Raw genomic sequence first — 111,611 nt, forward strand, 5'->3', positions numbered from 1 at the left:
TATTATGTTTCTTTGCACTGTTACTCTTCTTAACAACCACCACTTTTCACTTGGGTTCAGGAACCAAGATGCTACGTCATGCACTGCATTTGTAGGGTTGGTGCAGGCAGGTTGTAGTCAAAAAACTAAAGATTCTCAGCAGCTGTATAAACTGTTTTTATTCTTTAAAAAAAAAATGTTAGAGCAGATGGATGACCTTTTAGGGCTGCTGTTCATTCCACTTGTTAACTCAAGATACCTCAGTAAGTAAATAACACCCCCCCTAACTCTAGGACTCTAATACAGCCACTCAAGTGGCAGTGGGTAGGGCTGCATCCACAGCAGTATTCCTGCTTCTTCAAGCCAGCATAGCCAGGTATTAAATATTAAATTATAATATTGGAAGCTCAAAATTATCATATTTTCTGAAAAACGATTGTACATTGAACAAGTATGAAAATAAGCATGCAAATAAGTTTTATTTACTTTGTATTGCTCCGTGTAACTCGCAAGTGAGTGAGTGAGAACTGGGTCATCAAAGTTGAAGCTTTTCTTTATTTTGAGGTAAGCAGTCATAAGAAAATGCTGATAGCACATCTGAAAATGGCACTGCATAGGGGAGGGTGCACCCTGTCCAGTGAACAGGACACCCAATGAGGCTTGTAATTAGCTTCCCATGGGAGGATCTCGGCTACACACCAACTTTATGGAAATGAACAACTCCTCCCTAGCTTGCTCCTGTGGCCTTTGGTTAAGGGCAAGTGCTATGCGGGGGCATCCGAACCCCAAGCCTCCAGGCCTTTGCCTGCATGTGGGATGCCCACCAATGGATTTGGGAATATCTGATGCTTGCTGGTTGTACGGTGTATGATGCTTGAACGATTTGAGTGTTGCTCAGTCAAGAGGATTCGGAACCGATTCTGCTTATTTGACCTGAAATACAAAACAGTTCCCCCCCAAAAAAGTATCCAAAAATCAGCTAAAGCTTCACTGAGAGTGAGGTGGGTTTTGCATATGCTGCATCAATTAGCTGCCTCCAAATTATCGTCAGCTTTGAACACTGATCAAACATCATACCTGGGTTGAAATGATTGGGCAGATATGATCATTATCATAACTCTGGCAACACGGCCTCGGCGTCCCATGGCAAAGACGTTTTATGCCAGCCCCAGCGGAGAGCGGCTGCGAGCAGGCGAAGGGTAGCAGGGCAGCTACCCAGCACGAACACTACAAGTCAGGCTATGTATGCTAGGAGCTCCTCCAGTGAGACTAGGCCCCGCCCCTCTCAGGCTGGTGGGAGGGGGGCGGAGAGCGGGGTCCGTCCCCCGCCCCCCGGTGTTGGTCGGAATGCGCATGCGCGGCGGCGGCGGGCTTTAGGCCTCAGAATGTCACTCAAGATAGCAACGCCCAATCAGCGGGCGGCGGGGGCGGGGTAAATGGTGGCTGCGCTGTTTGGGGGCGGGCTGGTTGGTCCTGTTGCGGGGAGTCATCTGACCGCTCTCTCCGCAGTCGGGCCACAGCCTGGACTGTGCGGACGATCAGTTTGGGGCTGTTGCTGGAAGAGGAGGAGCAGCAACTCAGGTTTGTGGTGGCTCGCGGGGAACAGCGGCGGCTGCCGGCAACGAGGTGAGCGCGGCCGGGCCCTAGCGACGCGCACTGCCCGGTGGGAGAGGCGCGCACCGCCTCGCCTTCAGTATTCGGGGGCTCGTGGGTGGACGCCGCCTGGCCAGTACCATTCGGGGTCCCGCAGGGGGGATGGTGTCACGTGATGCCCCCCCAGCTCTGAAGCTTTAGCCTGACCCAGGTCCCCGCCTGGGGGCGCCTGTGTGGGAGACACACATAAAGGCGCTGCCCGTAGGGGGGGGTGTTTCTAGGCTGCAGGAGCCACGAGGGGGTGGAGGTGCGCTTTGGGGTCAGGGTGTGAAGCGGCTTCACCTTGGCATGGGCATTGGAGCATCTGGGTGCAGCTGGGAATTTGCTAGGGGCAGGGGGAGGGAGTGGGGCTGCTTACCCACAGGCTTGCCCCTTGGCTTTGTTTTGGACCCAGGCATTGAAGGAGTCTTTGGGAAACAATCCTAGAAAATGAGTGCTGGAAGGGACCCCAGGAGGTCCCCTAGTGCAGCAGCTCTTATCTTGTGGTCACCACCCAAAAGTGGGTGGCAAGAATATGTGAAAGGATCATGAATAAACTTTAAAAATAGATTCTCCTGTAATGGAGAAAAACATGGGAAACTGTGGCTTTTCCCTTGCAGGCTGGCTGCTTGGAGCCCCTGATGCCCCACACATCCCTCCACATGCTGGGGGGTTGGGGCTTGGGTTGAGGGGCAAGAGGTCAGGAGTGAGCGGTACCAGCAGGATCCGGGGCTGTTTTCTACTTAAAGTTGGGACTGACCATTGATGACTACAAATGGGTCCTGATATAAAATAGGTTGAGAACTGCTGACCTAGTGCAACCCCCTGCTCACAGCAGGACCTTCCCCAACTAGATCACCCCAGCCCAGGCTTTGTTGAGCTAGGCCTTCAAAACCTCTAAGGATGGAGAGTGTACCACCTCTCTGTTCCAGTGCTTTACTACTCTCCTCCAGAGGAAGTTTTTCCTAAGATCTAGTTTCAACTTCCCCTGCTGCAACTTGATTCTGAAATCCAGTTGAGGGTTGGGGATGCAGAAGGCGTTGGGGTGTGTGGAGTCCTGGGAGAAGCGGGTTGGTCCATTTTTTTTTTTTTTTTTTTTTTTTAAACTAGTGGAAGAAAGTTCTCCACACAATGCATCGTTCAAGTGTAAACTCCTCGCCTCCTTCATTTGAGCTTCATTTGAGCTTGGGGCTCCTCACCATCAGGAGCTGACGCTGTAGCCAGATTCAAAATGGGATTGCAGCATGGGATGTTGTGGTTAGATAGGAGGAAAAACTTTCTCCCCAGGAGGGTAGGAAAACACTGGAATAGGTTATGAGAGAGGTGGTAGACTCTCCCTCCTTGGAGGCTTTTAAGACCTGGCTAGACAAAGACTGGATTGAGATAAAAGATTTAGGGACGGTCCTGCACTGAACAGGGGTTTGAACTCCCGAGGTCCCTTCCAGCCCTCATTTTTCTACAATTCTGTAAAATTCTTGGTTGAAAGGGGCCTCAGTGGCGATTGAGTATGGAAGTGAGGAGCACAGCCTCTGAACCAAAACTTTTTCTAGACCCTGAATGCTGGAGGCTGCAAGTGAGAGAGGAACAGTTGGAGGAAAAGCCCTGGTCATAATCTGTTCTCTCTCCCTTCCAGCCTCTGCTCTCTGCCCATGTGACATGGCCTTTTGATATGCCATAATGTGACACGGGCCAAAGCCCACCAACTAGAGCTATATTGCAGTAGGGATTTGACCCCCACCCCCTTTGGTGATGGGGGCCACTATGGGCATATCGTTGATTATTTGGGATAACTGAAAGCCAAAACAGGGATGGGAATGAGGGTCATAAGTTCAAAATGAGTGAACTGAGGGGGGACACCAAGGAGACCACCCTGGATGTATGACACAGGCCTACTTGTTGCCTTAAAGGAATTGTGGGCCAGTGCCCACTACGAGAAACTAAAAGCCTCCCTTATAAAGGGAGGCCACTTTGAAAGCAGCAACTCATTCCGTGGGAACAACTGAAAACATAACAAGGACAGGAGCAGGTTCAAACTGAGTGCACAAGGGAGGGCACTGAGGAGAGCACGCCAGATGTGAGAGACAGGCCTTTTGACATGCCACTGGGGAATCATGGACCTTGGGCCACCAAATGAAACTATAAGCCCCCCTGCCACTAGGAGCATGTCGCTGATTTCTTGGGACAAATGATAACAAAACAGGGATGGGGCTGGAGGTCAAAGGTTCAAGACTAGTGCACTGAGGGGGGACACGGGGCAGAGCACACTGGATGTGCGACAGGCCTATTTTTTGCCTAAAGAATGCAGGCCAGTGACCACCAGGAAACATTATAAGCCTCCCTTAAAAAGGAGGGCCACTAGGTAGACAGGAGTGAGGTCCAAAGTTTCAAATGAGTGCAACAAGGTGGGATACGGAGCAGAGCACGCTGAATGTGTGACACAGGCCTATCTGCCACTTCAGGGGTTTGTGGGAGGAATGCCTACCACGTGAAACTAAGGCCCCCTCAGAGAGGGAGGCAACAGGGAAAGTGGCAGCTGATTGCTTGGGATAAATTATAACAAAACAGGGATGGGAGTGGAGGTCAAAGGTTTAAAATGAATGTGCCAGGGGGGTATAGTGGGATTTATTTGTGACGGGATCCTTAGCAGGATGGACTTATGGTCTGATCCAGTGAATGTCAATTCTTAAGTTCTTAAGTGCAGTGGTGTGCAGGAACTGCAGTTATGATAGATGGTACTTGTCCAAGAGTGAAGTAATACTATACTATTTATTCTTTAACTTTAAAATCATATTTCAGATTTTTGTCCCCCCACCAAAAATTGACCTTGGTTAGTGGATTTAAGCCAGCTAAAGGTATCTCAGATCACTTTTTATGTCTCTGTGGGCTTGCCTTGTTTAGTGGTAATGCTATCTTGGAACATACTTTAATTTCTAGACCTTGCATCCTTTGGCAAGTGTGAGTAACTCTGTGAAGAGCTTGTTCAGACTTTTTAGTGTGTGAATGTTTGTAAGGTTCAGGTTTTAGTCAGTAAATCTGTTTGCTCATCTTCAAAAACCAACGTTGTGGTTGATATTTAGAAACAATGTTGATTTCTTATTATTTCAAGGTATCTTAACTTTTGTTCAGCCTAATCCCTTATGAATTTATTAGTACACCCTAGCCGAGCTTTTCTAACATGCTGGGAGGTACAAAGGGCCCAAAAGAGTTTGTGCAGGCAGACTTCTTAGTTGTTGTAGAAAAACTAACAATTCTAAACAGCATTTCTTAAATAAGGGCAGGTTGATGTCTTCTTAGGGCTTGTGTTCATTGCAGTGTTAACTCAAGATATGTTAGCATCTCCCCTTCCAACTCTATAGGACAGCAGGCAATTTGATGTAAAAGACCTAGCCTGAGAAGTGCTTCAGGCTAATACAACTCAGGTGGCAGTGGGTTTTATCTATGCCAGTGTTTCTGCTCCTTGGGTGTCTCCTTACAATTATGCCTTATGCCTCTTATCTGAAGAAAGTGAAGATAAGTTCTCCCCATAGTTTACTGGGAAAAAAATAGGATGACTTGGCTTATGCTGCATGTTTTACAGCAAAAATATCTCATAATTAAGTACATAGCAAGCTGTGTTTCTGCATTGTGGCTTTTCTCACTTATGTAACGTGAAGGTCTCATCTTCTGCAAGGAAAATGCTCGATTTTATTTGGTTTGCTAAGGTGAAGTAATGTTCTAGGAAAAAGTAGGCAGCTCATAAGTTAGGAGGCTGAGTTATACTCCTGGCTGCTGCTTAGAAAGTTTTATCTGCTAATTTATATTGAGACTCTGAACTGCTCTGTTTCATTTCACTAGGGCTTCTGTTGTCTTGGCTTCCATGAATTAAGAGCATACCTTTTTCCCTAGTGAAGAGACACCCAAACTTCAGAAGAGTAACAGAAGTAAAAACTTAATTTGTCACCACAGTCACTATCAGCCTGTATCTTACTGAGTGTTAACAAGTTTTTTTTTTTTTACTCTTATTAAATGAACATGATTGAAAGCTATATTTTTTTGCCCTTCAAGATGGGTTAGAGTTTTTTTGGATTTAGGTATTGATTCTTCATGATAGCTTATTGGCTCATATCTTTATGAGTATATATAATTTCTTTCTTCAGGTAATGTACTTTACATCCCCACTTATCTGAACTCAGTTGCCTGTTGTCTCTTGGCCACATAGGCACAAGATATATATATATGTCTTCTGTTTCAGTGCTATTTTATATTATATGAAATCTCTCTCTCTCGGATGAAATCTGTATAATATAAAATAGCACTGAAAAGAGAGACTCATATATATTTCTTGTCCATGTGGCCAAGAGACAGCAGGCAACTGAGTTCAGATAAAATATAGATAAACTAGCACTGAAAAGAAAGACAGACAGAAGCAAAACACCTGGCAACACTCTAAAAACATAAAGGTAAAATTAGAAAGTTTGATTGACACCTTGTATTCATATACAGGCATGCACAGGTATTTGTTATTTCACCCTTCTTTTAGTGACTAGGTTGGGAGATCATATAATCTTCCTGTTTTCATGAAGAGCGTGCATATAAGTGAGGGTCAACTGTGTGTTTATCTGTGATAGATGGAGCCAGCCAGATAAATACCTATGCACTTCTCAACTGTTAAGGATTTTTCCTTGAAGCATACATAAAGTATCTATTATATTGCAAGCCAATAAATGAAAGGCCTCCCTTTTCCCCTTATGTGCTGTAAATTTTGGTCAAATAAAGTTGTCTTTGTAAGTAGCTCTTACACCCTCAACTTTTACTTCTAAAATTATACTTGTTTTCTGGGATGTTGCAGACATTGAGGAATATCAAGAACAGTGTTCTTATGGTTTTTATTTATCTAACTTGCATTACAATACATTTGAAATAGGCTTTTCTAATGTAGCTGCCTCTGTTAAATCCTTTAGGAATGATTCTTGCCTCAATATGGACAAGTGCAAGGTATTGCACCTGGGGAGGAAAAACCAGCAGCATACCTACAGGCTGGGGAACTCCCTTAAACTCCCTTCTTGTCAGCACAGAGGCAGAAAAGGATCTTGGAGTCACTATTGATTCCAAAATGAACATGGGCCACCAATGTGGGGATGCAGTCAGGAAAGCTAACCAACCACACCTTGTCATGCATCCACAGATGCATCACAAGCAGGTCCAAGGAGGTGATCCTCCCCCTCTGTGCGACATTGGTCGGGCTGCACTTGGAGTACTGCGTCCAGTTCTGGGCACCGCGCTTCGAGAGGGTCCAGAGGAGGGCCACTCGCATGATCGGGGGCAGCATGGTAGACCCTATGAGGAGAGATTACAGGACCTGAACCTGTTCAGCCTACACAAGAAGGCTGAGGGGATCTGGTGGCCACCTACAAACTTGCCAAGGGGGACAAGCAGGTAGTGGGAGAGTCCCTGTTCCCCCGAGCACTATTGGGAATTACAAGGAATAACGGCCATAAGCTGACTGAGAGTAGGTTCAGGCTAATTATCAGGAGGCACTACGTCACAGTCAGGGCAGCTAGGAGCTGGAACCAACTTCCTAGGAAAGTGGTGCTCGCCCCTACCCTGGGGGTCTTCAAAAGGAGGCTAGACAGTCACCCAGCTGGGGTTGTTTGACCCCAGCACTCTTTCCTGCCAATGGCAGGGGGTTGGACTTCATCTGCTCAGGTCCCTTCTGACCCTACCAACTATGAAATGAAGTGGAACCTCAATGTATCGTGCTCAAACATATTATTAATTTCTTGTTTATAATAAATATCATACAGAAAGTGCCCAAATATTAGACCAGAGTAATTGATGTTGTGTTTGTTAATGTTGCGCTGTCTTTTCTACACTGGAGCAGTATTAAAGATTCTTATAGTAAGAAATTCAGCCTAAAATACACACACACTTTTTTAAGAGGGATGAAATTTGCATAACTTAAGTATTGGGACATAAATATTACGGAATTTGTCTTAAAACAGACAAGAGTTGACAGCAAGCTCAAACAATTCTTAAATATGTTTTCTAGCTTTACCTCTGTTTAAAATAATCTCTTATTTTTAATCTTCAAATATTCATAAGCATTAATATGGTATTCTGAGGTGTCCCTCATCTAGGACAGATGCTCTGTTGATGTAAAATAATTATGGCTATAAGAAGTTAGGGGGTAAGAAGATCCAGCCTCATGTTAAATGCATAAACTAGGCCACATGGCCTTAAGTTATGTTACATCAGCTACTTGTTATCCTTAATTGACATTTTTATGGTCTAACAATTCTCTTTAGAACAGCAGCACCAGACTGTTTGGTTTTTTTTGTAACTTTTTCTTCAAACAAATTGTGCTTGGAGTAAGTGCCTGCTTTTCACAAGGCTTTCTTCTGGGTATTGCCAAGGTTGAGAGATGAAAGGTAGAGAATGGGGACTCCCAAATCCCCTACTGCATCTTAAAAAATCTGAAAAATGAAACAGCCAAAATCCTATGTAGGCTTACTGGCCCTGACCCAAACAAAATGCTATGTATCCCATGAATTAACCATCCTCAAAGATATGGAAGAGTTTGACTAAATAACAGGAATATTTTTGTAACTTTGATCTACATTACTTTCCTATAGTTTGTGTTAAAGTGTAAATGCCATTTCTTGATGTTGCTAACTCTTAAGGCTTCATATAACCTAATTTAAAATCCTAGCTTCTGGAGTTGTGTGATTACACAGGGTGCTAATTTTATCTTTAAACCCTCATGGCTTGAGAAAAGCTGGAAAAGCTAAACACTTAGGCCCCATCTACACATTTATACTTGAGGTGTGATGATCCAGTTAATCATGCCTTAAGTGGTCACCCAGCCTCACATTCAGTCAATTAATGGCATGATTAAAAAAAGGAATAAGTTATGAAGGTATTCCACAAAATATGTGTAACAAATTTGTAGCTGCTTCCTATTGTGTAGTTAATTGAATGTGTAGCCAGGGGCCCCTGTGGCCTGAAGCCCCTCAGCTGATCAGATCTCTCAGCTGAGGAGTCCATGTGCATACCTGAGCCTGAGGCTCCCAGCTGGATGGGGCCTCCCTGCCCCTCATGGCTGGGAGACTGCAGTTTCTCAGTCTCAGCGGTGTTCCACACACCCCTGCAGCTAGGAGGTTGCATCTGCTGCAGTCTCCCAGATGCTGGGATGTATTGGGCATCCCCTCGCTCGGAGTCCTGTCAGCTAAGGGGGCTCCCAGGCATGGGGGCTTGCTTCCTGCTGGTGCAGGGGGATCCTGGGATCAGGCCCCCACTGCACCAGCAGTAAGGCATGATGGGATCTGATTAGTGTTCCCACAGTCACACCTCCTGCCTCGCATGTGTGGCATGGCAGGAGGTACAGTTATGTGGGTTGTGCATTAGATCCTATTATGCCTTTACAAGCCTTTGTAGAGGAGTCATTAAGGTTTAAAAACCTCAGTTTATTTTTAAAAGCTTGTAACTTTTCTTTTTCAACCAATTTTGTTGGGGTTTTTTTGGTTTTTGGTGGTTAATACTAAATCCTACTAACTCTTCATTTGACAAAGCTCCAAATCCCATAATTAGACTCTTGCCATAGGGATGAGATGCAATAAACAGTTAACAAAGTATAAACATTATTAGAAAAGTGCTAGGTGCTGATACTGATGACTTGAAGAATATGATTTATATTTTAAATGGTGTGTGCTGTTGTTTCTTTTGTTCTATTTATGTGGAGGGAAAGCAAAATAATGTCAGTGTTGGGGGAAAAAAAATATTATGAACAGAAGGCTTACAAACTTTCTTAAAGCAATCATTCTGGGTCCTTTGAAACATGTTTTTGTTTTAAAGATGAACAAAAAACAGTAAAATGCTTATTCATGCCGTGTCAGCATAACATAATGAATCAGCAGCTATTAACTGCTGCAAGCATTCATCCGTAGTATAACTTTGTATCCATAAAAGGAGAGGGAGTTGGGGGAAGGGGCACCTAGAATTTACAAGTCACTGATAACTTTTTTCTTAACTGCTGAGTAGCCATAATGTTTTAACATTGATTTTTACAGTGCTTTTCATCTGTATGTTTCAAACCTTTTTTTAAAAGTATTATTAGTCACACTTTATAGATGAAGAAATCGAGGGAGGTGATCTGACTTGCTTAAGATTGCACAACAAATCAGTATCACTGCCAGGAATAGCACCCAGATCTCTTGATTCATAGTCTCTTAACTTATTTATGGCTATCCTGTTTCCTTGCACTGTTAAGAATTTTAAAATCTGACAAGATATAAAAGATTGTTCTGTTCTCAGCAATTCCTGGATACGTCTTCAGTGTTTATTAGTAAGGTTATAGTCAATTAATGGTTACAAGTCATGTGCTCCAATCTAGCCAACTAGTAAACTTCCACTTTATTGCTTTGTGGAAGTTGGCGAACAACTGAAATTAGGCCTGAACATCTTAAAGTTACTGCAGAGCTTAGCTTTCAATCATAGTTGAATTATGGACTCGGTAGAAGGGACTTTGCACCCATGTTTGCTTTTTCCTCCTTAGGAACATTTTGTATACACAGGTATTCATGAGGTGAGGATTATGGTGAATATGTCAAAAGACTGATGTCTGGATTGATATGGACAGTTGGTACTATGTTCCTCAGGCAATGAAGAACAGGAAAGTTGAGGAGGGGAGGGGGAGCAGTGTTTTGCAGGAAATGCTTGGTAGTTTGTGGACTGTGCTGGTTAGTGGCAAAACTTCATAATTGATGTAGTCTCTGCAGTAGACTTTTTTTTACCGCTTAGCCAAACAAGAAGCTTTGCTGTGAACAGGATCCCTGTTTTTACAGGCACAACAAAGAAAAGATCATGAGACCCAATCCCATATCAGTGAAAACATGCCATCTGCTGGAGTTGGTATTACCAAATTTATGTTGTACTGCTAGGTCCAGATGCTAGATCTGTGTATACTTCTAAGCTCTTGTGAATCTGGGTAGATACACTCTTTCAGCTTGTTAAGATTACTTCTATGATATAGATGCTCTACTTTGTACCCTTTCCAGGAAGTAGGACCCTACAGTATAGCCTCAAGTCTCCTTTCATGTACTGTTTCTAGCATTCCATGTTATCAGGTGATTTGCCATTTAACCTCTTGGGGACAAGGTAATGGTTGACGCCAAAATCTTTGAAACTGTGCTAAGTAACTCTTTAAACATGCACATTAGTCCTGGAGAAAGCATTGGCTTGGCTATCTGTGCTGGAACCTGTGGCAGAACCCTCCTCTGTGTCCTCTCTCCTCGGAGAGCTGTGTGGGTTTTGGGGAATCCTCAAGTGTACAGGTCCCTTGGATCTTTCTCCTTTGACTGATTATTTATTTATTAATCTGTCTCTTCTAGTAATGAATTCTCTCCAGCAAGCTCTCTCTGCCTTCAGTTGGTTTGATGGTCAAAAAACCCTCTCCAGCTCTTAGTCTCTGTGTCCCCATTGCTTTCAGGCTCCTAGACTCTATATCTTAAAATTCAGTGCTGACACTTTGTTCCTTCTTCTGATGGTCCAGCCCTCTAATTCTCCCCCTTTTTAGCTGCACACTGGAGAAAACTGTTTTTGCCTAATGTATGTTCTACTACTGCTCTGTCAGAGCCGTGTTATTCAGCGGTTGATGTTCCTTAACAACTGCCTTAGTCAGGGTTAGACACCCATTTGCTAATCCATTCTCCTTGGCACAGAAGGTATAATGCAAAAATGCAGTAAAATACAGCTGAGAGAGCATAAACAACATACTAGCAAACAGAATTCATAAGCTGTATAAAAGTAAACTTCCCAATCCTTATAGTAACCTGTTCCTAAATTTTCTGACAAGATTCCAGTGTTTTGAAACACTGGTGCAGTGTTTTTCAAGTTCTGTGCTGCTTTGCTGGACTGGGTGGGGGGGATGGTTTTTAATATTCATCTCACCAAATTGAATTATAGTCAGTAAAGAGTTTCTGTTTCTCTTGATAGTCTAATTTAAACCTCTCCACAGCCTTTCTGCTAATCAGAGCTTTTTATATGGGAGCATATCATCTGTTCTTTGAAGAAGCTCAAAAAATGCAAGCAGCTGGGCAAGGTTGGAGATGAGGACAGTAGTTGTATGTATCAGAAATGGTAATGTAATAGTAAGCAATATTGATATTTAAGTTGTTGCTTTTCAGGTTTCACACTTACATACGTGGCATTTGCATTTCTTGCCTGTTTCAGGTTGTCTGCAGAGTCATCATTGCATTAATTTTGATTCCCTATTTGTGTTTTCAGAGAGAGGCATCTTTGCAGTCATTACAGGCTAGAACCTGGATGAGGTGGGGTTCTGGAACACAACACTTTATTAAGTGGTGGCATTCATGACAAACTATGCAGCTGTGGAATATTTGAGAGCCAGGTAAAATATAACAAGTCTAATTATATCAGTATAGCAGGCCACTGTTTTCTGTTCTAGGCCAGTATATTTCTACTTATCATCTAACTCATAAGAAAATTGAGTCATGAAATTGATGGTGATTGATTAAAATTAGGTTGTTTCAGTTTCCTTGGAACTGTGGCAGGGAGACTTAGGTAGATGGGTTTTGCTGCTTTGAAAAAAGCAAAAACACTCTTTAAAATATGATGTGCAGACCTTCCTGCTTGTCTGGGTCTTGCTTTAGGGCAAAACACTTCATTTAGTATTTACCCTGTCCTATCAGATATGTGAAAATAAGTTAGTTTCTGTGCATGCTCTTGTCAGGTTTCGGCTTTTGGCTTCACTGCCACTGGTATTTGCATCTTCCACCACAGGGTGCTAACACACTGCTGCTGAAAGCTTGTTTTCATAGAACATTAGGGTTGGAAGAGACCTCAGGAGATCATCTAGTCCAACCCCCTGCTCAGAGCAGGACTGTCCCCAACTAGATCATTCTGGGCAAGGCTTTGTTTAGCCAGGCCTTAAAAACCTCCAAGGATGGAGAGACTCCATCACCTCTCTGGGTAACCTGTTCCAGTGCTTCACCACCTTCCTAGTGAGACAGTTTCTCCTAATACCCAACTTAAACTTCCCTTGCTACAATTTGAGGTTGTTGTTCCTTGTTCTCTCATCTGCCACCACTTAGAACTGTCTAGCTCCATCCTCTTTGGAACCACCCTTCAGTTAGGTGAAGGCTGCTATTAAATCCCCTCTTAGTCTTCCCTTCTGCAGAGTAAATAAGCCCAGTTCCCTCAACCTCTCTGCAGAAGTCATGTGCCCCAGCCCCCTACCTATTTTTGTTGCCCTCCACAGGACTCTCTACAACTTGTCCACAGCTTTTCTGTAGTGGAGAGCCCAAAACTGGACACAGTGCTTCAGGTAAATATTTGAGATACCTCATACTAGTGAGCTTAAGATTTTTATGCAGGGAAGATCCTTTCGGCAAAGTTGTGATGTTTCTGAGTGTGCTACTTCAAAATGTTCTTTGATTTACCTTGTGCCCTTTTTAAGGATGAAGTGATACAATTCACGTGTAAATTCCTTATGAAAGTGATGAAGGACTTTCATGCTTTCTTATTAAGTCAAGAATGAACAGTCCTTATGACTTTATCTAGAATAGACAAAAGCCTTCAGGAAATCAGTCGTATTTGTTTTTAAATGCCAGTTAAAAAGATTTACCTGTGACTGAAGATCCACGCATCTTGGTGATTGTGAATTTTTTCAGTTGTAATGTGGTTGGTCAGCAGCTCTCATTTTGGAAAGGCTAAGTCTTGCATAGAATGGAGATTTGGAAAGCAGGTGTACAACCACTTTCAAATGCATTTGCAAAAACCTAATCATCTGTCCCACCTTAAGATGTAAATCTGTTCAAGGTGTCTGTGTTGCTGAAGCTCTTTGTAGCTTGGTTTTCCTAAATGCCCTCTAATTCAGTGATGGGCAAAATATGGGCTGTGAGCTGCATCTGGTCTAATAACTGACTGGATCGGACCTATGGGGCATGCCTCCAAGTCATTGGATATGGCCCATGGCTGCCCCCACAATGCTTTGTATGGGACCAGGCCCCAACCAGGACAGCCAGCACTGCACTCCTGCCCATGCTAACCGGCCCTGGCTAGTGTGCACAGCTTCCAGCAGAGTTGCTCCCAGTGTGGCTGTAGCTGCCCAGGTGCTGGTTGGCTCCCCTCGCCTCCAGTGGCAGCAGCTCCTGCTGTGCTACTCTGGACAGAGAAGAAGTTTTGGGCAGCTCCTGCCCCAGCACACGTGGCTCTGGCTTCAGTTCCCAGGCAGAGCGGATAGAAGGCAGCTGGGAACTGGAGTCAGAGCTGGAGCCCCACATGTGGGGGTAGGAGCCTCCCAGCTAAAGCTTCCCCACCCAGAAAGGCACAGCAGGGGCAGGAGAAGAAGCCACTGCTGGTGGTGAGAGTAGCAGAGCAGCACCTGGGCAGCTGCAACCACACTGGGAGCAGCCTTGCCAGTAAGCTGTGTGTGTTGTCTGGGGCTGGGTCAGTAGGCACAGGCAGGAGTGAGCAGGGTTTAGCCTTGTGGGGACAGCTATGGACTCTACCTGGGTTAGCTCTGCTGCATGTGCCCCCTCCTCAGCCCCTGGCTGACTCCTGGGATGTAGTGTCAAGGCAGTCCTCCCCTTTTCTGCCTGCCCCCCCCCCCCCCCCCCCACTGGGCAGGGGGTGTGCAGGGAGTAGGTTGCAACTGCCCTGGGCCCTGGCCCCACATGTCCTTGTGCAGACCTGGGGCTCTGCCCCAGCAGCAAATCTGGACCTGTGCTGTCCCCATCCCATGATCCCAGGGTCTCTGTGGAGACTGGCCACACAGCTGGGCAAGGAACTGCTTCCAGGATAGGGGTTTGGATCTTACGGTGGTGACAGCATGGGGCCAGGGCTGGACCAGAGCTGTGATCTGCTCTCTGCATGCCTCTGCCTTCAGAACCTGTGCTCATCACAGGGGGCATGCAGGCTGCAAATGACAGCTTTGCCCCGGGCCCTGGCCCTGCGCTGTCACTGTCCTGTGATCCTGCCCGTCCCATTGCCAAACACCACTTCCTATTTTTCCATTCCCCACTCACTGCGCTCCATCCTGCAACTTCCTGTGGCCCCTGGGGCCAAATAATTGCTCTGATAATTGCACCCCTGCTGTGATTTCATTTGTATTCAAAAGCATTGAAAACCATGTTCTACACTACTACTTACGTCTTATTCTCTGCAGGTGTCTGTTTTATCCATCTACCTACCTGTCCATAAGTGTCTTAAGTATATATTCTTATGTAGTTATCCTACTGTTAGTATATTTCTTACTTTTTGGAGTTCTGACACACTGTTCCTTTATTTTCTAAGCAGCCACTTGTGGGCTAAGATCTCGCGTTGTGCTGCACTGGTCTATTACATGAACCAAGATGGATTTAAATGGCAGTTTTGTAGTGGAGGGTGCACCCCTGTCCAATGCATTGTGGACAGGATGCCCTTTGAGAGTCTCGTAATAAACTTCCCAGCTCCCTGAGAGAGGATCTTGGCTACACGCTGACTTTATGGAAATGGAGGTCTCCTCCCTAGCTTGCTCATGTGGCTTTTGGTTAAGTACAAGTGAGACTCGGGGGCATCTGAACCCCAAGCCTCTGGGCTTGGGCCTGCTCGTAGGATGCCCACTAATGGATTTGGGAGTCTTTGAAGCCCCAAGCTGGAGGATACTTACTGGTTGTAGCGACATGTATGGTGCTTGAATGATTGAATGTTGCTCAGTTGAGAGGATTCAGAACTGATTTGGCTAATTTGACCTGGAATATGAAAAAATTTATAAGTTATATATATTTTTTTTTTCTTCTAAGCGTCATGTACAATAATGTTAAGGAAAAGAAGGCTGTTCTTAAGATGTTGATGCGTGTTCATTAGTTACCCACCTCCTTTTAGAGTTTGGGAAGTTTTTTAATTACCCTGGTGGTTGTATGTATACATTAGTTTTATTTGACTTTAATTGGTGTTTAGTGATGCTTCTTCCCTTCTGAACGAGGAACTGGCCATGGAATGTATATAGAGGAACTTTTCATATGTAATACTGCTTTGCACAGGAGAGACATGGGATGCCTGTTTTGCACTTCAGAGGTAAAAGTGGAGAAGTGGGCCAACTCTTCTGTGGACAGAAGTATGTCATGTATTGTCATCAAGAGTATGGTGAGGTATAATCTCTGACTACACACCTATGCAAACAAAAACCCATAGTATAACCACTAGTTATAATGGCAAAGCTGTGTTTCTGTGCATCTAACTATTTTATGTTTCTCAGTGAGAGTAGTGACTGAAATTCGGTGTGCCACATTTGGAGTGCTTTGTTAGCATACTGCACTGGTGTAATAATATTGGCAAGCACACTTGTGTAGACCCAATTTTTGCAATCTAGCGATACCCTCTTACAATGAGAATTGCAAATAGAGCAAATGACTTGGTTTCATCTTTATCCATAGGTTTCTCTCTCGACTGTGGCTAATCTGTTTTCCTCTTCTTTGGTTTTGATTTAATTAAAGCATCATAAATTCTAGCTTACATCATAACCAGAAATGTTTAATTGTCTTAACTGATTAGTTTTTTTAATAAAAAACCTACATCAAAGCCACGCTTGTCAGATTTTGTCTAAAACCTACTTGGGTTAAAAAGACCCCTTTTATTCAGATCTTTCAGTTGTATGTATTTAGCAATATCTGCTTACTGTAGTTAGGAAAAAACCAGATTATTTTCCCTTTTACTTCTATTAGCACTGCGATGCCAGCACAGTTAAAATAGTATGCATTCTTGGGTATCCTCAGTAAAGATGTTTACCAAGTTCAAATTACACTTATACAAATTCACTGAATGCCCTGGGGTTACACAGATGTCAATGAGTCATAATTTATCTTGCAGGACTGCTTGCTTTTGGTGAACAAGAAACAAACAACCCTTGACTTTGATAAGCTTGCAGGGATGATAGTTAGGAGTGAAAATGCTTTCTCTGTTAAATAAATGAACTGGCTTTTTGGCAAACAAAATAAAAAAACAAACCTTAAGTCACTTTTTGTAATACAATTGCTCTCAAAGAAATTTCTGTCATTTGTAGGAAAGTAACAAAGTATGTTTGTCCATTAACATGTATAATGTAATACCTGAAAGAATATACAACTTAAAGGATTTCAGGCTGAAGTAACATGACACTGACTTCACAATAGTGAAGATGCTAATTGTCTTACATTGTCTAACTAGAAAATTGTGGAAGTTTCATATAATTTCAGTAAGTTTTTTTTTTTTTTTTTTTTTTTTTTTTTTTTTTTTTTTGCACTATGTTACTTTACTAGATTCAACTTGCAGTGTAAACCAATGTAAACAGTGTTCAGACTGCGTGTCCTAGAAGGATTTTTTTTAAGCACCATAACGGTATAGCAAAGATAGTCTACACAATTTATTTCTTCTTATCTGGTGCATTTGGCTGCATCACTTGGTATAGAGTTTTACGTTTTTATTTGGCTGTGCATTCATTTTGTAATAGTGCTTTGATTCTCTTGCAGACTATGAGCTGTCTAACTTGTGGAGCTCCTAACTTGAGCATTAGTCTTGAAATAAAAATGCTATCTTTCATCCTTTTTGTTTTTCAAAGGACAGTATGATTTAAAAAAAAATTTTTTTTTACTAGCTTTTTTTCAAGTTCCCATTTTAAAATAGAGGAAATAGAATGGTCAGTGCTGGCAGTTAATTTGGTTGTCCTTTATTCTTTGCTCATTCACAGATATTGAAGAACAGCATCTCAGATTTTCACCAAGCAGAAGAATTAAATCGCACTGAAACCTACATCACCAAAAAATCACACCCTCTGTTTTTCTCAGGGGTGGATTAAACCTAGCAAATTGTATGTGCTCTGTGCAAGACCCATAGGGGGTCCTCCCTACTTGCTGGCTCTTTCCCAGTCCCACTTTGCCTCCTGTCTTGCCTGCCAGGAGTTTTGATGTTGGTGGGGAGGGGTTCTCAAGGCCAATTTTCACCTCCTGGGTAGTCTTAATCTGTTCAGGCAGGCCAGCCCTACCTGGGGCTTATGCCCTCTTACTGTGCTTCCCCCCTTTAAGGGAATATTCCTGTAGGTTTTGGGGGTGAGGCTTGTCAGTGTTTTGGCTGCCACAGCCTTAGCCCCTCTTCCTCACCAGCCAAACCCTTTGCTTAGCCTCCAGAGTTTGGTTTTGCCTCGACGGCAGCCACCCCATCTCGAGGCCCGCTTGCACTTTTAACAGTCTCTGTCTTAGGGCCTGATTTCTGTTGCTCAGTTGCAGGGGAGTGCACACAAGCCTCCCTGCCAGTGGCCGCCTCTACCCCTATAGCCATAACCCAGTCCTCTGGTCAATTTAACCAAAAAGTAAATGCAAACACAACAGCTGTGTAACAAAAATCCTTCCCAGCTCTGGGTTAGTACTTTGCTGCAAGCTATGACTTCCCCTTGGCTTTTCCCTTGCAGCTCTCTGGGACAACTTGGGCATCCATTAGGCCATGTCCTGTGGCCACCTTAAGCAGGAACTCCTTTTCCTACAGGGCCAGACTGCCCCTCCTGCTCAGAGACTGGATTTATATTCCTCAGCCCAGCCCCCTTCCAGCCACCTGATTGGCACTTATGTCTCTCTTCCCTTGGGGCCAAATGTAGCCAGTTTCTTCATTAGCTGCCTGATCCCTGGTTCTTTATCTAATTAGGCCCTCTTAGTGACAGAGGGAGGGGTTCCCATTACACTGTCTGCTAACTAGCCACCTTTTACATGATTACTGTTGAGCTGGCTATGGTCCCCAGATATATCCATTTTTAAAGGAAAGGGTAGTTTTTAAACACATGGAGGATATTCTTAAAATATAATAACCTTAATCTCTTCTGAAAAACTTTGTGATACACATATGATAGATTGCATGGCTCCTTTATGTGCATTAGGAAGGCAAGTTGTCTGATCATGTTCTGAGCTCCGATTTTACCGAAGACCCTCTTCTAACAAATTAGTTAAAGTCTGTGCTTGGAACGACTCTTGCTTCTCAGGTGGAAAATAATGCTAAGGCATTCTTCATTTTGTTCTGTGTATCTAGTTCTCTAAACTGAGCTTTATCTTCCTATTGTGGTAAATGTTTTCCTTTTCCTGTGTGATGCTTAACTTTTTCCATGAACATTTGCAGTCCTGTAGCTTCTTTCCTTCTTTGTTTCTTACCTTACTATCTATGTTGATACTTAAACTTGAAAGGAGAAAATATTTTTCTAGAGGAGCATCTAACAAGAAGAGCATCCATCCTATTTGAAAAGCTGGAAATTATAAAGTGTGCTTTCCTGCAGTTTATAGATTCATAGATTGTAAAGGGCTGGAAGGGACCTCAGAAGATCATCCAGTGAACAAGGAGTTGGCTCAAAGGGAATCTACAGTGGATTATGGAGAAAAGTGAGTTCCCTGACTGGAGAACAATAACTGGTGGTGTTCTGCTGGGAATTGACCTTTATTTAATATTGTTAGCAGTGACTAGCACAGAAACTAGATAGATATATGCTCATGAAACTTGAAAAGGGTATAGACAATGAAGAAGACAGTCAGATTATTTTATTTCTAATACTCCATGCTACAAGATGATCTAAATCTTCCTGTTTAATAAAGTTTAACAGTTTGTAAAGTCATGCACTTGGGGACCAAAGTTCTTTTTGGTTCTTAAGATGGCTGTATTGTAGGCCAAAGATGACCAAGTAGCATTTGGGTATATTCATCAACCAGAGGAGTTGTCAGTTTAGTGTAGCTGCAAAAAAGATGCAGACCTGTGGTTTATTAGGCAGCACGTAATCAGTACAGATAGGGAGGGTACTAGTGCCTGTGTCAATACAAGACCACATTTAGAATACTGTGCTCAGTTCTGGTTGCTGATATTTAAAAAACAATCAAACCCAACAACAGAAACTCCCCATGAATTTAGGCTGGAATGGGTACAACAAAGATACTGTATTTTCTTGCCTACAGAACTCACCTTTTCCCCCCGAAATGGGATTTGTTTGTTATGTGAGGAAGCTGACTTTCTGCCCAGATATGGAAGCATCCTGTTTTGATTCCTTCTGTACAGTACAGCAGCCATGCAATCACTGTTTAGGCAGCTGAAGGAGTTTGACATATTGGCTCACTTTTCTTTACAGGTGTCAACAATCGATCATCTCTCCTTTTTTAATGGTCTTGATGGTCCACTAATCCAGCTAAGATTTTTTTTTTTTTTTTAGGGCAATTTTGTTGTTCACTAGCTGCTCCTGGTCTGTTTGTTTTACAGACATTTTAGCTCAAAGATGCTCAGCCCCCAGCCTATAGGTCAAATCCTGTCTGCGGAGCCATGTCATGTGGCTCATAGGGCTCTCCAAATGTCTGGAAATTTAGGAGCAGTAGCTGCTTTCTAGTTGCTAAATCTTTGGACCAGATAACTTGGCCCTATACACCAGACAGTCCCAGCACCTGGCCGCAGACACTGACCCTTCATGGGTTCTGACCCATGAAGCAACCCCATGTCACTCATTTGGCCTGTGGGGCCAGAATATTGTATGTCACTGCTTTAGCTCTTTTCAGAATCATAGATCCACCCATGGAAACCAGTCTTCAGGAACAGCTAGAGAGTAAGCTTTAGTTGTACAGAAAATGGAGGATGAGTTAGTTGAAGACTAGGCTCACTCTCTCTCCCCTATGCAGCTATGACTTGAAAAATCTTTCTTCGTTCTGCCTTCTCAAAAACAAGGTGTGCATCTTATTTGGTAGCATGTAGTATCCAATAAAATATGGTAGTGAAGGGAATGGAGACTTTTTCTTGTAACATATTAAAGAAGTCTGCTTTGTTTACCTTAACAGGGATAGGATTATTGTTATTTTTACACACACATTCAAGGTGAATGTTACAGAGGGAGAAGAGCTTTTTGGGTTGGAAAACTGGCCCACTACAAGATCAGATGGCTATACTCTGGCTATCAATACATTTTGATTAGAAAATAGAATTCTACCACAGGGATCATCTTCCAGCTTTTTTGATCAAAGTAATAGGGGAAGGAACCAAAATCTATTTAAGATTGAACTTTGTAAATTTATGGAAGGTGCACTATGATAAGATAGGAGATTCTTTATTCAAGAATCAGTGCATGGCTTGTTTGGCAATCAGTGTATGAATGCAATGCATGGAAATATTTGCAATCCCCATGTTTAGGTGTAAAGAAGCCCTCTTATAATATTGGTAGGCTTTTGGTAATCCCATTCTTCAGCGATTTTGCTTAATACCTATTGGGCCAGAAAGGACTTTTTCCCCTGTGGGGGGGGGGTGGAGCAGGAGTGCGTGGGGGAAGGCAGCATCTGAGGTGTTTCTGCCTTCTGAAAAGTGGGATATTGGCCACAGCTGAAGTTAGGGGGTTTTTTGTTTGTTTGTTTGTTTGTTTGTTTGTTTAACTGGCTTGAATGGTAACTCCTCATCAGTTCTTCAACTGAGTCGTCTTCTGGCTTGCAGTCTTGCTCTTTTATTCAGAGCCATAATGATTACCAAATCTGGGGTCAGGAAGATTTTTTTTTTTTCCCCCCTCCCTGGGGCACTGATGAGGGCTGTAGTGTCTTTGGACTTTGCCTCATGGTACAGAACTTTTCCTGTAGTTACTTGAGCATATGTTAATTATTGCCCTGTCATTGTAGTGCCTGTACACTGACAGTGTCCTTGTCTCCTGGTTTGGGGTGCTGTAGAATCATGATATTTCTGGTTTTGTCTTATGTAGTTGTGCTTGAAAGTTTGAAATGGTGGTTTTGAGAGAACCTCGTATTGCTTGCAAACACAGGGATCTGATCTGAATAGCCCAGAAGGTCCCTTCTAATCCTGTGTTCTTCATTGTATTGACTATGCTGTTGCTCACAGCATATTGGACTATGGTAGTGTTTGGTATTGTGTCAGTTAAGTGCAACTTTAACGTTGGTCAGAAGTATCATTTCAGTCAAATCACACCTTACAGAATGTAAGGTTGCCTTGTTAGATGGGTTGGGTAGCCCTGTCAACCAACTCAAATTTCCACAAATATCCTTGAGAATCATTACACAGGTCATGAGATAAAAATGCCAGAATTCAGTCCAAGCAACGTCTTGCATTTTGCTACAGACACACTGGTGCTGCCAATTATTCTCCTATTGTAAGTTATGCCTTTTAAGGGCTTAAAGTGGTCTAGTTGAAATTGATGGAAAATGACTGAAATGGTTTCAGAATCAAGCCCTGGATATGGAGAGAGGATTTGTTATACTTTCTGACAAATGGAAGGCTTCATGTGTGGCCCATGTCTAGAAGAAGGTGGGGATTGTACAAATACAATGGAAATGGGAATGAAATAAGATGTTTACTTGGTCTATTCTAGAGACTGGAGAGGAGTAGAGAAATTAAGATGTCTGTTTTCTGTTCCTTTGAGACCCTGAGATTTTTAGGTACAGCTTTAAGTATATGAGGTTTTTAAATTCAAACTGGCTTTTTTTTCCCTTCGTCTTCCAATGAATCACTCTGTTTAAGGCCCCTAGCAAATGTTATACTTAAGACATCTGAAATAGTAACCTAGCCACATGTTAATGCCATTAATGGCATGATAAAAGCAAGGAATAAGTTGCAACATTTTTGCAAAAAAGATTGTGCAAGAGCTGTGGCTAGCTTTCCCATCATGCCTTAAATAGTCCATGTGGCCAGGCATCAGCTGATCAAGACTCCCAGTCAAAGGCTGCTATGCTCAAGGACAGGCTGGGGATACAGACTGACCTGGACAGGTTTGCAAGGTGGGCAGATCAAAACCTGATGATGTTTAATATGGAGAAATAATCTGCAATACACTTACAGGCTTTGTGGTGCTACACTCAGCAATATGACAACTCAGAGAGACCTGGGGGTTGTGATAGACCACAGAATGAATGTGAGCCACCAACATGCCATAGCTGGCAGAGCAAACAAAACACTGGCATATATCTACTGATACATTTTAAGCAAGGCTAAGGAGGTCATTCTCTTGCTCACTTGGTCTTGGTGAGCCTGCAGCTAGAGTACTGTGTCCAGTTCTGGGCACTGCCCTTCAGAAAGGATGTGGAGAAGCCTGAGACAGTGCAAAGGAGGGCTGGAGAGCAGGTCATATGAGGAGAGGCTGAAAGACATGGACTGTTCAGCCTGAAGAAAAGAAGACTTAGAGGGGACTTGGTGGCAGCCTATAAGTATATTAGGGGCATACATCAGGGCCTAGGGGAGTATCTGTTTACCAAGGCACCCCAGGGGAAGACAAGAACCCATAGACACGAACTGCTTGAAGATCAATTCAGATTGGACATAAGGAAAAACTTATTTATGATTCAAGTGATTAGGGTCTGGAACAGACTCCCCCCAGATGTGGTACGGTCACCCACCCTAGAGATCTTTAAAAAGATCTTGACACCCATCTTGCTGGGGTCATCTGACCCTAGCAGTCTTTCCTGCCCAAGTGCAGGGGGGCTGGACTCGACAAGCTGTGTTGTCCCTTCCAGCCCATAACGTCTATGAATCCCTGAGACTGGGAGCACCAATCAGTTGACCGCTGCTTCCAGCCTTGGGAGGCATACCAGAACCCTTTACTCAGATGCACCCCCTGAGGTCAGGAGCACCAATTAGCTTATTTCTGCTCTCAGTCTAGAAGGTGCATCTGATGTGTCCCTTGGCTCCAGTGTGTTCCTGAGGTTGGAATCCATGATCAGCTGCTTCTTCCAGTCATGGGGATGCATGGGGCCCTTGACTCTGCTGCATCCTAGAGTCTGGGAGCGCAGATCAGCTGATCAGGTCTCCCAGCCTTGGGGGTGCTTTAGTCAAGGGGTATGGTATATCCCCGAGGCTGGGAGCAGCAGTTAGCTGATTGGTGCTCCCAGACTCAAGAGTGCTGTGGGTGCCAAGTATAGCCAGAATGGGGCCGTGATGGAGTGGAATTAGGCACAAACGCATACTGGTTGAATTGAAAAAGAACTTTACTTACAAACTGACGTACAGGGACTTGTGTTGATGCACACAGTGTAGGCATGCTCCGTACAGGTTACAAACAAAAGAGAAAACTGGGTGGAACGCCGATGTTTCCGAGCATGTGGGGTGCGGGGTACGTCGGGACGGTCATTGACGGGGAGTGGTTGGTGGTTGATCAGGCCTCCAATTTTGCTCCGAGGTACACGAGGAACTCGTTCCCAACGTACACGCGGAGTTCTCCGACTTGGGCAGAAACTACCCAAGCTTTTATACAGCTAGTGAGCCAATTGCTAGCCGCCAGGTGCGAATAATTTACAATGAGCCAATCGGTAGCATGCATCCAAACGGTGCAACTGCTAGTTTTGGCGGGAGCTGATCACTGCACCAAGGCTTTTCCCGCCGTAGCGAGGCATCCCTTGCACCAAGTACTCGCATTGTGCTAAGAATTCTGCTGTGTCGAGGCACTTTTAATTACTAAGTACAGACAAGTGCTTTGGAGCCTTTGACTCCAATGTGTTACTGAGGTTGAGAGCAGGATCAGCTCAGTGGCTTGCTACTTGCTGGTGCAAGAGAAGCCTGGACTCTGGTCTTGCATGCAGTGTGAAGAGTGAATGAAGTATGCATTCAAACATATTGCTTAACTTGTATCCTTATGATATGCAGATAGGGAAGCTGAGGCCTTCTCGTAAGGCCTCAGTGGCTGGGCTGGAAGCAGAACTTAAGTGGTTTGAGTGTTTATACTGTAGGTTGCCTCCCCCTTTATAATTTTTATGCAGCAGTTGCCTGTACAATGAGAATATAATCACATACTTCAGTGACCACCAAACAGCCATTCAAACAAGTGCTACTTAAGACGTTTCAGAATGTATTTCCTCTTGTCTTTTGAGATCTGTTGATGAGATACTGACTCCTTGCCCACAACTTATATTATAGGAGATCTTGATGTCTTGTGAGGTGAAGAAACCTTTTTAGACTCTACACTATTTAATCAACAAACACAAGCTGCGTGTGCAATATCTTGATGAACTTTGATCTAGAGCCTTTGTGGTACTTATCTTCCTCTTTCAGTTTCTGTAATGCTTTAGTTGTTGCTTCTTTTTAAATAGTAACGCTTAAAATCTTTTCAGAAACTTGTGTGGTAACATGATCATTTTCAGTCTTCTCCAGAGACAAATATTTAATGAAGAAGTTTTTCCGTATGTGTTGGGTTTTGCTTCTGTGTCCAGCAGGTGCTAGATTTATTTGTAACAAACTTGCTTAAAGATGAGGATATATTCAGAAATATATTTTGAAATTTTGCATAAAGGTGGGTCTAAATGTATATAAAATTAAAAAATGGTAAATATATAAATTGTTTGCTTGTTATTTCCTACTGTTGTCACTGAATTCCTGTCAATACTTACAAGCTGCATAAATTTTCACATTTCTTTTCAGGTTTGAAGAATAGAAGCATGCTTTCCACTGAGATTTACACTAACATTTGTGATACAGAATGTCTTTAAGTGAGAAGAATAGTGTGGTTTTTGCTTATGAGTCTTCAGTACACAGTACCAATGTTCTACTCGGTCTCAATGGTCAGAGAAAGCAAGATATTCTTTGTGATGTTACTATTTTAGTGGAAGATCAGCGATTTCGGGCTCATCGGGCTGTGCTTGCAGCTTGCAGCAGTTACTTCCTTTCAAGAATTGGCCAGTTGGATGCTGATCTTATCATCACTTTACCAGAAGAGGTGAGTCATTTGAATTGGTATACTTCTGGACAGCACCAAGTATTTCTAATCTATTACATGAAATTCTGTTCTTGCAGTAAGTGTTTTAAATTGAGATTAATTGTACTTACAGGTAAGAGGCTTAGGAGCAGGGAAGGTGCTTGATGAGTGGACACAGCTGCTTCACAGATGATCCCTATTGGGTGTGGACACATTCACCTAAGGAAGTTGAAAAGCCATTTTAAAACATCAAATCAATCCTTTAAAGAGCTGTACATTTTAGAATGCTCAATACTTGCAGTATTACAGCTCAAGTTCAGAAAATATCTTGTAAAACATGGAAATTCATCTTTTCCCCCACTAGCAAGGGTTTCAGATGCCACATAGGTGTTCAAGAACACAGAGCTTCATGTGTGACAAGGGAATACGTCCAAATCAGTCAATGCTGTAGTTAAGCAATGTGAAAACTCTGCAACTCCATGGTTTGATGGTGGTGGCTATGTTGAAACAAAGTCACGCCACTTAACAAATTTATGATTCATGTTTCTTCAAAATTTGTAATGGTGAATGTTCAGTTATCCATAGCAATCCAAGTAAGTATGACAACTCTAAATAAATATGTTGCCATATTTACAGTAATTTTGAAAGCAAATAAGAAAACTTGCTGTTCTCTCTTCTCTTCCCACTCATGTCTCCACCCCAGACACTTTTTAGCTGTTTGAATTACTACTGATCTTTCCTTAATGTAAATGGAAAAGAAAGCATATAGAGGTGACCTCTCCCTCTCCCTCTGTCTCATTTTAACAGTTAAAAAAAAAATGCTGATGCATTTAGGGAAAATAAATAGAACATTGATTTTCATGTTGCCTTTTTAAGGGAGAAGATGGTTAACTACATGTTTCATACTTCTAAGAAGTGACAGGTGAAACAATAACCTTGCTTATGTTCTTAGTTTTGCTATCTTAGATTTTACGTAGTATTCAGCAATGTTGCTTCTTTTCCTTTTTTCAGAGATTTATGTTGTAAATTTAGGTACAAGGCACTGACTTGCCAAGAAAATGGTCACTTCCACCTTCTTAAATTGCAGCTGGAAGCCTTATTTTGTACCCTGGTGCAGCTTTACTGTGGCTGGGTAGTAGTTTAGCTACTAAGGCATACAAACACATGCATCTTTTACAAATTAATAATAAACTCTTCCCCATTTAGTCAGTCAGTCATGACAACAATTCCCTCATGTTTTCTTCCTACTCCAGTAACCAACTTGGTATTTATCTTGCTCTCAGTCTTATTTTGGATTCTTGGCAGCTGATGTATGTGGAAGTCAAGGATGAATGAATACATTCAAAACTTACTTACTTTGAATGGCTTGGAAGAAGGCTGCAGCCTTCAGGTGTTCTGATTTGTACAACTGAATGGCAGTAACTTCTCAAACAATTGGAGTCAGACTTAAAGCTTGATAAATGACTAAAATGAACTTGAATGGGTAGTTTTCTGAAAGCTCTTCTGATAGGCATATTTTGGAAAGGAGCCAACAAAAGTGGGGTTGACGCATCTAGTATCTATTAAAGTAGTAGAAAATATAGCGGTCAGTGTCCACATCCTGTTGACCTGGACAGGCCAAATCTTTTTACATTCTAAACTTATCTGTATCCCTAATGTAAATGACCAAATAGGTACTGATAACATAACGCTATGTGTAATCTGCTGCAAAAAGCTCTAATTTCTTGCAGTAGTTGATTCTTCAGCTTTGAAAGGTATCTACAGTTGGAAGGGAAAGCAGAAACAAGCTGTAGATAATGGTTGTGGTATAAGGCTAGTTCTGCCTTTGCTTATATGATGGAGATTTTTCAAGTTGGTTAAATTTGATAGTTGAATTGACTACCTCTTAGGCATAGTAGGCAGTTGATCTTATTGTTGCTTGTAAAAGTAAATTATCAAAATGCTTTATTGGCAAATGAGTTGGAAACCACATTATTTGCTCAATGTCGCATTGTGAGCCAAAGTCTGTTTATGGTAGGTTTCAGAATAACTTTACTGATAGAAGAACAGAGTCTGATTAGAACTGGAAAAGCTGGCTCACGCTCACGCTCTCCTTTAGTTTAGTAAAACTGCCCATTCCTTCCAAACAAGACTCAATTGAAAGTTACAAGTGCAAGTCAGTTAACTTAGGCAGATTTAAATTGTGGTCTGGTCTTATCCAGGCTATAAGAATAGAGTGCTTTTAGGAAAAGGTAGAATTCTATAAATTTTATATAACCATGCCTTAATTTAGTTGCTTAATTAAAATGCAGATTAGGAGATAAGCAACTGCTCGTAAAATGTTTTACACCGTTTTTACTAGTGTTTGTTTCAAGCATGGGAGAAGATTGCTCTTCATGTTATCTATCCTTGCTTTATTCTCTCGAATGGTACCATGGGTGGATGGGGGTGTATGATAGGTTGTTAGAGCTAAAAACAAGTGGGCTAAAATGTATCATCAAGAAGGTCCTAAAAAAGTAAGACTGCAGAAGTGATATTTTTATTTGATCATGAGAACATGCAGTGAAATCTTAGATAGTGTATCAGTTGCTAAGTTCAACTGACTTAGTTTCAGTTTAATCATCTCTCAACCTACCATGTCTGACTCTTATCAGCTTCCAGACTGGGACATCATTCTTATGATGTAATGCAGGGTTGCTCAACCCCAGGCCTATGGGCCTGATCCAGCCCCCATCTGATGTGTGCATCTTCCCACATGTATATGGGGTGCCCTGTGGCCTGTAGCCGTGTGTGCTAGGTCGGGTATGTAGGGGCTGTGTAAGGCAAAAACATTGAGCACCGTGTCGGGACCCAGGGCAGCCGGCCAGCAGCTCTCCCTGACTCCCACCCGGGCAGATAAGGGTCCGGGGCTTTAGAAGGCTGTCAGGCGGGTATTTGTGATGCGTGGAGTGGAATTAATTAGGCAGACGCTTATCGGTTGTAAAGCAAGATTGTTTATTTACATCAAGGTGGTGTAAGACGGAGGTCAGAGATACTTAGTTATAGCTTAGAGATCGTTATTTTAGTTATTTTGTAGATATATATACGGGCCGACGGTCGGCTTATCGGGCATGCGGGGCAAGGGTATGTCAGGGAGGTCGTGGCGGAAAGACGCTGACAACTGATTAAATTGTTAGATTTATTCCAAGGTGTGGGCAGAGTTGTCTTTGACTTTGTGAAAAATGTAAGCGGGTTTTGTTTGTATGATAGGCAATTGTTTTTTGTCACGTCATAAATCTAATTAGAATCGCCAGTTATCTAGCGGTCTTTGTTAGGGTGTTATTTCTATAGGGTTATTTTTTGTTTTTTTTGACAAATTATAATGATTTATATAAAGCAAAGAAGGCAAAAGTTTTTATCTCTGTTAGTGACGCAGCAATAAATTTTTTTGACATGCGCAGAAAAAAAGCGGTTATTATCATTATTGTTAACCCTTAGTTAATCTAGTATAGAAAAAACTGTTTTAAATGGTTATTATTTGTTTGTGACATGGGCACTATTTAATTTGGTTGTGACATGCCCCCTTGTCCATGGCACAGCAAGTAACATCATGTTTATGTATAGACCATTTTGTTTATCATTGTTAGTGTTTGGCAAGCGGGTGTATATAAAAGCAAAAAGCATGGTTAATTTTGTTTTGAGATATTGTAAAATCTAACAGCTAAAATACACAAATGTATTAGCAATTAATAATAAAAGCATAATGAAGGGTATTAATAAGTTAAGGAACCATGATCACGTGTCTCACCCAAACCAACGGAAGAGGTCTGATAGCCAACCTTGGCCTATATCCGAGAGTCGGTTTGGCGTTTTTTGTAATTTTTTTTAAATTTTTTTAAGACTGTCGAAACGCATCAACCTTGTCACGTATTATTATTTGCTTTTTCTCTCAACGATTTGACGCTTCCTGTTCTCTATCCACCTATGACATATAATAAGTCTTTATATTTGTCTCGTGTTTTTTTGTGTTTTAGTTAAGAAACCAAACTAAAAAGGCAAAATTTTCTCTTTTTTTTTTCTCTCTTATTTAATGTTTTTGTCTATACTCGACCTTTCTGTGACATCCCCCAAACCTTTAGATTGAACTAGCGCTCCTGCTTGCACTAAACACCTATGACTTAGTGGGGCTAACAGAGACCTGGTGGGATTCATCCCATGACTGGGCGGTACATATTGAGGGCTATAGATTGTACAGAAAGGACAGGTCGGGGAAGAAAGGCGGGGGGGGTTGCACTTTATGTCAGTGAGCAATATACATCAACCCTCATCAAGACAGAATCCGAGGCGGAGGAAGTAGAAGGATTGTGGGTTAGGCTACATGGGGGGGCAAGGAGAAAGGGATTTGGTGGTAGGGGTCTGTTACAGACCCCCACACCAAGGGGAAGAAATAGATGCGGGGCTCCTGAGGCAACTCTCGGAGACCATAAAAGCTAAAGAGGCGGTAGTCATGGGGGACCTAAACTACCCGGATATCTGCTGGGAGACGCAGACAGCAAGGTCCCATCGCTCACGCAGGTTTCTAACTTGTGTACAGGACCTCCACCTGACACAGGAGGTGTATGGTCCCACTAGGGGGAATGCCATACTGGATCTGGTATTGGCAACGGGAGATGACATGATAGGGGACCTCCAGATCGGTAGCTATCTGGGAGACAGTGATCACCTTATGATAGAATTCAACATAAGACGGCGAGTGGGTAAGGTAACTAGTAGGGTGAAAGTGCTAGACTTTAGGAAAGCTGATCTCATTGCACTCAGGCGATTAGTCAAGGAAGCACTGCAGAGTAGGAGTTTTGATGGGATGGGTGCCCAAGAAGGGTGGCTGTGCCTAAAGGAAACGATCCTTTGGGCACAAAGCAAGATGATCCCCGAGCGAGGCAAAAGAGGGAAAGGGGCCAGGAGGCTTCCATGGCTGACCAGAGAAATCCAGGGCAGCCTAAGGGCCAAAAGGGGAGCACATAAAAAGTGGAAACAGGGTGAGATCACTAAAGATGAATATACCTCCTCTGCTCGTGCTTGTAGGGAGGCAGTTAGGCGGGCCAAAGCTACCATGGAGCTGAGGATGGCAACCCAAGTAAAGGACAACAAGAAATTGTTTTTTAGATGCATAGGGAGTAAAAGGAAGGCCCAGGGAGGAATAGGACCCCTGCTAAATGGGCAGAAGCAATTGGTGACAGATAGAGGGGACAAGGCTGAACTCCTCAACGAGTTCTTTGCCTCAGTGTTCCTAAGTGAGGGGCACGACAAGTCTCTCACTGGGGTTGTAGAGAGGCAGCAGCAAGGTGCCAGACTTCCATGCGTAGATCCTGAGGTGGTGCAGAGTCACTTGGAAGAACTGGATGCCTTTAAGTCGGCAGGCCCGGATGGGCTCCATCCCAGGGTGCTGAAGGCACTGGCCGACATCATTGCAGAGCCACTGGCGGGAATATTCGAATGCTCGTGGCGCACGGGCCAAGTCCCGGAGGACTGGAAAAGGGCTAACGTGGTCCCCATTTTCAAAAAGGGGAGGAAGGAGGACCCGGGCAACTATAGGCCGGTCAGTCTCACCTCCATCCTTGGTAAAGTATTTGAAAAAATTATCAAGGCTCACATTTGTGAGAGCCCGGCAGGACAAATTATGCTGAGGGGAAAACAGCATGGGTTTGTGGAGGGCAGATCGTGCCTGACCAACCTAGTCTCTTTCTATGACCAGGTTACGAAACGCCTGGACACAGGAGGAGGGGTGGATGTCGTATACCTGGACTTCAGGAAGGCCTTCGATACGGTATCCCACCCCATACTGGTGAACAAATTAAGAGGCTGTGATGTGGATGACTGCACAGTCCGGTGGGTGGCGAATTGGCTAGAGGGTCGCACCCAAAGAGTCGTGGTAGATGGGTCGGTCTTGACCTGGAAGGGTGTGGGCAGTGGGGTCCCGCAGGGTTCGGTCCTTGGACCGATACTCTTTAATGTCTTCATCAGCGACTTGGATGTGGGAGTGAAATGTACTCTGTCCAAGTTTGCAGATGACACAAAGCTATGGGGAGAAGTGGACACGCCGGAGGGCAGGGAACAGCTGCAGGCAGACCTGGATAGGCTGGACAAGTGGGCAGAAAACAACAGGATGCAGTTCAACAAGGAGAAATGCAAAGTGCACCTAGGGAGGAAAAATGTCCAGCACACCTACAGCCTAGGGAATGACCTGCTGGGTGGCACGGAGGTGGAAAGGGATCTTGGAGTCCTAGTGGACTCCAAGTTGAACATGAGCCGGCAGTGTGACGAAGCCATCAGAAAAGCCAATGGCACTTTATCGTGCATCAGCAGATGCATGAAGAATAGGTCCAGGGAGGTGATACTTCCCCTCTATAGGGTGCTGGTCAGACCGCAGTTGGAGTACTGTGTGCAATTCTGGGCGCCACACTTCAAGAAGGATGCGGATAACCTGGAGAGGGTACAGCGAAGGGCAACTCGTATGGTCAAGGGCCTGCAGACCAAGCCCTACGAGGAGAGACTAGAGAAACTGGACCTTTTCAGCCTCCGCAAGAGAAGATTGAGAGGCGACCTTGTGGCTGCCTATAAGTTCATCACGGGGGCACAGAAGGGAATTGGTGAGGATTTATTCACCAAGGCGCCCCCGGGGGGTTACAAGAAACAATGGCCACAAGCTAGCAGAGAGCAGATTTAGATTGGACATTAGGAAGAACTTCTTCACAGTTCGAGTGGCCAAGGTCTGGAACGGGCTCCCAAGGGAGGTGGTGCTCTCCCCTACCCTGGGGGTCTTCAAGAGGAGGTTAGACGAGTATCTAGCTGGGGTCATTTAGACCCAGCACTCTTTCCTGCTTATGCAGTGGGTCGGACTTGATGATCTATTGAGGTCCCTTCCGACCCTAACATCTATGAATCTATGAATCTATTAATGTTGTTTTTTTTAATAATTTAGAGCTTTTTATTTAAAACATTATGACTTGGCTTCACTGCGTAAAGTTTTGAATAGGCTTTAAAACAAAACAAATATGTATAAGATTATTAACAGGAAAAGAAAAACCATAAAATGAATCGTTAGTTGTGTTTTTGGCCTATAATGACAGAAGGTTTAGGATCGAGTTGGAGGTTTTGAAGTCAGCTCTGTTTGCTGAGAAATCTGTTGGTAACAGCAGGAATAGAGCGACGACCCTGCTTGTGACATATGAGCAGGCGGTCATTGTGTCGTCGACTCAGGTGTGTTGTAGGTTGGTGTTTGGTGATTCTTGCGATTGGGCAGTTATAGATTGTTTTTTTGTTATCGCTGGGCCTGTAAGGGGACAAAACAAACAAAGAAAAGGGTGGCCATACTCGGTGAACAGCATGGCGGCGAGTTAGCCAGTTGTGATGAGCTATGATGAACGACCAGGTTTGATCGCCTTTTAGGAGCACAGAGTAGGAGTCAGGATATTGTTTGGGTTCGCAGATGACTTTTTTGTGCACTCGCGGATGCGGTTGACGATGGTGTGGTGTTTATGGGTGAGTTTCGGCTTTTATGGTTGGGGCTTTTGAAGCGCTAGTTTATAGATGTCCCCTTTAAGTAGTTGTTTGTTGTGGCAGACTGCGGTGTTATCTGGAGTGTGTTGTTAGGCGTGGGTGCCTCCGGGGCCCGGACCGGTTGGCGGGATCGGTCGAGATTGGTAGCCTAGTATATGTGTTAGTTGTTGTTGTCCCGCATCTCCTAAGACGTGTAGCTGTTGTTTGGTAAGCGTGAAGTGGTTTAGGAGGAACTCAAACATGGCTCTTTCCTCCGGTGTTTTTTGGGGTGGCAGTTTTGATTTTTTTTTTGTAAGTTGAATTGGGAATGTCTTGGCCTTTGGTATTTGACTGGATATGTAGTAAGATAGCTTACTGCTATGGCTGAGTTTGTGGTTGTTGATTTTATAAGGGCTTGTAGTTGTGGAAGTTGACTTAAAAGATTTTTTGTTGGCTGAGTAACAAGCAGGTTGAGGAGAAGGCGAAGGTTGATGGTATCCTCTTTTTTATAAATCTCTATGTATGTTTTGATGATGTTAAGGGTGGTGGTGGTGGTGGTTGCACTCTCTGGGTTGGTTATTTGTTTGGTTATTGTTATAGGATGAGCAGCAGCTGTAGTTGTTATTGTGTTTGATGGGAGGATTGGATTTTTGTTCGTTGCCCCCTCCCTGTGGTATGGAGGTGGGGTCGTTGGGAGCGACGTCATCTTAGGGGCGGGGTAGCTGGGTGGAGTCCCTCCTGTTTTTTGTGGCTCCGCCCTTCTTTTTTAGGTCCTCCGGGCAGCTCATATTTTTTTCGGTGCCATTTTTTGGTGGCAACAGAGGGTTTTGGCACACTGTCATCTCAGCAGCAGCTTTGTTGACTGTAGCTAACTGGGTTTTTAAGTTTGTATTTTTATATCGTAGGAGTGATATTATATTAATCATCTTTTTTTTGTTCCACTCGGAGCTTGCCCACTCCTTTCCAACTCCCTCCTCTCCTCTCAGCGAGAAGTAGCCGCTGACGCACCCTGTCTTTGCTCCGCTTGCTTGGTGATAAGCGATGTGGGCCCATAATTTATCCGCGTTATTTATGTAGCGCCCCCCACTACATCAGGGGCAGTTTTTAATTAATTCCCACTCTATCACATTTCCCCTTGATCCTGTTCGTGACACCATGTCGGGACCCAGGGCAGCCGGCCAGCAGCTCTCCCTGACTCCCACCTGGGCAGATAAGGGTCCGGGGCTTTAGAAGGCCGTCAGGCGGGTATTTGTGATGCATGGAGTGGAATTAATTAGGCGGACGCTTATCGGTTGCAAAGCAAGATTGTTTATTCACGTCAAGGTGGTGTAAGACGGAGGTCAGAGATACTTAGTTAGTTACAGCTTAGAGATCGTCGTTCAGTTATTCTGCAGATATATATATATACGGGCCGGCGGTCGGCTTATCGGGCATGCGGGGCAAGGGTACGCCAGGGAGGTCGCGGCGGGAAGACGCTGACAACTGATTAAATTGTCAGATTTACTCCAAGTTGTGGGCAGAGTTGTCTTCGACTTTGTGAAAAATGTAAGCGGGTTTTGTTTCTATGATAGCCAATTGTTTTTTGCCACGTCATAAATCTAATTAGAATCGCCAATTATCTAGCGGTCTTTGCTAGGGTGTTATTTTTATAGGGTTACTCCTTGTTTTCTTTGACCAATTATAATGATTTATATAAAGCAAAGAAGGCAAAAGTTTTTATCTCTGTTAGTGGCGCAGCAATAAATTTCTTTTTGACATGCACAGAAAAAAAGCGGTTATTATCATTATTGTTAACCCTTAGTTAACCTAGTGCAGAAAAAACTGTTTTAAATGGTTATTACTTGTTTGTGACATGGGCACTACTTAATTTGGTTGTGACACACCGTTGGTGTAACTCATTTAACAATCCTCTTCACTCTGAAACTAGGGGAATATTACATAGCAGAGGTGCATCGATGTATTGGTCCATGTTGTATTGGCACCAATAGCAGGAAATGACATTATCAGCAGATTGACATTATCGGCAATCTGCTTTATTTAGCTGATGTTACTAATAATGTCACCGATAAATGCCGTGTTCCTGCGCACAACCAGGAGTATAGCTGGAGAGCAGTGTCCAGCTGGTAAGTCTGGGGTGGGGGTGTGTGCAGATTGAGACCCCTGCAATGAGGGAGAGAATAGGGGCTGGGGTAGGTGCTGCCCAGGTGGAGTGGGGTGTAGCATGGAGCCATGGGCAGCTTGACCAGAGGCCTTGGGGGAGGAGACAGGGTGGCTCCCACTGCTGTGTGCAATACCAGGGGAGGAGTGGTGGGGGCATGTTCCCCCTAGATTACTGTCTGGGATGAGGGTGGGTAGCTCACTGGGTCTGGGATGGCCTCTTCCTTGCAGGGGGGCTGGGCCAGGGCTGCGCTCAATGCATGCGGCAGCAGTGCTGGGAGGATGCATATGGAAGGGGGTTGTGGCAGATTTTGGGGTGTTTGCTGCTCGCCCTGTACCCCGTCTCCCCCAGCATCGCCACCACCTGCCCTGACCCAGCCCTCCTGCTAGGAAGAAGCAAATGCATCCCCTGTCCCTGAGCCTGCAGTAGATGGCCCACCCTTGCCCCATGCACAAATCTGGGGGGCATGTGCCCCCCATGCCTCCCCTGGGGGTGCACTCAGCAGCTGGGAGCCCCCAGCTTGCCCTTCCATTCCCCCAGATGAGCCACCCGTGGCTCCATCCTATGCCCTGGCCCGCTCTGTCTGGATATCCCCTGTCCCTGCCCCAGCCCCACTCCCTCTCTACAGGAGCCTCTATCTTGCCCTCCTCCACGTCCCTTCCCATCCCCATGTCCCTTCCTCCTCACAGACTTACTGGCTAGATGCTGCTCTCCATGCTGCCAGGCTGCATATTGGCAGTTGGTTTGGTATCGGCCGATGTGGCTGACTAGTAATCGGCCACCGGTATTGGCCACAAAAACCTTTATCGGTGCACCCGTACCATATAGTTGTTTTATAATTGGGGTTTAGCTTATATGAACTAGTACAATGTCATTTAACTTGCTGGCTTTGCAAAGCCACTGTAGTTAAGCTTGAAATTTAATTCTGTTCCAAGTCACTTAAGTCATGCTAGGAAGCATGACTTTACTGCTGATGATATTCTACTTCCTTTGTAGGTGATATCCAAAGTATTCAGTCCAGCATCATTCAGTCACCCTGAAATATCTGTTCATTATTCTAAGACCTTAGAAGTTGTCTCTCTTGCTATATATAAATAAAATAACTTTTGGTATGAATCTGAAGTGCAGTAAGTGATTCTGCAATACCTTCTTTTTTGGGGACTGTCTCATTCAGCATTAAGAATATGTTTTTGCAGATTAGCTTAATTGATTTTCAGATAGTCCAGGAAAGCACTTTCACTGCCAAATAAAGAATATGCACACTGGGAGTTGTTGCTGAATACCTGTTCTGCAGTAGATAATCCAGACCATTTCCCAGTATATTCAAGCCCTTACACTCAGCTTGTCTGCCTGTCTGTCAAGTAATACATTTTAAATACCACGCTGTGAGCCACCCTTTAGGCACTTATTCCTATAAATCAAAGAAGGTGGCGTTTAACACACGTGAGCGCACTGCTGCACAATAATGTTCTCATTTCTCAAGGTTTTCACCGTAGTTCTATATGTTGACAGTCTGACTTTTGCCCCAATTAGGAAAAAATGAGGGCATATGAACTCTTGATGGGGTGGAGAATGGAGGGTTTTGGTGTAGTATAGAAGGGGGCAGTTGAAGGAATGAGGCAGCTCCCCTTGGTATAGGAAAAATTGTGTCACATGTTGTCCCTAGCACATGTGAAAAGTTTGCCTAGAGTCCCTGAAATTTAGTTGGGTAATTCCTCAGTTTCTAGTGAGTAAAGTATTTTTAAAGATACTGAGTTGGATCTAATTGATTTTAAAAATCTTTTAATTAGTGAATCTGATAATTAATTAATTTACCAAATCTATTATGTCTTTATCAAAAGATTGGCTCCTCTTATGACTTGGGGTTCTTTTATGGCAGTTGAAACATTTTCTAGTATTTCTCATGTTGAGCCTTTCATTCCATTTCAAGGAGAGCTATAACTGTATCTTGCATATTGTTTTTCTGTCACAGAAATCAAGCCGAGCCCACTTTGGGTCACTGTAAAAGCTGAAAAAAAAATGCAGGCGATACTTATGTTGAACCATTCTTGCATGAAACCATTCTGAAACAGCATTTTCTTTGCTTTCCAGAATAATGTATTAGTGGCATCTGTCAGGGCCAAACACATTATCCAACCACTGCTAGTCAGAACACTTTACTTCATAGATTTCTAGAGTCAGAAGAGACCTGGTAGATCATTGGGTCTGACCCCCTGCTCCAGGCAGGAACGAGTGCTGGGGTTAGGTAACCCCAGCCAGATGCCTGTCTAATCTGCTTTGAACCTATCCAGGGTAGGGGAAAGCACCACCTCCCTTTAGAGCCCATTCCATATTTTGGCAACCCTTACCATAAAGAATTTCTTCCTTATGTCCAAACTAAATCTGTTCTCCTTCAGTTTGTGCCCATTACTTCTGTTAACTCTGAGGGGCACCCTGGCAGAGTGTCCCTTATTTCCCTGCTGGCAGCCACAAAATCATCTCTCAGCCTTCTCTTGCGGAGGCTGAAGAGATTCAGATCTCTGACTTCATAGGGTCTTACCTGCAGGCCCTCAACCATATGAGTAGCCCTTCTCTGAACCCTCTCAAGGTTATCCATATCCCTCTTGAAGTGCGGTGCCCAAAACTGGACACAGTACTCCATCTGCAACCTTGCTGTCAATGTGTAAACTTTGTGGAGAAGGCTAGCTTTCACTTTGTTGTGGCCAGATCCACGTGTTTAATGACCCTGAAATAAAGGCTATGGGGTTGCTTTAAATACGCACATACTAGCAGGTTACAGAGAGTTAAAAAGGTGCCAGGACTTGTAGCATTGTAACTGATGCACATTAGGTCTCTATCCCAATTAACTTGCTATGCATTTTTATTTGTCTTCACCCTAGTTTTCATGTCTTAGGCCATCTTTGTCAAAGTACTAGGCACAAAAAGCCAGTCATGGTCAAGTTCCCATTTTGAAATGTTCCAATACCAATGTTGTAGGAGGTTTGAATAAACAATGAGAAACAAGTTAAATGCCCTAAGTTAGATATGACTTTGCATCTGAGTTTCTGGGATTGCATTTTTTCTGGTCTTTCAGATTCAAGCTGTCTTATGTAATGTATGTCTTGGTCTTCAGTCAACAATGATATTTTACATTTTTTAGCAATAGGAACACAGAGCTGAAAAACTGAAAATAAATTGATTGCATTGCAAAATGGAATGCTGCTATAAAATGATAAAATTTTCTCATTTTGGGAACAATTTGAGTGTGATCTTGACAACACACAATTTCTTTAATGCATGTTTTCCCTACACTGTTAACTTCCTTTTTTTTAATGTCTTTGCCCTGACAAGTAGAGGATGTTCTCATTGTGTTCCCCTTCTATTGTGTGCTAAGCCTAGAGAGAACAAGCAGAGTACACCAGTATACTGGTTGGCAGTGTACTGGTGTGCACAAAGAGTATAAGTAATTTCCATGCCACTGTTCTGGGAAGGCTCAGAAACCTTTTATTCAGATTTATTCACTTTGTTTAAAATAACAGTTATGGCTTACAGGAGTGAACCATATATGCTAACATTGTTGGTTTTTTTTCTTTTTTAAATATACAGGTGACACTTAAAGGATTTGGTCCTTTACTTGAATTTGCATATACAGCTAAACTTATTTTAAATAAAGACAATGTGTCTGAAGTCTGCAAGTGTGCAGAATTTTTGGGAGTACATAATATTGAAGAATCTTGCTTTCAGTTTCTCAAATTCAAATTTTTGGACTGTAAATCAGGCCAACCAGAATGTCCCAGAAGGCAGTGTTGTTCATCACGCTGTCAGAAAACAGATGATAAAATTAACCAGGTGGATGAAGGGGACCTAGGTGATGGAGGAGAGGAAGATGTTCAAACCCCTGACTCACAGCTCCACAAAGATGGAGAAAATGCAAAAGTATCATCTCCTGCTTTCCAGGATACCAGTCAAACATGTGATCCTGCTTGTTTAGAAAAGAGTAATGTCTCTGACTTGCCTTCCCTATGTCCAAAATACAGGAAGTTCCAAAAAGCTTTTGGAAGTGACAGGGTTCAGACTACAGAGCTTAGTTCCAGTATTACAGAAGTTCAGGTAATGTCAGCTGCTTCCATTCATGAGAGCAAATCATTTGATAATAATGCCACACAAAAAGCTCAGGAGTGTGAAATTATGCAGCTGGCTGCAAAATATGAAGAGGCTCAGGTAGAAATGGAAGAGGGTGAGGAAGAGGCAGCAAAAGAGGAGGAAATGAAGAGCGATTTGGTGTCTCAGAGTGTCTCCTATCCTGTGGAGAAAATGGATGCTGCTGCTTTTCCACAACACTCTTCTGTTGCACCTCATGGACTTCATCCTGTGCCTTTTTTACATGTATATGAGCAATATGATGATTTAAATTTCAGTGGTATACAAAATAGCACAGTCATAGCAGAAAAAGCTGTAGCGGGTACTGGAGTTGGGTATGACAAACCAATTGAAAACAAAAACAGTGATCTGCTTTTGAAGTCTGACCTGTGCAGTACAGAAAGCATGAACATTCGAACAACCAGTGATCGTAGCAGTGTGGAGAGAGAGGTTGCTGAACACCTAGCAAAAGGATTTTGGAGCAATGTGTACAGTACGGAAACTGCTTGTCAAATGCATTTGTCACCTGCAACAGCAAAAGAATACTCAGAATCAATATATTCAGGGAAAAAGACAGAGTGTCCATGGCTCGGCATCAGGATCAGCGACAGCCCTGAACCGTCTCCTCAAAGAACTTTCACAACTTTGAATTCTGTCAACTGCCCATTTATAAGCACCCTTAATACTGAAGGATGCTCAAACAGTTCAGAGATAAGTAGTGGAGATTATATTCAGGGACAGCAAGCGGAGCAGTGTCCATTTACTTGTGAGATAAGTTTGGGAGAAGAGTCTGAAACTGACACGGAGGGGGAAAGCGAGTCGTGTTCAGCAAAAGAACAGGAATGCGAGGTGAGGATAATCATTCTTCCAGCTCTACTCTAAAGTCTTTTAGACATCATTCCATGTCCTACATAATTAACTTGTTTTTTTCCTTCTTGTTTCTGAACTTTATTGAGAAATGTGCATGCATGCATGCATGTTAATTGCCAGGCCAGCTAATGCTGCCACTGCTCCCCTACCACCAAATTTCTGTACCCGTGAGAGGACTTTGTGGCCAGGATAATTCCATCTTGCATGGAGGACTGAGCTGGTGGGCTGGAGTTGCTCTGTGGCTGGCTCAAGTGCACATGCCTGGAAAGTTGAGCACCACTGGGCTGATTCATAAAACTGGCTTAGAAAAGCTCAGAATTATGTTGCGTACCAGTGAAATAAACATGCAAGATGAGGAAGGGTAGATACTTCAGTATACGAACTGGTTAACATTTTTCAGTGGAACAGCTGTCATCATTAAATTAAGTCAAGTCAAAAAATGGGACAATGACATTTCTGTGAAATTTGATAGGGAAAGGTTAGACTAAGTCAAAATGGTTTAATATTAGTTTAATATATTAAATTTTGATAGAACTCAAAATAGTTCAACAGTTTTAAGATGGAAAATTTCTAGAATATCTTTTTCTATGGGAAAGCTTCAAAAATGTTTTTCCTGTTTTGAAACAGGGAGGAAAAAAACTTGGAATTTCCAGTTTCTAGGATTCCTGTTCAGTATAATATATATATTATTGTCAAATAATACTATAAATTGTTCCTGTAGTTTGAGTTATGATTGTTAATGCAGCCTCAAAAATTACAGGGCATCTCAGGTTTTTGTGGAGCAATTGAACATTCCTGTGGTTTTTTTCCCCCCCTTTCTTTGTGTTTCCATTTCCCAGTTCTCCTGCTACTTTGTTGTCATTGATGCTGTAACATGGCATCCAGCTAAAGGTGAAATAGCTAATCCAGTCCCACAAGCTGTACAGAAAGTTACTCAATTCTATTAAACTTTTAGAAATTGGTATTCCTAAATGTTTTGCCTTTCAAGATATGAGACCCAAATTAAATTCCAGAGTAAGTGGAAAAACTCTTCTTTTGGAAATAAGTGGGACATATAAGACAGCTTCAAGGCTGGTTTTGGCCCATTCTTTTAAACTCTTACTAAAGTAAATAGCATCATCCCTGGGAGTAGCATTCCATATATAGGTTTAGATGTTGATGTCACCAGTAGTTTTAGAAATGTTGAAAGGATTGCTTTTATTAAAGGAGAAAATGTGAAATATGATCATTTTTAAGTCTGCATATGTACTTAAAATGGCTTAGTGGTCATAAATAGGGCGACCTTAAAATATAATAGCTGTTTTCTGAAAGGAAAAAAAAGGTGGTTTTCAATGTTAAACAAGCATTAGTGACAGTTTTGTGACTCCAATACATTTCTTTGGAAATGATGGAGAAACGTATAAGGCATGTACAAATAAGGGCAGGCTCAGTTTTGTATCCGAAGTGCTAGGCAGCCTAATTATAGAGGTTTCAACCAGTTTCCCTGAACAACAGATATGTAAATGTCTCTAGAAATATGACACCTGCATGTGCGTTGTGTGTAAAATGTACATATGCATAATATTTATATTAATAGTTGGAAAAGAACTTTAGATCATGTTAGTGGTGCCTGCCCAAGGGCTTATCCATTATCAACACTTGTTCCTACACATGATTTAAGAACTAAAACTGTTCTGTGCACTCGTAAATAATCTTTTGAAAACAATAAACTTGCATAGTGTTTAAATTGCATTATCTTGAAATTTCTGGATTATGTACAGTTAAATGAATGTAAGATAGCACTTGCTTCCTTTATGGAAGAAAAAGATATGTTTTATTGCTGTTGTGTATTTATGCTTATTTTGAGAAACCTTGTAAAATATTTTAAAATCCTGGTACTATCTATTTCCCTTTCGGTTCAAAATTCTGTCTTATACTGTAGGTAAAACTGCCATTTAATGCACAAAGGATCATTTCACTTTCTCGAAATGACTTCCAGTCATTTCTGAAAATGCACAAATTGACCCCTGAGCAGCTGGATTGCATCCATGATATCCGAAGACGAAGCAAAAATAGAATTGCAGCGCAGAGATGTCGTAAGAGAAAGCTTGACTGCATCCAGAATCTGGAATCTGAAATTGAAAAACTGGTTTGTACTTCCTTATTTTTCTTCTTCAGTCTTTTTTGTTTCCTTGCTCATTCTCTCACACTTGGAAAGGGTTATATGCCACTTAGGAGTTAGTTGTCATGCCCCAACTGCACAGTATCACTTTGTAAAAACAGACAATTTTGGGTTTGCAAACTGCTTCCTGAGTTGTTAGTGACATACATGTTTCCCATGGAGGCAGTGACAGGAGCAAGGAAGTGTGGTGAGTAGAAGCTGACCTTTGCTAGAGAGAGCAGAAATGGAGTAAGAAGTTAGTAAATCCAGGATTATACAGATTTACTCACTAATGCTACTGCTTCTTTCCTTTGCATTTCCTGGGATAATCTGAAAGTTGCTAGTCAGAAAGTTTTGATATAGTGGCTGCTCTTAGATTACTGCATGGCTCTGCCCTTGTTTCCCGGAAGAAGTAAAATTCTTTTTCTTGATATGGAGAAGCAGTCTATGTGGCAGTAGTTCTTTCCTTTGTCCTCTTGAGTTTTTTACTTTAAAACATCAACTAGAAATATATGGCAATAATGTTAATTGATCCAAAAACTATTTAAAGGAAAAGGCCATTGGAATGTAATCATTATATATAATTTGTAGGCCATGGTTTAGAATAAATATGCAACAAGCTTGCAGTGTTGCACCCCACCTTTGTAACAGGTGTTGATCCTTGGCAAATGATTTGTTATACTGGTTTAAATGCAGGGTGTCTCAAATGCATTCATGTTGTCTCAGCAGTGTGATACATAATGGGTGTCTACATGTCAGAGCAAGATATTTTGAATACCTACAGTACTTTGCATTGTAAGCTATGCTGTTTCCTTTCTAAGGAAACAAAATCAGCATTTTTTTTATTAACTTGTGTATATGACCAAAATGTAATTTTTTTCAAGAGGCTTTCTTGACAAGGTAGGTGTGAAGGGGGTATAGAGGGAGGAGTCAAAATATGGGTTCAAACTTCCATGAGAGAGAAGTAATAGTAGTCTGTGGTTTTCTTCTACAAGTCCCACTTGGGAAAGTTTTTTTTTTTTTTTTAATTTAGCATTGTTACCCATCTGTTAACTGTTTCTGTTCCCTTTGTTATTAAATCTAAATCCTACAAAGGTGTTAATTAAACTAAACATTTTGTGTAGAATAGTGTAAGAAAGGCAGGTACTTTCAACTATGTTTAGTAAGTAGGCAGTTGTAGATTTTTTTTTTTCCATACTGTCACTGGAGGTCACTATAGAACTGATTTAGGTACAGAGCTAGAATGCATTTGCCTTCCTACTGATTTTAGTCATCTGAAATATAAAAAATATTTCTGGGGGACATGAGAACATCACATATGGTCATCAAGTAACTGCAAAAAGACCTTTTTTGCAGACAGTTACAGGGACATTTAATATTTGAAGGCGTTTTTAAATTTTTGAAGGAATCTTTAAATGCACATAATAGGAGGTTTTTGATTCAGAGTTACTTTGGTTATAGTCTCCCTTTAAAATTGTGCATGTATTACCAAACTAGTAGGGTATAAATTGACCAATAAGATCTGTAGATTTTGTTGTTGTAGGCAACTCATTGCCATAAGCGGTAACAGTGTGCTTCAGGTAGAGGTGGTCTACCTATATTAGAAAAGTCATGTTGCAAATCTGGCAAGTAGTGCATATAGCAGCCATACTGGCATCCAAGATGGCTGTTGTGAATTCACATTTTCGTCAATATTTTGGCCCCCACTTGGGTTAGAAAATTAATTCCTATGATGAAACCAATGTTATATGAACTGAGGAGGTAAGTCATAACATTTATTTTGTGGTAGCCATATGGGATTCCAAGATGGCTGATGTATTGGTATGTATGCATTAACTCAATATAATTTATAAAACCTAGTAAACAACACTCTAATACTGAAACCTCACAAATCCTATCACTATAAATTTTATTGCAGACCTACAGTACTGAAAACATGATAACTCAGGCTAGCCTGCTTGTTTGAGTTATATTGAGTAAAACTACATTTTTTTTTTTTTAAATTTCAGAATGCAAATATGTCAGATATTAATAATGCATAACTCGGTGACAATGAAACATGGACATATGTTCAGCTCGAGGCAATAGGAAAATATAATAGTCTGATCCAATTGTAATATGAATGTTACATATACCATTATACAATGGTAATTGCAGTTTTTCAGACTTCATCACTTGAATCCATTTCTTAATCTCTGTAGTTATTATACAGTTTGCAACATGCTGTCTCATTTGCAACTGGGAGTGCATAACTTGTTGTACGAGTATGTTGGTCCCTGGCATTTTGTCTTGCACTTGCAACTTATTATCCAAAGGTGCGTTAAGCGTGTTTATAATGGGAACATGATAGTCATGTTTAGCTTGCCAACCACACTGATTAAGTGATGGGGAATATGGGGGATTAGGTTCAAGTACACTTCACCAAATGAGACTTAATATTTGGCTCTCTGTTATACATTTGTGTGAATGTATCAGCAAGCCTAACCCAGCATGTTTTGGCATTAGCTTTTTGCACCCTGATTACAGGTAAACCAAATCCTGACACATTTGGTATACTTGTCTAGATTCTCATCTTGCACATGACTTTCAGCATCTAAGTCGTCATTGTCATCTTCCAAAATCAATGTATCCAGTGCTAAAAGGCTGTTAAGAATTAACTCATTTTTGGGTTTTCCTTTAATTCAAGTTGCTGTGTTCCTTCATGCTGGATATAACTTTCAAATCTGCTTTGATCTTGAGAGTAGCATAGTATACGTATTGTGTGTCTGAAAACTTTCCTGAACTGCAGGCAAATGGCTTCCTCATCATTTATATGCAAAGTTACAACTGCTTGTTTGGCTTTACTGGTTGTCACGGTTCGGAAGACAAGAGTGGAAGATTTGCATTTCTTTAGTGCTAAAACCGAATGGCTGTCTTGTAATAAGTTTGAAGTTCTTGCTTCAGTGTGGTCAACAGACATTTACCACCTTCATCTTCTAAATCACAATATCTTTCAAGTGTATCTTACAGACTGTACACATTTTCCCATGCAAAACTAGCATCTCGTTTATCAATCATTTGATGCTATGCTCTCGCTTCAGGAGAAAAAGAAGAATATCTTTTTGCACAGTCTCCACATGTGAATGGGAATGAGAGATTTGTTGCTTCTGTTGTTCCTCCTGCCTGCATTCAGGATGGTAATGTGCCTCAGCAGCTCTTAGATCTTTGATACCAATTTGACAATGCAACACTTCTTTCTCTGCCAGCTTGTGTATTGCAATGGCTGATTCAGACAACAACACATGACACAAACTCTTACTAGAATGTTTCTGGCAGAATATGCACATCCTCCAGGGAACTGGAGTAGATGATCTGCTTGATGTCCTAGTGGGTTCTTCACTTGATGTTGTTGCTAGGATTTCCCTTTCATTTTCTATCTTGCACAGTTTTCTTAACAGTCTCTTTATGTCCTTTGTGTGTAAAAGAACTGTAGCAAGAACGGTGCCAACTGAGACCTTTTAAAGGTTGTATCGCAGGATCAATACAACACAGTAGTCTGTCAAGAATACTGTCATAACAAGTGTTGAATTCAGCAGTTGTTCACGAGTGCTTCGTTTATTCATGCAATTCCATTAGCTAATTGTTGACTGCGAACCTACTGTGAGACGTATGATGAATCTTGTAGATTCCAAGTCACACCTGTCATGCTTCGCTAGACTCAGTGATACTATTGGCCCTGTTATAACATTTGCTTAAGGACAATAAAGGCAAGTCTCTTGTCAACAATCTTTATCAGAGGTTTTTGCATTGAGTTAATCTGAAGCAAAACAGGGTTGATATAACAATTTTGCAGACCTTTTGGGTATCTAATAATGAACAAAACTGTGAATTTGCTGTAGCCATCTTGGAATCCAGTTTGGTTATCACAATGAGAATGTTACAGTTGATCTTGCTTCATACAATATTAGCTTTGTCATTAGGAACTAGTTTTCTGGCCCTAGTGGGGGCTGAAATATTGACCAAAACATGAAATCACGGCAGTCATCTTGGATTCCAATATGGCAGCTATACACACTACTTCCAAAATTGGCAATATGTCTTTTCTGACATGGGTAGATCACCTGTACCTGAAATGCAGTGTTGCCCCTTGTGGCAATGAGTTGCCTTTACCCTTCTTTTTTTACCCTACTGCATTGCATTGGATAGGAATGTGGAAAATTGAAAAGCTAATAAGTAGTTCCCTCCTTTCTTAATATAGATGATGGCTTAAGTTCTCCAGTTTGGGGCACTAATGCCAAATTGATTAAAGATCCATATTCTCAAGTTGCTATTTCATGTGCCTAGTTCTTTCTTTGGATCTGTAGATAACTTCAGCATCAAGCAATCTAAATTTTTGTTTACAGATGTGGTAACTTCCATTACCATATCCTTGTTCCTATTTGGTACTGAGCCACTATTTTATTTTTACATCCATGTCCTTTTTCAAAAAGCAGATATGATTTTCTTTTGAAGAGCAGCCTATTTACCTATTTAATGCCCTATCCCTCCTGTCCAGTAGGTCCCTTCTACCCTGACTGGTCTACTATAGATCCAGAACAATAAGTGCTAGGTCATGAAGATAATCTGTACAATACAGTTTGTTTGTTTTTTCTCATTACTATTTCTTCATGCTCCCTTCCTCATACCCAATGAGAAACACCTCTCTCAAGAGCTGCAATATGATTAATTATCTGCAATGGAGGAGATTTAATCTGAGCTACCGATTTTTTTTTTTTTGGAATGTGGGTTTTCATCCCATTCTGGATCACAGGCCTGAATGGTTACTTTTTAAAAAGCTGAAAATCCAAAATGGTATCTTTTATTAAAATCATATCAACAGTTCTGTTGCCTAGACTTGTTTTTACTGCTGGAAAACAGAAAATGCCTTTTAGTTTTGTTCAAGTAGCAGTTGGAGTTATGGATCACTGGATGGGATTTTTTCTTTCATGGGTTTCTACCTAACCAGCTTCTCCCAAGAGTGATTTGAAAAGTGAGCAAGATGCATCCAAACTCACCTTAATAGTTTCATCCTTGCAGAAGCAAACTTTGATCTCTAGATCTTCAGTCTTTCTATGAAGCCACCAAAAACATTCTCTTTAGATTCTGGGTCTGTCTCAAGATAACAAGCAGCTGACACTGAAATCTTTTCATTATATCTTACTTTGTGGAAGCTTGGAGGGCAGCATCTGCAAAGATAACATGTTTGGGGTATCTTTTGTAATTACTGTAAACAGCAGAGAAGACTTGACAAGAGATGTTTTTATTTTCAGCTGGAAGAAGTACTTTAATATCAATATCATCATTGCTTTTCGTTAGTTTTATAGTAGCTAGGGTCAGGAGGGACCTGAACAGATCATCTAGCCTGACCCCCTGCCACAGGCAGGAATGAATGCTAGGTTCACAAGACCCCAGACAGGTGATCGTCCAACCTCTTCTTGAATTTGCCCAAGGTAGGGCCAAGGACCACTTCCCTGGGAAGTTGGTTCCAGATTCTGGCCACCCTAACTGTAAAATATTGCCTTCTGATCTCTAACCTAAACCTATTCTCCATCAGCTTATTACCATTGTTTTGTTTTTTTTGTCACCCCGGGTGGTGCTGGGGAGAAAAGGGCTCTACCTATTTGCTGTTGATCTCCCCTGATGAGCTTGTAGGCAGCCACCAGGTCCCCCCTCACCCTCCTCTTGCTGAGGCTGAACAGGTTTACGTCCCTCAGTCTCTCCTCGTAGGGCCTGTCCTGCTGCCCTTCACCAAGTGGGTGGCTCTCCTCTAAACTCCCTCCAGGCTGGCCACATCCTTTTGAAGTGTGGTACCCAGTGGTGGATGCAGTACTCCAACTGCGGCCTGACCAAAGTTGCATAGAGGGGGAGTATCACCTCTCTGGACTGGCTTGAGATGCACCTTTGGATGCATGACAAGGTATGGCTGGCCTTGCTGGCTGAGGTCTGGCATTGGTGGTTCATGTTCATCTTGGAGTCAATAATGACTCCAAGATCCCTTTCCGCTTCTGTGCTTTCAAGAAGGGAACTTCCCAGCCTGTATGTATGCTGTGGATTCCTTCTCCCAAGGTGCAACACCCTGCATTTGTCTACGTTGAACCCCATCCTATTCTCGTCTGCCCACTTCTTGTAGTCTGTCTAAATCCATTTGCAGCCTCTCTCTCCCTTCAAGTGTGTCCACCTCACCCCACATCTTAGTGTCATCAGCAAACTTGGACAGTGTGCTTTCCACCCCCTCATCCAAGTTGCTGATGAAGATGTTAAACAGTGTGGGCCCGAGGACCAAGCCCTGGGGTACCCCACTGCTCACATCTTGCCAGGTTGAGTACAACCCATCCACCACTACTCTGGGTGCGCCCCATCAGCCAATTTTTTACCCATCCAACTGTGTAGGCATCAATGCCACGGTCGCTTAATTTATTGATGAGGATGGGGTGAGAGACCGTATCAAAGGCCTTCTTAAAATCTAGAAAGACTACGTCCATGGAGACGCCATCATCCAAGGATTTAGTTACTTGGTCATAAAAGGCAATCAGGTTGGTCAGGCAGGACCTGCCTTTGAACCCTTGCTGATTGCCCTTGAGCATGATCTCCCCTGCAGGCCCCCCACAGATGTGCTCCTTGAGGATTTTCTCCAAGATCTTCCTGAGCACCGAGGTGAGGCTTACAGGCCTATAGTTACTTGGGTCCTCCTTCCTCCCTTTCTTGAAAGTTGGGACCATGTTAGCCAGTTTCCAATCTCCCAGCACTTGGCCAGATGACCACAAATGCTCATACAGCCGGGCCAAGGGCTCTGCGATGACCCCTGCCATCTCCCTCAACACCCTTGGGTGGAGGGCATCTGGACCTGCAAATTTAAAAATGTCTAGCCCTTCCAGAAGATCCCTAACTACACCTGCACAGACTGAAGGCCTGACAAAGCTATCCCCAAGATTGTCCCTACCTCTGGTAGGTGGGATGTCCCTGTTCAAGAAGACGGAGGCAAAGAAACTGTTAAAAATATCAGCTTTCTTGTCTGGCGTAGCCACAAGATTACTATTTGCGTCTTGCAGGGGCCCTACATTGCCTGGTGCCCTCTTCTTGCTCCCAATGTACTTGAAAAAGGACTACTTGTTGTCCTTAATCCTGGACGCTAGCCTGAGTTCCATGTCTGCCTTGGCCTTCCTAATAGCCCTCCTACACTCATGGGCCAAGGAGTACTTCTTGGTGATAGCTCCTCCCTTCCACTGGTTGTATGCCCCCCTTCTAGTCCTCCAGCATTCCTGAATGCCCTTGCTGAGCCAAGCGGGTTTCTGAGCACTCTTACCTACCCTTGCTTCTCTTGGGGACTGTTATCCTTTGGGCCTGGAGGATTGCCCCCTTAAGGTACGACCATCCCTCGTGGACTCCCATCTCCTCTTCCTTCTGGGCCCTTGGTGCCTTCCCCACTAGTCTCCTAAGCTCGTTGAAGTTGGCCCTTCTGAAGTCAAGGACTTTAGCCTTGGTGTAAGCCCTTGGCGCCCTGCATTGGATAGTGAAATCCAGCAGGTGATGATCGCTATTGCCCAGGTGGTCAAGGACCTGCAGTGCCCTCACCAGGTCATCCCCCGTGGCCAGGACCAGGTCCAGCAAGGCGTTACCCCTGGTGGGGCTGTGCGCTTCCTGGATAAGATGAAGGTCCTGTAATATAGCCAGGAACCTACGCAAGCAATCAGACCTGGCTGTCTGCTTCTCCCAGCAAATGTCTGGGTAGTTTATATGACAGTAACATCCTTTGACCTAATCACCTCCATAAGCTAACTGGAGAAGTCCTGGTCCAGCTCTTCCCCCTGGTTGGGTGGTCTGTAGTAGACACCCACTGTAACGTCCTTTTCGCCACGCCTCCCTTGTAGTTTGACCCATAGTGTCTTTGCCCGACCCTCCTCTAACCTGAAGCTAATCCTTGATGATGTCAGGTGCTCTTTGACATAGAGTGCAACCCTCCCTCCCCCCCCCCCCCAATCTCATTTCTTATATATAGTCATTTTGGGATTTTTGCTACTTAACAATTTAGATTATTTCCATGTTCTAGACTGGTACGTTTTGATTGCTGTATTTGACATGCATCTATAGTTGGCTTTTCATTTCTGTAGTAAGAATTTCTGAGATCATCTGAGAGTTCTTTCTATGCACTTTTCTGTTTTCTTACCAAGCCTCTTGCAAGAAAAATGGAAAGAACTATACACTTTGAATATGTATAACATTCTTCTTGTATTCAAGGTATATCATGGTAGAATTAGTCACTTCAGGAAGTTGAAGTTGTTTTTTTTTATGGTGCACACTAGAAGAAATGAAGGTGAACCCATATCAACTCAAATACCCAGTTCAGGCATCATAGTGTATCATATTAACCTGTTATCCTGGAAAACCAGCCATGGGAAATGCATATGTTGATTCAACAAGCTTTTGTTTAAGGAACTTACACATGTGATGTCTGAAATCACAACCTGGTCATCTGTAAATTCTCAAAGCACTAAGCACTTGTAATCTTCAAGGTGGAGTTTGACAGCTTTGTACTGAAATAAATGACTTCATTTTTGTCTCCTTTCTCCCACCTTCTGGTAGTGCTACTTCTTGGGAGTTGCCAGGAGAACAAAATTATGTATAAATATTCCAAGGGGGGGAGGGGGGGAAAGAACTATAGATTAACTGTGCTTTGAGGGTGTTTACCCTTTTTCCATATTCTGTGACACATTTTCTGTTCCTGTTGTTTAACAGGCATCATGTCATGAGCTCATCAGATGTTATTGGCTTGGTTCTGTTTTTCACTGGAAGTACCAATATATGCTTTTACAGGCACTTATTAGAAAAACCTCTGAATGTCCTAGATGTACACCGAACAATAATAGAGTAGGTTTAAGATGGATAGTCTACATAACTGTCACTGAATATTAGTACCTTTCCCCCTTCCAAACATTTTTCTTGCAAGCAAGATTTACATTATGTGAAATGTAACCTGCCAGAGACTTCAACTTTGTTTCTTCCAGTATAGTTAGGCGTAGGTCTCTGTGAGCTGCCTTCCTTTAAAGTGGCAAGTACTACACCCAGCCAACGATTAAGAACAGGCAGCACGTTTGCACTTGTGTAACTGTGCTGGCTTTTGTACACCACTGTAAATTACACTGTGATCTGGAGTGAACCAATAGGAAGCTATCTGGGAGTAGCTGCGTACAGTTGGCACTAGTATAGTGCTTTGTCACTGGGTGACAATGAGCAGGTATTGCCCTGGATAAAACAATACATGTGATTCCTACACCAGTATAACTATACCAGATTACTTTATCCTCCACAGTTTCTACACATGTAACTATACATTAGATTTGTGTGCATTACACCTGTGTAAAGGTATACATTTTCTATCTGCTGCTTGTTTTTAACCAGTGAAATCATGTTGTTTCAGCCCTCCATTTAAAAAAGAAGTCAAATTTGCAAAGTCAAAAATTAGAAAACACTAGAATTCTAGTTAATAATGCAGTTTTAATTTAGCACTCTATATATATGTATTGTGTGATAAGTGTCTAATTGCATGGGAATATATTATATTTTCTACAAGACTTCTGCTATATTCAATGCAGGGGATGAATTGTGCTTAACTGGGAGTTCAAATTATTTCATCCTCATTGCACATCTGGATCCAGACATGCAGACATGTGTGTTTTGTGGTGCTGCCTCAACACAGGGGATAGCTAGCCACTGCTGAGGCGCCCTGTGCCCCAGCTGGTTCCCACCTGCAGCATGTGTAGCAGTGGGACAAATGTGTCCTGCTGCAAAGCACATAGGCAGGGGCATGCACTGTGGCACAAAGTAGCAGCACAAATTTGTGGTGCTGCAAAGGCACTCCCCCGCTTGTGTGGACCCGGCTATTGAATATGTGTAATATACCTTATTTACTGATCACCGTTCAAAATCTACTCCTATACTGGAACAAGTATAGTGAAGGGCTAAAATGATTACTGAAATTGAGTGAAGATCACAGGAACTTGGTTTTGTGAAATGAAGGTTGAGAGAGGATATAATTATTTATATGAAGGTTGAGAGAGGATATAAATGTACTCACAGGGTGAATATCAGAAGGAATGGAGCAATTAAAGTTCATAGTGTGATCATGTTAAAGATTGTATCATAATTCATGTGAACAAGGAAGAGAAAATAAGGTTGCCTAGGCAACCTTAGTTCTGCCATTTGTTAATTTCTGCATGCTTCACTTTGCTAACTGAATGTCAGTTTATTTTTAAGTAGACTGAAAAAGCAGATGTTTATCAGCACCTTAAAATCCATTGCTCAGATCTCTGCCATTTGAACTAATAGGAGCATGGCATTAGTATAGGGGTGTGCAATTATCTGGAGTACAGGGCCACTTAAGGAATTTTGGTGAGCTGTTGCACACTGAGTCATCACCCATTTCCCCCACAAGAACTCACCAAAACTCCCTAAATGCCTGAGCCAACACTGTCACCACTCGGGGTCTCCATTGAGACCAGCTTGGGACCTGTGTGGGCAGGGATGCTCTTGGCTAGGTGGATGGGATGGGGCCCTGGGCAGGTGGGAAGCAGTGTCTGAGAGTGGGAGGTGCAGGACTGGGATTGAGATCATGAGGTGGTGATAGTGTGGGGCCAGGGCAGAGCTGCAATCCACTCCCTGCATCCCCCTCCCTGTGAAACTGGTGCCCGTCACAGGGACTTATGGGCAGTGGGTCGTGGCTCTACTCCAGGTCCCAGTCCCGTGCTGTCAACACCCTGCAATCCTGATCCTAGCCCTGGCCCTGCCTACCTGTCCTGCTGCTGGATGCCACTCCCTCCCACCCACAGCCCCATCCCATCTCCCTGACCAAGTGCATCCTTACTGCATGGGTCCCAGACTGGTCTCCAGAGACCACACCCATCCGTTCTGTCCAGCACCCCTGGAACAGACACCTGGGGCCAGGTCTGGTGGCATCAGTGGAGACTGGCATGGTAGCTGGAAAGAGCCACTGCTGTGGGGGCCAGTGGGAAGCGAATGTGGCTGCCATGGCACTCCAATCTTTCTGCACACCTGAGCGTGGTGGGACTGGCCACATGCACCACAGCTAGGGATGGCCCCTGCACCTGGGCCAGGCAGGGCCAAGGGATCTTCCACAGACCAAATAAAATACCCTTGGCAGACCAGATCCATCCTACAGGCTGTATTTTGCCCACCCACGCCTTAGTCCTCTACTCTGTGGATGATGCTAAAAGGGAGAGGATGCTTTGCCAGTGAATTCACAGACTATTTCTTACTTATCATCAATGAGACTAAATTTGTGGGTTATATTCCACGCTGTAGAAGGGAGCGTGGTCTAGTGAAACGGACTCCCTTCTACTTATTCCCTGGTTAGATACAGATGTTCCATTTGTACCAGGAGAAAAGCCTTTCTCCTGGCACAAAAAGAAAACACACAGATGTTCAAGGTACTTCTTGTGGAAGACTGGCTCTTCCACAAAAAGTTAGATCAAGTATCTTTTGAGGAAGGTGTTCCTCTTCCCAATCTAACTTGAATGTCTGCACACTTCTTTCACAAAAGAGAGAAGCCCAGTATCCCACAGCCCTCTACTCCCCCTCCCTTTCTCCAATTTCAACCCAAAGGTGTGCAGCAGGAGGCAGGTGTGGGACTGAAAATCCCTTAGGAGTGTTTCCCCTTCCTGCTCCCCTTCTTCCTGTCTCTCCCCCTCCCAAATCCCACTTGATGCATGCCTGTTTCCACTGGGAAGCAAGGCGGGGGGACATTCACTTTTTTCCATGGCTGCAAGGCTGCCATGGGAGAATTGTTTCCTGCATGCCTCCAGCTGAAATTGCAGGTGTGGAGGGATCAGGAGACAGCTGTGCTGTGGCTGCAGGACTGCCTGAACTCAAGCAGCGTTACTGCCAGTGGATATTCCCTGGGAGCTGGAGAAGGCTGTTCTGAAGCTTGGTTCCAGCACCCCCCATCTTTAAATGCATTCCCTGCTGCCTAGCTGGGTATAAGTGTGGGGACTGTAAAGTTCTAGAGGCCAGGGAAGCTATTTAGCTCTTGGGTTATGGGCTTTAAATGCCAAGTGTGCAGCCCAACTGGATGGCATATGGCGATTTTAAAAGCTAAAGAGCACCAGGACCCATGATTGGGGAAGCTGCCTCTGGCCCTGCTTCCCTGTGCCTCTGCCTTTTTTAAATCATCACATGTTGAGGTGGTTTAAAAACAGGGAGACTGCCTGTTGATAGCTAGGTATGGAACAGGGTACATGGTCAAGTAATCAGATCCCCCAAGGGTGGGGGTGACTCAGGGAGCAGCCCTCTAGCTCCCTTGGTCAGCAGAGCTTGCCTGTGTGGCTTTCCAGCCAGGAAACTGGAATGTATATGCGATCCTGCCCATTTTTTTTTTTTTTTTTTTTTTTTCTGGTACGAAATCTTGATAGAAATGGATTTCTGTAAATGTGACTGCCTGCACTGGGGCAGCTCCTCTCGGGTCATTGTTCTCTGGGATATTTCATATCTCCTTCATTTTGTAGAGAGCATTTTGTGTTGGAATGTGTGCTTCATATTGTGTGCATGTACCCTGCAGTTGAGAGGAAGTTTTTTTTTTCCCAGTTCTAGGAAAAACACCTGGAATTTAGCCATTTGGCCAGTATCTCCAAAATACACATAGCAACGTCACATTTTTATGGCTTCATATTCATTTCTCTTTAGTACAGGCCTCTATCCTGTATGTAATTCTTTATCATCCGAACTTGCTAGTTCATTTCACTTGGTACTATGAAGACATTCGCTAGCGTATTCACCTGAATACAAAATGACCCTGAGTGTAAGATGACCCCCCCCCCCCCAATAATTAGAGTCTACATGTAGAAAACTTTATAAATTTATTATAATTTTCCATATATGGAATTTAATTATTGAAGGTTCATCTTTAAATTTGTTCCCTGCGCCCTCCCTATGGCAGGTGTTGGGGAGAGTTGATCATAGAGGTAAGGCTAGAAGTGACCTCAAGAGATCTAGTCCAACCAGATGAGGCGATAGTCAAGGGGAAGGTGCTGAGGGACAGACAGTGGGGAAGGTGATAAGGCACGTGGGTGGGGCAGGTTGTAAGGGGCAGGTAGTGAAAGAGGCAGACGGCTTCAGGCTGCCCTGACTTCCCCTTTTCCCCCTCCATGCTGCTCTGCTTCTCTGCCCCACCACCTCCGGGTCCCTGCCCCCCCTTCCTCCCATCTTTCCCACCACCTCCAGGTGTCTCCCCATCTCCTACCTATCCACCTTCCTCCCCCCCACCCCCTTTTTCTCTGCTCTGGGAGACTCTGTTCTTGCTGCAGCCTAGGGCATGGAGCATGGCTCCAGCCTGGCCCCATAGCAGCAGCGCAGAGCTGGCACTGCTGTTCCAGCCTGGTCTTGCAGCAGCATTGGCTCTGCCACTTTGGGGCCTGGCTGGAGCCATGCTTTGTGCCCCATGCTGCAGCCTGCTGGTGGGAAGCAAAGGTAAAGAGTGCAGCAGAGGGGGAGGGAGAGGGAAAAGTGGCATTGGGTTGCCGGGGGACTGGGGGCTGTGGGGAAGGAGTGATGGGGCATACAGAAGCACAGGGTAGGGGGAGGTAGGCAGCAGCTGCGGCTCTGATTCTATCTCCAGCCCTTACCCCAGGTTAGGGGCAGAACCGCAGCAGCTACCAGCTCCCTCCCCGTACTTTGTGCTTGATTTATAAGGGAAGGGTCTCTTTTCCTTCATGTTAAATTGGCAAGTGCTTGTCTTCTAATTGAGTAAATATGGTAACCAAATACAGCATCTGTAGTGTTCCACATTCTCAGTTTTTACTGTTTTTTTTTTTTTTTTTTTTCACTGATAAAATCCCTGATTTTTTTTATTTTTTTTTTAAGTCATTCAGTTTTTACTAATTTAGACCTGTTTTTCAGTTCAAATCCCTGTTAACTGGCATGAATGGCCCATAAAGAACCTGCATAAATTGAGGGAAACCTGTATTTAGTATACTGACAATTCATACACGTATTTAAATAGTTTCTACATTTGTATTACTGCAAGAAATAGTTGTAATAACCAGAAGTACCATCATCCTACTGTTGTAACTCCCTATGGTAGTATGCATGAACAAGGATTTAAAAAAAATAAAAAAAGTCCCAACTTTTGTCCAACAATGTTTGTTTTTGTTTGTTTTTGTTTGTTTGTTTGTTTGTTTGTTTGTTTGTTTCAAAACTCAGGCTCCCATAAACTGATTTTGAATTATTAGAAGAATGGCAAGGTTAGGCTAAATTTTGTATATACAAATGTAATTTTTGTGTCCCATCAAAACTAATACTTTTTCCAGAAAACCTGGTTTGCATAGGCTCGCATGATTTTCTTAAGTGTATCCTCACTCATGTTGAGCCTCTTGCTCTCTTGGATGTAGTCCAGTTTTGAAAATAAGCGTTCTGTATCCACAGTTCTGGGGTGTACACTCAAAGCTCGTCGTGCAACTTTAGTAAAGTTGGGTTGTGTGTCATCCCAAAAAGCCAGCACATTCAGTTCCACATTGTCAGGGATAGCCATGTTCATGTAGGTAGTGCGAAATTTCATCTTTGGTAGCAAATGGTTGAAACATTCTGGCATAGCGGTCATAGTCTGCTGCAAACTTCACCTTGCGAAAGGGGTTCAACACCTGGATGACATTCCAAAAAGAATCTTCAGCGCCGAACACTTTGGGGTTCAAATTACATGTTACAGTTGCCTGCCACTTTTTGCAGAGAACAGTGTTGAAGTCTTTGAAAGCTTTTTTTGGTTCTTTCGTGTTCCAAGGTCGGAAGGATTTCAAGAAACAGTTGGGTATTCTTGCTGTATATTTCTGTTGCAGCTTTTGTGTTCAATTCAGATGATATTTTGTTGTCAGTATGCGGTGAACATCTGTATTAGAAAATGTCGTTGACGACAGCAGGGGAGAACTCCAGTGCTTTTTGCATTTCAGACAGCAAATCCAAGTTCTCAGCAATGAACATGACCTTGGTGCGCAGAATCTGGCGGTCACTGAAATTATTTGCCCGTTTCTTCAGAGTTTCTGCTTTAGCACCGGCAAACTGAGGGTGAGCTAAAATACATATTATCACAGTCCGTACCTTATTTACATGACATGCAGCCAGGTAGAAACTCATCCACTAGTGCGGCACAACAGGAGTTGGTGATCGGTAGTCAAATTTGCAGTCAACTTGCACTTTATAAAACAAAGCCTTCAGCTTGTTTGCATGCTTGAAAATGGCCCCAAATCCAGCGACGCAAGATTTATTGTGTCTCATTTCTTCAGTAGCTGTGGCTGATGATAGTACAACATGAATTAAATGAGCGGGACAAACAACTCGTAATAGCTGCGGTTTGTGATTTGAGTTTTATCTCCCGTGAAAACTTAGCCATATAGGAGGCAGAATCCGTGTTAGTGGTGGCCACATTTTTCCCAAGTCAGTTGGTATATCTCTAACATTGCATTTACTGCTGCATGCATACTTGGGGTATCAGTAAATAGGATGAATGTCATATCTGCATGAAACAATGCAGGTTTATTTGGCTTTAAAATAATAAAAAAAAAAAACGAAAGCAAAAGGCTGCGAATCAGGCAGTCCAACACATCAGGAGATTTGTCAAAAATCAAACTAGACACCACTCTTCCATTGATTCTTTCAATCACTTTAGGTTCTAGAGCTTCGTCATTTTCTCTGAGGTACTTATGAGTGAGGTTGTCTGCATTAGGAAGAGTTTTTGCTGCTGGACAGTATTGTCATACAGAGTCGCTGACCAGTCCCTCTGTGAGAAACAGTGGTTGCTCAGCAAAACAAACAGCACGCATTAACAGTCATTGGGGTTCTGTCTTTCATTAATGCCCTGTTAAAGGCTCCAGATATGGCCTATTTATCCCTAATCTCACTTTTTTTTTTTTTTTAATTTTAATGTGTCACTTGCTTTCTACATGTTCTTTTATCCTGTTGGCAGGAGAACTTCAGTGCCTCACTACTTGCTTCACAATGTATCCTCCTCTTCACCTTTTCTGTTTTATTCTTTTTTTGAAAACTTCTAAACATTGTCTTTTTTCACAGACATAGTCACATAGAGATTTGTGCTTTCTACCCATCTTTTACTTTTTATTCCTCTGTATGGCAGCTGCCTTTTCATAAAAATAAAACCAGTAAAACCTTATCTGGGATTTTACTAACTGGAAAACTCTATTAATGGGAATTTCAGTGGCAGGAAGCACATGGCACTGTGCCCTGCCTTTCTTCCCTGGCTGTGTTTTTGCCCCTCCCCGCTGCTGCAGCAGCCTGCTGCTAGGCTGCCCTGGTGTTCAGGCAGAGGGGGGAGTGGCGTGCAGGGGGGCCCAAGCTTGACACTGGCACCTCCTGCCCTGGGGTCAGAGCCAGGAGCCCTACACCCCCGTGGGCCTGTGTGGAGTGGCTAGGTGCAGTGCCTGCTACAGGGACTGGGCTTGCAGCTCCCAGCACCTGGGGCAGGAGCGGAGTTGGAGCCACTGGTGTGGGGGGTGGGAAGCATGGCCCTTGTTGCTATATGCCCTCCAGGAGGGCTGCAAGCTGTGGGGCTGTGCTGGGCTGTTTCCAGGGGGCCCGTGGCCCCCGAATCTGTGCACGGGATGAGAGCCAGCTGCAGGTTGGGGCCAACGGTGGCATCAGGCTCTTCCTGGCGCTTTGGGCAAGTGGCAGCCTGCTCTTGTCCCATGTGTGGATCCAGGGACCAATGCCCTCCGTGAAGAGCCTGGCATAGCCCTCCTGGGGGATGGGGGCCCCAGCATCTGTGTACAGGACAAGAGCAGGCTGCCACCCGTCCAGAGTACCAGGAAGAGCCTGATACTGCCACTGGTCCCAGCTGGCAGTGGCAGCCACCTTCTTACCTCATGCACAGATCTGGGGGGACGCACCCCCCAGGAAGAGCCTGGCATAGCCCCCCGGTCCCCCCAGGAGATGTATAGCAACAGGAGATGCACCCCCTGTCCCACACACAATGATGGCTCCCCCCGCTTTGCTCCTGGTGCACCATGCCTCTCTCCCTGCCTCTTCCCTAGTCCTAGCCTTCCTCCCTCCCTCACTGCTGACTTCCCCCCCCCGCCCTCCCCAATTTAAACAGATTTCCCCCTTTTCTTCCTTTAATCCCAATTTCATCCTAGTTTTTATGTTTCCAAGGTAAACCCTGAAAAATTCCCGGGTTGTTTTTTTTCTAAATAAAAACTGAGAATGCAGAACACTAAGCATCTGTTGCCTGTTTTCAGTCTCATAGTGTTTACAAAGCTGTTACTTTAAGCCTTAAATGTATTTGAATAAAAATTTACTGAAATCCTGCCTTGCTTCTCAGAATTTGATGCTCAGTTTGACCCTCTTTCAGGCTTTGCTCACTTGAAATATCTTATCCTATCTTCTGTGAGCTGCCCAATATATAATATTTGCTTTAATTGGGTATTTATTGGGTGAGGATGGGCTTCATATATTTGTTTCCCACAGATTCTAAAACTGGTTACTAAAGGATGATTGAGGCAACACTTCTATCTATTAGATGTATATAATGGATATACATTGTATTCTTAATATTGTCAGTGAAGCAAGAGAAATGCATGAGGAGCTCTAACAGATGCTGCTTTTTAAAGTTGCAGAATATTCAGTGCCAGAAGGTGTTGAAGCGCGCACACTTCTTTTGTATGCATTTTAGATTCCTAAGATTGTATAGACACTGTATACTATATATTAAGTGAATTGTTTAACTGAATTTTATGCTTTAGGCTAAGTTCTGTCCCCCTCTACCCACCCTGGAACTCTTGAGACTCATGTTAAAACAAACAAACAAAGTATTAACGAGTTTTGCAATGTAACTAAAGTGAAAAACGTAAATGTATGGGGAAAAAGGAATGAAGCACTTCATGGGCCATTACTGGTTCATAGTCTTGGTGGATAGGTAAGAATCCTAGTAAACAGACTTTTCCTGGAGCAGTAGGGGCCAACCTTTTTGGCAGGTGTGCCACAAATTGTGCTTGTACCCTCCCTGAGTGCCACTCTGATTAATTTCCCTTACCTGAACTGCTGCTCAGCTTTCTGCTCCCTGTCCTAGCTGTTGCTCTTTTTGCTTCCTGCCTTGTGTTCCCTGTGCTCCCTGTCCCTTCCTCAGTCTGTCTCACACAGACAGCGCCTGGGCCACTTGTGGCACCTGTGCTGCAGGTTGGCCACCCCCTCTCCTAAGGTGTTAAATGGTGTTTGGCGCTGTCTGGGGACTGCTGAAGAACTGGCTTAGTTGGTTTGGCTTTTTGGGATCCCAGGAAATGTCTCCGAGAACCTCTGAAATGTTCTACCCCTCCTCCCCAGCCCCTACCTGCGTAAGTTGAATATTCATGTTGGAAACAGACTTTTAAAATAAGCAGTTTGCCAGAAGTATATACTGTGACCCCAGAGAGGTAAAAGAAGGAAAGGCTTAGTAAGAAAATTTTTCTATCTTGTATTCTGTTTTCCTCCTTGGTCTTGGTAGTTTTTAAATGAATAAAGTCCTTTTCTGTAGGGGTTGTCTGAACAGTAATTGAATGGCAAAGGGTGAATTCACCAGGCAGGACCCAATTGCTCAAGTGGCCATTTAATTATTTCCTCTGTACAGCAGAGGTGCCAGTTCCCCAGGTGCAGATCTACAGTGGCAATATTAATAATAAGTTTTTGCAAGGAGTCCCTGTTTAGTTGATGCATTTCATCTTGTTGCCAGTAAGCATAGTGAGCAGATATAAGCCAGGTCTCTCTACCTGGCAAGAAAGCACTTTAACTATATTTTGACATACTGTTCTCACAATTAATTGGTATTAGGCTTATCAGAAAATTAATGCTGCTTATTTAAAAGAGCTTTTCAAATACTAGTTCTTCTGGTTGGCAAAAAAAATACATTTTCTGAAAAAGGACACCTTTTTTCAGACACCATGTTTTAGTATGAAACAGCAAAACATGTCACTTCACTACTGCAAACCAGTGTGTCACCGCACATCCAAATTGTATGGGAAGTGACTTTAAAAAGAAAGCAGCTGCTGCTAGCCCTCCTTTGAGTAGCAGAAGCAAGACAGCAAAAATACTCCCACTGATCTGCTGATGAAAAAAGGCCTGGCAGCATCTGCTTCCCTTTAAACTACTAGTTAACATGGTTGTGTTAGGGGAGTGATACCAACTGAAGGTCTACTACAACTAAAAAACTTAGAGGAAAGCAAAAATATAGAAACAACCTTGGTTTTAAAATATTTTAAAACCTGAAGAATGGATGTATAAAAATAGGATGAAGAAGGTGGATAGTCCTACTGGGAAAGGTTTGGAGGAGGTAAAAAACAGAAAAAATAAAGGAGGCTTTTTTAGTGAACTGAATTGCCCAACCAAATTGTATCTGTTAACCTTCAGAACTGCCTGTTCTGGGCAAGTCCCTCTACCAACTGTAGAATAAGATACATTGATTTTGTTGCTCTCTTAATTAATAGGCTTGATTGGTCTGTTCTCAGAAACCTGTAAAACATTCCATTTTGTACCAAACCAAAAAAATCAACAGCTATTAAAAGTAATGAAATTGCCTCTACCATCTGGATATGTAATTTAATTATTTTCTGTGAACTTTATTATCCCTTTGCTTTCTCATTGTTTGCATACTTACTTTTGTGTCTTCTATATAACAAGGTTGGACACTTTTAAGCATACGAACAATTTTGTCCATGACCTAGCTCCGTTATGGAGAGCTAATAAATAAATACAAACTCAGATGTTCAGCTCATTCTGATGTGCTCACTCACACTCTCTCGCTCTCACATTTGCACTGTGGTACTGCTGTCTGATTTACCTGCTTCCATATGCCTTCTTTAACTTTCAGTTATGTTGCTCTTAAGTCTTTCAGGATCCTCAGTAATAAAAGCTTTTATCCAAAATGAAATCAAACTCAGTAAAATAGCAGTAGTACAAACCATTTTAAAATATAAGGAAAACAATCTAATTGACAACATGACATTAGTTCTTTACAATCTTAATTTTTGTGTGGTTGGATTTAATCTGTTGAAAAACTGAAGTCAGCTTTCCATCCAGAATCATGCTTGGATAATATTTCACAAGGCGATGGAGCTCTTTCTGGATGGGCTCTTCCATAGGTAAGCTTTAAATAACCATTTTTTCACTCTTGGAGAAATACAGTAGGACTATGTAAAAGTTTCAGCGATGCTTAGAAATTCATGTTCAGAATTTTCTCAAAAGATTAAATTCTATAAACATGGACAAATATTTGAGAATAGTTTACTTCAGCACATGCTGGCATTTTTAATTTTTTTGTTCTGTTGAATTAAGCTTGTTTTAGAACATGTGAAACAGCTTGCATGGCTTAATACAAAATCTGCTGTTAGCAGAAAGTTGCATTTTTAGTCTTTCACTTTTACTTTCATCCTTTTAGTGTATTTTCCCCCCCCCCCCCCCCCCCCCCCAAGGTGAGTATAAGGTGTATACGTTGGATACAACACTTTTTTCAGTTTCTGTAAGGAGTGTAACAGTTATGAGTTTCAGAGCACTATGTATGTATGAAGTCATTAACGTTGTTTCTTTTTCTTGCAGCAAAATGAGAAGGAAAATTTGCTAAAGGAGAGAGATCGCATTTTGTCAACCTTGGGCGAGACAAAGCAGAATCTAACTGGACTTTGTCAGCAAGTGTGTAAGGAAGCAGCACTGAGTCACGAGCAAATACAAATACTTGCCAAGTATTCCTCTACAGATTGTCCGCTTTCATTTTTAATCCCCGAGAGAGAGAGAACAGCTCCTTCTGATAGTGAGCCGGTGATACCATCATGTATAGAATTGCCAGATGGTCTTTCAAGTGTTGTGTCAGCTAGCGAACAGAGTTCTTGCTATCAGCATGTAAGAGGAATATGCAATGCAGTTTATAGTCAAGTACAGGAACTATGTCCAGTTGCTGTAACAACATCCGAGAAAACTTCACATCCAGAACAGTGTGGACAGGGAAGTAGTGGTATCACAGACTTCTGTCAGCAAATGACTGACAAATGCACTACAGATGAGTAAATCTGTTTTCTTCTTATTGCCAACCTCTCAAGTTTTGAGTGAGGGTTTCAGTATTCTGATAAAGTGAGTGGAAAAAGGAAACTTTATATTTTGCAATTGCATTATCTAGTACCATCTACATTATTTACACGGTGCTTCAAAACCATATCTGCATAGAGGGACCTAAGAAATTCAAGGTAAATAAACCAAAGTTGTGAACTCAAAGCTCAGAGGTTGGTATGTGATTAAACCCCCTTTGTGAAGGTTTCAATTCAGTGCTCTTAAAGTTCTGTAGTAGTTTAATTCAGAACCAATCTAATGTATTGGTTTTCAACACCTGCACTGATGTCTGTGCTTTAAGTTCACATCTTATCTTTATTTACCTTAACCTTCCTAGGTTCCTCCCTCTAGACCAGAGGTTTTCAACCTTTTTTTAAGGACTGTACCTCTTCTGATGTGTACCCTTTCTGGACTGTACCCCCTGGATGGAGGGGGGGTCCCTGGCAGCTGGCTGACGCTTCCCAAGTACCCCCGCTTATCCGTGCCACTGCTGCATACCCCCTGGGACCTTCCCAAGTACCCCCAGGGGTACATGTACCCATAGTTGACAACCCCTGCTCTAGACAGACTAAGATATGTGTCCTGCTGTTGTCTGTACAGGAGTGCAGCCTTTTAGTATAAACAATGGGATATCCTATAGCTGGATGAGGATACCAGCATCATTAGTGTTCTGTGTTTTTTTCCCCAATCCTATGGCATTTTACCCTGATGTGCTTGTTGAAAAGCTATTTTTGTTGTAAATTAACTTGCCATCAGATCAGTTTGTGGTTTTCTAAATTTTAATAGCTGGTCATAATGAGAGTCAAGGCCATCACTTAAGATAGTTGTTCTCAATCTTTTTAGATTCCAGGTACCTCTTCATAACTTTCCTGATTTTAGTGCCATCGTATTTGAGAACCACTGTCATGCTGTCTCAGCTTACTTCACTGGTTCCCAACCAGGCTTGCTGTGGCATCCCAGTGCACCAGCACTGCTGCTGCAGCCAGATTAAATTGACCCATGTGCTGCTGTTTCCAGGAGACAGTGAAGCTGAAGTGGGTGCCTCTGCCTGCCTTGCGCTTCCTTGATAAATCTAATGCAGGTAGGAGTTTCCCTTTCTGCTGTAGCTGCTTCCCAGTTCATCTCTACACCAAGAATGTGCGGCAGGTTCCCCTGGCTGTAGCAGTGGTGGTGCTGGTGCCATAGCACCCCAGGTGAGAACCACTGGTCTAAGACTCTGTTAAGTTCTGATCACAGTAAAACTGTATTTGAAAATATTTTTTAATCATTGGGATACTTTGTATGGATAAATCTAATTGTTGCAGTGTATTTACAATGGCTTGTAGTCTTATAATAAGCATTTAAACGTGTAGTAAGGAAATGAGCCAGTGGGATTTTATTCAATGTGTATCTTCTTTTTTTAAAGACTAAGTCCAGCCATTAAAATAAGACAATTAGGGAGAAAGTAATCCACACTTTAGGTCAGGGGTGAGCAATTATTTTGGGCGGAGTTTTGGCAAGCCATAGAGGGCCGCGTGACAGGCAGCCGGGGCAGATAAATATTAACTTTCTAAATTTTTTTAGGGGCTCCACAGGCCAGATAGAATGGCCTGGCGGGCCACATCCAGCCCGTGAGCCACATTTTGCCCACCCCTCCTTTAGGTCATTTTGTATTATATAGAGGCAATATGTGTACAAATGATGCTTCATTGCTTAGCCATACTTCTCATCCCAGAAATTAAGTACTGACCCTCACCAGAGAAAATGTCAGACATTCTTACTGGTTTACAATATAGAAGAATCTTGTACAAGCCAATGGAATTCTTCATTTCCTACCTCAAAATGTACATCGACTTTTATATCTTTGCGTGCACATAGGACAGATCATCCTTTGCTCTGACTGCTACTGTAAATATTGGCTTTGCGTTTTTGTTTTGCTGTGAGACAAACTTGCCTCCAGAATACTAAAACCTAACTTTTTTGGTAAGGCGTTTGGTTTAGGCTCTCTGTATGTAGGTAACATAGCATTAATGTAATTATATTATAAGAGTATATTGTGAACATTTGGCCAAATATAAAAAGTTGACAAATCTCAGCAGTACTTTTAATAACCAGCATGTAATACAAGTAACAACACTACCTCATCCAAATGATTTCAGACTAATTCAGTTCTACAGTGATACCATGACTTCCTTTTTCAGGGGGACGAATTGTTATTAACATTGCAGAGCATGCATAAATAGCAAAACTAAAAAGAACTGAAATTTAGGAAAGGAACTACTCCATTACAACTTCACGTGGGTTCTACTGCTTGTAGGTATCTTGTCCCTTCAGGTGCTTGAGGGGAAACTCTCTTTTTAAATGACTAGCATATATAGTTTGTGACTTTTACAATGTTCTTAGCTCCATGAAACTCATGGTGTCCCTCTTTCTGCAACCATATAGACTTTTGTTAGTGTAATTCCTCTTCTCCCTCTTGCCCTGCAGCCCCAGGACTAGCTGGTTTTGCCACCAGATGTGTTTTAAATCAAAAACTGTACAGTGCTTACATAACATATTTTCAAAAGTAGGTGATAGTCATGAATGACATAGTACAGTGGGTCAGCAGTGTTTCTCCCATGGCAGACCAGAATGACCCAGTGCAAGTTTGAGGCAGACCAATGCTAAGCCCTGGGTACTACTGCTTTTTTTCCCCCCCGTGTGAGTGAAACTCCCTACTGCCAAAGCCCCCAGCTCCAGACTGGATCCAGTGGCTCTGCAGGCCATAACTTGTTGACAACTGCTTGTAGCTTCATAGAATCTAAAAACTGAATTTCTGTAGCTAAACGCTTTGGCTAAGGGGGGTAAGGGGTATGCAGAGGGGGTGGCCAAGGTCTTAGACATGTCCAGTGCACCATATCACCAATTTTCTGGAACATGGGAAGGCTCGTGACCACTATTTTAAGTCCAAAAGGTAGACAAGCAACTAAAACACAGCGCTTCACTGCTGCAACCTCTTTGCAAGTTGGCGTTTGTGAATTCAATCCCACAAACTCCACTGGAAAACCAGTAGCTCTGGCTTTGTGTGAGGTACAGTGAGAGATGCCCTGTATACTTAAACACTTGCTAATATCAACCTGTTTGTAGAGTTTGAGGTAGGTCTGTTTTTAACCAGCTGTATCTAAATAAATGTAGACTATATACAATAGACCTTCAGGTTGCATGTGGAATTTTATGTAAGGCTATCACCAGTTTGCAGAATTTAAGAATGGATGGCAATTTTATGCAGGATTCTCAGGTAATTTTTTTTTCAGCTAAACATTCAGTTTTGAACTTGTAAAATACTTTGTTAAGGCATGTTTTAAAATACTTTAAAATCTGTTGGGCAGAATATCTTAAAGCCATAACAGTCAAATGGCATTCAGATTGTAAATTACATAATTACAACAATTGATTTTGTATCTTTCATAATTCAGTATTTTCTAAGAATACAATAAAAACCACTATCCTTTCTAAAGGCTTTTCTTTTTTGTGTACGTCGTTTGCAGTATGAAACTATTGTTTAGTGATGTTGTATTCCTTTTATATAGTACTGCTATAGTTTCCAGAGATCAGTTTTAGTAAAATTTATTTATATAGCTTACAAACTCCTAAGAATAAACACACCAACAGATATTACTGAGTTGGAAGAAAATCCCCAAATGGTTATTTAATAATTATTATGCCCTGTTGTGTGTTTGAGATTTTTTTTGTTTATGAACTTTCCTTTCTTTGGGGTTAATTCTCTAGGCATTTTGATCATTAATACTTTCTCTTTCAGAGAAACACATTTCAGACCTTTTAGACAAGTTGACATTCTACTTTCGATCCTTGTATAGGATCCAGAGATACCCACTAACAAACTTGAAAAATGGGACATGATTTTTCATTCACAATAAATACATTTTGGATGTTGATACAGTCTTAGTTAATGGTGTATAAGATAATTAACAGTTTAGCTGAAGCTTATCTCCCTGTTAATTTAGGAAGTAGTCATTAAAATAAACTTCCACTGGGTTGTACTTAAGTACTTTTTGCTTTGAAACATGTAGAATGAGCTTTAATAGTGGAATGCAGGATGCCCAGATCAGGGCGTGTCTTATGCTTCTGGCCTCCTTGTTGCCTGATGTCCCTGTCTGAAGAGCTCTAAACTCATGCTTACTTGCTTAAATTTACTGCTAACCAAAATAATTTATAATTAGTGTTAGGGCCAGCTATTCAGTGTCTTTGAAGATGCATTTTCATGAGATTTGAGGATTTTCTTTGCACCCCACTTTGACCTGAAACTGCATATACCTACATGTTGATGCATAACTCTGCTGACACGCTCTTCCTTTCCTTTTACCTTAAGATGGCTGCTTTCCATACAGAGGAAGTGGTTTTAAAAAAAGAAAAGATGGGAATTGGAGAGAAATAAACAGGATGGCAAGGTTGACCTCACTGCAGACCGGAATGGTGTAATAAGGTCCAAGTTGGAAGAACTGGCAGCTGGGGGTGGCAGTATTAATTACCAAACTATAGCATTAAAAATGATGCATCAGTGCCCTGAAATGTACTAATTGCTTTAAGAAATTAGACCTCTTCTTTTTCTTTCTGGGTCTGAATTTTGAGATGTTTTCAAGTTGTTTTTTTGAGGTGGTGTTTTTTATTTTATTTTATTTTAGCACCACAGTTACTATAAATGCTTTATTTTTTAATGACACACAATAAAACAGTTGGTGGTGATATTGGTGAGAGTTGGGTGCAAATATATGTCTGAAAACTGCATAAGAAAGATTGGAGTCTCAGCATTAGGTGCTGGAGAGGAGCCTTGTAAAAAGCTTACTTGTCCAGAATCTGGTGGACGAACAGGATGGACCAGGACATACAGGTCGGCATTACAATCAGACCTCTACTATGAAGTACTTCAAAGAATGAGTATGTTTCTCTAAAGCTTCATAAAAGGTAATGTGGAAATAACCAGAGCCTCCATTATGCTCTATATCAAATCACAGCAGCCCTTGCCACAAAGATTTCAAGGTACATGTGGAGGCTACAAGTAGCATTCTGGTCCCTTCCTTGTCATCTAAGTATCCAAATATGGCAATCTACACAACCTTTTCTTAAAATCATTTAACTCAAATATGCCATCTAAATGCAGGTTAGAGTTCTGTCCCTGGGTGCATGTACATGGATGACTACACAAATATGTGGGCTGGGCATACACAGTAGTAGTAGTAGAGACCTATGTATGTACCCTTTGTGGACCCACAGCACCCTTGAACACCTGAAAATGAAATCAGCCAAAACCCATGCCTACCAGATTTAGACACAAAAACAAGAGAGTTGTTTTTATCCTTTTCCTTTATTACAGAGTAGCTTTAGAAGGAAAAAGGTAAAGCTGGAGGTCCTGGGTTCTAGCTCCCCCTCAACTAGACAGGGTTTGAATTTGTGTGCATCAGAGTGCTGTTAGGAAGTCAAACCACCACTCGGCCATTATCCAGTGTCTTCTCTGGCATTCATTTTGAAAGTGAGTCACTAATGCACCCTTTGGCCGTGTCCACATGAGCACGGACAGTTGGCTCCCTGAGGACAACTAGCAGCAGTGCAGCTGCTAGTTGTCCCTGGGGAACACCTATGCCATGTGCCCTGTTGGCATGCAGCAGGTTACCCCAGTTGGGGTAGGGGAGGCTGGAGTAAGCACTGGGCTGACCCTAGCAGCCTTACCTGGGGCCCTGGGGGCTGCAGCAGCTGTGATCCTGCAGTTCAGAGCCTGGCCAGCAGCCAGAGCATAGCGCTCCAGCTAGCCAGTTACCAGTTTTGAGTGATGTATGCTGCCCCTGCATGTGCCACTGGGGTTTTTTTTGCAGGGGTGTTTTTTGACCCCTGGGTATCCAGGGGTCAAAAAAAAAAATCACAGCGCTGCTCCCTTGCAGCACAGAGAATAGCTAAACATGCAGTAGGTGGCACCATAGACATGTCTGCAGTGTTGCATGCTGCAGGGCTGTGCTGGTCTGGATGGAGCCTTTAAGGAAAAACTGGATAGAAGGCAATATAGGGAGGGGGAGGCAGGGGTTGCCTCACCTGAGGTGCCTCCTTTCCTCCTATTGCAGCCTTGCTCAGCCCAGATGGGCATTCTTACTGAGACTCAAGCAGACTTCCGAAACTGTTGCGGGAGACCCCGGGGCCACAACCCAGCTGTGCAGTTGGGGCCGGGGGGGAAGGAGGGTGGCCTGAGGCTGTTGTGGGGGTGGGGGGTGAGGAGTGGGGGAAAAGAAGCAAGTGTGAGGGTTGAGGCCCAAGGCACTGTAGTTTAGAGAGGTTCAACTTTTTTAGACTCAAGTAGCCCTTCAAGAAAACACTAGCTCTGCTTTCACCCATTCCCGACTATGGAAAAATACTAAAACAATTCTGCCTTTCTGCGGTCTTTGAGATCTTTGCAGGATAATAATTATGACACTGGATTCCTATTTGAAATGTGGGTTTTTCTTATGGATTGTGTGTAGGTGCTGGTACACCAAATGTGTTAATATTGCACAGCAATATTAACCCTGTGAATCTTGTAACCCCCTGGTTGAGAATCACTGGTTTAGAAGATGTGTCAAGGGGAATAATGAATGTAGGGGGGATAAAATAACTTTGAAAATGCTTTGGTTGCTTTTAATTGTTCTAAAATTCACTGTTCACTAAGGCTAAATTTAAGCCATGTTTTACAAATAGTATGTTTCAATACTAAACTTCTACTGTAAAACAGCATTCAGTCAATATTGTCACGAATGGAAAAAGTGATTGTTACACGGTTCCAGAGTTGATTAGAGAAGTCAAATAGAGCACACTGACTAAATGTTCAAAAGTTATATAGCTCACATGTAGAATGTTATTCTTACAGCTTTAACTATGAAAACCTGCATAAATCTTTACCGGCAGAATTGCGATCACTTCTAAAACTTAATTCATTTATGGCATTTGAGTATTACACCTTTTTACATCCGTTCTTTGAGTTGAAAGTGACACTGTTAAAATACAGAAGGATATATAATGACAGTCGTTTTACAAAATTGCTTAAGGTTGTGGTTTGACACGAATGGTTTGCTTTCAAAGTAAGATGTGTTCTTTATATAGTAGTACTTCATTATATACATCAGTATATTTTTGTTCTAGCTGAAACTGGTTAAAGTTACATTGTTATACCACCTTTCTAATTCCCTGACATTATTGATGAAGAACATTAGTTTTATCCAAATTAACACACCAGTTGTGTACCTACCAAGTAGTCAATATCTGTAATTACTACTGCTTTGACAGTTAGGGGTAGGAGACAGAACAGGAAGGAGAACCAGAGAGAGTGACTAATGGTCACAGGAGTGCACAAATTCATCGGCTACAACTCCATTCAAGTAAATTGAGACAGATAAGCTTAAGACAGTGGTAAATTTGGCCCATGGGATTCATCTGTCTGTACAGGCTTGCATTTTTTTCCCCTCAAGTTTGACCAAACTGAACTGTAGGAAATGGCTTGGCAGGAATGTTCAAGTTAAACTGTGATAGATGCCAGAATTACTTGCGTTCAGTTTTCTCTAGAACAGTAAAAGAACTGAGTTTCAACATCAAATTTAGGTGGTGCCTAGCAATAGAGCTGACAGTTTTTATGGAGTTAAAAGTACAATCTAGTATCATTACACAGACCCAAAGGTAGTAACTTTTGATTTACTTTGGAATCGATGCATGTAACTTCTTAAGAAGCACTTGATATAACTAATGGATTCTGATCTTAATTGTGCCTGCACATCAGTATGTGGCTGTAGTTTTATAGATCTGAATTATTCAGTCTTCCAATAGATCATCTGCTTTATACAAAATTATGACTTCATCAATCTGCAACTTCAATTTTTGTATCAGTTGTAATATCATTTAATGTTTTTTCTTCCTTACCCCATTTATCATTTGCTGCATTTATGTAAAATTAGAAATACCCTGCTGTCATAGATGTTTAACAGCTAACTGTGAGATATGCTTTGGTTTTGTGGAGTACTTTTAAGTGCAGGATTTGATTTTACAGTTTACTGCTTCCTGCCCAAAGAAGCATTAAATGGAAAGGAAACTCTGACCTGCTCAGTTGTATTTAATTTACATCATTATAACATTTTGTATTTTTCTTAGAAATTAGTAAATGAAATAGACATAAATAAAAACCTGTGTTTGGAGCTCCTAGCAAGTTCAAACTAATAAACAATTGGTAGTTCCAACTTACTCTCTTTTGCTAGTGGTTTTGCCCAGTTTGACTCCAATAGAAAAGCTCTTAGTTTAAATGTCATGATCCTATCAACCTGTGTGCATAATTCTCCTTTTTTAAATATAATAGATTAAAATTTGTGCAGGTTCCCTGTTCTATAGATGTATATTCCTAATCACATGTTTCTTCCCTAAGTTTTATTGGAATAGAGTCTTCAGTTTGTTGGTACAACAGCTTTTATGTTTGTAGGCATATGTATTTCTCTATACGGTCAACTGTATAAGCCACTGTATTTATTGAGTCCTGTGGGGTGATGCTTTGCTGTTGCCTTGCTTTATGCCTTGGAAGTTCCCTATTATAGCAAAGCTGACCAAAAACTGCTACCACATTTCAATTTTAAACCCAGTGGCATATCTTTTTTATGTGTATTTATGCAATGTCAGTCCCTTGAGTAACAAGTTACCAAACTCTTCTATGTCTTAATACAGAGAGTGCCCCTTTATTTGATATTTCCCTCCTCATTCACCATTTTACAGACAATTTCTATACATCTCTGTTGCTCTTTGTCAATGAATGCACAATGTTACTTGTATGCTATTTTATAATGTATATGAAATGAATATTGAAGTGGCATCGGATTATAAAATCACGACTGGATCATAGAAGTGATTATAAACCAAAATGTAGTCTATTATTGATACCTTTTAAAAGGAAAAGTAGATTGATAATCATACTGACATGCTGTACAGGTATCACAGTGATGAAAACTACAAACATTTGGATATGAAACCCCAAAAGAATCTTGATCAGAAAGGAAACAGATGCTGATCTGCACTGAAAAATACTCTAGCTGTAGCGAATTATTTCTACTTAATACGAGACTCACAATGCCGACTGCCTTCCCACATTAGTTTTATTGTATTGTGCTACCAAAAGGAAACTGTCCTGGCCTGCATTTCTGGAAGACTGCATGCAGAAATAATTTGTGCTTGTTCTAATATGCAGAATGAAGAAAAATGGCCTCAGGAGCCAGAAAATGTTTGGAAAAGTAGCAGGAACTGCTGTCTGGTGTTTATATGGAAATAGAAGGCAAATATTTTAATTCAATGGTAGGTCAGATTTTTGTCAATGCCCTCTTATTGTTCATATATCAGTACATCTAGGATTTAAACACATCTTGTTCAAGAGAAAAATGTAAATAGTATAGCAGCAGTTTTATGTTTTAAAGCTACAGCGTTTTCATGTTGAGCTGTTTCATTTCTTTGTAACTTGGACAAGTTCATCTTTCAAATTGAAACTTTCCAGGCTTGCATTAAGCCCAAAAGTCACCACATGTGGATTTTTGTTGTTGTTGTTTTAAAATGTGAGCAAATATTTCAGCAGTTTCTGAGCAGGAAAACTTTTTTATGAGGAAAAAAAAAAAAAAAGATTTAACATCTTTACAGCCAAAATGGCTAGGCAAGGGAATAGTCTTCCTTATCAGTGACCTTGAATGTTTTAATTGACTGGTTTTCAATTTTGACTGAATAACAGTCTTTCACAAACTATATGTTGCTGTTTCTGTTCATGCTTTCTGCTAATTTCATAAAGCATGCAACTAAAAGTTCACAATGTGTGACTAACATAATTGTCTTATTAAAAAGCAGGGGAAGGGGTCAGGCAAGGACTCCTTGTCCTAGTTCTGCAGAACTGTTTCTCAGGGAATCTCTCAATCCGTCAGTTCCAGGAGATGTGCATGGATCACTTTGTAAAGATAGGTACTGATAATAGAAAAGAACATTTGCACAGAAAACTTATTCAACTTGTGCAAAGCTTTCTTTCCTATTGAAAACATTGTTCTGGACAAGTTTTAAGGTGTTAATTAACTTCTGCAGAAAACTGGTGTGTGTGTGCATTACTTAAGTGTGAGATCTCTTTTCAGTGCTTGTACAAGTGCATATTCTTCTGTGGAGTATACAAGCATCATACATTTAAGACTGAGCATGTGCTCTACTTTTCTCTTTGGATCAACGATATAGGAGATAGTGGTATGTGTCTTCTGCTCCTCAGTTACTCTCAGCAGTATCTTAGGCTGAGGCAGAGATTTCCGCTATCAACCCATACATTTTTCCCCCACTGCTTGTGACCTTAGCTTTTATATAACTTGTTTTAATATATTTCCTTTTCATAATGGTTTAAGAGGTTATATTTGGCACCTGTTGATAGCTTTTTTTATTGCTTAAATAAAGGACTTTTGAGAGTCTTCCCCCTCCCCCTCTGGCCCCTTTTGAAAAATAGAAAATACAGTATTAGGTTAAAGATTTACTTTCTAGGTCTGACCTTAGATCCTGAAACACAGGATTCCCTGACATGTCATATCAAAGACTGTCCCCTTCAGGACATCTCAGACTGTAGTTGTGCAGAGACTGACAATTTCTTCACTCAAACTAACAAGTGCGAAGTCTTTTGTTTCAAGATCCCTGACTCCAAGATCCCTGTCTTGATACCTTCACATAAAGTAGCCTTTCTGACAAACATAAGTTTATCTTCTGATACGCAGGTGCAATTAAAGCACACTCCATCACTTGGACAGCTGTGATTTCACTCAAAAATGTATCTAACTTGACATCCGAAAAACAGCCACCTGGAACTGTAGTCACACTTCACTAGCCCTTGTGCTGCTGATCAGATGCTGTATTCTGGAAAGTGGTACTTCAATGACTAGTCTTCTAAGATTCAAAGATCCCAACTCCAGAATGGGTCACACCAACTCTGGGTGTCAAAACAGGGCTTTGAGTCAGGACACAGGGGTTTTGTCCCACTACCGTGGAGGGGAAGGGGCCTTTTAGATTACAGCAAGGGTTGAAGAGGCCTCCGTCTATCCCAGAGCAAACCTCCAGGCCCAGCCAGCCTACTATAGTCCCCTAAATCTGGTTTGTGTATAGATAAGCATATATTGAGATCTGTTTTATGCAGCATTCTAAAGAAAAGAGGGATAAATTATTGTATAAAAATAAAGAAATGCAGGAGCTCAGCACTGATAAAAACATTGAGGAATTGTTGGAAACTGGAGGAAGGAGAGGAAGGGAATACAAGACTTCTGTGGACATTGATTTGGGTTGTGGTAGTACTGTTGACAGATTCATATCTCTGTATATTTTGGAGGATGGGATGCACTTTTAAATGTTAAATCTGTTATTTTATGAGTTGGATTCATGAATAAAGTTAAAAAATCATCTGGCCCATGTATTACCACCCATCAGACTTGCAGGAAAACAGAGCCTAATAGGGCCTCCCTGGAGCAGACTCACAAGACTGCTCACAGAATCAGGCTTCCTGGACAGACCTGGTGAAGGGAGATATTGGCTTGGCTGGACCCAAGAGGTGGACCCTGGGGTGTGGGATAATAGGAATGACTGGGCCTGTGGGTGCGATCGGAGAGGGATTCTCAGCTGGCTACATACACTGGTGAGTCCAAACTAGCCCACCTTCAGCTGCTGCTGCCACCTCTGAGAGGGACTGAAGCTACCCATATGGTGTGGGACAGCATGGAGGTTTCAGAGAGGGACGGAACCAGGTCTTCTGGGTTCTCTCTCAGCCTTTGGGAGACGATGGGGCCTGGTGAGTTAGAGCTGAGGCCTGGGTTCTTTTCTTAGGTCCCTTATGGGGCAGGGGCTCAGAGACCACAGAACCACATTGCTTTAGCCTAGACAGTCATTCTCTAGTCTGTATTTGGGCATTTGTTTGTTCCTTCCTCACCATAGGACTTTGCACTTGTACTAGTTGCCCTTTGTACTTGCCCTTGGAGCGGCAGCCTGTACATGACACAAAGCGAACGCAGGCAGGCTCCTGGGTGCCGGTATCAGGAGCACAGACCTGCAAGCAACACAGGACCATTTCAAGGGCTTCAGGAACAGCTGCTGCTTCCTCTGCACATGGAGGCTGCAGCTGGAGTTGTGGTGCAGACAAGCTCTCAGCTCTACATGCTGAGTGTGTGAGTTTGTTGCTCCAGTAGTGTGACCAGTGGAAGGCAGGCAAGGGCAAGCCCCAGATGCAGGTTTAGAGGAGACATCAGAATGGCAGTCCCTGGGGAGCCCACTGCCACAGCAGCACCCAGGGTACATGGACTGCAGCAGCAAGGACTTTTAGCAGCAACAGCAAGGCCTTTGAATTTCCAGCCAAGTAAGAAAAGCGCATGCATATACACATGCGCACACACACATGCAGATATGCTCTGGCATCTCTGCCAAGGGCATAAAACTTTCTAGCTCTGCCTTAGTGACACTAACATTGTCAGTACAGTGAAGGGTTTGGGGAATGGCCAAAACCCCTTCCCCCACCCCTCCCCATCTCTTCTCCTTTCAGTCACACCTCTTCTTCCTCCCTGTGAGCACATGCATGGTGATGATCCCAGGGACCAGGGCACCCAGCACCCCCAGCTGGACAAGCCTCTTAGGGCAGCAGTAGGATAGTGATGGGGCACCTGGATAGATCAATACATATTTAGGAGTTATGTCAGTTTAGAAACAGAAACACACAGGTGGCCAGAGATCAGACTCCAAACTTCTTGGCTCAGGCCAGACCAAAGGCAATATGGAGAATCCCAGTTCTGCAGTGACTAAATCTCTGCCTACGCTGCTGATCTGCTGGGGTTTGTAGAGCACAGCCAGCTGACACCAGCAGCACTGAGTTCAGGAGAAAGCACAGAGCTCCAGTGCTCTAGACAGCATAACAATAGCAGGCCAGAAAGCAAAAGGAGTGTTCTTCAGCCCAGTGAGGTGGACACTCTTGGAGTTCCCTGCTAATAGCATCTTTTTTTTTTTAACCAATGACCCTCTAATGGAAAATGCAGAAACAGTCCTAGCCTGACAGCCAGTATGAGCCAGAAAGAAAGCCAATCAGGCCTTCCTTCACTATGATGATTCTGGACTGAAATCTCTACAAGTACAGGGGGATGTCAGTCAATGCTGGTCATGATGATGGATGGAGAGAAAAATGGTGGGGAGCAAAAGCAAAAAGGAGCAAGGGGGAGGTTAAGATTATTTTACAAAAAATTAAAATGTACAAAAATTATTAATTTTGCCAGAAACTTTTCATGACTAATTTTTGCTTTCTTTCTTTACTTCTTTCTTTGATGAACACAGAACCACTGGCACCTCGAATGGTGCGTATCCTGGTTGAGGGCAGGGCTATGCATTCTGGGGGGGCACACGTAAAAGCCGCCGGCAGTGTTGGCAGTGGGGATGGGGCTGGCAAGCAACCACACACGTGCATCCTTACTCTCCTAATACTCCTAAGGGACCTGGTGTGGATGGACACTGCCTTCAGCCAGCACCTGCCCGTGGAAAGGAGGGGAAGGACTTCTCTGGAATTAATGGTTTGGGGCAGAATCAGATTGTGCTTGGACACCTTACACCAAGTGAGAGACCTTGTGGGAGGGCAGGATCTGGCCCAGGGTCCCTGCCCATCTGCCACGTACAGGGCCTGACACAGGAGGCTTTGTGATATATAGCTCCCATGTTATTCCATCGCTATGTTGACTGGGGCAGCGCAGAGAATAAATATTAGTGCCAGGTGTTGTCTGGTCAGTCTCAGTGCAACCCAAAAGAGTCATAGGTGTAGCTAGTAGTTGTAGAAAGATTTTAGAGATAGTAGAGAGTTGACAGGGGAGTAAATAAGATAGGTAGACAGTAGCTAGAAATAGTAGAGCAATAGGAGATAGTAGATAGGGGAGACCCAGCCTGACCTCGCTAGTGCCTGCAGGCTGGTTTGGCAGGGTCATTCCTGCAGCGCTATGGGTGTTCACTAGGTGGCAGGGTAAGCCCAAAAAAGCGAGGCCAGGAGGAACTTATGGGGAAGCTATTCCTGGCAGGGGCTGTCTTCTGGTCTGCAGATCCCAGGATATGTGGCAGACCTAGAAGCCAGACTTCCACTCCCCTCTTTTCAAGGATCCCCCAACTCACCGTTTTTCCTTGGGGCAGTTGGACCAGCCCCTTCTCACTCCCCTGACCTCCTGCTGAAGCAGACTAAAGCTGACTTTCAACTCTAAAATCTAATCTGACAATGAACTCGTACCCTCGACTGCTTTTGAACAACTCTTCTGTCATAAGGACGTGGACTGCCATTGTCCCCCTGCTTTGTCTGTGGCAGGTTGAGATGTTTTTGGTGCTTTTACACCATGTGCCTGTAGTGTGACAGGGTTGCTTGTATAGCTTTAAGGATCGGTGAAGCAGGGACTTATCTGGCATGGTTTGGATAGGGACAACTGTCTCAAGCAGGAGGTCAGACTAGATGAGCTGTAGAGGTCCCTTGCAGCCTTACTTTACTTTTCCTTTTCCATGATCTCCTAATGAGTATGGTGTAGTTGCAATTTTCCCCACATAAATTCTAGGAAAGGTTCTGTGTGTCCTGATAATACCTGACTATGCTGGAGTCTGTTCCCACTACACTTGTGGAGGCTACTTCCATGTAAGCCACAGGGTGACAAGGCAGGTATGCTTTGCCTCTCAATTAACCTGACCACAGCATGGACAAGAGGTGGGGAAAGGGACTGGGAAACTCCTCTTTTGGCAGCTGTGTTCTGCTGGGAAGTGAGCATCTGTCCAGCAAACGCCTTCTAGGAGCAAACGGGCATGGACTGGTCCCCTCCACTCTTCCAGGCATTGGCGACATGTAGGGGATGTATGTGGGTGCACGTGCACCCTCTAAGATTGGCAGTGCACCCCTTGGAAAAGGCGGCAGAAGTGCACTTCCAGTTTTGCTGCTGGTGATTTTGGACTTGGCGATCAGCCACGGGGGATCTCCCCCAGTCAGCAATTGGCTGCTGGGGGGATCCCCACAGTGGTGATCTGCTGCCCTCCCAGATTAGGAAGGCACCAGTCACCCATGCTTCCAGGTCACAGAAAATTGAGCATAACCTAGCAGGAGACAAGGTGAGAATGGCCCACTTCAGGACAGTGGCTTACATCAATCATAATCTTCATTCAAGTCTATAAGCCTAGAACACAGGGCCTAAAAAGGTGGGATGGGAAAGCTGACCATCAGCCAGCCACCTGACCCCTCACTGAGGCAGTAGCATACCTTCTCCACACCCCTTGCTGGGCAGGTCTTGAGCCATGGCCATGACAGCAGCTGGGGAAGGGCATTCACATAGTGACTGCATCCCTCTGAGAGAGGAAACTGCTCCCCCCATGGCCCTGGCAGCTGGGAGGAGGGGCCTGAGCCAAAGTAATATCTGAAGCCCTCTTTTGCTTCTGCCACAGATACTGGAACCAAGGGCCCCCCAAACCTCCACAAGCATCACCACCCTCTGAGCCTTGATATCAGCAGGGATGCCATCAGCATTTATAGCCAGAGGAAGCAGAAATAAGCATGTGTGACCCTCAAGCATCCAGCCCTTAAGCATCCTCTGACAGAGAAACAGCTCTTCCCCCATCCCACACCTTCTGCTGCTCCTGGTGTTCGCTGTGGGATAAGGGAGGGACTTTGCCTTCCTGCCCCATGGCTGTGGTTGGGATCCCCCTATGGAAAGCATGTTGACGGCAGAGGCTTTCCTGGCTGATACACTGAGGGTGGCTGGCAGGGGGAACCCCACTGTGATGTCCCCACACCTGCAGGCTCACCTGCCTATCACCCCTGCCCCAGCAATACAAGCAGGAGGCAGGGGACAAGCAGGGGACAGGGGAAAAAACAACACAAGGGTTTAGCAAACCAGGGTTTATTGCATAGTAATGGGCAACTGAGTCAGACGATTTAGCAGCACACCACATACTCATACACTCGTCATGCACACCGTTCGCACGAAGTCACCTATCCACGGTTTTTTGAGTCTGTGATGGCCAGTCACAGGCTTCTTTAAGGCAATGTCCAGTCAAGAGGGGGCGCTGGCTCTCTCTCTCTCTCTCTGTCTCTCGACGTGTGGGTAGGTTGGTGTTGGTGGTCAGGGTGCTCATTAGACTGGTTTTTCACTGCCTTTTAATCTCCTTTTGGGCAGACTTCAACTAAAGCCTGGAGGCTTCTGGAGGCTTTTTTACCAATCACTATTTACCTTTTCTCATATATTTATTTTGGATTCTGTTACCAGTTACATGTTGTCTTATACATTCCAGTCTGTTTTTCAGTCTCACGTTGTACCATTCCCACATTCTTAAGAGCCTTGTATCTTATCTTGTTACTTACTGTAGCTGGTTCATTTAACCATTTAACCATTACTCCATTTAACCATTACTTCACCTCATTTACAGCGCACAGACTTACACAGACTCACTTGCTGCTTTTTCAGAAAATGGTTGACACAGTTAAGATGGCTACTTAGCATAAGGAAGTGGCTGGCTTAGCATAAGTATTCATAAGCAAAATCATGGTATAAGTATAACATAAGCAAAGTTATTATAGCATAAGTATAACATATTTTAAATAATAATAGAATATTCCAAAACATATTCCAACACTTTGTTTCTTTTACAAGAGATGATTTGCTGAGACCTCCAGTTCAGCTCCCCAGAGCAAACTGCTTCCCTGGTGCCCACCAGCATCCAGCACAGCTCATGCTGTCTTTCCCTTCCCTGCCTCTTCACCATAACCTGGGGCAGGCTAAGGTGATGAGATTTACCGGGTAGTGCTGGAGTGGGGCAGTGGTCCTTCCTACCCCCCAGCTGCCCATCGTTCCTTCCATCTGTGGGAAGCATTGGTGTTATCTCCCCATGCACTGGGGCAGGACCCACCCAACTGAAGCTTTCCCTCCCACCCAGAACAATGCAACAGGGGCAGTGGCAGGGGCAGGGGCAGGAGGAGGAGCCACTGCTGGAGGCAAGGGCATCCCAGCCGGTCAGCTGTGCATGTTGGCTAGTGTGGGGCCGGCGGGTGCAGGCAGGAGTGTGTTGCAGGCTGCCAGCAGGGCTCAGCCCCAGTGGACTGTGCCACCCAGGCAAGCTCTGCTTCATGTGCTCCCCCACTCCTTCCCCCCTCCCCTCCCCTCACTCCCAGCCAGGTCCTGGGACCTAGCACCCAAGTAGCCCCCCAAACCTCCCACACATGAGCACATGTCCCCCACCCCCCTCAAACTCCCTTCACAGGCAGGGACGTTCAGGGAGTGAATCCCCAACACTGCTCCCTGTCTACTCATGGCCGCATCCCAGGGAGTTTTGGTGAGTTGTTGCACCAAGGTGGGGGGAGGAGTGCTGACCTGGCTTGTGACAGCTCATCAAAACTCCTTATGTGGCCCCTGGGCCCAAATAATTGCCCATCCCTATCATAATCAATCAAAATGTTCTTGACACTGTGGATTCCTATTTGAAATCTCTGGTTTTATCCTGTGAATCACGTGTAGGGGACTGCATATCTGACAGTGCTAATATTGCACCACCCCCCATGTCACCCTTAAAAGGATTTTATGACATCCTATGGCTGTGTAGGGTGTTACAGCACCCTGGGGGAGAATCACTAATCTAGATTCTGCTGTTTTGCTGTAATGGAGGCACAAGAGCTGTGCCACCACCCTTTGTTCTGTTGCTGTGAAACATGAAGATAGTTAACTAAATAAAAATCTCCAAACTTGACTGAGAGAAACACATTATAGATGACATGGGAAAATGAATATGGATAAATGCAGTTCCTATGTGACGGTGCTGCAAAACTCCAGTTGAGCTGTGAGCCTTTTACCTGCTTTGCAGATTACTACTTGCCATACCCTCTTCAGCCTCAGCCCTCTGTGGGAGGGCATTGAGACTGCCCCAGGTATGGCTCTTGCTGGAGCTTTGGCTACCACAAGCAAAAACTCATGTGCCACTCTGGCCAGAGCTTCTGCTCTGTGGGGATTAGGCAGTGAGGTCAGCAGCCAGGAGGTTACCATGGATTTGCACCTCATTATGACCCTCACACTGCTGTTTGGAAACAGGTTGGTGTCCCTTGGCTGTTGCTGCTCATCCTCATTGGTAAGTGCCACTAATTCCCATTGCCACCAACAAAGGGGAACAGTAAATTTGGTGGCTTTTGTAAGCGCCATGCTGACACCTCTCCCTGCAACAATGTGAGGCAGATGGACGGACCTAAGCAGATGACTCCTGCCCCACTTCCAGACCCCCACTTCATCCTGGGTCTGGAATGGAGAAGACTGGGCCTGATGACCCATCTCTGCAGGCTATATGTTTGACAGTCCTACTCTAAGGTAAGCCACTTCTCTTTCTGTGCTCAGTGCTTGCTAATCAACCTGGGTGTGGAACTCCTGAGTGGATAGAATCTCTTTGGCTGTGATTTAGGAAAGAACTGCAACAAAGATGATAAAGGGCTTGGAAAGCAAGTCATAGGAAGAGAGGCTGAAGGAACTAAGCAGGTTCAGCTTTCAGAAAAGGCAGTTAAGAGGGGGCATGATAGCAGTCTTCAAATACTTCAAGGGCTTCCATAAAGAAGGGGGAAAACACCTTTTCTCTCTTGCTGCAGAGAGGATGCAGATAGTTTCATAGTTGTTAGGGGCTGGAAGGGACCTTACAGATCATCCGGTCCAGCCTCCCTGAACTTGGGCAGGAAAGACTGCTGGGATCAGATGACCCCAGCAAGATGGGCATCAAGATGCTTTTTGAAGATTACCAGGGTGGATGACTGTACCACCTCTGGGGGGAACCTGTTCAAAACCCTTGCCACTTGACTTGTAAAGAAGTTTTTCCTTATGTCTAGCCTGAAGTGATCTTCAATCAGTTTGTGCCCATTATTTCTTGTCCTCCCCTGGAGGATCTTGGTGAACAGATGCCCCCCCAGGCCCTGATGTATACCCCTGATATACTTATAGACTGCCACCAAGTTCCCTCTGAGTCTTCTCTTCTCCAGGCTGAACAGTCCCAAGTCTTTCAGCCTCTCCTCATATGACCTGCTCTCTAGGCCTCTAATCATGCGTGTGGCCCTCCTTGGACTCTCTCAAGCTTCTCCACATCCTTCCTGAAGCGTGGCACCCAGAACGGGACTCAGTACTCCAGCTGCAGGCTAACCAAGGCTGAGTAGAGTGGAGGATAACATCCTTAGCCCTGCTTGAGATGCCTCAATAGATGCATGCCAGTGTTTGATTAGCTCTGCCAGCTATGGCATTGCATTGGTGGCTCATGTTCATTTTGTTGCCTATCACAACACTTAGGTCTCATTCAGTTGTGGTGCTAGCAAGTGTAGCACTGCTGAGCCTATAAGTGTGTTGTGGATTATTTCTGAGCAGATGGAGCACTTTACATTTTTCCGTATTAAGTGACATCAGGTTTAGGTCCTTTCGCCTCGAGAGCCTGTCCAGGTTGGCCTGCAATGCCAGCCAGTCTTTGAGCATGACCATGCTCCCCCATAGTTTGGTGTCATCAGCAAACTTTGCCAGTTCACTTTTAATACCCAAATCCACATTGTTGATGAACATGTTGAAAAGCACTGGTCTGAGGACTGAACTCTGAGGGATGCCACTGGTCACCTTCCACCATGATGACTCAGTTCTGTCAATCAATACTCTCTGGGTCCTGCCATAGAGTCAGTTACCTAGCCACCACACCGTAAAGTAGATCAATGGCTTGAAGTTGCAGCAAAGTAATTTTAGATTGGACACCTGGAAAAATGTCTTCACTGTTAGAATAGTGAGGCAGTGGAATAGACTGCCTAGGGAAGTTGTAGACTCTCCATCCCTGGAGCTGTTCAAGAAGAGTTTGGACAGCCACTGGTCAGGGATTATCTAGGCATAGCTATGCCTATGTTCTGCTATGATTATTTTCCATGCTTCTGGGCTTTGCTGGTTGCCTCCACCCCATTTCTCCTTCATGTGTTAGGGTGTTTTTAATCCTTCCTCAGAAGCATTGGGTGCTGGCTACAACTGAGGCTGGGGATTGTGACTGGAGTGTGCCAATGCTCCTGTTGGAACCAAAGCCAGAGGTTTCTGGCTAGAGGGTCTTGCCCTCCACTCAGGGTTAGACAATTGCACCATATTTGGGGTCAGGAAGGAATTTCTGTCCATGGTCAGATTGGTATGGACTGTGGGTTTTTTGCCTGCCTCTGTAGTGCAGGGCATGGCCCTCTAACTGGGATCTCTTGAGCACATATTTACAACCTTTTATAGAAGCAGGACGTTGGCTGTCATGCTTTCCCTACTTCATCTGTGGCAGGTTAGGGTGTTAAGTCTGTGTTGTGTCAGGGTTGACTGTAGTCTTATGTAGGGATTGTATAGTATGGTTTGATTAGGGATGATCCTTCCTCAGGCAGGGGGTTGGCTTAGCCTAGAAGACCTCTGGAGGTCCTTTCCAGCCCTACTTCTCTATGATTCTATGATTCTTTATTGTATTATAATGACAGATTTCACTGAAAAAAGGTTTGGGGTTTTAGTGAAAACTGGTAATTTTTCAGGTTTTTGCTTTTCAAAAACTGATGTAATATTTTCTGGACATGCAAAAGGCTTCTAATTTCATTTTTCAACCTGAAAACTGATTTTTTTTTTCATGAAAAATAAAGAAAAATGATTTTTTTAAAGTATGCAAAGATATATTTTAAAATTCTAGAATTGTATATCTGACAGAGTGAGAACTTTATAGCTGACATAGATATAAAAGAGCTTTTTTTTTCCCTCCAGCTCAACCAGTGAATCATTAAGCATGAACAGACTTGATTGTCTAAACAGGTGCTTGTCTTCACTGTGGAAGTGTGGACTATATTCCTGCTGTTCCTGACCCCTGCTACTTCCTTCTACTTCAAATCATGAATTCTTCTGTTCAATCTTTTTCTAAAATCTACAGGGAAATTTTTCATACATTCTAAAATTAGTCTTGTAAATCTAACTGCCTTTTTTGAAAGTATGGACTAGTCACAAGTCCTACTGTGGTCAATAGTAACTGGAGGGTCTCAGATTCTATGAAAAATGAAGCAAGTAAGTGCATAAATATTGGACTTAGGACCACAATTTTCAAAAGTCTCCAGCAATTATTTTGATTATTTAACCTAAGGTTACTTAAGAAGCTCTGACTGTCAGAAATTGCTGTTCATTTCCATTCTGAAAATCAGGCCAGTTAAGGTGTCTCAACCTGGGCATACAATTACTGATCACTCTTAAAGTTTGATGGATTAAACTTTAATTTAGGCACCCAGTTTTAATAATGTTAGTCTATACATGTAGAGCAAAGTGTTGGACTTCCTTGCAAATGTGCTGTAAATCTGTCCAGTGCTTTATTTGAAGCTTGAACTACACAATCCATTTTCTACTTTAAACTACAGATGGCAGCACACTACAGCAGACTGCCACAGATGTAGCCAAGTGTGAATCATTTAATCAACTTGCTCAGATGAAAGGAAAGCATTTTCACGAATAAAAAGGTTTATTGTAATAACCACACTGATTCAAGAAGAACCAGAACAGAATTTCAGCTTAAGATCCCACAAAATAAGATGTAATTGTTTTAAGCATAACTTGTTCTCTCCTGGGGAGAAATACTACAACTGAAGCATTCAGAGCACTCATAATAACACTGTTTTAGTCAGATGTAAATTTCTAGAATCTTAGAATGCATTTCTAAATCTAATTAAGTTAAAAAGGGGTGCATTTACACATGCATTTAATTGCAGAGTAAACTAATTAGCTCCTCAATAAAGCATCACCATTTATGCGTGTGCTGGTGTTTGGGCACAGTAAAATAATTAACTCCACTGTAAGATAGTACTGTCAGGCAGAATAAGTAACTGAATTGAAACGCACATTTAGACGGTGACAGGGGTGGCTGGAACATGAGGATGCTAACATGTGGAGGCCAGACTAGCCACACAACTCTGCAGATTCTGCACCCATCTGCCCCAGCCAGCCCCTTCACTGCCTCATGCCATCACCCACAGACTGGGGCTGACCTCCTGTGCCCCTGCCAACCCTGGGTTGCTCTGCCCTGGCTCAAATTGCTGCTGTCCTGGATGTACATGTAAATGTTGCACCCGGGAGCAGTTTCCTCTGGCTTCAACTGCTCCGGAGTTTATTGCTGCACATTAATTAATTGATTATGTAGATGCAGCCAGGACGCTCTAGATAAATAATTCACAAAATATTCAGTTTGCACATGCTATGAACGTTGGCCTAAGACTAGGGAAAATGTGTTAGAGACATATTACAGCTTAGGTTCTGGTCCAAAAAAAGCCTTTAAACATCTGTTTTAGGCTGAGCATGTGAATAGACTCAATGGGCACGTCCACGTGTGCAGGCACATGTACTTGCAGCAGCTCAAATAGGAGCTGCACAAATTTGAGACGGGGATTTCTGTCTCAGTGCATGTGCCCCAACATGAACTTTTGTGTGGGGCAAGTTGTGCCACTTGGGGCAAAATAACCCTGCCCGGCTCCTTCCAGATCTGCAGCCAGGGGGAGCTAGAGCCTGGGGCCAGCACCTCTGCTGGTTCCAGCAGTATAAAAACCTGCCCTGTGCTGGCCCCAGCAGTATAAAAAGCTGCCCTTGCAAGTAGCTCAGGGCTACTCGCTTTCAGGAGCTTCTGAGGCCTGGCCAATTAGTATCTGGGGACACTACCCCTTGTGCCAGCTGGACTGCTGAAGCAGCCCTAACCTAGAGTGGTCCCTGCCCCTCTACCCACTGCAGCAGGCTGGCAATGGGGGCTGCTGCCTAGCTGTGACCTGCTGCCACCCGTGACAGCACCCACCCCCTTGGACCTGCAGCCCCATGGCTGCATGCCTGCTAGACCCGGATGGGGTTCCCCCGCTCTGCCATCTGGGCAGCTATTGCCCAGAAGATGTGCTTCTTGTGGTGACCCACTTTGAACTGTCCAGGTGTGTCCTCTTGGGCCCAAATGGCCAAGAGGTCAGCCACCTTGTCTGCCCTCCAGCTGGGTCCCCAGTGCTGGCCCTGGACAGGCTCCTCTGTCCAGGTCTCACCTCTTGTCTCACCAGCAGAGATCCTGGTGTTCCCTGTTTAAAAATTTCAAATTCTTTGGTAAGAAAACCAAATTCTTTCATTAAAATACCCAAAATACTGTTCTTTTGCTATTAAAATGAAATGCCACTACATATACAGAGATCAGTTGGGCAACGTTTTATTGATCTATTTACATGTTTAAAGCAATTTGGAAGCCTACCCGTGCTTCTATTATCATAATAAAATAAATTCTAAATAGCTGTACAGTTTGGAATTTACTTTTGTGTTTTTTGTCATAGAAAAACCAGAGCTGCCCCTACCCCCCTTCACTCACCAAGATGTGAAGCTCTGAGCAGCACTGATATGATAGTGCTTTGCCCCCGCCCTTGCCCCTCACTCTCAACCCATAGCCTGTCCCTCACCCCAGCCACCTCACTCCTGACCCACAGGGCCAGGTGAGGGGGTGTGGAGGTGGTTCTGGGGGTGTGGGCTTTATAAGCAGGGGTGTAGGTTGTAGCCGTGTTGGTCTAAAGACATAGGCAGACAAGGTTCCTTGGGTGAATCTGATATCTTTTATTAGACCAACCCAAATAGCTGGAGAATAGTTATTAAGCAAGCTTTCGGATTCAAAAACCCTTCGTCAGGCTAAGGAAGTTTCAGCAGTTCGTGTGTGCTCTTCCTGGATGGAGTGAAAAGTAAAGAAGCCAGGGGCTGGGCTGGTATGCATACAAGACAGGTAGTCAGTGAAAATGTAGATTGAGGAGTCAATGGGTGAGAGACAGGTGAGGGTTGGGGGGAAGAGAGAGAAGGGAGATGAAAGTGGAGAGATACCTGGGGAGTCAGATGTCAGGCAGGTTATAATGTGTCATAAATCCAATGTCTATATTTAGTCCATGATTTTTAGTATCCAGCAGGTTGATGAAGTGGAGTTCATAGGCTTGTCTCTGGGAAGTGTTTTGAAAGTTTCCTTTGAGGATCAAGACTGAGAGATTGGAGAGAGTGTGGTTTTCTTGTGAGAAATGTGCGCCCACCGGTAACTGGGTATTTCTGTCTTTGATAGATTTCCGGTGTGTGTTCATTCTGGTGCGCAGTTGTTGTTTGGTCTCTCCTACGTATTTTCCATCAGGGCATTTGGTACATTGGATGAGGTATATTACATTTCTGGAGGTGCAGATGTAAGATCCTGGGATACTGATGGCTCTGTTGTGGGGTGTAGTAATAGTGGGGGTGGTGGAGATCTGTTGGCAGGTTTTGCATTTCTTGTCCTGGCACGGTCTGGATCCTTTTGGTGTGTTCTGGGCTTGAGGAAGTTTGCTTCTGGTGATGAGGTTAGCGAGGTTCAGTGCTTGTTTGAAGGCTAGGATGGGTGGTTCTGGGAAGATCTTTTTAAGAATAGGGTCTCTGTCTAGTATGGGTTGCAATTGTTTGAGGATTTTCCGTACAGGTTCAAGGGAGGGGTGATGTGTCATAACCAGCGGTGTGCGATTTGTGGGGGTTTTCTTCTGTACTGCAGCAGTTCTTCACGTGGTATCCAGGTGGCTCTTTCAAACGTGTGATCTACCTCTCTGGAGGAGTGTCCTTGCTGGGTGAAAGCCTTCTTAAGATTGGTGAGGTGGTGATCCCGGGTGTTCTCTTCAGTGCAAATGCGGTGGTATCTGAGGGCTTGGCTGTATATCACAGCTTTTTTGGTGTGTTTAGGGTGATTGCTGGTTCTGTGCAGATAAGTATGTTGGTCTGTGGGTATCTTGTATAACGTGGTCTGTATTTTATCATTCTGGATACTGATCATTGTGTCTAAAAAGGAGATGCTGGTGCTGGAGTATTGTAGAGAAAGTTGGATGGAGGGATGATGATTGTTGAATTTCTGATGGAACTCAATCAGAGATTAAGTTTTCAGTCCAAATAATGAAGATGTCATCGATATATCTGAGGAAATATCAGGTTTCGTTGAATCAATCCTAAAACCGCTCGTCACCCACAGAGCAAGTTTTGTACAAGACACTATAGACTTTCTACGGAAACTTAAAAACATAGACCACCTTCCCAGCAACACACTCCTAGCCACCATGGACGTTACCAGCCTATGTACCAACATCCCACACCAGGATGGCATCCAAGCCTGTCTTACATATCTACAGGAACAAGATTACAACTCAGAATACAGGACCAAAGATATTACTGACCTTATACACTTCATCCTCACACACAACAATTTCACTTTTAATAATCAGCACTTCCTCCATGATGGGAACAGCTATAGGCACTAAAATGGCCCCACAGTATGCCAACCTTTTTATGAGCCACCTGGAAGAAGACTTCCTCAAGAAGTGCACTATCAAACCCTTGCTATACTTAAGATATATCGATGATATCTTCATTATTTGGACTGAAAACTTACAATCTCTGATTGAGTTCCATCAGAAATTCAACAATCACCATCCCTCCATCCAACTTTTTCTACAATACTCCAGCACCAGCATCTCCTTTTTAGACGTGATGATCAGTATCCAGAATGATAAAATACAGACCACATTATACAAGATACCCACAGACCAACATACTTATCTGCACAGAACCAGCAATCACTCTAAACACACCAAAGAAGCTGAGATATACAGCCAAGCCCTCAGATACCACCGCATTTGCACTGACGAGTTGAAAACTCTATGTTTTAACTGGTACACATATACCACACAGCAATGTTTTGGTCTGCTGAATCTGTTTCTGTAGAAAATTGGAAATTGCTAAATTATGCCATAGGTTGGGTTTTTAAAACAAAAAATCTTAGAAAAGACTTCCCTTCCTTTGCTTTTCAGATTACATAAAATTGAGTACCGCTGTACTCAGCATAGTTTCTGTTAATAAAGTATACACAAAGTGTGAACTGGTAAAAACGTGCCTGCCAAGTTTTTTTTGTCTTTATCCTTAGTTATGAAGGCCTCCTGGGATGAAGGCAAAGTCATTTTGTTAACATGGGAACATAATTTCCCTGTTCCTGCATTATGACAAATATTTATAGGAATATAAACCTTTTTCCTGTGTTCATGCTGCTTTTCTGTAGGATGAATGCATTTTTATAGCCAGATACCCACCAAAAGCCTTTAACATGACTATACTTCTTTTTAGAACTGCAGTCTAGTCGATCACAATCTAAGGCAGGCAAGCAGCAGGTCATTGCTGGAATGATGCATCAGCTTTTAAATTTGGGTGAAGCAATAAGCTTAGCCTGGTACTGCAATTACTTAGAGTTTACTAAATAATGCAAGAGCCCAGCATTTAATCTATGGATTCTTAAAAAAATACAACCCTAAAAGCCAAGATAAAATTTTAATAATTTTGGATTCTTCAGAAATCACCCACTAATTTAGGTAAAGCAGAGTGTTGGCCTCATTACAAGTACTTCATTAAGTTCAAATGACACAGGAAATGATAGCAGCTCCAATGACTTCATAATAAACCTTTGTAATATTCTGAAACCAGTTCTGAGACCTGGTAACTTTTATTTATCTTTTTCATGTAAAAATTGACTTTATAAAAAGTAGCTTATAATAAAAGTCATTTTCTTGAACTGATTCCAGGACCTTGACAGCAAGCACTATTAAGTGCACATGTAAATTCCAGTGGGGTCAAGCTTAGTTTTTATGTATGTGTTTTCTGCTACTGCTAGGAGGCAGCAGTTGCATGGTTTCAGTGGTGCTGAATTAAACCCCAAGCTGTACATTTCCCAGAAAGAATTTGGGCAGATATAACCATAACACTCCCTTTAGCAATATGACTCTCACTAAAGCCAAAGTTTTAGGCATTGCTTTGAATATTTTATATACTTTAATTTTTTTTTACTGCCCATCAAATATTTTTAGTACTATTAAAGTCAAAAGTACTCAGAGAGGAAGCCAGTAAACTGACAATAAAATGAACACTCTACATTTCTCAGGAATAAAGCTGTAATTTCAATCATGGTAATTTTTAGCATATTTCAGGGCAGAGATGGACAGGGTAGCAAACCAAAATGAATGGAAACAGCTAAATATTTAGTCTATGGGTGCATTTCCTTCCAAGGGAGTCTTGCTTTATGGAGACCGTAGTATGACAGGCTAATGCTAATTCTTTCCTATAGGCTAACATCTCTGCTAAGCTACATTTCCTATGGTTCTGTGTGTTCTGCTTTCTGAGTGGCTGGGTGCCTGGTGGCATAATGACAGTAGGATAATTATAGTTACTGGTTTACTGATATAACTTGACACATGAGCACTTATACAATAATAGACTCCTTTCCCACTAGCAGCCCCTTTGGGTTTATTGAAACCTCTTTGAACGTATCATAAACTACCCTGGAGAAAGCACTGTTGTTCTGGCTTAAGAAAGTCCACACAGGGAGTTTTATACCACTAATTATACCCATATGCCAATACATTTCCATGTATAGGTAAGCCCTTAGATTGTAAGTTTTCCTGTTGTGGGTGAACACCCTGTTTTAACAAGGAACAGAAGCTCAAACCCCTTTATTCTAGGTAGCATTTCACTACAAATAGTAGTGTGGTGGCTTTTAGTGGAATAACAAGAACCCAGATCAAAGCATTCACAAATTTCACATCTACTAAGTATTTTTCCTTTGATGTGGAAACTATCCCCCACTTTCATAGATTCATAGATTCATAGATGTTAGGGTCGGAAGAGACCTCAATAGATCATCGAGTCCGACCCCCTGCATAAGCAGGAAAGAGTGCTGGGTCTAGATGACCCCAGCTAGATGCTCATCTAACCTCCTCTTGAAGACCCCCAGGGTAGGGGAGAGCACCACCTCCCTTGGGAGCCCGTTCCAGACCCTGGCCACTCGAACTGTGAAGAAGTTCTTCCTAATGTCCAATCTAAATCTGCTGTCTGCTAGCTTGTGGCCATTATTTCTTGTAACCCCCGGGGGTGCCTTGGTGAATAAATACTCACCAATTCCCTTCTGCGCCCCCGTGATGAACTCATAGGCAGCCACAAGGTCGCCTCTCAACCTTCTCTTGCGGAGGCTGAAAAGATCCAGTTTCTATAGTCTCTCGTCGTAGGGCTTGGTCTGCAGGCCCTTAACCATACGAGTGGCCCTTCTCTGGACCCTTTCCAGGTTATCCGCATCCCTCTTGAATTGTGGCGCCCAGAATTGCACGCAGTACTCCAACTGTGGTCTGACCAGCGCCCGATAGAGGGGAAGTATCACCTCCTTGGACCTATTTGTCATGCATCTGCTGATGCATGATAAAGTGCCATTGGCTTTTCTGATGGCTTCGTCACACTGCCGACTCATGTTCATCTTACAGTCCACTAGGACTCCAAGATCCCTTTCCACTTCCGTGCCACCCAGCAGGTCATTCCCTAGGCTGTAGGTGTGCTGGACATTTTTCCTCCCTAGGAGCAGCACTTTGCATTTCTCCTTGTTGAACTGCATCCTGTTGTTTTCTGCCCACTTGTCCAAACTGTCCAGGTCTGCTTGCAGCTGTTCCCTGCCCTCCGGCGTGTCCACATCTCCCCATAGCTTTGTGTCATCTGCAAACTTGGACAGAGTACATTTCACTCCCTCATCCAACTCACTGATGAAGACATTAAAGAGTATCGGTCTAAGGACCGAGCCCTGCGGGACCCCACTGCCCACACCCTTCCAGGTTGAAGCCGACCCATCCACCACAACTCTCTGGGTGCGACCCTCCAGCCAATTCGCCACCCACCGCACTTTGTAGTCATCCAAGTCACAGCCTCTTAACTTGTTCACCAGTATGGGGTGGGATACCGTATCGAAGGCCTTCCTGAAGTCTAAGTATACGACATCCACCCCTCCTCCTGTGTCCAGGCGTTTCGTAACCTGGTCATAAAAAGAAACTAGATTGGTCATGCACGATCTGCCTGCCACGAACCTGTGCTGATTTCCCCTCAGCATAATTTGTTCTGCTGGGCTCTCACAAATGTGAGCCTTGATAATTTTTTCAAAGACTTTGCCAAGGATGGAGGTGAGACTGACAGGTCTATAGTTGCCCGGGTCCTCCTTCCTCCCCTTTTTGAAAATGGGGACCACGTTGGCCCTTTTCCAGTCCTCCGGGACTTGGCCCGTGTGCCACGAGCTTTCAAATATTCCCGCCAGTGGCTCTGCAATGATGTCGGCCAGTGCTTTCAGCACCCTCGGATGGAGCTTATCCGGGCCTGCCGACTTAAAGGCATCCAGTTCTTCCAAATGACTCTGCACCATCTCAGGGTCTATGCATGGTAGTCTGGCGCCTTGCTGCTGCCTTTCTACAACCCCAGTGAGAGACTTGTCGTGCCCCTCACTTAGGAACACTGAGGCAAAGAACTCGTTGAGGAGTTCAGCCTTGTTCCCCCTGTCCGTCACCAATTGTTTCTGCCCATTTAGCAAGGATCCTATTCCTCCCTGGGCCTTCCTTTTACTCCCTATATATCTAAAAAACAATTTCTTGTTTTCTTTTACTTGGGTTGTCATCCTCAGCTCCATGGTAGCTTTGGCCTGTCTAACTGCCTCCCTACAATCACGAGCAGAGGACGTATATTCATCTTTGGTGATCTTTCCCTGTTTCCACTTTTTATGTGCTCCCCTTTTGGCTCTTAGGCTGCCCTGGATTTCTCTGGTCAGCCAGGGAAGCCTCCTGGCCCCTTTCCCTCTTTTGCCTCGCTCGGGGATCGTCTTGCTTTGTGCCCGAAGGATCGTTTCCTTAAGGCACAACCACCCTTCTTGGACTTCCATCTCTTCAAATCTCCTACTCTGCAGTGCGTCCTTGACTAATCGCCTGAGTTCATTGAAATCAGCTTTCCTAAAGTCTAACACTTTCACCCTACTAGTTACCTTACCCACTCGCCGTCTTATGGTGAATTCTTTGTCCCACTTGTTTTAACTGTAAAAATGATTGATTGAAAAGAACAAATTTATTTCTAATATTAAAGTCAGAAGGCAATGTTTCACTTTCTCACTGGGCTATAAACTCTGAAAGTGGGGTTTATAACTGCAACAATAATGGAACCGAAGCAATAAAATGAGACAGCACGTTAATCCTTCCATACTGCTTGCTACTTACCCAAACCAGTGGCAAAGCCTAACTGTGATGGTGTGGCCTCAGTCTTCCAAGCACATAAGCATGTATATGTCTTATTCAGGAAATAAATCCCATTGAAGTAAATGGAACTGCTTTAATGGGTATGCGAAACAGGCTATATTTGATTCAGATTCAGCCCAAACTGGGGACAGTGATTCAATTTGTTGATTCAGATCACTGTCCCCTATTCAACTCAGCCAAATCCAAATCTGAAGAGTCAATGCTGATTCGGAGAATCAGCGATTTGGCCATAGACACAGCTTTAAATGTTTTTTCTACATACCTCGAGGTACCAGGTGCTGCTCATGAACGCTGTGATTGTGGGGTGGATGGAGTGTCCAATAGGAGTGCGGGGCAGCCCCCCGCATGCTTGACAGCAAACCTGGAAAAGGACCAGAAGTACTTCTGTCAGGAAGCATGCTGGGGTGCCCACCTGTGCCCCCTCCAGCTTGGCGATCAGCTGCAGGGGGACCCCAGGTGCCCCCCCAGACCTAGGATGCACCAGGTGCTGAGCCAGGGGGTACAGGGGGGCCCCTCAGCGTGCTCCCTGGTGGACCCAGAAGTGAACCAGAAGTACTTCCGGGCCACTTCCAGGTTTGCTGCCAAGCACACGGGTGGCCCCCTTGCACTCCTGTGGGGTGTTCCATCCACCCCACAACTGCAGCGTTCATGAGCCGTGCCTGGTACCTTGGCGTATGTAGAAAAAACATTTAAAGCTGTGTCTATGTCTGAATCTCTCTGAATCGATTCACCTCTGGAAAATGCCGGCTCTGACTATAAAAAAAATAATAGAGCAATTTTTTGCTGTTGCAAAGAACTAAGAAAGACCAGAAATACTGTTTTTAACATTAACCTGTTTTTAACTCTATGGATTCCTATTTGAAGTCTCTGGGTTCACACTATGAATCTTACTTGCCCACTTAACAGTATGCACCTCACAGTCCTAACATTATGTGGTACCCCGTGATACCCTTGAAAGGATCTCAAGGCACCCCAGGTGCTGCAGCATCCTGGCTTAAGATCCCAGACTAACAGCTACCTGAGTCTATTCCACCATTAGCCATCTGGGATAGAAAGGACATATGAGAAAGCCCAGCACATCTGGTACAGAATTAAGTTCCCATTTAACAATGCAGCACTATACAACAGTTGGTTCCCAAAGAGCTTAGGTAAGTGCAAACTAACTTTGCCAATAGGCTATTATATAAAAAAGAAGGCACCATAACCACTTTCTGTCCTCCTCTGGCTATCTTCTGAAAGAAAAAAGAGTGAGCCCTATCTTCAGAATAAGGTTCCAAGCTGTGGATCTTAAGTTAACAACCAGAGGAGCTAGGATTTAGGACTTTCACCCATTTCTGTATTATCTTTAAGCTGCTATGTGCTGATTTTAGGTCACTCCCCATTCAGCACATTGGCTGTTCCTATCCCTTTCTGAGGCATTTAACTTTTTGTTCACTGCTTTTCAGGTGTCAAACCGCTCAGGTGTCAAACAGAATTCTGTATTCTACATGCCTATAAGTTAGGAACTGCAATGCCTAAATCCCCTTTTTTGGAGCTAGCCTTAAGTTACTAGCTTAAAACTTCCAACTGGGAAATCCTATCAGCCAGCATTACCTTTCTCAGTATCTCTGCTTAGTTCAGAAGGCTCTCCTCACTCTAAAGCAGCGCTTCTTAAAGTGGTGGTCTGCAGACCAGTGGCGATCTGCGAGCCACCAGTCGCCCGTCTGCAGTGAGTTGCCAGGAAAGAAAGAAATATATTTTCAGAAGCATAACATTGATATGTCATAGCACCACAGTTTGTATGTTCCAATGCTCCAGGTGACGTCACATCGTACGAGGTGAGGAAAGAGAAAGAAACAGCCAGTTGCGCATTTGTGTAGCGCTGTTACACGCAGTTGCTGCTACCGGCTGAACCGGGCACCAGTCTCTGGCCCACTGGAAAAAAAAGTGCCGGTCCGCCACATCAGATAGTTTGAGAAGCACTGCTCTAAAGGTATTGAGAAGACCTTTGAAAGACTTTGGTTTCTTCTTTGCACTCTTGAGCCATCAGTGTGATGTTGCAGCTGGCAAAGTGAGCAAAACTCTGGCTTGCATCTATAGCTGCTTCTCAAGCAAATTCCAGGATGTCATCCTCCCACTGTACTCAGCCTTGGTGAGGCCACAGCTGGAGTACTGTATCCAATTCTGGGCTCCACAATTCAAAAAGCATGTGGAGAAGCTGGAGAGAGTCTAGAGGAGAGCCACACACATGATCAAAGGGCAGAAAAACAGGCCTTATGATGAGAGGCTGAAAACTATGGGACTCTTCAGCCTGGAAAAGCAGAGGCTCAGGGGTGATATGGTGGCTGCTTATAAGTATATAAGGGGTGTACATTAGGATCTGGGGAAATGCCTGTTCACCAGAGCATCCCATGAAATGACAAGGTCAAATGGTCACAAACTCCTCCAAGACCGTTTCAGGCTGGACATAAGGAAGAACTTCCTTACTGTCCGAGCCCACAAGGCCTGGAACAGACTGCCACCAGAGGTGGTGCAAGCACCTACTCTGGACTCCTTTAAGAGTTAATTGGATGTTCATCTTGCTGGGATCCTGTGACTCCAGCTGACTTCCTGCCCCTGGGGCAGGGGGCTGGACTCGATGATCCCTTCCAGCCCTAATGTCTATGAAATCTATGCAATCTTTTTGTTTTTTCTCATAGTAAAAGAGGTAGTGGGCAGAGGGACCGTGCAAAAGAGAGTGAAGCAAGTACAATAGAAAGCTGTGAGTGAGCAGATAGTGAATGAGTGAGCAGACAATAGTGAAGATAAATATAAAAGTATGGAACAATTGGAAAGGCAAAGAGCTGGAGAGAAAAAGAAAAGAGGGAATGATTGAAAAAGGGAATCTTAAAAAGGGAGAGAGACAGTAGTCATAGGGCATTTGTACATGTGACAGGGATTTAGTCCTCAGGGTTTTATTTGATGTCCCCTATATTGAAATGGTGGGTTTTAAATTGAAACCCACCACTTCAGTTTTTCCATCATGTTACAGCAAGGGTCCTGTTGGCTTAGAAATGATATTTAAAGGCTTGTTTTTTGGGGAATTGGCTTATAGGTATAGATATATGCATTATAAGGGGTCAAGATGGGTGGCAGGGGTTAACTGGATTTCTAAAGAGCTTGGGAGACACACACACAGCCTCTCATGGCCCTGGAAGTAGACGGGCTGTCTAGCACAACAAAGCCAATGGATGGACACAGCCTGAGAATGAAGCGGGGCATGCCATAACACGAGATCACAGTCTTCCAGGCAAATTAGCTGTCTAACACACCAAGGCCAACCAGGACCCAAAGTCTAGGAAACAGCCTGGGAACCAAAGGAAGTATGTACCATACTGTCCCATAACACAAGATAAGTAACACTAGCAACAAGGCCTCAGAGAGCAGGGGGGGCTAAGTCCCAGTTTTGGGGGAACAGACCAAATTAGGAGAAGGCCCAGAAGGCTACCTGAACGTGTGACCACAGAGAGAAAACCAACCAGAGATAGCCATGGATGAAGAGTCATCAGGAGTCATCAAGGGGGAAGGAGAATACAAAAGCAGAGACTTGAGATTAATAAAGGGTCCCTCCCTTTGTCCCATCCCTCCCTGTCCCTCCTCATTTTGTTCCCTGAGAGGATTCCCATCCCCATCCCTGTCCCCTGGGAAAGGTTTCTGAGGCCACCATGGACTAAGGACACATCAGCAGCCCATCTCTTCTACCCCACTGGAGGGGGGCTGTGGGCCTTGGCATCCCACCTCCAGACTGCTGACACCTAAGAGAGAGAGCCTTCTGAGTGAAGCCTGCATCCTGACCGGATGTACTTTGACTCTGATGACAGCCCTAGTATTGGTAGATATAGAATTGTTTGTATTGTGGTTTTTTTGTTTTTACTCTGTGTCAATAAATTAGCCTGTTATCAACTGGCAGGTGTTGTGGTTGGTCTGAGGGTTGTGCCCACCCAGAACAAAGGTATAGGTGCTGGGTTCAAATCCAGTGCCAGTAATTGGTGACTACACCAGGACACAAGGGTAGTAACCCAACCGATCAGGGAATTTGTTGATGCAGAGTGATCTGTTCTGGAGGAGTTAGCTAAGACTTGTAGTAAGGTAGAGCCGTATGGTAATTGTGACTAGGGTTGTAAGTGTTGTGCAGGAGATGTTGTTTGTTACTGCTGACCAGAAGACTTTTTTTGTCTGGGTCAGGCAGTGCAGTGGACCTGAGTACATGCCAGGGATGATGCGTAGGGGGTGCACACGGGTGCACGGGCACCCCCTAAGTGTGGTGGTGCACCCCTTGCAAAAAGGAGCCACTGACACTGTCGACAGTGCCTGTGGGCAGTTGCTGCTCACCACCCTGCTGCTGATACTGCTGGCGGTATTTGCGAGTGATCCATGATCACTGCTGGCTGCCACTGACACTTCTGGTGGTAACTGTGGGTGGTCACCGACCCCTGGTCAGCACTCACCACCCTCCACCCTGCTGTTGAGAGTGCTGGTGGTGTCTGCGGAAGCTCCCAGCTTATTGCCACCGCGCTCTTGCCGCTGCCACTCTCCTGCCACTGCCAGCGCAGCCGTGCCCCCTCAGCTGCCGAGGGCACATCCCATTCATAGTACATGCTGTGGTCTGCTTGGGATTAAGTAAGACTCTCCCATTGTGTTTGCAATAGGAAGCTAGAAGAGAGCAGGGGAAGTCATTTCTCTGATGGAAAGACTGTGTGAAGGAACAGGGTCCTTTAACTCCAAGGTCCTTGGGAAGAGTTACAGTCTTTTGTGGATGGTTATAAGAGCAGTTTTGTGTGACTGCTGTGGAGTGTGTAAGGTGTAGGTTACAAATGCAGGTTATGGCAAGGCAAAGTGTTATCCAAGCAGCGCAGCTTCAGAGAGATCAGAGATAGTTAGAGGAATGTGAGACAGATACTCTGGGATCCTGTGTACACCAGAAAATAGAGGCAGGAGGTGACACAGAAAGAGATAAGGTATGTTACTGGATATCTGCTCAGGCAGTGGCAGAGAATTTGTAATTGGAAAGTGAGGGGAAACTTGGTTCTCCACCTGCCTCTCTAGGAACAGTGAAGAGCCTAGATAGGAGAGAGCGTAACAGCTTGTTTTGGGAATCTAAAACCTCCATAACTGGCAGACATGTAATGTGTGATCCCATTAAGCCACACAAATGATATTTTCATCACGTGTACGTTGTGACTACTGTCACATGTACAAATGTCCATAGGTTTTAAGCTTGGCGTCAGAGATTCATTTATTCCCCGCATAGGATAATATATCATATTTTCTTGTGTGTAAGCAGCACCTTTCCCCACAAAACCAGTAGGGGAAATTGGGTTGTGCATTATACTGGAGGAAAAAGGGCTCCCATGTGTCCAGAAATTTGGCAGTGGTGGAGGGACATGTTTGGAGCAGTGGCAGTAGTTCTGGGAGCCACAGCAATTAATGCTGTCACAACTTTGACCAATTCTTCCCTTTCACCAAATGTATGGGCCGGGGGGGGGACGACCCTTCCCAACCACATATCACATTGGGCTGGCATGTGGGGCCAGTCCATGACCAGGGCAATGGGTCTGACCTGCATATGACCCTGGACCCAGCATGCCATGTCTGACCCTTCATGTTGCCTCTGGAGCCACATGCTGGGTTGGATCTAGTGCACCAAATCCAAACCTTTCACTGACTTCAGGTCAGACCCAGAATGTGGCTCCAGAGCCAGGGCTTGGTTCTGGTCTCGGTGCATAACCTAAGCACTGGCATGCCAGATCCGCCCCCCAGTGAGTAGCCTCCAGCCTGGTGACCCCAGACCTCATGTACCTGTACTCCAAGGTAATTTTTTTTTCTTCTTGGGCCCTTCCAAAAATAGGGTGCATGTTATATTTGGGGGCATGGGTTTTGTGAGAATATATGGTTTTAGAGGGGCAATCAATCCTGACTGGACATGACTGGAGATTTTCCCATGACAACCAATTTACTGAGCCTGAAATTTTTCATTCAAAACATGATGGGTCTGATGAAGCTCTGCCATATCTAAGAGGGGATTTGATGATTCCCTTCCTGGATTTCTGGAGGTTTTCCCCTGGCTGGGAATCCAGTGTTTCAGCGATTTATGACTCTGGGGCCAACCAGGGCCTGGGGACCCTGGAAGTGCTGGATTCCCCAGTTCCAGGGTAGTTTAATGTTGGATCTGCCACCAGACTGGGGACCCTGGGACAGGAGCAATGAAACCTCCTGTGTCCAGATGTAATCAGAGCCAAATAAAATACCAGTGCTAACTTCAGAAAACCCCAAATGACTAAATTCAATCTATTCTGCAGACTTCCTATTGTTATTTTGAATTATTAGCACTATCTTGAGGACCACTTAAAGGTCTTCCCTGCACAGCGTGTTGTTTCTTTTTTCCTTCGCTTTATTCACACAGCTGTTTTTCAAATCTCAAGTGTTGTAAGGCTGCAATATGTGGATGCTTTTGTCTTGATAGAAAAATAAATTCCTACAATGTTTAGTGAAGACAGCAGGCCTATTGTTAAGCTGGAGGATGTGAAAGAGAAGGCGTGTTTCCTTCTATCGGGGGAGATCTTGCTTGTATTGCTCAAGGTTGCTTCTTAAATGAAGGTTTCTTAATCCTGAGCTATCTTCCTCAAGGGAGGGACTAAGATCTCCTCTAAATCCATGGATTATGTGAATGACCTTCATACTTAACAAAGCATCGTAAAAAAACATGATGTAAGAAACCATCCAAGAGAAATGCCTTTTACTCAGTGTTTTCTTCTGCACATTATTTACTTGCCAGGCTATATACTTGATGTGCCTTTCTGAGTTTGACCTTTCTCCCTTCCTTTATAAAAGTAAATATAATATAACTTGTGTTTAAACCATCCAGCTGCATATATGTTTGAAAAAACACTATCCCGATTCTTAAGAATCAGATTTTTGTGATTCTGTTATTAAAGCTAAAACTAAATTTTAAGGGAACTGAAAATTCTTGCTGAACTTTTAAAATAATTCTTGCTTTTTCAGCCTTTTCCATCTTAGAAATGCACGCAATTTGGGTAACAAGTCAGCAAAGCCTGAGAAAAGAGGCAAGACAAAATGTCTATAAGCCATGAGAGAAACCCAAGACATTTGAAATTAAATACAAAATCACAATGGTTGTTCCCTGAATGGGGCTGAGGAAGACTTTTGTGAGACTGCTGATCTCTGGCTGAGTTTCTTTAGCCTGTCCACTTCCATTCACAGTTTATCCTTTCCAGACACAGAGTGGTGGTAAAGGAAGATTAGGTTACCACACAAGGTGTCAGTGTCAGCTGGGAATTGAATCCTGATCCCCAGGCTCTTATTCCACTGCATTGTGTAAAAGACCATATAAATTACTAAGATGTTTCAGGCCTGGTTGAGAGTTTTAAATCATTACCTCATTACTGTTTATGTAGCTTCGATTTTATCTTGGTGGTCAAAATCCCATTGCCATGTACAACATGTTTTACACACTAAAGCATGTCGAGTGTTGTGTTTTTGGTAAAGAGTTAAATGGCCACCTGGCCTTGGTGCCTCTGACTCTGAAGGAATGAGTGTCTGGATTCAGTTGTTATTCTTTGGCATGCAATCTTACAGTAAAATATTTGATTTTAGAAAGGTTATCAATTCCAAGAGTGTTTCTCTCTCTCTCACTTTCTCTCTCAGCAGAATTCTGACAGTAAAATTCTTCTACAAGAGATCATTTGAACATTTAACATGCACTTTCTCTTTTTTTTTGTAATTCCTGCTTGAGTTTAAATATGAGTCTTCCTTTTGCTACTGCTACATGAATGAGAAGGAAAAGTGGAAGTAAGCGGCTGTGTACCAGGGGCAGGTCAGGCACCTCTAATCTTCTATTTGATACATACAAGATTAAAGATCTGCTTTTGAGTTTTGATTAAGAATCCAAAGTTAAAAGATTAAATACCAGCAAGCCAAATTAAAGAGGTTTAAATCCAATCTCTGAACTCATCAAAGTACCAAGTTTTTAAGCTGTCATTACAACACAGGATTAGTACAAAGCTTTCCTGAACCCTGATTTGATGTCCTCTGGTCCACAGTCTTACTCTCCCTATAGCCTGTGCTCTCAACATAAAACCAGCTATTGGAGTATTGTCCAAAACTCCAACTCGCCTAAAACTTCTTTTATTTTTATACCATTGCCTGATTAATCTAGGAACCCTACATCTTTGTGTGACCTGCAGTTTAAACACCAGAGCCAATGTGATGTTCTGGTATTAAGCACTGTCACAAAATGTATTAAAGCTTAGTAAATTTGGATGTTTTAGAAAAATCTTTTATTAGGCATTCAGGTAATTATGCACACTATTCCTATGAATCCAAGACATACACTCTTCCCACTTCCTTTATGTGCTCTCACCTGCCTATTCCAAAGCTGTTCTACAGGAAAGAGAAAATACAATAAATAACTTAAATGAGGTAAGGTTAATATGGTCATCAAGCATCTGAAAATGGACTTGCCGTTTTGTTAATGAGGTCTGTAATTGATGCACAGGCCTTCATGGTAATTCTGAAACATTTCATTTGAAATAAATGAAAACTGGAAGAAATGTGTTGGGCTCAACTTGATTGATTCAGGGATCTCCTATTTTACTAGGAAATTACTATTTTAGTAATAGTAATGTTAATTATTATTTTACTAATAAATTACAGGAAATATCACATTATCACTGTTATTTAGTTCATATATTGTACTAATTGTAAGTAAATGTTGTTCTGGCTTTTCTGTCTGTTGTACTGATTTGGTTCTGTTCCATTTCTGATTTATTCTTATAGAATTGGGCTTGTCTCAACTACATCAGCACTAACATTATGCTTTCCAAAACTATAACCAGAAAAGATAACTTATAAATGTTGTGTTAATTAAAGCTTTAATTTGAGGATATTCCTCCTGGCAGAATGCTGTATGTTAAATGACCCAGGGCAAAACTATCATTGTAAGCACTGGAATTTCTTTAAAATTAGAACACCCCTATTGTTCCTTGGCCAAAGGCACACATTTTAGTATTGTTTAAATGTCTAGGTTAATGTCTTGTCCCAAGTATTAAGTTAATGTGTCACATGTGCTCTGTTCTGAAATAATGCTGATAGATCATTTATCTTTTTCTTTACTGAAATTATAGCATGCGCATGCACACACACACGTACACATGTTTTACTCTTCCTGGCCTTGTTCCTCTTTATGCTGGACCTTGAAATTACAGCAATCAAGAAAAGGCAACATGACTTCATTGGGAAATGCTATAGAAGGAGATCATGAAGAAGCAAGTTTTCATTTAAACAAATATGACTCGATTCATGACGAAGAAATCTTCTTTGCATGTATCTCTCTCTCTCTCTCTCTCTCTCTTTCTCTCTCCTCCTCTCCTTCTTTTCCTCTCTGCCCCAGTTGAAAAAGTCTTATGAGTCCATGTGTTGCTTGTTGGTGTTACTGCTTTGAGATCAGCTTCCATATATAGGCCCTGATCCTGCTTATTGCTCAGTGACGTGTTTGGGCTACTGTATCCAATGATGTAACTAGGAGTTTTGGCAAAGATTCTGCAGAATAGTGTGGGTAGGTGCTAAGTGCTGGGGAGCATGAGGAGGTGTAGGGGTGGGACAGTACCAGACAGTCAGCACACAGGCTGCTGCTGCTGCACCCAGAGCTGGTGCCCTGCTTGCTCACATCGGTCATGCTACTTGCTGTACCATATATAGTTTCCTTGACTTCAGTATGGATAAAGACAGATATGGCAGCCAACCTTCAAGCATCACTGGGCACATCTACGTGTGCATTTCCTGTGGCACCAGTTTACTCATGAGTAAATTACACATGCAAGGAAGCAGAAGCAGATTTGCTTCCAATCTGCTCCTGCTTCCCAGGGCCTTGCAATGGGCCCCTGTTGCCACCTGGGGCAGGCTCTGGCTGCAGCTGCCAGCAGCTGGCAGACTCTTCAAAAGGCAGCCCTGCTCACTTCCCTGGCCAGGAGCATCATGTCCAGTGCAGAGACAGCATGTGGCAGTAGTCTGCTTGCTGCTTGTGCCTCCCTATGCTATGGCTGCTCCAGCTCCTGCCCCTGGCAGTGACGTTCAATGCTGTGGGCTCCTGCTGGCCCCTGCACTGGCCCACCATGCTGACTGCCACCTGCTCCGTAGCTGTCTGGGCACTCCCGGCTCCCCTACATGCAATGACTGCCTGCCAGGCTACCACATACCATCTCAGGGCTGCTGTCATGCACCTGCTGAATCGACCCCTTCCACCTGGCCAGAACTCAGCAGGGACACTGACAATAGGCTCCAGGATGCTACCACTGGGGCCACTGTTGCCATCTTGGGCCTCCAGCCCTGCTGCCTCTGGGCCCACCAGGGAGCCAGGACTGGTGGTGGCACATTGTCCAGCACACCTGGGGTGACTAGCAGTGGCTAGAGGCCTTCAGGCCACCTTCTAGGATTTCCTGGAGCAGCTCCAGCTACACCTGGAGAGGCAGGACACTGGCATGTGGCTGCTTCTCTCTGTGGGCACCTGGCTAGCCCTCGCCCTGCTCAAGCTGGCCATGCCTACCACTCTGTGGTACGTTGGCCACCTGTTTTGCATGGGCAAGGCCACTGCCAAGAAGGCTGTCTGGGAGGTGTGTGGTGCCCTTCAGAACATGCTGGGGTGTGCTTCATGTACATGATCCCCTAGTGGTGATGGTGGGGTTCCATGCCCTGGGATTCTTGCAGTGCATCAGGACCCTGGATAGGACCCACATCCCCATCATTTTCCCACCCCATGGAGACTGCCCCTATTACAGCCAGAGGGGCTTTCAATCCATGGTGCTTCAGGTTGTCATGGACCACCACAGAGCCTTCATACATGTGAGTGCTGGTTGGGCAGACAGTACCCATGACACTCACATCTTCAGGAACTCTGGCCTGCTGGGCCTAGTGGAGAGTGGGTGCTTCATGATTGGGGGTGCCAGACCTGCAGCTGGGCACCATGGTCATCCCACCCCTCCTCATTGTGGACCCTGCCTATGTGCTTCCACCCTTGCTCATGCAGCTTTACACCAGCCACCTGGACCCCTGCCAAGCCCACTTCAACCTGGACCAGGCCTGTGCCCTGGTGGAGTGCACTTTCAGCTGCCTCAAGGGACACTGGCACACCCTCACTGCTCACCTTGAGTTCACCAAGGACAACCTCCCACAAGTCATTGTCCCAGCCTGTGTGCTGCAAAACATCTGTGAGGCCCAGGGGAAGCTATTTCATGAGGCCTGGGTTGAGGAGGCATGAGGAGGATGCCTGGCAGTGGGAGCACCACTGGCACTGGCAGTGGCAGTGGTGGCCCTGCCACTGAGGCCCCAGGAGAGTTGTGCATCCCCCAGTAGGGGCCAGGGCACCAGGAGCAGGAGGAGCTGGCCAACCACCTCCTCTAGCACCCCCCACATTAGCCCACCTGCACTGCTGCCCATGGATCCCCCACCCCTTCCGCCTACCCCCAGCACCATGCTCTCTGCAGACACATCTCACAAGAACAAGCTCTTATTTTCATCACATCAACCAAAAAATTAACAACCATCAACTTCCTTCCCCAATAAACAGAGCCCCACTTTCCCCTCTGTCCCCAACAACCAGAGCCATCCAACACTCAGCCCACCCACCAACAGTAAAACACCTTCTTCCCCCTGAAAACTTTGTACAAGGTCCTCTGTGTGCTGTCATGGGGTTAGGGGGCCATGAGGTGGGAGCACCTAGGGAGCAGAGCCTAGGAACAGGTGGCTAGCACCCTGGCTTCTGGCTGTTTTCCTATGGGTCTGCATACTGAGGCAAATGCAGCAGGCCGGGGGCTCATCTGGGGTGACAGCAGGGGGTGTCCAAGTGGTGGTTCTGGCCCCACTGCAGGCAGCTCTGCCTCGATGTCTGCATGGAGCCAGGGTGAGTGGTGGGGCTGGGCTCAGGCGGGGGAGCTGGGTCACACCAGACCTGGGGCAGGGGCTAGACCAGGGACTTCTGGCTGCCGGAGGCAGTGCAGAACCTCCTCCCAGGCCCAGGTGGAGGCCTGTTGCTGGGTGGTAGGTGGCTGCCAGGGTCAGGCGGGGCTAGGGTCGGGGGCCAGGCAATGGGTGGCATGAAGGTGCCTGCCAGTGCCAGAATGGTGTCTAGCACCCAGTAGTTATCATCCATGGCCTATACTGGCTGTGCCAGGGTGGTGTTCTGCTCCCACAAAACCTCCACCCACTCACACTCCATGGACAGGAGCTGCGCCCAGAACTCCCTGTCCACCTGGTCCTGCACCTTCTCACTCCTCCTCTCTCTGATCCTGCACATTCTCATGGGCAATGTCCTCTGCCCACCGCCTGTCCTGATGGGCCACATCCTTCACCTGCCAGGTCCACTGCTTCACCAGCTGTTAGTCTGACACCATGACTAGGTGGCCCAGGAAGAGGGTCCTGTCCAGGGTCCCCATCTAGTGGAGCCAGTACATCCACAGGGCCCTAGCTGTGGGTGGTGGCAGCACTGAGGCTTTATCATGGCTGCCAAGTGCAGCCTTTCCCCTATGTGCAACTGCAGGCCCTGTACAGCCATGAGAAAGAAGCTGTTTGGGAGAGTTTGCAACATTTCAGAAATAAGATGCTCTGTACCAGGGGCTGTGCACTGCCTGGCCTCAGATCAGGGGTAACGCATGCACGGGTGCCCAGGGATCATGGTAAGTCAGCTGGGAAGGTCCAGGACCAGGTGGATGCCAGCTGAGTCCCCCATCCCCACTCCTCTCCTGTGGATAGTGGGCTGCCGGGTGCTGACAGCAGGCAGCCTGCCCCCTCTCCCCCCATTCTCAGAGCAGGGCAGCACAAGCTGCTGCAGCTTCAGACCCCACTCCTCCCCCCACTCCTGCAGGCAACATGGGGAGCTTGGGGAGCATGGGGCTCCTGTACGACTAGGAAAAAGAGCTGTCCACACCCTCACCATCCTCATAGGGGCCTTTTCTGAGGAGGCACACTAGGGCTAGCTCTGTCCCACACGATTGCTGTTCCCCAAGCATGCCCCTGCTCCATGTGTCCCAGGCAGTGTGCGAGGAGCTGTTTGCACAGACCAGGGGGTGCCTGACCCACTATATCCTGCTGCTGCTGATGGCCGTGGTGCCCCAGGCACACCTGTGCACCCGGCATGGGATTCTGAGTTTTGATTACATGGGAGGGGAAGCCCGGGCTGCCCTGCAACCTCTGCCACCATCTGGAGGGCTACCTGTGGCTGTGCTACATGTCCCTGCTCCCTGCAGCTTTGGAGAACATCACCACCAGCATCAATGCATCCCTGGGTATGTGAGAGGCCTATGACTGCCAAGCTGTGGGGGCACAGGCTGCTCAATAAAGTGTTGTACTATCTCCTGCCTCCCAGAATGCTGTTGGATGCAGGTGGGGGAGGGGAACCTGGGGCCAGAAGAGTGCAGGCAGGCTGGACAGGGGTTGGGGATAGGGGTAGGGGTAGGGGTAGGAGCCAGGGTGGGGAGGGCCTTCCTCTCAATGTGGGGCTTACCACATGGCTGGGGCTGGCATGGCTGGTGGCTCTGTGTGGTTAAGGCCATTGGCAATGGTGTGTGACTTTAGTTGGTGTCCTCAGATGGCAGGATGTGGTGGGCAGGCACCTGGCTGGGGGTCCCCCCAGGGAGGAGCTGGTGCTGCTTGTGGTTGGTGGCTTCATGGCCAGGTTGGGGCTGCGGAGCTGGCACAGCAGGCAATGGCCTGGGCTCCCTCAGTTGCTGGTGAAGGGTGCAGATGGGGAGCTTGGTGGGACAGGCTGCTGGGTGCCAGAGGGGCCCTCCTTGGGTGATGTGTCATCATGGGTGCCAGGCCGGAGTGGGGGCTTGGGCGGGCCGCCCATGTTGCTGTATATAGCATAACTGTATCCTGGGTCCTGGGGTGTGAGGATGTCTGTTAGTTGCTGCATAAAGGGTATGGACTTATGGGCACTTCCTGACTGATGATTGTGGTCAGTGATGGCAACCCACTGTGCCTGCAAGGCCTTGACTTTTATGTGGCGCTGCCATTCCCACTGGTCATGCCCTCACTACTGCATCCAACCTGACAGCCCCTCATAGATGTGGGCATTGGTGCGCCCACCCAACTCGAACTAGCACTGCACCCCTGCCTTGCCCCACAGCACCACAAGCTCACCAGTCTCCTCCTGTGACCAGTTGGTGCCCCAGGTGGTAGGCACAGGAGTGAATATGGGCATTGGCAATGACAAGGCTGCTCCAGCTCTCTGGGCCTCTACGCAGCTGTCCCTGTGCTGCTGGGCCTGGACAGCTGCCTGCAGCACCCAGCGCAGGGGCCCAGCATGGGACTGGCAGCTGCACAGCAGAGGCAATGCCCCATACCGCCTGTAAGCTCAGGGCAGGCTTCTGGGGGTGGGCTGCAGGCAGCTGGAGCTGGCACCAGCAGCCAGAAATTGCCTAAAGCTGGGCCTGGGGGCTGGCAGGTCTGGCTGAAGCCTGGAGCACCTTGCAGCAGCCTGCAGGCCTGGTTGGCATTGTGGTGCCAGGCAGCAGTGCTGAGGTTTAGGCAGGCTGGGGCAACTGGTCTGTGGCCTGCCCAGGGAGATACAGGGGCCTGGAGTGTCCTCAAGCTCCCTGCTGGTGTGCCCTAGGGCTCTGAGTGCCTGCAGGCTTATAAAGGCCTGAGACAAGGGTTGCCATAGAGGCAGCCCAGCCCTAGGGCAGAAGAAGCTTCCAGCCCAGAGCCCTGGGGCTAGCTTCAGGCCATCCCCCTGGTGGCAGGGCTGACCTGGGAGCAAATTTGCTTAGTTACTGCGTTACTGTGCAGTAACTAATTGCTAGTAAGTTTAATACCTGCATTGGCAGCTATTAAATTTACTGATGATTAGGGGTTTTTACTACACAGTAAGCATGCACATGTGTATATGTGCATGCTTACTGCACAGTAAACTATGCTAATGTGTAGTTAAATGTCTTGGGTAGATGCACTCACTGTGTAACATCATGGTGAAATCTCTTAGAGGTAATCTAAATTCTGGCTTCCCTGTGGAGATGAAGTCCCTCAAGCAGGGGCAACTTATAGCTGACTGTTTTCACAAATATCTGCATTTATCATCCTCACTATGCTCTGGGGTAAGAGGCTATAGAAGCAGAGGCTTTTTTGGATAGCTAAAAGGAAAGGATGAAGTGCCTGCTTCTGCCTACCCTCATGATACAGTCTTGCAGAAAGTAGTCAATAGAACTTAAAGTATACAGTAAAATCTTGCTTGTGACTCATTCCCACGGGTAAAATTTGAGATACTATAACTTCTTGCATACCACGTGCCCCCAAATAAGACATGCACCTTTTTGGGCGGGAAGGCAGAATGAAGAGCAAAAAGATTTTTCCAAAGTTGTGGGTGCATAGAGCATGGACAGATCCTGGTTTTCAGCACACCCATCCTTCCTGTCCTGCTTAACTAAAAGCTGAAACCCTTGCTGCCTAAAAATACTGTCCATGGGTGAATCTATGATTCCAAAAAGAGCCAAATAGTCTCTAGCACCATGAACAAGAGAAGAGAGACCCAGAGCAGTTCATAGGCAGCATAGGCAGAGGGAGAAAATATTATATGTGGGGGCTGAGCGTGCATGTGCATGTGAGCACATGTGCATGCACCACCTCCCCCCCAGCAAGTAAGTCTGTCATGGGGAAGTGGTGTGGGGGGGCAGATCAAGGCCCCCATGGTGAGGCAGGGAGTGGAGCAGAGGCAGGGGCAGGGAGTGGGATAAATGGGGCCAGGACAGGTCGTGGGACACTTGGAGTTCAGGAGGCTCAACCAGGGGCATGGGCCGGGGGCGCAGCTCCCATCACTGTGTACATTGGGGTGGAAGCAGGCTACCCTGCGTGCACCAGACACATGGCATCATGCTGCTCCAGGCTGCTCCAGGCTCCGGCTGTGTGTCTGCATCATGCACGCCCCTCCCCCTCTGCTGCAGTTGCCCAGAGCTCGCATCCAGGCTACCCTGTGGCCCTACCTGCTTCCCCACGTTTGGGGGGGGGGGGGTAATCCCCATTAGCCCTGACCTTCCACCACCTATGACAGACAGTAAAATTACAAGAAAATTAGCTGCATTTACTAGTCAATATTAAATGAGTTGATGGTGAGAGTCAAATTAGTGAGAAGTCCTGATTGTCATGAGTTATTACAGTGTTTGCTACTGTTTTTTGGGGCAGGAACTGAAGCTGCCCTCTTGCCTTTGGAAGTGTTTTTTTTTCAGAATAAAATTGAGATATAAAAGTGTGGGTAGGAACCATGGTCATTGTTTCTTAGAGTCCTTAAGACTTGATTTTAAAATTTCAGGTAACCTTAAAGTTATAATTTTCACTTCCTCCAAAGTCGCTTTGACCAACAGATCTTCATGGAACTCCTTGATTTATTCTTTTATCCTGAAATTCAAAAAAGGAATTTTTTCTGCCTGTTAAAATACTTAACAGTAGAGATTTCCCTTCTTAATGCTATACTGTTATCATTGTATCTGAAAAAAATACTGTTCAGGATAATGTTTTCTTCTAGGAGAGAGAATTACCTAGTCCTGAGGGGAAAGAAATCTGTGCATATATTTTTCTTTATTGACCTTCTTACAAAGTTACTTCATATGTAGCTTGCACCAAGAGGATGAAATACCTGGAGGTACTAGGAGACAAAATTCAAATTGACCAGGTGATTTGTAAGAAATTAGTCTATACTATTTGATTAAGATGTCAAAAATGGAGTGCAGAAGAACAAAGAGAATCATGAAGGAAGAAAAATTAGTTATTATTTATGAAGTCCCTTGGGAAGCCATCCTGCTCTTGGCAGCTTTTGTAATAATCTTTCTCTTTGAAGGTCTATTGTTCATGGCTTCATTTATTTATATGCAAGTTGCAGAGAGAAAAGCAAATTGCTACCAGTGAGCTGTGTCCCAGGAGGGTCATATTGCTTAACTTGTTTGTTCAGTACAAAAACCTATATTAATGCTATCCTAAGCTTGAGATTTTAAACCAACTATGTCCATGAAATTAAAAGTTAAGGTATTCACAGCAACCTTTGCTCTATCCCCTGGTACAGACATGTAATGATAAGGGCATGTAGCCAAATTCATATCTGGATCCATATAAATTTTGCACAGTCGTGCCAGATCATGAATTTGGTCCCTTAGCGCTTCATTTCATACCACCATAATGTTGTAAATATGTAACCATTTGATGAGAATCACGAAGACTGTAGTGCTTTACTGTGAGGGAGTATTTCACATAGTAAAGTAAATGTAGTAAGTAGATGACCAAATGATGTTAGAAAATTAGCACATTATGTAGATTGGCTTGGTTTTGAAGCGGTGAGGTTAATGTGAAATGATTTGACCTAAATTCAGAAAATAATTTTCAGCACTAGAATCCATTCCTGAATTGTTATCAGTAACAGTTGTTTATAAAGCCCACAGCCTATAACAATGAATGCTGCAGAATCGTGTATACAATATATAGTATTTTACTGTGCAGTAAGCTTATAGTGTATTAATATCACGTGTAAAAATGCCCAGTGGCTCTTCACACAGCAGTATCATTACTGGAAATTAAAGATAGGGTAGCATAGACATGTCCTGAAGCAGCCAATGATTAGTTTATATATAAGCATTATATATATATATATATAGATATATATATATCTATATATATATCTCTTGGAACAATGGGATAGGCTGCAATAGCATCATGATGTTGACTCTAAAACTGACTTCTACAAACTAATCTTTGGATGCTTCGGGACCTGTCTACGCTACCCGATCTTTAATTCCCCAGTAATGCTACTGCTATGTGAAGAGCCACTAGACATTTTTCCACGTGATATTAATACGCTGTAAGCTTACTGCACAGTAAAATACTGCACAGAAAACTTTCCCTGGGAGTGAATCTACACTTGTGCCTGACAGGAGCAATTCAGAGTAGGGCTACTTGTGCCTTGCTCTGCCCCACTACAGCAGCCAAGGGGAGCTCTAGGCTCCCCTGAGTGCCAGCTCTAGGCTGGCAGGGGGCACCAGGTTTAGGCCTGTGCTCCAGAGGGGTGGGGGGGGGCAGCTGTTTCCCAGACAACTGCCCTGATTGGCCAGTGGGGTAGCAGGAAGTGATGACTCGAGACAACCCACTGGCAAGACAGCTCCCGCCCAGCCCCAGGCCGAATGGGGATTCCCTGCCCAGCCATGGGCTCGCTGCCAGCTGCCCCACTGGCAGGACAGCTCCTGCCCAGCCTCTAACTGACTGGTGAAGCAAGAGCTCCCTAGTCTTGGTGCTGCTCGGCTCCCCACTTCTGTGGGGAGCCTAGAGCCCTGCAGCGCAGGGACAGAAAGGGGCA

At 44.1% G+C, this 111,611-nt stretch overlaps 1 protein-coding gene and 1 long non-coding RNA gene across 6 annotated transcripts; one reads left to right on the forward strand and one right to left on the reverse strand.

The window, feature by feature from the left end:
• Positions 1-514: 514 nt before the first annotated feature.
• Positions 515-1,379, reverse strand: LOC109280330 (uncharacterized). The gene is made up of 2 exons (XR_002086612.2): positions 1,057-1,379; positions 515-912 (listed from the first exon to the last, which is right to left on the reverse strand). It is a non-coding gene; the product is annotated as an uncharacterized LOC109280330 (long non-coding RNA).
• A 45-nt stretch (positions 1,380-1,424) lies between these two features.
• On the forward strand, positions 1,425-69,292 carry BACH1 (BTB domain and CNC homolog 1). 5 transcript variants are annotated; one of them, XM_019476387.2, is made up of 6 exons: positions 1,427-1,605; positions 11,872-11,995; positions 24,970-25,264; positions 38,481-39,863; positions 41,806-42,012; positions 62,614-66,592. In XM_019476387.2, exons 3-6 carry the CDS (start codon positions 25,028-25,030, stop codon positions 63,076-63,078), a joined length of 2,292 nt encoding a protein of 763 aa, XP_019331932.1. In that variant the 5' UTR covers positions 1,427-1,605; positions 11,872-11,995; positions 24,970-25,027; the 3' UTR covers positions 63,079-66,592. The 5 variants fall into 5 exon arrangements, with proteins under 5 accessions (XP_019331934.1, XP_019331932.1, XP_019331933.1 ...); XM_019476388.2 differs by having other exon boundaries at positions 1,427-1,560; XM_019476389.2 differs by lacking the exons at positions 11,872-11,995; positions 62,614-66,592 and adding an exon at positions 67,466-69,292 and having other exon boundaries at positions 1,425-1,605.
• Positions 69,293-111,611: the final 42,319 nt, after the last annotated feature.

This window comes from Alligator mississippiensis, chromosome 1, assembly GCF_030867095.1.
Source record: "Alligator mississippiensis isolate rAllMis1 chromosome 1, rAllMis1, whole genome shotgun sequence".
Classification (NCBI taxonomy): Eukaryota; Metazoa; Chordata; order Crocodylia; family Alligatoridae; genus Alligator; species Alligator mississippiensis.

Bases quoted from the DNA above. Each gene is read 5' to 3' on its own strand.
- BACH1 (XM_019476387.2), top strand. From the start codon at position 25,028: ATGTCTTTAAGTGAGAAGAATAGTGTGGTTTTTGCTTATGAGTCTTCA. The intron at 39,864-41,805 runs GTGAGGATAATC...CTTATACTGTAG, and splicing joins CAAAAGAACAGGAATGCGAG to GTAAAACTGCCATTTAATGC. The intron at 42,013-62,613 runs GTTTGTACTTCC...TTTTTCTTGCAG, and splicing joins AATCTGAAATTGAAAAACTG to CAAAATGAGAAGGAAAATTT.